General features: G+C 43.8%; 4 protein-coding genes and 1 pseudogene across 15 annotated transcripts in view; 2 read left to right on the top strand and 3 right to left on the bottom strand.

Moving 5' to 3' along the window:
• The first annotated feature begins 12,364 nt into the window (after positions 1 to 12,364).
• CEP41 (centrosomal protein 41) lies at positions 12,365 to 57,206 on the top strand. 5 transcript variants are annotated; one of them, XM_070616594.1, is made up of 12 exons: positions 12,386 to 12,555; positions 25,756 to 25,819; positions 34,251 to 34,452; positions 38,476 to 38,523; positions 42,933 to 42,994; positions 43,985 to 44,054; positions 49,443 to 49,587; positions 51,306 to 51,457; positions 51,859 to 51,926; positions 53,242 to 53,356; positions 53,829 to 54,044; positions 54,725 to 57,206. In XM_070616594.1, the coding sequence occupies exons 2-12, from the start codon at positions 25,796 to 25,798 to the stop codon at positions 54,880 to 54,882; spliced, it is 1,260 nt and encodes a 419-aa protein (XP_070472695.1). In that variant the 5' UTR covers positions 12,386 to 12,555; positions 25,756 to 25,795; the 3' UTR covers positions 54,883 to 57,206. The 5 variants fall into 5 exon arrangements, with proteins under 5 accessions (XP_008511104.1, XP_070472695.1, XP_070472696.1 ...); XM_070616595.1 differs by lacking the exon at positions 12,386 to 12,555 and adding an exon at positions 12,621 to 13,052; XM_008512882.2 differs by lacking the exon at positions 34,251 to 34,452 and having other exon boundaries at positions 12,365 to 12,555.
• Positions 57,207 to 60,848: 3,642 nt separating this feature from the next.
• LOC103546504 (elongation factor 1-alpha 1 pseudogene) lies at positions 60,849 to 63,459 on the top strand (annotated as a pseudogene).
• Positions 63,460 to 65,690: 2,231 nt separating this feature from the next.
• Positions 65,691 to 72,431, bottom strand: CPA1 (carboxypeptidase A1). Its single transcript, XM_070616593.1, has 10 exons — positions 72,275 to 72,431; positions 71,707 to 71,788; positions 71,035 to 71,268; positions 70,690 to 70,791; positions 70,023 to 70,124; positions 69,719 to 69,829; positions 68,927 to 69,017; positions 68,221 to 68,420; positions 67,613 to 67,697; positions 65,691 to 65,960 (listed from the first exon to the last, which is right to left on the bottom strand). Exons 1-10 carry the CDS (start codon positions 72,337 to 72,339, stop codon positions 65,773 to 65,775), a joined length of 1,260 nt encoding a protein of 419 aa, XP_070472694.1. The 5' UTR covers positions 72,340 to 72,431; the 3' UTR covers positions 65,691 to 65,772.
• Positions 72,432 to 82,654: 10,223 nt separating this feature from the next.
• Positions 82,655 to 103,186, bottom strand: CPA5 (carboxypeptidase A5). 8 transcript variants are annotated; one of them, XM_070616591.1, is made up of 12 exons: positions 102,768 to 103,178; positions 101,354 to 101,565; positions 99,408 to 99,489; positions 98,254 to 98,388; positions 90,929 to 91,027; positions 89,592 to 89,693; positions 88,337 to 88,438; positions 87,870 to 87,980; positions 87,340 to 87,430; positions 83,839 to 84,038; positions 83,462 to 83,546; positions 82,655 to 82,973 (listed from the first exon to the last, which is right to left on the bottom strand). In XM_070616591.1, the coding sequence occupies exons 2-12, from the start codon at positions 101,467 to 101,469 to the stop codon at positions 82,786 to 82,788; spliced, it is 1,311 nt and encodes a 436-aa protein (XP_070472692.1). In that variant the 5' UTR covers positions 101,470 to 101,565; positions 102,768 to 103,178; the 3' UTR covers positions 82,655 to 82,785. The 8 variants fall into 8 exon arrangements, with proteins under 8 accessions (XP_070472692.1, XP_070472690.1, XP_070472691.1 ...); XM_070616589.1 differs by having other exon boundaries at positions 101,887 to 103,155; XM_070616590.1 differs by having other exon boundaries at positions 102,010 to 103,155.
• Positions 103,187 to 120,799: 17,613 nt separating this feature from the next.
• CPA4 (carboxypeptidase A4) overlaps positions 120,800 to 132,475 on the bottom strand; it is a 21,439-nt gene continuing 9,763 nt past the window's right edge. Inside the window, exons 6-11 of the mRNA XM_008512808.2 lie at positions 131,167 to 131,271; positions 130,310 to 130,420; positions 129,073 to 129,163; positions 127,226 to 127,425; positions 125,996 to 126,080; positions 120,800 to 122,142 (exon numbers count right to left, since the gene is read on the bottom strand). Of these exons, the coding sequence (XP_008511030.1) occupies positions 121,955 to 122,142; positions 125,996 to 126,080; positions 127,226 to 127,425; positions 129,073 to 129,163; positions 130,310 to 130,420; positions 131,167 to 131,271 (780 nt within the window). The 3' untranslated portion in view covers positions 120,800 to 121,954. The remainder of the gene's footprint in view (positions 122,143 to 125,995; positions 126,081 to 127,225; positions 127,426 to 129,072; positions 129,164 to 130,309; positions 130,421 to 131,166; positions 131,272 to 132,475) is intronic.

Raw genomic sequence — 132,475 nt, 5'->3', positions numbered from 1 at the left:
TGCTTATGTGTAATATGTAAGGCTTTAACCAAAATAACATATTACTAAATATATCTTTGAAATCTTTTTTAATCACCCTGCCAGTTCTATAAGTTTAATTTCATCTAATATTCAATACATATTCAAACTTCCCCATTTGTTCCAAAAGCGTTCTCTACAGCTGGTTTGCCCAAATCAGTATCCAATCCAGGATCATATATTACATCTTGTTTTGATGTCCCTTAAGTCTCTTTGAACATAGCACAGTGTCTTTTCCATGACACTGGCTGTTGAAGAAGCCAGATCAGCTGTCTTGCAGAATATTCTACCCTCTGGACTTGTCTAGTTGCTTCCTCACGGTATTGTTCAGCTTGTTCCTCCATCTCTTGTTTTTCACATAAAATAAAAATTATATCTAAACTATACATTCAAGTTAAATATATTTGGCTAGAATGTATCATAGCGTATATTGTATACTCCATATCGAGTCACATCAGAGGACACGTAACATCTGGTTGACTGTCTATTAGTCATACTAAGATGGATCCAGGATATGAGAGTGATGACAGCTTGACTCCTTCATTGTACATTTTTTTCACCTTGCCACTGGAAAGCTTTCTGTGGTGTGTTGCTTTGGCACTGTATGCATATCCGCTCCCAACAACCTCTCACCAGATAGTTTTTTTAACACGAGTTGAAGCGCCTTGCCTGAATCGATATTTTCATTAGTTTCCAAAATATTGTTTTTCCTTACTGTATAATTCCATCTACGGTAATTTGCTGGTGTTCTTCCTGTGGTGCTTTTCCTCATCAGGTAGGGCTATTTGCTTACCCTGAAATACAATTCCTAGTAGAAAGGGAAGATGTATGCTAATTCCTTCCATTTAGTTACAAATTTTCAGGGTTTTTTTCCTCTTAAAGTAGAGTTCACCAACCCTATTTTCCTTCCATCTACTTTCTATGGATCTCCCTTTCAGCCTGAAAATGTATTCAAGGCCTCTCTCCAGCCCAGCATTGATCCATTTGGCATTTCTTCTCAGCAATCCTGTTAACTTAGCCCTTAACTTTTCCTGGAACTCAAGTCAGCCCATGGAGACAAAGTACCCTGCAGAATGCCCACAGTACTACCAAAATCATTAGTTAAGGACTTAGGGCCTGCAGATATTGTCCAAGCATCCATTTCCACAAGACTATCTCAACCAGGTACAGGCTGGTCTCCTTCTCCTTCTTCCATTCTAATTGTGCCTGAGCCCTTGACAGGGCAAGGCCTTGCCAGACTCATCTCAACTCTAACCATGTTCTCTGAAAGTATTTTCCCTAATCTTTGGCCTTTGGAAATGATTACTAAGGGAAATAAATACATTACCAAGGAATCATGCTATGAGAATATGAGAACTGTATCATTTGCAGAAGCCAGATTTCTGAAGAGGAGAGAAAGTCCTAAGGAAAGACCCCGCACATTAACATGGATTATGTGTCCACAGCTCTTCCCCCTACAAGGAAGACTTAAGTCTGAAGCAAAATGGGCTCGAAACTGGAGGAGCTGTGGCTGACTTGTGATCCTTTGTCCTCAGCCCATGCTGAGTGAGCGTGCAAACAAAGGGGAACAGGACCTCGCTGGCAGTCTCAGTGAGAGCTGGGAGAATGAGCACCTCTGCAGCCCCTGGGGTGTATGAACTGACTGATGTATAAACCAGAACACCAATGCATTCATATACAAAGAGGACACTCCTTGCCAAATGGACCAGATGTTCATGTTGACTGGTCAGCGCATTCTCTCCCATTGGAAAATCTACATGGAAAGCCAAATTATAATCAAGAAATTGTTTGTGAGCATGAAATCAGAACAAAGGGAGGGAATTGGATGAGCTCTGTGGCATCCACAGGGATATAGGGTGGACTGCATATTTGTATCTAATGGTCAAAAAACAACTCTTTCCCTTGACAGGGCTAGAGACATAATGACAAATGTTTGTTCCTTGGCTCCACTTTTCAGCACTCCCTACAGACCACCCCGCTTCTGCTCACATAGTCTTTCTTCAGCTGTTAAGGCCATTGATTAGGTTACGGCTTTCCTCCACATTCCGTCACGCCTTGATTAAATTTCCAGACGCCTCTACATCCTGTTCCTTAGGACAACATTTGCAGGCATTTATTCACATCCATTGCACGTAGATTTCACTAGTTTAACAATCACAGAATAATATTATTCATCAGTTTGGGAGATACTTCTTGATTGTGCCCTCTGCACTGATACACTAGACAGCAGAAAAAAAGGTTGAAAATGACCAGAGTGATAAAGAGGAAGACTCTCCGTGTTTGGGTCTCCCATGTGCCTTCATGAGCATTGTCACAGAATTTGATTCATTTGACTAGTATTTATTGCATGCCTACTGTATGCCAGGTACCACACCAGGCACTAGGAATACAAAGAATGGGATATGGTATCCCTGCCTTCAAGGAGTTGATAAGGTAGTGAAAGAGGTGGGCAAGGAAATCACCCATCCCAGTACGGCGTGGTAGACTCATGGTGCCTTGGAGGCATTTAGAAAGAGCACCCCCCGAGGTCTGGGTTTTGGGTAGGAGTTAGTCAGAGAAGGCTGCCAGAAAGAGGTGAGTGATTTCCATCTTTATCCCAAAGGAAGAGTGAAGAATGAGAAAAGGACTTTCCAAAGGGAAAGAATAGCAGGCAAAAAGACTCAGAGGCAAGAGACAACATCGCATATTTGAAGACATTCTGTGCTTCAGAATGGCTAGAGCACTTTCTATGGTAAGAGATTGGGTTGAGATAGTAGGAGAAGACAGAATTTCTTGTGTGTCATCTAAAAAATATGGACTTTGACCATAAGACTATGGAGAATCACTGAAGGGGTCTAAAATCTACTTTGTGTAAAATTACTAGAGCCAGTTTAGTGTTTGTTTTGTTTTGTTTTTATTGTGGCAAAATATACATAATAGGAAGTTTACCATTTTAAACATTTTTAAGTACACACATACACATATACTATATTTTGTTTATCCATTCATCAGTTGATGGACACTTGGGTTGTTTCCACCTTTTGGCTAGTGTGAATTATGCTAGCATGAACATTGGTGTACAGGTATCTGTTTGAGTCCCTGTTTCCAATATCTCTCTCTATATATTGTATATATGTATATATCTAGGAGTGGAATTGCTGAGTCATACGGTAATTCTATGTTTACATTTTTGAGGAAGCACCAAATTGTTTTTACACAGCAGCTGCACAATTTTACGTTGCTACCAGTGATGCACAAGGGCCCCAATTTCTCCACATCCTCACCAATACCTATCCTCTTTTCTTTTCTCCTTCTTCTTTTTTTTAGTAATAGCCATTCTACTGGGTATGAAGTGGTACCTCATTGTAGTTTTGATTTGCATGTGTCTAATGACTAACAATGTTGAGTATCTTTTCATTTGCTTATTGGCCATTCATATATCTTCTCTGGAGAAATGTCTATTCAAGTCGTTTCCTCTTTTTTAACCGGGTTGTTTGTTTTGTTGCTTTTGTTGAGTTTTAGGAGTTCTTTAGATATTCTTGATATTAATCCCTATCAGACATATGATTTGCAAAAAATTTCTCTCATTCAATAGGTTTTCTTTTCCCTCTCTTAATAGTGCCCTTTACACATTTTTATTTTGATGAAGTCCAATTTATTAGCTTTTCTTTTGGTGTCATATTTAAGAAATCATTGCCAATTCCAGAGTCATGAAGATTTTCCCCTATGTCTTCCTCTAAGAGTTTTATGGTTTTAGCTCTTACATTTAGGTCTTTGATTCATTTTTAGTTCATTTTTGTATATGGCATAAGGTTCAACTTCATCCTTTTGTATGGATATCTAGTTTTCCTAGAACCACTTGTTGAACAAACTTCCTTTTCCCTAGTCTAGCTTTCTTTTGATTACTGTACTTAAAGTATATTTCTTGTGAGTAACAAATAGTTGGTTTTTTTAATCCAGTCTGAAAATCTTTGCCTTTTAATTGGGGTGTTTATACCAGGGACTGGCAAACTTTTTCTGTAAAGGGCCAGATAGTAAATGTTTTAGACTTTGCAGGTCATCCAGTCTCTGTTGCCACTGCTTGACTCTGCCATTGTAGTGAGAAAGAAGCCACAGATCATACATAAACCAATGGATGTAACTATGTTTCAATAAAACTTATCTTACAAAAACAGCCAGCAGCCTAGATTTGAGCTGAGGGCCATAGTCTACTGAGCCCTGGTTTAGGCCATTTCTATTTATTTTAACTATTGATATGATTGCATTTAAACCCAACATCTTGCAATGCATTTTCTATCTGTCCCATTTAGTCTTTATGCTTTTTTTTTTTCTGCTTTCTTTGGAATAACTGAGTATTTTATTATCCATTTTATCTCCACTCTTGGCTATTTAATTATTACCTGTTTTTTTTTAAAGTGGTTGCTCTATGGTTTACCATATACATCTTAAACTTATTATAATATAATAATATATATATATAATATATATATATATATATAATATTATAATATGCCACTTCATGTATAGTTTAAGAACAATACAACATGCACTTCAACTTCCTCTCCCAACCCTTGTCCTATTGTTATACATTTTAATTCTACATGTTATAAATCTCATAATACATTGTTACTATTTGTACCTAGAAAATAAAATTTCTTTTGAAGAGAATAAAAATTAAAAGGAAAATGGCTTTTACATTTACCATCATTTTGTCATTTCCATTGATCTTCATTGGTGTATGTCCAAATTTCCACTACTGTCATCCTCTTTCTGCCAAAGAACTTACTTTACCATTTTGTGTTATACAGGTTTATTGGCAATGAATTTCTTCAATTTTTGTTTGTCTGAAAAGGACTATATTATCTTCATTTTTAAAAGATATTTATACTGAGTATACAATTCTACGTTGACTTTTTTTTTCCTTTCTGCACTTAAAAAATGTCCCTCCATTGTCTTCTGTTTTGTGTAGTTATTGAAAAGAAGTTCACTCTAATCTTATCTTTCTTCTTCTGCATGTAATATTTCTTTTTTCCTCTGGATGCCTTTGAGATTTTCTCTCAAAACAGAGAAATCTTCAGTTCTCAGCAGATTGACTGTGATGTGTATATAGAGGGATTTTATTTTGATTTTGTTTTGGTTTGGTTGTATTTATGCTGGTTGAGATTCTCTGAGCTTCTTGGATCTGTAGTACTGTCTTTCACTAATTTTGGAAAATTCTTGGCCATTTTATCTTTAAATGTTTCTTTTGCCCTCTCTATCTTCTCCCTAATATTGTCCCACAGTTTTAAAATTCTTTCTTCTGTACTCTCCTCCCCCACCTTTTTCTCTTTGTGTTTCATTTTGCATAATTTCTAATGTTCTATCTTCAAGTTCACATATACTTTCGTCAGCAGTGTCTAGTCTACTAATGTGCCTGTTACAATTCTTCATCTTTGATGTTGTACTTTTTTCTCTCTCACATTTCCTTTTTATAGTTTCCATCTTTCTGTCAAAATTCTCCATATGTTCACACATGTTTTATACCTTTTCCACTAGATCTTTCATATATTAATCATAATTATTTAGAAGTTCCTATCTGATAGATCCTTATTGCTGAGATCTGGTTAATTGCTTTCTCTCTTAATGATAAGCCTTCCTCTCTCTCTCTCTCATGTTTTTCTTTTCTTTTTGTTTTTGTATCATCATAACATGTTATTGAATGCTGGACATTACATGTAGAAGCCAGCAGAGACTGAGGTAAACAGTGTTTATGCCTGGAAACGGGCATGCCTCTTCTTCTGTTAGGCTGTTATTGGGCGGGAGTTGAGTTGATCTAGTCAGTAGTTGAGTTGGTTTAAGCTTAGTTATTGCTATCATGACCCTCAGTGCACCAGCGAGTGCCATTACCTTGAGTTTAGTGTGGGGAATGGGTTGCTGGAGGGTTTTCCTCAGTAGTCCTGCTCTGCCACTGGCTTTCAGCAGTACCTGCACATTTGCACTATCAAGTGGGGTTTCTTTCCACAATCTTGCTTCCCCCTCAGCAGTAGACTGTTGTTGCTTGCTGCTCATTGCTAGGTTGTGATGGAGGCAGGTGGTGGTCATTGATTCTCGTGGTCCAGTCTCAGTCTCAGGCAAGGCATCTGGGCCTGGGGAGTGGGACCTCCTCAATGTTCCTACCAAACTCTGCCTTATATCTTTGGTGGGCTTTGGGCAGGAGAGAGGTACCTGTTTATCTCCCAGTGGAAGTCTACCTCTGCTTTATATTGGTGCAGGTTCTTGGGCTCAAGAGGTTTCCATGATCTCCCCCACTCTCCCCTCTGCCTTACCGCTGCCCCAGAACAAACAGTTTTTTCTTCTACCCTTTCCCCTGAAGTAATAGATGTCTGCTGGGTTCCTGAGAGTGAGAAGGATAATTTCCTGCCCTCCCCCAGATGCAGACAGTTTTGCTTCTACCCCACCACCATGACCCTGGGAGCAGGAGGGTCTGCTGCCCCTCCCCTAGAGGCTTAAGGCTGTTTTGCTTTAATGAAAGAAGAGTCAGATGGTATGGGTAGTGATTTGTGCCTGTCCCCAGAGGTAGCCAGTCACTTCCTACAAATCTATGCCCAAGGAGGGCTCTCTCTAGTCTCCTGTCCTGCCCCCAAACTTTCTTTTGAGCACCCAGTGGACACTCATGGAGAAGACCTTGCAAGCAAACATAAACTTCCCTTGTGTCGGGGACTCTGTGTTAGTCAGGGTTCTCCAGAGAAACAGAACCAACATAAATATATATAGATACAGATGTATATTTATATCTAACTAGCTAGCTTGCTAGCTATCCCTCTCTCTCTCTGAAGAGAGAGAGAGGAGAGATAGACAGATTTATTTTAAGGAATTGGCTCATGCAGTTATAGAGGCTGGAAAGTCCAAAATCTGCAGGGTAGGCCAGCAGGCTGGAGACCCAGGGAAGATTGCAGCTGGAGTCTAAAGGCAGTCTGCTGGCAGAATTCCCTCTTCCTCAGGGAACCTCAATCTTTTTCTCTTAAAGTCTTCAACTGATTGGATAAGGCCCACCCACATGGTAGAGGGTAAGCTGCTTTATTCAAAGTCTACTGATTTAAATGTTAACCTCATCTAAAAAAATATCTTCACAAGGGACTGGCCTGATGGCCAAGTGGTTAGGTTTGCGTGTTCCACTTCGGCGGCCCGGGGTTTCGCTGGTTGGAATCCTGGGCGCGGACATGGCACCAGTCATCAGGCCATCCTGAGGCAGCATCCCACATGCCACAAATAGAAAGACCCACAACTAAAATATACAACTAAGTACTGGGGGGATTTGGGGAGAAAAAGCAGAAAAAAAGTAAATTGATTTTTTAAAAAAATCTTCTCAGAAACATCTAGAATAGTGTTTGACCAAGTATCTAGATACTGCGCCTAGCCAAGCTGACACATAAAATTAACCAGCATAGGATCACGGTTATTCTAAACTGATCTGCTAGCCCAAACTCAGCCTTTAGAAATCAGTGAAAATTTTAGCTGATTTCTTCTTGCCCACTTCTATAGCAGTCATGTTTTCTCCAGAGCTCGGCCAAACATGAAACAGTTTGTGTGTTCCTTCTCTCCTTGGGCTTGTCACTTCTTAGAATTTAGTTATGTGGCTGCCTTGTGATCTCAGCTCTCTGAAGGATTCAAGAAAACTTGTGATTTTGTAGAGTATTAATTTTTTTCTTATTGTTGGACAGGAGTGATGTCCCTTGCAGCTTTCTACATCCTAAATGGAAGCAGAAATCCCACTAGCATTTGTTTTTACCATGGGTATTATCTTGATTATTTAAAAACCATGAAGAACAGGAATTGTATTTGCAGAGTCTACCACAGGGGTTGCAAGTTAGCGGCCTGTGGATTTCACATGAAATCCTAGGTTTCTAGATGATTTTGAGAAACGTGAACATCTGACACACTTGATCCGCAGTGACAGGTCTTTTCATGGGGCTTGGGCTCTCCAGCTGTCCCCTGTGCCCAGAGTGACAGAGGTACCTCCCAACACTGACTTCTCCTCCACCCCCTTGGGGCAGACCATTTTGAGACCCAGGTTGGCTCCTCAGAGTTCTCTTGGAACTAGGTCTGTGGCAGAGCATCATTCTATATAAATCCCAAGCCAGAAGCAGACCACGGCCTGTGACAACCAAATGCCCTGGGCTTGATCACAGGTGGTAAAGGAAGTCTTGGGGCTCCCTGGAAGGGGACATCATACATCCTTTCTACCACAGGTGCACATCCCACGTGGCTCTCAGAAGTGGCTACAGAACTGCATATGTGGGAATGCCAACCCCATCAGCTAAGCAGCTAGGATGCCAATTTCTTTTGGCAGTTCCAAAGAAATCTGAGAGGTAGGAATTACTCCCCTGGGAGGGGCTGCAGGAATGGTTGAGGTCTTTGGGCCCAGGCCAAGCACTCCAACTCCGGCCTGAGCTGGAGGCAGGCAAGGGCAGCCCTCCACTCAGAGGCTGGTATGCTCTTCCCTAGGCACATTTCACCACACGTAGAATGACACCAAATTTCTACCAGAACTGCAGGCACTTTATTGCTCTGTGGCTTCACTGCCTCAGATGCAGTTCCGTTCCTGGGAGGCAGGGAAAAGACCCCAGGACCGGACAGGGTTGGGCAGAATTGTCTCCTTAAGCATCTGGAAGTGTATGTCATTTAGAGAATGAAGGCAAATGCAGCTAAGAAAGGGAGCCAAGGCCCATATGCGAGAAGCAACACGATGAGACAAGTCTGAGGGGAGAGTGCTGGGCTCTGATCAGGAACCAAGGCTGAGAGCTAAGCATGAGGAGCTGGATGGCAGGAGGCTGGACCAGAAGATGGATTCAGGAGGAAGGAGGGTCCAGAGGGTTTTAGGCTCAGGAGAGGGCCAGACTCCTTGACACCTAAACGCCTGTGTGGTTCCTGGGGAAGGGAGGCTGAGGGAGGGGGTGATCAGGCACAGGAGCAGCTAACAAACTCACTGTCCTTTAGCCAGCCACGCTTACCTAGCTGGGGCTCCCACCAACTCTGCAGAGACTGAAAGCTGTGTGGAACACAGATAGGGTTAAAAAGAAGACATCAAACAAATGGAAGTTCCCGAGAACACTTCCAACTTCGTGAAAAATAAGATTAATCAGTGGAAGTAGGAACTTTTAAAGAAAAGAATCAGGACTTCTTCTCTTACAAACAAAGCTTGAACCTCCTGGCAATCACGACTCTGATTGCAAGGATCTTACTCAAGCGCCTGGAGAGTCTTTTTACCGCCAAGAAGGGCAGAGCTACAGCACTTCAGTTAGAGGAATCGCACAGAATTTAGCCCAGACAAAGGCCATACACAATTTTCAGGCTGAAGTCCGATTCATGTTTTTTGTTTCTTAGGGGGAGAATGTTTTTATTAAAACATATAAAATTAACTTATAGTCACTACAGAAAATCTGCAAAATACACAAAGTCTAAAGAATAAAACAAATATCTGTATTCCATAATCCAGAGATGGTTTACATTTTAAATATTTTTTTCAATTTTTTCAGTGGATACCTGTATTTTTCTCCACACAATTCAGGATTATATTAAATAAAAAATTGTTTCCTATATCAGGAACAGTTCTCCATTGCCCTAATTATTCCTTGAAACATACTTTTTAATGGTTCCATAATATTACTTTTTCTGGGTATGCCACCATTTATTTTAACCATTTTTTAATCGATGATCAATTAGGTTGTTTCGATCTTTTGTCATTTAAATAAGATTCCAGTAAACATCTGTGGGTGTAATTTTTGTGCATCTCTGATTATTTCCATGGGAGAAATTCTCAGAATATTAAGATTTGAGGGCTTCTCAATACCCACACTCTCAAATTATTTTTCAAAATAGTACACTTCTTCATATTCACACTAACAATGGATGAGCATGCTTGTTTCATGAATCATCAGCCAACACTGAACATTATCATTAAAAAAAGAGAGAAAACAAAAATCCCTTTGTCCACTTGTTAGTTGAAAAATGGATCTAGCTGTCTGGTTTTGTATTTCTTTCATTATTAGTTGGATGTTTCTCAGTATGCTTATTGAATGTTTATCTTCTATGAATTATCTTTTTGTGATGTTTACATATTTTTCATATTAGGAATAAGCACCTTGCTTTAATTTTGATGCAGTTTTGTTATAGCAGGATCCAAAAGGAAACCTAAAGAGAAACTTATGATGTTAAAAGCCTTTTGATTTATAGCTTTAAGCTTTCCAAGGATTCCACTGGGGCAAAATGTGAAAGAAATGGGAGGTGCTTCTAGAGCAAAGTCTGTCAAGGTGTGGCCCTTGGACTCTGTGCATTGGAATTAAGGAGTGGGAGTGGAAGAGCATTATTTAAAGTATAGTTTCCCACATCCCCACACTAGACACACAGAGTCGGCATCTCTGACAGACCCAAGAAACCACATTTCATAATCTCTCTGTATGCTTTATATGCAGCCCAAATTTGACCACCACAATAACTACTGAGGCAAATAGACCTGATATTCCCAGACCCTCTGCAAAAAAAAACCCAATCATACAGAGACGTGAGCTCAAACCCTGAAGAAGGGAAGCTGAGCTTCCAACTCCAGTGGGCTGTTGGGTCTTGTACTTTCTATTCTTTTGATTGCTTGACCTCCACTCTTCTCTTTTTTTTTTTTTTTTAAGATTTTATTTTTCTCCCCAAAGCCCCCCACCCTTGTACACAGTTGTGTATTTTTAGTTGTGGGTCCTTCTATTTGTGGCACGTGGGATGCCACCTCAGCATGGCTTGACAAGTGGTGCCATGTCCGTGCCCAGGATCTCAACCAGCAAAACCCTGGGCAGCCCAAGCGGAGCGTGCAAACTTAACCACTCGGCCACAGGCTGGCCCCAGACCTCCATTATTCTTTAACTTGACTAATGCATTATCACCCATCTACTCAGTCCCCCAAGTTAGAAAAATTATAGACATCCTTGATGCCTTCCTATTGCTTGCACCTCTTCTCTGTTCTCATGTATATAACTGTTTATTTTACCTACAAATGTCTTTAAATTTCTTTTCCTCTCTTTCTCACCACCTTTTAGTTTAGTCCCTTATTATCTCCCTCTCTTCTTTCCCTTCTCCTCTTTACCCATAATCTCTATCATCACCCCACCCCCACACTCCACTGGGTAAGCATACATTCTTAGTATCTAGAAGCTTCTGCATAGCAAGCAGAAGCTTCTAGATAAACATCCTCCCCACTGTCCCTCTGCCCATTTCTTGCAGCCCCTACTCTTCCTTATTCTAGTGGACGGGTGAGAAACTGGGAACTTTAAAAGGGTTGAAGGACTGGAGAACACTATGGAAGTTAAGACAAATTCAGTAGGCATGAAGCTGCAAGAGACAGCTATGGTCAGTTTAAGATCCTGGAGGTCAGGCAGCTCTGGGTGACAACACGATTCAAGGTGTGGCCCTACGGGTGGGATGCTGAAGTGTCTGAGAGGACAAGGGCATACAAGGCCGTGCTATTGAATGGCTCATATGCACAGACCCTGAAGTAGCTCAGATGTATGCCAACATTCACAAGCAGAGAGTACGAACAGCTCAGAGCAACCTTTCTCCATTCCTGGAAAAACAGCTTAGAGCAAAGGACAAAAGGTTACCGTGTTGTTCTCTCATATAAAAGGAAATAATAATTTTAATGGATTTGGTGGGACATTTTAGAGCCAAGGCAAACTGTGTGTGTGATTGTTTTGTAAAGGTGCTAAGACTTCATTTTCAGATCTGGAATAAGAACAGGTGGTGGCTGACGGCAGGAGTCACAATGGTTTCCATGACAACGAGACTGGGTCTTAGTCATCCTCCCATCCTCCACAAAACCTACTGCAGCTTTTCTCATAAGGTGCTTATTAAATATTTGTTAAATGAATGATGAATCACAGAATGGCGTGTGCATTTTGTAATTATGGTGGCCTTTCTCTAGCTAGCTAAAAGCTTTTAAAGCAACAATAATTACTGTATTTGCACATATTTTGCATAATTTGCATATTAACTTAACTTGAAAATAATAAACTACAGCTTCCCCTTCCTGCTGCACAACCCTGTCCCATATCTGTTCCCTGTCGTGGAAGACGTAGCCAGATGTTTGGCTAAAATGGGGTGCTCGATACCGTATTTCTGCTCCGACATTAGCCAGAAACGCTTTTTTCCCCCCGTCCGGCCCCTCCCCCCTCGGACTCTGCGCAGCCGCCCCCGCGCAGGCGCCAGCCGCCCCTCCCCCGCGCCCTTCTTCCCGCGCTCAGCCTGGAGCCTGCCGGCGCCCGAGAGCACAAAAGGCCTCTGCAGCCGGCGTCCCGCGTTGCCCTTGGCAACTGTGGAGCGGCGTCTCGCTCTCCTCTGACCCCGCGATGACACAGTAAACAGAGCCTCCATTGGCTGGTCGGGGCAGGCAAGCCAATCAGAGAAGAGGTTGTAGGGAGGCGGCTAAGCGGGGTTTTGGGGGTAGGAACCTAGGGTTAGAGGCAACCGGTGAGGCTAGAACCCCGAGCGTGGTCGGTTGGAGCAAATATGTCTGTCCGGAGGCACATTGGGAATCCTGAGGTGAGGGCCAGGTCCGGACCGGCGAGGCGGAGGGGCGGGCGCACCGGAAAAGGCTCCACGTGGGCAGGGAAGAGCAGCCGCGACTTCCGCCGCCCGGAAGGCGGGAAGCGGCCGGCGTGAGGAGGGGTCTAGAGAGGAGAGGAGAGGAGAGGAGAGGAGAGGGGAGGGGGCGGGCGGGACTCGGGGAAGCGGGGTCTGGTCTATTGTCCTGTGGTGACCGGCCACCGTCCCTCACGTGCTTCCTGTACGCCGCCATCTGTCACCGTGAGAAGCGAAGTGCGTAAAGACACAATCCCTTCCCTCAAAGGGCTTACAGTCTAGGAGTGACAGTGACAAAACATGAGTAACATATGAATGAAGCCCCGAACACTGAAGGAACAAAATCAAAAGGAGCCATCGTTTCTGATTACGGGGATACAGGAAGAGCAGGAATAAGCAGACCAAGCCGTTTGGAAAGGATGCAAAATATGACGTTAGTTCTACGCGCTTCCCGGAAGGTCTTTTCACTTTCTTGTCTGTTTCACCCCCGTGCCCTGCTGCATTTGTGGTCATTTAATTTCAACCAATGTTTATTGGACTCCTACCGTGCAGTAGGGGCTGGAAATACAAAGAGAATAAGACAAGCCCTTTGTCCTTTAATAAATTCAGTCTAGTGAGGGAGACTTCTGAACAGAATTTGAGTACCGGGGGAACAGAATTTGGGGGACAAGATATTAGAAGAGTACAGAGAGAAGAGAACTCAACTGAGGAAGTGAGAGAAGGGTCCTGGAGACGGCCTGAAATGGCAAGGTTGTTGGCAAGGTTGTTAGCCAGGTGAAGCAGCATCCCAGGTGGAGAAGAACTGCGTGAGCGAAGTCAAGGAGGTGCGAGATGTGGGAGTGGACAGGTCCCTGTAGAGAGGCAGGAGTAGAGTCTGGAAGGGCCTTCCGCGTCTGGCTAAAGTTCTTGAACAGGAGTTGCAGATTGTTTCATCTCATGGGGGATGCCTGTGAGCTCTCTTAAGAAAGTTATGAGGCTGAGTTTAGGCTCTGCAGGAAAGCGCCATGTTGGATTATAATCTCTACCATGGAGGTGGGGAGGTAGGCGTGGAGAGTGGCAGGTTGATTGCCACGTGTTTCTCTTGCCTGCTGGTCAGATTTTGAGAAACTTTGGGGTTTTAAGTGACAGAGTCACTTGGTTAGTTTTGCGTTTTAGGCAGATGGCTGTAGCCACATGGTGGAGCATGGATTTGCGGAGGCCAGGACTGGGGATAGGGAGATTGGTTAGGTGGTTATTGTGATAGAGACCAGAAGTCAGGCCATGGAACTAGGGACAGAACTGAGAAATATTTAGAGGGTAAAATCATCAAGTCTTCATGATTAGCTTTGAGAAATGAGAGTGCGATGGATGACCTCGGTTCCCAGCTTGGGCTACTGCTTGGTGCTGATGCCATTAATGAGATCAGGAATATGAGAGAAAGAGAAGGAGGAATAGTCTTAGGGGTATGGGGGGGAGGAGCAGGGATGCCCTGTGTGGTTACGTTTGTGCCATAGATGTCCAGCTTACTCTCTTGTTTTAGTGGAACACAATTTCCAGTAGTTTCTTGAGAAAGAGTGCATAAGAAATAAATATTTCTTATGCCTAAAATGTTAGGCATGTCTAAAAATGTTATTATTCTGCCTTCACATTTATTTGCCTGACAATTTAAGTATAGAATTCTTGGTTGGAAATCATCAGCATATTGAAAACGTTGCATTGTGGTCTTCTCGCATCCAGTGTTGCTGGAGAGAAGTCCATTCTGTTCCTTTGTATGTGAATTGATTGTTTCTTTCTGGAAGCATAGGATCTTCTCTTTGTCCCCAGCGTTAGGATGTTTCACAAAGATATTTCTTGCTATCAGTCCATTTTCACTCATTTTGGTGGGTAACATAAACTCATGTCTTTCTGTTCTGTAAAGTTTTTTTTTAAGTTATTTTGTCGACTTTCTGCCTCCTATTTTCTCCATTCTCTCTTCCTTGAATTCATTATTCTGATGTTGTTTCTATATGACTGGGTCTCTAATTTTCTTGAATTTTATCTCTTGTTTTCCACATCTTTGTCTTTTTGCTCTCTTTGGGAGATTGTGTTTAACTTTATCTTCCAATCTTTCTATTGAGTTTTTAATTTCTGCCCTCAGGTTTTTAATTTTTAAGACCTCTGTTCTGGACTGTGATGTCCTTTAAAAAACTTTTATTTTGGAATAAATATTGATTCACAGGAAGTAGCAAAAATAGTACAAAGTGATCTCATGTACCCTTCACCCAGTTTCCCCCAATGATTATCTTTTACATAAGTATCGTACAATATCAAAACCAGAAAATTAATGTTTGTGCAATATATGTGTATATAGTTCTAGGCTACTTTATCATATGTGTAGATTTAATATAATCAAGATTTGCACATGTATAGATTTACAGTCAAGATACAGAACTATTCCATTACCACAAACATCTCCCTCATGCTACCCCTTCCTAGTCACGTCTTCTTTCCTCCCCTTCACCATCTTAACCCCTGACAACCGCTAACATGTTCTCTATTTCTGTAATTTTGTCATTTTGAGAATGTTACATAAACAGAATCGTACAGTATGTGACCTTTTGAGACTGGCTTTTTTCACTCAGGATAACGTCCCTGAGACACATCCAAGTTGCTGCCTGTAGCAATAGTTCGTTCCTTTTCTTGCTGATTAGTATTCTGTGGTATGTCTAACAGTTTGTCTAGCCGTTCAACTATTGTAGGATATTTTGGTGGTTTTCTGCTTGGGCTATTACAAATAAAGACAAGACTGTTGGGATACAGTTCTTTGTATGGACATTAATTTTCATTTCCGGCATACATGCCCAGGAGTGCAGTTGCTGGGTTGTGTGGTAAGTTTACATTTAGTTTTTTTTAGAAACTGCCAAACTATTTTCCAGACTGCCTGTACCATTTTACATTCCCAACACCAGTGTGTGAGAGACCCAGTTTTTGCACATTCTTGGCAACATTTGCTATTGTCAACATTTTTTATTTTAGTTGTTTTAGTAGATGTGTAGTGACCTCTTGTCATGGTCTTAATTTGCATTTCCCTAATGGATATTGAGTTTGAACATCTTACATCTTTTCATGTGCTTATTTGCCATCCATATATCTTCTTTGGTAAAGTATTTCTTTGTGTCTTTGCCTAATTTCTAATTGGATTTTTTAAATTATTATTATTATTGAGTATTTTTGGGTTTTTTGTGTGGTTTTTTTGGCTTTTGTGGCTGTAAAGATTGATTACTGCCACAGCAGAGATCATTAGGGTTACATTTTGTTTCTTACTGCTTATTGTTTTTCCTGCTGTTTCTGCCTTTATTTTATTCTGTAGTATTTATAAATTTTTATGAATAATATAGGACAGTTTCCTACATCACTGTTTATCATTTTTTTGCATAGATGTCTTTTCCAAAACTTTCTATATATATTTGCATACGTTTGTGCATGTGTGTGTCGAGAGAGAGAGAGTGAGAGCGCAGGTGCGCACAAGTTTCATATTTTGGTTTTGTTCTATACAAATGTTACAACATTGTTCATATGGTTCTTTGACTTGTTTTTTTTTCACTTAATATGTCTTGGACATCTTTCCATGTCAGAAGAATATAGCTCAACTTAATTATTTTCTTTTAACTTTTCCCTAAGTACTTGGTATGGTTGTAGAGCAAAAGTTTTTTGTATTTTTTCACTCGTTAAATTTTAATTTTTTGGTAACGGCTTTATTGAGATACAATTTGCATACCATAAGTTCACTCATTTAAAGTGTACAATTCAGTGATTTTAGTATATTCACAGAATTGTGCAATCATCGATACAATCAATTTTAGAACATTTTCATCACCCCAAAAAGAAATCCTGTATCCTTTAGCTGTCACTCCCCAATCTTCCCCTTGTCTCCCCTATCCCTCTAACTTCCAGTCTTGGCAACCACTAATCTGCTTCTGTCTCCATAGATTTGCCTGTTCTCTACATTTCGTATAAACGGAATCATGTGAAATGTGGTCTTTTGTGAATGGCTTCTTTCATTTAGCATAATGTTTTAAAGGTTCATCCATGTTATATCGTGCATCAGTATTTCATTCCTTTTTATTACTGAATAATATTCCTTTGCATAGATATAGCACATTTTATTTATGTGTTCTTTTATTGATGGACATTTGGGTTGTTTCCACTTTGGGGCTATTATGAATGATGCTACTATGGATATTCACATACAAGTTTTTGGGTGGATGTATGTTTTCATTTCTTTAATGATAGTTTTAAAAGGTCTTTTTTGTCCCTACATAGTCTTTCCTCCATATTGCTGTTTTTCTTTTGTTTTCTTGATGATGTTTGTATTAGCTTGGGCTGCCAGAACAAAATACCACAGACTGGGTGGCTTAAACAACAGAGACTTATTTCTCGTAGCTTTGGAGGCTGGGAAGTCCAAGATCAGGGTGCTGGCTGATTTAGTTTCTGGTGAGCGCTCCTTCCTGGCTTGCAGATGGCTACTTTCTTGCTTTGTGCTCATATGACCTTTTCTTTCAGTGTGTGCTTGAAGAGACAGAATGAGCTCTTTGCTGTCTTTTTTTATCAAGACACTGATCCTATTGGATTTGTGCCCCACCTTTATGACTTCATTTAACCTTAATTACCTCTAAAGGCCTATCTCCAATAATAGTCACGTTGGGAGTTAGGGCTTCACTGTACAGATTTTGAGGTGGGACACAATTTAGTTCATAGCAATGTTCTCAAACTTCTTTTAATCCTAAATTGTTAATTTATGTTTTTGAGTAGGAGACCTGAAAACGTGATTGGGGAGCTGGCCCAGTGGTGTAGTAGTTAAGTCTGCACGCCCCACTTCAGCAGCCCAGGGTTCACTGGTTTGGATCCCGAGCGTGGACCTGTGCACCGTTTATCACACCATGCTGTGGCAGGCATCCCTCATATAAAGTAGAGGAAGATGGTTATGGATGTTTGCTCAGGGCCAGTCTTCCTCAAAAAAAAAAAAAGGTGATTGGGATCTCTGTATATGTGAGACAGGCTTGCTGATGGTGAGCTTAATTATAGGAAGGTCTCACTGCGCCATGATTTGGAGACTCCCTCTCCCAGAGCTGTGTCTTCAGCTCTTTCCTCTCAGGCTGGTCCTTTTCCCCAGAGAACTCCTCTACTCTCCTGAGAGTAAAAGGCTACTTGAATTTCTGGAGGAATTAAGGCCAGGGGCTAAATCTCAACATTAGTATGTGTCACTGAATACCCCTGTTTTCAGTAATGAGATCTCTGCCTTTCCCTGTGTCTGGAGACCCCCTAGTCCAGACACCCTTTCCAGGGAATAAATCTGTACATATCTGCCATGGTGGGGGAGGGGCAGTCACTCAGTGGCACAGAGGGGAGAAGATTGGAGATCCAACTGCTTCTCAGTCAGCCTTCAACTAATCTTCCTTATTTCAGCCTCTGCTTTTACTCCCCCCTTCTGGAGATGCCTGGGGCTGTCAATTCCTGAGCCTTTTAAGAATTGTTCTTGGCTTTCCTTTGACTTGCTGAGTCAATCAAGTCATTTTCACTTGTTGATAGGCTTTCTAGACTTCAGAAATCTATTGCTATCACTTCTCCCACTCTGTGTTTTTTGGACCTTATGTTCTCAAAATAATATCCTTTCAATGAGGTTTTATTGAAGTTTTAGAAGAAAGTAAAATTAGTCACATTTGTTCATTATGCTATCTTCACCCAATAGATCATGATCTGTAATTATTTTATTTCCTTGTTTATTTCTGGCATACTCACAGGAGTATAGGATAGGGACATTGTCTGCATTGTCCCACTGCCTGGCACACAATAGTTGTTCCTTAAATATTTGTTGAATGAGCAAATGAATATATGTCTGAGCTGGGAGAAGTCCAGCTAGAGTTCACTATTTGGAAATCAGAAGCATATAAATGGAATTAAACCTAAGTGTTTGGCCCATAGAGAACCTGTAGATTGAGAAGATGGAATCCTGGGGAAGACAGTGTTTAAGTGGCTGACAGAGGAATGATTCACATGTTGTTGGAGAATCAGGAGAGAGAGATATTACTGAAGACAAGGAAGTGGAAGTGAAGAAAGTGAGGCTATATGGCAGTGTCATATGGTACAGAAAGGTCATGTCAGTTAAAGACTGAAAAGTAGCCATTATATTTGGCAATTAGGGGATCTCTGATGTTGGCTAGCTGCTACAGGAAGCACAGTAGAATGGTGGGGAGTAAGGTACAGATATCCAGTGTTGTTCTTTTTCAAAGAGCTTAGCTAGAAAGTAAAAAGAGTGGGGGTGGCATTCCAATTATATGTTGGTTTGTAATAATCACCCCCCATATTTAGTGCCTTAAAACAACAATAGTCATTTTATTATTGTCTCTCATGGTTCTGGAGGTTGACTAGGCTCAGCTGGGCAGATCTCGCTTGAGATCTGTCACGTGGTTTTGCAGACAGACAGAAGCTGCGGCAAGTGTTATCTTGAAGCCTTCTTTGTTCACCTGTCTGGCCGTTGATAGTCTCTTGGCTTGGACCTCAGCTGGGGCTGTCAGCCATGCCACCTACAAATGGCCTTTTCCACATGGCTTGGCCTTCCTCGCAGCATGGTGGCTGGGTTCCAAGAAGAAGTGTCCGAAAAGAACCAGGTGGAAGCCATACTGCCTTTTATGATCTAGCCTCAGAAGTCATATGGTACCACTTCCATCACAGTCGCAGGCCCACCCAGATTCCAGGGGAGGGAATATAGGCCCCAGCCCTCAATGGGAGGAGTGTCAGCCTCACAGTAGTTAGTGGGATGGGAAATTCTGTTGTGGCCATCTTAAAAAATACAGTCGGCCACAGGTGGTAGCTGCTGGCAACTTAGGGGCTGCTTCCCTTGCAAACATGGGCCAAGTTTGGTGTTTGAGATCAGTAGCATTGGATCAAATTAAAACTCCCATTTAAAAAAAATGTTCTCCTTTAAAAGACGTATTTTAAATGTGAGATTGCCTTAAATGAGGCTGTTTTTAAAACTGACACCCGCTTGTTTCATTTTGTGGACTCTACGCAAAGGAGATAAGTAGATTCTGAACAAAATGTATAATGATATATTTTTAATCCTTTAAATGTAAATCTTATTACATATGTTGCCATTTTAATGTGACAACCTTGTGAGTTACGTTTTGAGAGAGGTGGAAAGTCAGAAAAGCTCACTCATTTTTGAATGATTTGTGATTCAGACAATCACACTTATTTTTTTTGGTGATTTCCCTTCAGAAAAATCCCATAGTTGACTTCTCATTCTTCTCCCTTCAGTTGACTTCTCATTCTTCTCCCTTCTTCTCTAATATCCATGTATTCACAAAGTCCAGTTTTTGCATATGTTAGTATTCTGCCAAAATACTGTTTTGATTGTGTGGCTCATGGGTCAGTGTTTTTTAGTACCTTGCATTGTTCTCAGGGACTAGGCCAGACCTTCAGTCTACACTCAGAGTTCTCTACTTTGAGCCTCCCTATCCATGTCCAACCTTACAGCACAAGATTCCATATACCCATGCTTCTTAACCCTTTTTGGGTTATAAACCCCTTTGAAAATTTGGTGATAACCAAGGACCCTTTCCCCAGAAAAATGCACATACACTCAAAATTTTGCATACGGTTCCATGGGATGCCTGACCTCCTGAAACCCATCAGTGGACCCCATATTCAGAACCCGTGCCTGAGGGAGGCTGTACAATAGGGTGTGAAAGAGTTTAAGCTCTAAAACCAGACAGCCCAGTTTAAATCCAGGTTCCAGCACTCTTACCAGCTGAGTAACCTCAGGAAGTCACTCTGCCTCTCTGTTCTTCTGTTTCCCAATAGTAGGATGAAGGTAATGTTAGTGTCTACCTCACAGGTGGTTGCGAGGATTAAATGAAATAATGGAGGTGAAATGCTTAGGTGAGTGCCTGAACACATAGTTAAGCACTCAGTAAATGTTAGCAGCGATTACCTTTATTGTTGTTGCACCTTCTCCAGCAAATAGAATGATTTGCTGTTCTTTAAACATGCTTTTTAAAGTGGCTTTGCTGCTCTAATTTCCTCTACTTGGAATACTGTTTCCATCCCTTTTCCCTATCTTTTTATCCACAGACGTTCAACCCTTAAAACACAGCTCCAGTGCCATTTCTTCCGTGAGGTCTCCCTTTATCCCCCGCAGCGTGTGAGCTCTCTCTTTGTTTCAGATTCCTAGAGCCCTCAATGTCTCTCCTGCTCACGAGGCACTAGCATGCAGGGTGCATGTTGCTCGGGTCTCAGAACCACCTTTATCCAGTCAGCAGTACTTACTGCTCTCACACTAGTGCAAGGCCATGTAGTCGGTACAGAGATCTACAAGGTAGAGCCCTTGTCCCAAGCGCAAGAAGTGGGGAGTGTAAATGGTACAAAGTGCTGTGATAATCCAGGCAGGGAGGAGATTTCCTTCTGACTGGGGCCTCCAGTCTTCCTTGAAGATGCTGGGTCTCAAAAGCTGAGTAGAAGTTAAGTAGCTAGGATGGGGTGGGTAGAGAGGGAGGGCATTGTCTTTTGACTCTCCCTAGAGGTGTATGCTCTTAAAGGGCCTTTGGGGTTTTGGGTTGCTCTCAAAGAGGCTGTAATAATACCCACGAACATGAGCTTTCTCAACTTCCTCCCTCCTCCTGATGAACTTCATCATGACCACCTATCTTATATGGTTATCTTAAATATGTATCCAAAGCTGAACCTTTCGCCTGGACTCTGAGCCTCATCCTCCCACTACCTCATTTCTGTGTCTTTCTGCTTCATTTTCAGCCTCTCTTATCTTGCCCATTAGCCTATAAACATCCCCAAATCTCTCCTTTCTTCCAAAACAAAATACAACGAAAACTATTCCTTAGCAACTCCCAAGACAGAAAAAAAGACCGTCTGTCTACTATCCTCTTCTTTCCTTCCTCCCCTCTCACACACTCAACCTGCTGTTTTTGCTTCTGCTCCTGTCAACTTATAACCACATCCACCAAGGTCAACAGTGTCCTAGTTTGTTCAACCCAAATTCACTTTTCTGTTGTTCTCTTACTTGACCTGCCTTCTTGTTTGGTTGTTCATATCTGATCTCTTGTTCTCTGGCTTGACAGCATCAATCACTGTGGATCCCTCCCTTCTTCCTGAACCTCTTCTTTGATTTTCATGACCCACTTTCTTCTGGCCTCTTTGGAATCTCATCCATGGCACTTTTCACCACTGAACCTTAAATGTTGGGGTTTTTCTTCTCAGTTTACACACTCTCCAACAGTGATTTTGTCCATTCTCATGGCTTCCCCTGCTGCCTATATGCTCACAACCCCTAAATCTTTTTTTTTCTAGCCCAGATCTTTCTGCTCATCTCCACACCCAAATAGCCAGCTCATCACTTCCATTTTTGGATAACCCACAGATACTTCACACTCAACCTGCCCCAAACAGAACACATCATGTTTTTCAATATATGATTCCTCAAGTCCCCTTTTTGGTGAATTGTATCACTGTCCTCCCCATTATACCAGTCAATGTTAAATCATACTGATTTTCATCTTAAAGATTTCTTGAAATTGTCTCTTCCTCCTCATCTCTACTGCCACTTCCTTAGGACCACAGATTCTCTTAGTACAACTGCCTTGTAACTGGTCTTTGTGCCTCCATTATTGACTACGATCTTATTCTGCAGAGTGCTGCCAGAGATCTTTCTAAAACGGAAATATAATCTCATAACTTCTCCTTAAATTTCCTTCCATGACTCCTCATTGTCTACACTAGTGTTTCTCAACTTCAGCACTATTGGCTTTTTGGGCCAGCTAATTCTTTATTGTGGGGGGGCATTCCTGTGATTGTAGGATGTTTAGCAGCATCCCTGGCCTCTACTCACCAGATGTTAGCACCCCCCACCACCCACTTATGACAACTAAAATGTCTCCAGACATTGATAATTGTCCCTGGGGGGTATTGGGGGGAGCAAAATTCTCCCTGTTTGCAAACCAATGATCTACTGGATAAAATCCAAGTTTCTTAGCATGGATACAAGGCCCTTTATGCTCTGCCCCTGCCTGCCTCTCCGGCTTTATTTGACCCTGTATTGCCCACATCTACCAGTCACCAGGAACCCTGTGGCTCCCACCCACTACTCCTTTAGCTTGACTGACTTTCTTGGCCCTCAGATTTCAGCTTAGAAGTCACCCCTCAGGAAACGGTTCTTGATGCTTAGTCTGGATTAGGTGCCAATCTTACACGTTCCTGTTGCACCTCCTGCTTCCCTCTCCTTGTTCATGTAGTGTGGCATCTGTTCGTTCACTTGTCTTTCTTTCCCAGCATCAGTGAGAGCTGGATGGCAAGGACTGTGTGTGTTTTTTACCTCTGTCCTCAGCACAGTGGCTCACTCCTAGTAGGCACCCAGTAAGTGTTGACTAAATGAATGGTTGGTACTTAATAAGGCTTTGTTGAATGAATGAATAGTCTTCCTTGAAACAGCATCTTTTCTCAGCTCTTTCACTTTCCACCATTCCATCCTGTTTATGTAATTGAAAAAAAAAGCCACTTGGTCAGTAGGTCAAGAAACAATCAGCCCCAAAGCAAGACTTTTCAGGAAAAAAAGTATGGCACTTCCAGAAAATCTATGATCTTCTGCTTAGAGGGGAGCACAAATAGTTTTACATTGTGGTTGGTACTAGAAAGTCAGGAACAAGAAGTTGGATCCAAGTGGGAAAATGGAAAAGAAACTACATTTTTCTACTGTGGCATATGGATTTCTCATTAGTCTATGTAAGGGAAAACCGGGGGCGGGAAGGGCTCAGCCACTGCAGCTGTCCACACTCTCTCCCCCCATCATTCTGCTGCCACTCCACCTGGTCCCCAGAGACACCCTCACTTCTTAGCTATGTTGGCTTAGGTATGGACAAATCCCCTTGGTTCAGCAGAAACTAGCCTGGAATTTTTCAAAAGAAGCTTTGCTAGGAAACTAGCTGGAAAAACAAAACAAAAGTAAAAACAGGAAATAGAATATAGAAATTAGAAAAATACAGAGTGCAAAAAAAGAAGAAAAAGAAAATCGCTTAGCCTAAGATAACTGAATTCTAGTATTAGCTTTTCTTGACCCAATTTATCAGGCTCATGTTTTCCTTGTTTTTTGGTTTACTTTTTTGTTTTGTTTTGCCATGATAGTGTCTTCCTCTGAGGAACTGGTCCTAAAGTCCCCCTTTTCAGTCTCTGAATATTTTCATTCTCTCACTTAAGAACCTTCTCCATCTTCGTCTTGGAAGGAGTTGGAATTGGCATTAGGGTCACGTTCCCGTATAGACAGCAAGTTACTGATCCGATGGAGGAAAGAGCTTTCCATTCTTTCTCTCAGCACAAACTAGCTCAGGCCTTCCACACACACACCTGAGGACCAATGCTCAGTGTCCATGACGGAGGTTTTACTTGCCTGGGGTGAAATAAAAACGCAGACAATATCATGAGGTTTTTAATAACACTAAAGGACTGACCTTTTTATTCTGGTGTTTTTTTTCCTTTGTTAATCTTCAGGTGTTAAAATAGCAGATGGTAGTTATTATGAGGTTTTGCTTCATTTTTTTTCAATGTCCTTATTTGGCAAAATTAAAAGTTGATAACTCTCTGTAGGTGCCCCCAGTTTTTAAAAATTCTTCCTGGTCTCTGAACTCCAAAACTCTGACCAACAGACACTCTGTAAGACTTTGAAGTGTGCCCTCTATTATTTTTATGCGTTGTGGATCATTTGAAAGGGTATTTTTACATGTAAATAATTTATTTTTCAATCCTCCTGGCAGGATGTGCTGTAGTTAACTGTTCTCAAGGGCAAGTGATACAGGTTTTGAAATTTGATGTTCTCTTCTAAGGAATCAAGTGATTGCTATAATGCGATCCTCATTTGAGATATTCGTTTATTGATTGAATGTCAGTAAATGTACCTACCATGTACTAGGTCCTGAGTGAATACAAATTTGAGTAAGTTACCGTCCCTGCCTTCAAGGAAATCCTACACTAGGGAGGAAGGTCGAGGTGTAAACAGGGGTGCAGGGTGTTGATGCTCTGGGAGCCAGGGAGAAGAAAGTGCCTAACTCCACCTTGGACGGCTTTAGAGAGGATGTAAAATTTTGCCCGAGGACAAGTTGAGGAAAGGCATTCTAGGCAGACATTTGCTAAGACTGGAGACCTGAATGTGGGCAGCACATTTGGGGATCATTCGGGCAACTTCAACTTGGGAACATGTGGGAGAGTGGCAGAGGATGAAGCTGGAAAGGTATTACCCAGTTTTAATTTCATATTCCACAGCTACCTGTTACTGAACATAAGATTTTCATACTTGTCAGCCAGAAAAAAGCCTGAGCAAGAAAGCTATATTTTGTAATGTCTTTATTCATTAGCCTTCTCTCACTTAATGGCCTTCGAGTACGCCACTGAAATTTGATGTGGGTAAATGTCTTGTGCTCGGATTTAGAGTTCACTCCCGGAGTTCAGACAAGGGAGACCTGACATAGGCAAAAAAAGCTGACCACAAGCTTACCCTGAGCCCAGATGTGCTGCAGCTGCCCCGGGAGCAGATGCCATCGTAAGGACATCTGTGGACCGTAGACTCCAAGCCAACAATGAGAGGCCTGCCGAACTGGGTCCTGGCCTGGCAACACCTGGGCGCTGTGCTCAAGTCTGGATCCGCGTGCGACTTTTTAAGGGAGATGTAGATAAAATCTAGAGGATGTCCAGAGAAGATGGCCTAGAAACCATCATACAAAGAGTAAAATTAAAAAGAAGGACCAGAGAGCTGCCATTAGTTATCTTAGCCGATTTCTTGAAGCAGAGTTGGGTGGCTTATTCTGGGTTGCAACATGGACTGGATGAAAATTAGAGAGAGACCAATTTTGGCTCAACATCAGAAATAATTTTTAAAAGGTTCTTTCTTAATTACATAGTGCTATGAGATTATTTTGACAAAATATGGAAATGTTTTGACAGAAACAAGATAATTTTTCATCTGTGGACATGCTGTAGATAAGATTCCTACTTTAAAGGGATGATTGGACCTCTAGAGCTTCTTCTGTCTTTAAATTTGGTGAAATTTTAGCATTTGGTCTTTTTTTAAGTATCTGACTCTTTCCCAGCTTTGCTACCCTTATCCTTACATTGACCTAATTAATTGTGAGTTTTCTTATTTTTTAGTATCTGACCCGAAGGATACCACAAAACCCAAAGTATCAGCATGTCAAGTCAAGACTGGACACTGGTGAGTAAAGATTAGCAAATTAAAACTTGTTTTTTTTTAGTCCAATAGCTAATTATTGACAGGAAGCAGCCTGTCATGTCTGGTATAATTCACAGCTAAAAGTTTCTCACTGTCTTGCCTCATGTCTTTCTGGGCTCTGAACTTATTTTTGAAAGCTGTTTTTCAGATTATCAGTAAAAATTTACATTCATATAATTTAGCTTATTAGAAATTGAGAATTCGGTGAAAACATTGTTCAGTAAGTTGCAGGACTGAGACTAAATAGATATCAGAAAGTCAACCTCTATTTTGGAACAGTTTGTGTACACTCCTTTAAATTGGGAGTAATAGATCGTACTTGTGCACTATTGTTCATTTCGGTATTTGCAGAGTGCCAACGACATGCAAAGTTATGGACTATGGGACATATAAAGATGAGTGTGAATCATGATTTTTGCAGTCAAAGAGTTTAGATTCAAGTGGAGGCAGACAGAGTTGGATGAGTAACTATAACACAGGATTAAGTTGGTGCTGCAGTTCAGGTAAAATGACATTTAAGAGCGCATTACTGCTTGTTTCCATGCTGTTAACATTTCTCAGTGTCGTGATGAAGACCACTCCCTAGGCCCCTAGTGGATTTGCAGTCTTGTGGGATTTTGCTTGTTTATTTTGTTTAGTTTTTTTCAGCCTTTTAAAGTCTGCTGTGGAAAATCCATCTTATTAAGATGGCTTTGCTAGTGGATTGGAGTACCACGTGCCTTTTGTAAAACTAAATTTTCCACCAGTAACCTGAGGACAACTGAGAAAATAAACTGGAAGCCTGACTTTGTTTAAATCTCATTTGTCTTTCTCTTTCTCCAATCTCCTTCAAAATCATTATCTTCCATTATACGTGTTTCCTCATATGAAATAGACTTAAATGTTTTAAATGAACCACATTTACAGATACTATTTCTTGGGGCCTTTTTTTCAGACATTTCCGTACTATACAGATATTTATCCTTGCAAATATCCTGTTCAATGGGAGGTAAAAAAATACTCTCTGCTTTTGAGAAGGAAGAAATTATGGCACAGAGATTATGTGATTTCCTTGAAGTTCAATAAAAGGAGATAGAACTAGGATTTGTATGCAGGATGAGGAAGTCAGTGTTGGAGTCCTATGTACTATCTCTTAGGCCATGCTGTCCCAGTATTTCCTCCATCTTATTTCACCTACCACAAATGCCTTCAATTCGTCCATCTCTGTCTCCCCCTTAATTGCTACTGTGACCCACCCTTAATGAAATAAGCTATTCTGTGAGGGAGGCACTTTGATTAAAAATGCCATATTCTCTCTGAGGAGTCCAGATAACATTTTAAAGACCACTGGAAAGGAGTGCGTTTCTTTTGGAACCTTCTAAAATTAAAATTTTTAGAGCTGAGGTTTTTTTCAGATATGTAGATTTGTCTATATCCTCATATTTTTTTCTCCTGGAAATTGAATTGGGATCTGTGAATGAAAACCCATTTCTTTCTCTTCAATTCCTAAATTCATACCGAAGTTTAACTCAACTCTACCTGAAATTAATTTCAATTTTTTTTAAATTGATGTACTTATATCTGCTTTTTATAATACATAGTAATTACCTTTTTTATCCTGAGATTTTTAAACTAGTGTCTTTGCTAACTAAACTTTTTATTTTGAGATAATTGTAGATTCACTTGGAATTATAAGAAATAATATAGGGGCTGGCCCCGTGGCTGAGTGGTTAAGTTCTCATGATCCACTGCGGCAGCCCAGGGTTTCACCAGTTCGAATCCTGGGCGCGGACATGGCACCGCTCATCAGGCCATGCTGAGGTGGCGTCCCACATGCCACAACTAGCAGGACCCACAACTAAGAATATACAACTATGTACCGGGAGGCTTTGGGGAGAAAAAGGAAAAAAAATTAAGTCTTTAAAAAAAAAAAGAAATAATACAGAGAGATTCCATGTACCGTTTACCCATTTTCCATGGTAACATCTTGGGAAACTGTACTGCAGTATCACAACCATGATATCGACTTTGATATATACCATCTAGATACAGAACATTTCCATCACCACAAGGATCCGTCATGTTGCCCTTTAAGGCCACATCTGCTTTCCACCTTCATTCCCTCCTTAACCTCTGGAAGCCACTAATCTGTTCTTCCTTTCTATAATTTTGTCTTTTCACAAATGCTATATAAATGGAATCATACAGTATGCAACTTTTGGGATTGGCTTTTTCGCTCAGCCTAATTCTCTGGAGATTCATCCAGGTTGTCACATGTAGTTCTTCCCTTTTTATTACTGAGTAGTATTCCATGGTATGGATGCACCACAGTGTGACCATTTACCTTTTGAAGGATATCTGGACTGTTTCTACTTTTTGACTTTTACAAATAAAGATGCTATAAATATTCTTTTAGAGATTTTTATGTGAATATAAGTCTTCATTTCTCTGGATTAGATGCCCAGAAGTGCAATTGCTGGGTCATTTGGTAGTTGCATTAGTAGTTTTTTAAGAATCTGCCAAACTGCTTTCCAGAATGGCTGGTCCATTGTACATTCCCACCAGCAATGTATGAATGATCCAGTTTCTCTACATCCTCACCAGCATGCGGTGGTATTGCTGTTTTTTGTTTTACCTATTCTGATAGATGTGTAGTGGCATATCATTGCCATTGTGATTTGCACTTCCCTAATGGCTTATGATGTTGAATATCTCTTCATCATGTGCTTATTTGCCATCTGTATATCTTCTTCAGTGAAATGTCTGTTCATGTCTTTGCCTATGTTCTAATTGGATTGTTTGCTTTTTATTTGTTGAGCTTTGAGTGTTCCTTCTATATCCTAGCTACTAGTCCTTTATTGGATATGTGGTTTGCAAATATTTTCTCCTGGTCTGTAGCCTGTCTTTTCATCCTCCTAATGGAGTCTTTCAAAGAGCAAAAGTTTTTAATTTTGGTGAAGTGCAGTTTATCAGTGTTTCCGTTCATGGATCATGCTTTTGTTGTCAAATCTGAGAACTCTTTGCCTAGCCTAGGTCCCCAAAATTTTCTATCGTGGTTTTTTCGAAAAGTTTTATAGTTTTAGGTTTTACATTTAAATCTATGATACATTTTGAGGTTATTCCTGTATAAGATGTGCCACTTAGATCAATATTAACTTCGTGCTAAATAAATGTAAACTAGTGAAAATATCAATGAAAATTTTTTTTTAATTTTTTAAAGATTTTATTTTTCCGTTTTCTTCCCAAAGCCCCCTAGTACATAGTTGTACGTTTTCAGTTGTGGGTCCTTCTAGTTGTGGCATGTGGAATGCCACCTGGCTTGATGAGCAGTGCCATGTCACTGCCCAGAATCCGAACCGGCGAAACCCTGGGCCGCCCAAAGCGGAGCACACAAACTTAACCACTCGGCCACGGGGCCAGCTCCTCAATAAAATACTTTTAATGCCGAAAAAAAAAAGGATTAACTTTTTGCTTATGGATATCCAATTGCCCCTGCACCGTTTCTTAAAAAGGTTCCCTTTCTTCTATTGAATTGCATATTCACCTTGTCAAAAACATTGGGCATATTTATGTGGACCTATTTCTGGATTCTTTGTTGTGTTCCATTGATCTATGTGCCTTTCCCTCTGCCAATGCCACACAGTCTTGATTACTGTAGCTATATAGTAAATTGGATACTTAAAATTGGTTAGACTGATCACTCCCACTTTATTTTTCTTTACAAAATTATTTTAGCTATTCTAATTCCTTTGCCTTTCCATGTACATTTTAGAATAATCTTACTTATATTTACAAAAAATTATTGCCACAATTTTGATAGGAATTGCATTAAACCTGCCTATCAATTTGGGGAGAATTGAAATCTTACTATGTTGAGTCTTCCAATCTATTAACATCTTTCTGTTTATTTTTTTATTTCTTTAGTTTCTTTCATCAGCATTGTATAATTTTCAGCATATAAGTCCTGTACATGTTTTGTTAGATTTGCACCTAAGTATTTCTTTTTTTTGAGCAATTGTAAATAGTATTATATTTTTAGTTTTGGTGTCCATGTCTTCATTGCTAGTATATAGAAATATAGCTTATTTTTGTATGTTTATCTTGTATCCTGAGACCTTGCTAAACTCACTTGTAACATACAGAAGGAGGGTTTTTTTTGTAGATTTCTTGGGCTTTTCTACGTAGACAATCATGTCATCTACAAAAAGGAACAACTTTATTTCTCTCTTTCGAGTCTGTATGCCTTTTATTTCCTTTTATTGCCTTATCGCACTGGCTGCAACTTCTCAAACTGTGTCAAATAAAAGTGGTGAAAGCGAACATCCTTGTCTTTTTCCCACCTTAGGGGGAAAGCGTTCAGTCTTTCATCATTAAGTACGTTGGCTATATCAGGTAGAGGAAGTTTTCTCCTATTCCTATTTTTCAGGGAGTTTTTTTTTATCATGAATGACTGTTGAATTTTATCAAATGCTTTTACTGCATCAATTGATATAATCATATGATTTTTTCTTTAGCTTGATAATATAGTAAATTTCTTTGATTGATTTCCAAATACTGTACTGGTTTTCCATCCATGGAGTAAATATTTATTATTTTGCTAAAGACTTGTATCTATACTCATGAGAGACATTGGTTTGTAGTTTTTGTTTTTGTTTTTGGATTGCCTTTGTCTGGTTTTAGTATCAGGGTAATACTGGCCTCATAAAATGAGTTGGGAAGTGTTTCCTCTTGTTCCATTTTCTGGAAGAGGTTGTGTATTAGTGGTGTTAATTCTTTCTTAAACATTTGGTAGAATTCTTCAGTAAAACCATCTGAGCCTAGAGATTTCTTTTTTGAGAATTTTTAAATTTTGAATTCAATTTTTTAATAGTTATAGGGATATTCAAATTATTTGTTTCATATTGGGAGAGTTGTGGTAGTTTGTGTTTTTCGAGGAATTAGTTCATTTTATCCAAGTTTTCAAATTTACGTGTGTAGAGTCGTTTGTTGTGGTCCCTTATTATCCTTCTGATGTCTGTAGTGTCTAAAGTGATAGCCCCTGTTTCATTCCTGATACTGGTAATTTGTGTCTTTTCTCTTTTTTTTTCTTCACTACAGAGTTGTCCATTTTATTGATCCTTTCAATGAACCAGCTCTTGATTTCATCAATTTTCTCTATTTTTTCTGTTTTAAATTTCATTGGGTTTTGCTTTTCTCTATATTATTGTCTTCCTTCTGCTTGCTTTGGGTTTATTTTGCTGTTCTGTTTCTAGATTCTTGAAGTGGGATCTTAGATTATTGATTTAGGACTTTTGCTCTTTTTAAATGCATGTAGTTAGTGCTATAAATTTCTCTCAGCACTGCTTTAGCTGTGTCCCACAAATTTTGATATTTTGTATTTTCATTTTCATTCAGTTCAGTGTAGCTTTTAATTTCCCTTGACACTTCCTCTTTGACCCATGGATTATTTAGAAGTGTGTTGTTTAGTTTGCAAGTGTTTGGAGATTTTCCTATTATTTTTCTGTTATTGATTTCCAGTTTGATTCCAGTGTGACTGGAGAACGCACTCTAATTCCATTTTAAAAAATGTATTGATGTTCATTTTATTGCTCAGGATAAATTCTTGGTGTATGTTCCATGGGCACTTGAGAAGAATGTATATACCTATACTTTTGCTTACTGTATTCTTTCTTCTTTCCTGATGTTCCAAGGCTTCTTTTTTTTTCTTTTTTCTTTTCCTTTCTAATTAGGAAACTTAATTTAGCCATTCTTTAGGATAAGTCTGCTGGTGACAAATTCTCTTAGTTTTTCTTCATCTGGTGATGTCTTGATTTCCCTTCATTCCTGAAGAGGGTTTTCTCTGGGTATGAGATTCCAGGTTGGCAGTTCTTTTCTTTCAGCACTTGAAAAATAGTGTGCCACTTTCTTCTGACCACCATGATTGTTTTGATGAGAAATCTGCTGTTATTTGAACTGTTTTTCCCATATAGGTAAAATGTCATTTTTCTCTTACTGATTTCAAGATTTTTTTTTTTTTTTTTTAGTTTTTAGAAGTTTAATTATGACATGTTCTGCTGTGGATTTCTTTGGGTCTGTCCTGTTTGGAGTTCACTCAGCTTCTATATAAATCTGTATGTCACTTGCCAAATTTGGGAAGTTTTCAGCTATTATATCTTTGAGTACCTTTTCAGCCTCACCGTCTTCCTCCTCTTTCTGGTACTTCAAGAGCATCTCATCACAGCCCAGCAAGGATGGAAATTGAGGCTCCCCACTTGGCCTTTGCTGGCAGGTGAAGGTGGGCCATAGCTTTTCTGTGGAGTTTGGCTGGAATAAGGCAGTTACTTTATGATAGTTTTCTGTCTTGCTAGACTGCCGCTTTCCTGGTCCTTTGACTGACAGCAGGCTTTTGTTGGGGATTTCTTTTTCTGTCCATTGGTATTTCTGGGTTGCTGGCTTCTTCAGCTCCAAGAGTAGGGTATATGAGGCAAAGAACAAACAAACAAAAACTCAGGTAACTCAACCATCATGTCATTCCTCAGGTTCTGAGGTCCCTAGCCAGTCGGCCTTTCTCTCTACACCTATCAAAGTCTTCTTATATTTGTTTTATGTATAATGTCCAGCTTTTTTTTTATTCAATCTTTTTTCTAATTGATGTATTTTCTTAAATTGAGATATAATTTACATACCATAAAATTCACCCTTTAAAAGTATACAATTCAGAGGTTTTTCATACATTCACAAGGTTGTGAAACCATCATTGCTATCTAATGCAGAACATTTTTGTCACCCCATAAAGAAACACCATACCTAATAGCAATCACTTCCCATTCCTTCCTTTTACCAGTTCCTGGTAACCACTAATCTACTTTCTGTATCTGTGATTTTCCCTATTCCACACATTTCATATAAATGGATACACACAATATGTGGCCTTTTGTGTCTGGCTTCTTTTGCTAAGCATAATGTTTTCAAGATCCATCATTATTGTAGCATGTTTCAGCACTTTGTTCCTTTTTATTGCCAAATAATATTCTATTGTGTAGATATTCCACATTTTGTTTATCATCTTATCAGTTGATAGACATTTGTGTTGTTTACACTTTTTGGCCATAATACTGCTATAAAACATTAGTGTACAAGTTTTTGTGTGAACATATGTTTTCAGTTCTCTTGCTTACATATCTAGGAGTTTGAATTGTTGGTCATGTGTTAACTCTGTGTTTAATTTTTTGAGGAACTGCCAAACTGTTTTCCAAAGCAGCCACACCATTTTACATTCCCACCATCAATGTCAGAGGGCTCTATTTTCTCCACATCCTTGGTGATGCTTATTATTGTCCATCAGTTTGATTATTGTCATCTTTTTGGGTGTGAAGTAATATCTCATTGTGGTTTTGATTTACATTTTCCTAATGTAATTGGACTAATTGATGTTGAACACCTTTTTTGTGCTTATTGGCATTTGTATATCTCCTATGGAGAAATGACTATTCAAATCATTGGCCTGCTTTTTAATTTGGGTTATTTTCTCTTTATTGTTGAGTAATAAGAGTTCTTTTATATGTTCTACATACTAGACCCTTATCAGAAATATGATTTGCAAATATTTTCTTGCATTTTGTGGGTTGTCCAGGTTTTCGTTGTACTTAGCTGGTGGAGTAGAGAAAAGTACATCTACCGCATCTTCCTGGAAGCAGAAGTCTCCCAAACTAGTTTTATTATAGCCTTGGAAGGGCCCAAGTGTGCTGCATTGCTTAAAACTCAAAGTATTTTAAAGTCAGTATGAGAGAGAAGTTCGATTTTTTTGTTGTTTCAAATTTAGATATTATTTTAAAGTCAATTTAAGGTAAAGATTTTATTTTAATTTTTTTCTATGCATTTTTGTGACTTACCTCCCTGTGTATTCAGTACAGTGGCCTGTGGGTTATATGCCAAGATACGACCCCTTCAGTCCTCTGGGTAGCCAACAGGGCCTGAGGTGGCCCAAACCCCAGCGTTTTGTCCAAATATCGTCACTCATATGTGTGCCCTGAGGTGAAAAGACTGAGGAGTGTTGGTTAAGAAAACGCAAGAGTGACCTTATAGGCCAAGAGTAAGAAGCTCCCATCTATGGTGTGTTTTTAAGCTCTGCAGTCAGAGCAGTGGAAATAGGCACAGGAACAAGTGAGCATTTCTCATTTCTAGGCTAAACAGATGGGTCTTTAATCTTTTTTTACCAAACAGTGAGCAATTCAGTTATTCACAAGGAATCAAGATTTTCATGGTATCTCCTGTCGTCACCCAAATCACCTTCTACTGAGTTCTTCAAAGACTGATATCTCCTTCCTGGGTAAAAATTATTTTTTATTTCTATACATCTGACTCTGCTTCTCTTATAAACTCAGATACCGATGTATAGCCATAGCTAGAAATATCAGAATTATTTTGAATTTCAAATATTTCTTTTGTTCCATAGGTGCCTGAGTGTATCTTACCAGCTCCCCAGCATTGCAGCCTGTGCCATGAATGGATTATGCTTCTGATGAAATCCCTGACGGCGTTTTGTTCAGTCTCCACCGCAGGGTTCTTGCGTATTCTCAAGCACCCTCTCTGGGTTTCTGTTCTGCAGCACTGCAGGCTGGTTAAGGGACACATTCCAAACACAGGGCTCTCCCTTTGTTAGTCTCTTATACTCTTTTATTGCCTGCATTATCCTCTCATTTCCGTCTATATGCAATCTAATTTGAAATTTCTTTAGCTTTCTAAAATCTGTAGATTTTCTCCACTCAGTCTTTTCTAGCCTTATTTTTATATTTTTAAAATTCACCTTATTTTTGTTATCTCCACCAAACTAGTCATTTCCTTTTTTCTTCTTTAGTCTTTCCTTTTCCTGTATATTTGCTAATAGCCTTGATCTTAAGCACTCAAACTCATTACAGACTAGGTACTCTTCATTTATTTGGTATTTAATTCTGTTTCTTCTGTCAAAGGAAAAAATGTACGTAAAAGCCTTTTACAACCCAGAAAGCACTATACACTTGTATAACTTATTGAGTTTAACAAAGGACCACTGAGCCTCTTTTCTTGCTTTCTGCTCCTTCTGAGCCAAAAGAACTTCTCTGTAGAGGAGGGAAATATTGAAGAAAAATAAAGCAATGGAATTGTCTCTTAGCAACTGAGTTTGTGACTTATAAATCTTACCCACTTCAGATTACTGCTGCTCAAAATCACTTGCTTTTCTTACTGGCTCAGTACAAATAATGTTATTAAATTATAGGAAAACAAAGGAAAAAATCTAATGAATGAGTCACTCAGTTCATTGATTGTGCTCTATCTTTGTGAGCACTATTGATGTGGTTGAGTTGTTTCTCCTCTTGATTCTAATTGTAAAACATTTATTATATATCTTTTGTTGCAACTTAAATTATAAACTAAGTAGAAGCCAAATATCACCTTTACATTTCTAGGTTACCTAAGTTCTGAAACAATAAAAGTCATATAGATAGGACATAACATAGACTCTTAATCAAGTTGTTCACAGCTTAAAGAAAATCAAACATACAAAAACTCAAACCAAATTGGGGTGTGGTTATTTGCATTATAAAATAATTCATTAGGAGGATTCCTCAGATAGTAGATCTTCATAGTATATTTCATTTAGGAAATATTTTTGTATGCCTCCTACGCTAGACAATGTAAGAGGTAAAGATATTCTGTGCGTGCGTGTGTGTGTGAGAGTGTAAATAGTCTTGGGCTTTCAGTATAATAAGGTAGATAAGGCTTGTACACAAGGAAGACAGTGCAATGATAAATGCCTTGTGAGTGGCAAGCCAAGTGCTGTTCAGAAGTTCAGAGGAGGGAAAGGTCATTTCTTGCTGGATGAGCTATTATGATTATGTGGACAAGGTGACATGTTGGAGAACTGAAAACTAACTGAGAGTTTGTCAAATTCAGTAATTAGAGCAAGATTGAAGAGCAAGGTAAGGTGCTGGTGCCTTCAGCGCCAGACCAAGGAGTTTAAACTTCAGTCAGGTAGCAGTGGAGAGCCAGTGACTTTTTTTGTTTTTTAAATAAAGTCTTATCTAGGAAAATTTGTCTGGAAAATTTCAAAAATTTAAAAAAACGGTTCTCTGATAGTCTCCTTACTTTTATATAAAACAAAGATGTGTTTATAAATAAGTCAGTTATAGAATTGATTTGTTTCTAGTATTTTTAAAAGGTAGTCGAAAAACTATCTTCAGATGAAATTAGATCCAGCAAGATAAGCTGCTCAGACGAGATATAAGCAGTATATGAAGTGGGGTAAAATACTACTTTCATACTTCCTAGAATAATTGTTAGAGATTTTTGTGTTGGTTAGTCAGCCATCCTACTGTCCCATTTCTCCCATTGAAACAATGTAGAAATCCTCCATTTTCTTTTTTTCCTCTACTTGGGTAGAATAAATAAATGTAATGAAAAGAGCTTCTTATCAGAAGCCCTCTTAGATTTGTCCTTAATTTTGCCAGATATTTGTATATCTGTATTTGCCAGAAGTATTTATATTTGCCAGATATATGTATACCTCTGCAAAAGACTTTGTTTCCCGGCCTTCTCCTTTAGTAGGAAAAACAAACAGTGAGAGTGAGAGCCCACTCGCAGGGTTGTTGTGTGGCTCTGCTGGTGCCAAGATGCACTGCTGCCTAAATGCTCTGGAAATGTTGATAATTGATTGAGAACAGGATTTTAGACACTTTGTTAGTGGAAACCACTATGGATTGGAAATGTAATGCTTTAATAATAAAGATGATATAATAAGGCTGGCTATTGTTTTCCATGCGTAATATGCCTCAGGGAATTTAGAGCACGAAATGGTTCCCACCTGTTACTATCAGGGAAGTAACATTTACCTCACAGTGAAATCGTGTGTTTAAAACAGCGCAACTAGAGAAGCAGTGTGTTTTTGTGAGCTGTATTAGAAATCAGGTTGGGAATGTCTAATCCGTACTAATCTTGGTTTAGTTACTAACTCGCTATGTCACTGGACAAGTCAGTAATGCTTTTCGTACCTTGATTTTCTGACAAGACTGCCTGAAGCGGCCCTAGCTAAAAGAAACGAACTGCCATGTCCACACGTGCAACTGTAGGGGACTCAGGAACATGTAACCAAAAGCTGTTACGTAAGATAGTTTGAGAATAAGATTGTAGGATGCTGAACAGCACGCTGTTTGCCCCGTCTTCTTCCCCCATTGTATGCGCTAGCAGGTTCTCGCCTGAGTTCAGAGTTGCAGGGGAGAGGGATGTGTCTTGGAAGAATTCGTGGTTGCCTCTCTGGAGATCTGGTTGCATCTGAAGTCAATTCCAGCCTGAAGAACCTAGAAAAAATCATATTTGGTTCTAATCCTGGTCTTTGGTGCTATTTGGGCCTCTTCTGAGAGGTTCCCAGTGTCTGTCTTGAGAAGGCTCAGGCCTTCTGAGTGGCCTTGACTGGTGCCATCATGTCTCTCTGAGCTTTTGGAAGGATCCAGTCTGACTCTAGGACTATACTGAATCCCGCTTCCTGGTCCTGATCTGGAGGGTGTGTGTCTTCAGAGAGAAAATTTTTAAAAACTCAGTGGAATTTTTTTCCACTATGAATTCATGATAAAGATTTAATAACAACAAATGATATAAGTTGTTTTTTGAAAATGTATTTTGGATTTCAGAGCAAGAATTTTCTTTCTCTGTTTCTGACCTAAACATGAAGAAAAGTTCAGAATAGTCCTTGAAAACATCAGTTCATGCTATTATGTAATTGGAAGCATTTCTTTTATCTGAAGTTGAGACTGAATCTGACTATTTCCTCTCAAAACTTAAAAGTTAGGAGCACAATTAGAGAAATGAGAAATTATTTTATATGTTTTTCTTTTTGCTTTATGTTTTAGGTGCCACATAGAGCTTGCTGTGTTGAATTGAATCAAATCAAAGCATACCCAATAAAAAATAATAGTCCCTGGCTTGAGAACTAGACTTTAGTTCATTCGGAAACTAGAATGATTCTGGCCCACTTTTAATGTATGAAAACTCTCCAAACCACCTTGGCTAGAACCTAGTATTGTAGAACCAGGCTATAAAACATGAGAGCTGGGGACTCTCCACAGTGGTGGGAATCTGCTGTTGTTTCTCAGCAAATCAAACCCGTGGTGAACACTAGTGAACAGACTGTGTGGTCTAGCTCGGGCTGCAACATCAGCTTGCCTGGTGGAAGACAAGTTCAAGAAAGAGAGGGAAACCACAAAGACTAAGCGGAGAGGAAAGGGTTGCTTGGGTGGCCACAGCAGCGCAGATAGACATTCAAATATCATTGCTGCTTTCTTTCTCCTCCTCTGCGTATCTCCCCAACAAAAAGATCATGGGGGATAAAAGGAGGAGGAAAGCCTTGACTCCAAAAGAAAAAAAAATTATATAAAGTGATCATCTGTACTGCCTGGGACTTCTTAATGTTTATTGGGTATGCACCCCAGCTTAAACACATTTGGCCCAAACATTTCCATTGATTCCTCATCTTTTAATGATGCTGTATAATGCATAAGACTGTTTACTATGTGTGGCCATTTGCCGACTGTAATTCTGTAAGAACAGGATAGGAAAGCTTAGAGAGTACTTGTACTCCATTCTGTTTTCACAGTTTTACTCATTTTCTTCCATTAAGAGCATATCTAAAATTCTTATTCTCTTTTTAGGTAACAGTATGACTAAATACATTGAGAAGCTAGAAGAGATCAAAAAAAGTGAGTAACAGTGGTAATGGTTTGGGATAATGGAACCCTATAGTTGTTCTGTACGTTGGTTATTGACAACCCTTACCATACTCTACACCTGACACATGGATGGCTGAGCCTGGTGGGTGCCTAGAAGAATGTGGGAAACACTGTCATCCTGGTCAGCTGCTAAGATTGTGGCCTTTGGGTCTGAGCCCGATTTAGATCCCATAGGAGATGTTAATGTTGGAATGTGGAGCTCTAGGTAAGCAGGGAGAACTTGAGCTGCTAGTTTCATTGTCCTACAGTCTTCATGACCTTTTCCTGTCTTCTTATGTTCTCTGTCCCTGAGATAGGAGTAATAATCTGTCTCTTATTTCATAACATTCTTTTGAGTATGAATTAGTATTCATGAAAGACTTAGAGATGTGAGGAAGAAAGCTTATTCTTAAAGTGGTATTATGCATTGTAAATTCATTGCAGTCTGCTTTCTTTTAATTAAAAATCATATTTCATGCACATCCTTTTTAAAAAATGATCTTCTGCAAAGATATGCTACTAGTCATTGAGTGCATTGCCCTCGCACAAAATCATAATTTTTCAGTGTGTCCAAAACGGATGTAAAATGTACACATCAAGGCCAGAATTAAAGAAGAAATAGAAACGTCTATTTTCTGAGATGGATTTGCTCTTATATTCAGTAGGAGAACCCGGTGGTAGGAGAGTGTTTAGCTAAGGGTAGTAAAGAGGTCCTCTAATTGAAAACAGCTCAGTACTTGACTCTGGTAATATACATTTTCTGAGAAGAGAATATTACAAATCCAGAATTCACCAGAACTTTTGCTTTTACACAGCAGGCCTTTTAATTTAAACGATAATGTTTCTGTTCCTTTTGAATTTCTGCAGTATTGAGAAACCCCAAACAATAGACCGGGACTCAGGAACAGCTTTATGCTGACTTATTTGCCAGGTTCAGCTATACGGGCTAATGCTGTAGATATTTGTTTTTAATGTGTAATGTCACAGTACCCTTTTCTTCTTATATATTTTATATTTATACAGTTTATATTGTAAACTATATACATTTTAAGTATATATTAAAATTTTAAACTTTGAAAAAATCTTGTTTACTCACCTACGCTTCATTGTTGTTGTCCTTAATTCATCTGTGCAGGCAAGATTCAGCCGGCCTGCTTCTACTTTGGTTTGTAGTCTCTTTCACGTCCTATCCATTTGAAGCTGAATATAGCTCACATGTCCACACCAAAATTTGTCCCGTAAAAATGTCCCATTCCACCCAGATTTCTGAAACCCTATTTAAAACATTTCTTAAGAGCACGATGTGGTTTCTTTAACATCTAAACTTTAAAAGGAGTTTATCTCCCAGAAGAAATACCTCTGGAATGGAGTCCTTGAAAAATGCTTGCTTCCCTCTTTAGAAGTTGTGAGCTTCCTTTTAGTAAGACAGAAGGTTCCTCTCACCTTGTTTCACACACTTTCTGCTGATTCCCTGACTAGAATTACTTCAGATTCTGGTTTGGGATCTACATTTTGGAAGATAGTTCCTTCTCTTTTCCCTTTTTCTGTTGTAGGTGTTCTTTTGGGTAAAAAGGGAGGAGAATATTGGCTTTTTTCATGACACCCTAAACCCATCACTTTTCTCAGATTACCTTAGATGCCATGTCTTTCTGTGAAATCACAAACCTTGTTCTGTTACTTCCTTTGATTTATCTTCCACTGTGAGCCCAACTTCCCTTTGCTAATAACGTGTTTTAACAGAACCCTGAAAATGCAGAATTCCTTTGTAGTCTGAATATTCTTTCAACTCTGCCTGGGGAAAAGAGACACTCTGTGTCTATTGACCATTTACAAAGCCTATTCTTGGCTTCTGGTGGTTAGATGACACTAGTTGGACCCAGTGTGAAACATCCTAGATAGTCAGGTCTCTGTCCTTCCAGTAACTTGAGAGAGACAGACTTAGACTCCAGACTTACTGGAGAAGCAAAGCTTGATAACATATCTGACACTAGGCTTATTTGTCTTCATCACAGAGTTTGGGAGAAGCTACAGTAGCAGAAGCTCCATTCTTAAAGCTCTGTTCGCTCTTGCAAGGACTGACAGAGCTTTCCAAGTCATCCTTTTTATAAAACTTACAATTTACTGTAAAACGTCTAGTTTGATCTTTTATCTGTGAGTAATAATGTCAGAAAGTCCCAATGATGGCTGTCCTTCTAAACCAGAACCAGGTATGTAGAATTCAGGCTCAAATATGCAGTGGGATTTCTAGTGCTTGTGAGAGGACACTAGAAATGGCAATCATTAGACTATTGTAGAGTCTGTTTTTTGTTTAAGGTGATTTCTACTTAGTTATAGGGTATTTTAATGTGTACATTTTGTACTTAGAATGTGAAGAATTGGAGAAGTATTTCAAACTATGCAACTATACAACAAGAATATCAATGGATAAATGCCACAGTGCAAACTACTTTAAAGTTGACTGTTTTCGTTGACTGATTTATTGCCATTTTGATTTACATAAATGACTTTTGGTGGGCAAGTTGGTGGCAATTGAGAGGAATATTGTAGTTGTTCGGTTGCACTTTTTAAAGCTTCTGCTCAGCCTAGGAGGGTCTGCATCCTGGCAGCTTTTAGAAGCTCCTTTGCATCTAGGTTTGTTACCTTGTATCCAAAAGAAGCTCTTCTAAGAATTTTCTAGAAGTAATGGTCAGTTATTAGCCAAATTGCTCTTTTTAAGACATTTTAGAGCAGAGAAGCTTTAATTCCCTATAAAAAAGAGTCTTGACATATTTATAAAAGGCTGGTTTTTAAGGTAATATCATTTCCTGACTTTGGGTTGTAAAGGTGTTTGGTAAGCCAACCTAACGTTATCCTCCAAAATAACTGTCTGGTCTGTACTGGTTTTTTGGAAATTCATGGAAATGATTAGTAACACCAGGTCAATAATCTTAAATACAGTTAATCCTTTCCTTTGTTGCTATGAGTCTTGGTTTATGAGACATTTATCCTGTGAAGGCCATAGTAATTATCCAGCTAACATTTAGTAATTCTGAAATAATGAGGTCATGTTTAAGGAGTATAGGTGCCAATATAAAAATCTAGAAGAGGAGTGAAATGTGAGGGCGGGCAGGAGGTCAATGCTGAAAACTCTTCAGAATTGGCAGTCATCTTCAGAAAAGTTTAAGGAAGCCAACTTTTAACATGCCTCAGTGGGACAGATACTAGATAAAGTGAAATTGGCTAAATTTTTATTTTATTTTTTTGGGTGAGGAAGTTTGGTCCTGAGCTAACATCTGTTGCCAATCTTCCCCTTTTTTTTTTTTTCTCCCCAAAGCCCCAGTACGTAGTGGTATATCCTAGTTGTAGGTCATTCTAGTTCTTCTATGTGGGATGCCTCCACAGCATGGCTGGATGAGTGGTGTGTAGGTCTGCACCCAGGACCCAAACCAGCAAACCCCAGGCCACCGCAGAGCACTCGAACTTAACCACTCGGCCATGGGGCTGGCCCCTGGCTAAATTTTTAAAAACTGTTTAATATGATATGAAGAATGATTGACACAGTACAGAAGTACCCCCATTTGAATTATATCTCAGAACTGTAAAAATAGCACTGAATAAATATTGATGTTTTAGGTTGATTTTTATTTTCTTTTAATTGTGGTTAAAAAACACAATTTACCACCTTAATCATTTTTAAGTGTACAATGCAGTAGCATTAAGTATATCACATTGTGTACAATAGATCTCAAGAACTTTTTCATCTTGCAAAACTGAATAGATTGATTAGAAATTGATACAAGAGTTTATCAGGACCAGTCATAACTTGGATCCTAGCATTGTACTCCAGGAAAAGAAAATGTTGTCCTGTGTCTCTAGCATAGTTTGTAACCTCAGGGAGTATAATTATTCTCTTTTCAGGGCAGAGTTAGAATTGTAGGGTGTAAATGTCTTACCAGCTGTTTGACCTGGGGCAACTCAGCTTCTCTCCGTCTCTGTCCTCATTTGTAAAATGCAGACGTTTATTCCCTGCTTTGTTCTGAAAAGGATTTAAAGTGGCTTATAAAAATGCATGCAATATGATATGGTCAAAGTAGAGACAGCCTAGTGAAAGCACAGTGGTAGACTAATAATATAAAGGCGAGGGATAAAGTCACTAGACACGAAAAGGTGGCTTCTAAATTCAACATTAGGCTTCCTACCAGCCAAAGCAAAGGGAAAAAATGAAGAGATGATATAATAGTGGCCACACTTAATTTTGAGGATATCATGAGGATCAAATGAGATAACATATGTAAAGGAGACCATAAAGGCATATAAATAAGTTGGAAAATATGCCATATAACTTGATGACTAGAAAGAATTAATACCTCTAAGAAAGCAAAATAAATCTAGAAAAATATTTGTCCTATCCTGCTTTTCAGATTATAGATACAAAAAAGATGAACTTTTCAAGAGACTGAAAGTTACAACTTTTGCCCAGTTGGTAAGTTTAATGATCTTCCATTGGAGTAAAAACTGTCTAATTTGTGCTGCTTTTTGTGACTATTTCTAAATTCAACTCTAGGTAATGTTTGCAGAGGGGCTTCTTCTGATTCTTTATATTCCACGTATGGGAGGATTAACTGGTGTGTAGTGTGTGTTCATTCAAGGATGGTATAAAATTTTTCTCTTTTCTTTGATAAGAATTTTATAAAGTAAAATGTGCACTATACTTTTAAATCATCAAATTTGTGGTTTAGGATTTATTTTTTCCTTGTCCATTTAATTTAATATTTAGACTCTAGAATTCTGGACTCTGGATTGTTTGGGCATTTATCTCTGTGGAAGCTGGGGGGTCTCCTGTCTACGACTGAGCTCTTTTGCCAAGTCTTTCTGCCATAGGCTGTTTTGTTACTTGGGGAAAGTCACTTTCTAATTTTATTTGAAGATTATGAACAGAGTATCACTCTGGCACCCAAACAAGAGTTCCATTGATGTAACTCAAGGTGTATCTTGAGCCCTATGAGCTAAGTTGTACAAGTGCTTTAAAAACTGTATGTAGGTATACAACTTTGTTATCAATATATTCATAATTACATTTATTTCCTTTCTGCATGAAGAATTACTGATAGAGTTCTATTCTTGTAAGTATTGCATTTTCAAGAAATGTGTCAAGTTGGGACTAGAATATGTATGGAGCAGTTTTAAACTCTTATTCATGTTTCTTGTCCTAAATTATCCTTTTAGTCTTTTAAGTTTATTGTGTAATGCTTTAGATGAATCTTTTCTTCTGGAATGATCATCTGCAGTGTAATTACCACTCGCAAAGTAAGGAGACCTGAGATTTAGTCTCCAGTTGAGGACTGACAAGTTTCTTAAAACGAGAAATCTTTGATGTTTGATGTTTCCTCATCTTTTGTAAAAGACAGAATTGCCTCTGTTTAAAGACAGATGAACATACACCATCTACACATTTCATTCTCTTTTCTATCAGGTCATCCAAGTTGCTTCCCTATCTGATCAAACACTGGAAGTGACAGCTGAGGAGATTCAAAGGCTAGAAGGTAATGAGAATTGAGGATGTGGGGACAATAACGGATGGACTATTTGACTGAAGTGCTCACCCTGTGCTGCTGTGTTCACAGGGACTTGGGACTTTGAAGTATCTATTTGTAACTAGATTGTTGCCCTCTGAGAAGCGCTACCTGGTTCTTTGACTGTTAACTCTTATTTCCTTAAAACAGCCATCTGGTTTTCTGGCTTGAACATTTATAGTTTTAAATGTTTTAGATGTGTTTAATATAGTAATTACTTGTTTTCAACAAATATTTTTAGTCCCATATAAGTACAGGTCACAGAATCAGGTGCTATGAGACTACAAAGGTGGATAAAGCAGCTCTGTTTACATGAAGTTTGTAGTCACGTATGTGCACATGCACAGGTTTATGTGTGTTGGGTGAGGAGAATGATAATAGAAACACAAAATTATTAATATCGCTAATATGGTAAACATTCATGATGGAGGACTGGAAGGAAACCATCATTTATTGAATATACATTGCTAGGTACTTCACATGAGTTTTCTTATTTAATCTTCTCAAAAACTCTAGAAGGAAGGTGCACTTTACAGATGAGAAGCCTAAGCCTCAGAGGTTAAATTACTTGCTCCAGGTGATACAGCCCGTAAGGCATGGGCGTAGGATCCAAATCTATGCATCTCTGGTAGCAACTAGTGTCTTTGCTGTGGGTGTTCCAAAGAAGGAAAGATATTTTCCAGTTAGAAGACCAAGGTAGGCTTTCTTAAAGCTTTTGAACTGGGCCTTAAAAGTGGGGTTTGAATCTCAACAGGTGCAAATTAAGGGTAAGGCTCTTGCAAGCTGAGGAGTAGCCTGAGCAAAGGCATGGAAGAGAATAAACTCCAGGCGTGTTGGGGGAATCGCCTAATCCGGCCTGGCTGTGGCCTGAGGGAAGCGTAGGCGCAGGTAGGAGACAAGGCTAGAAAGAGAGGCAGGCCCTGGATTTCCCCTCTTAAATACCGAGTCAAAAATAAAACCTTTTAGTTGCTCTCTCATAAAAGGAATACACCGAGTTTAGGTCTTTCTTTTATCCTGAAGTACTAACAATCGATGTGTGGCTGTTTACGGAAGGGGACTGTGTTTTGTTAAGGTTGATGTAGCCAGGAATTTGACTTCTGATTTCAAGACAAGTTTCTCAGGAAGTCTGAACACGGGGTTTGTGCAACTCAACTGTCGTTTCCCTGGGCTTGTTTTTGCTAGGGAGGATAAAGAGAATCTGAAAAAGACAGGAATTTATCTTTGACAGATGCCTCTCACACAGCCGAGAAATAAGGGCTCTTTGTAACGGAGATAATTGAGTCTCCTCTTACAAGCACTCCCAATTTTAACCTGGTTATGTAAGTACATGGATTTGGTCCTTTAATTCATTGTTGAAATTGCAGCACCAGAACATATGGGCACAGGCAATTTTCTCTTCTGTGATAAATTTGCACAGCAAAATAGGCCCTTGTAAAGTAGGACACCATAATGTGTGAGTAATATTAGTGTTTTTCTAGTGCTCTACACAGAATAATAACTCACTCAGGAATGCCTCTAGAACAGATTGTATCTGTATGCATATTGGCTATCTTTGAAGGCATTTAAAAAATCTCCTTTTGTAATGTTTATTGTTTTTTCCTGACTTAAAAGTATATTTCCAGAAAGTAGAATGCTGTAAACAAAATATATAAAGAAGAAAAATAAAATAACTAATAATTCCTGTTAACATTTTGGTCTATTTTCCCCCTAACTCCCCACCCAAATCCATACTTTTTGTATATAGTGTTGTATTATGCTGTTTTCAGTTAACATTTTATCATGCATTATGCATGTCATTAAATAGACTTCAAAAGCTTAATTGTAAAGGTTGTGTTGTCATATAATGTCTATCCTTTGGATATACCATAATTTATTTAATTACTCCATTGTTGGGCATTACAGTTTTTCTAATTTTTCACTTCTATAAAATAATGCTGCAGTGTAAATACATAAATGTTTGCATGGTTCTGATTATTTCCTGATGATAAATTGCTGCAGATGGTGGAAAGGTAGAAACATTTAAGACTCTCAATGCTGACTCCACATTATCTCCTGAATGGTTCTATCTGTCTGCATTCCCACCAAGTAAATGAGAGGACATGTTTCTCCCCATCCTAGCCAATGCTGAATAATTCTCATTTTTGTAACTGCTGAATAATTGTCATTTTTGTAACTATTTGCCAGTTTGATAGATGAAAAGTGGTATCTAATAGTTTTATTTTGAATTTCTCTGATTGTGAGGTTCACCTTTGTGGGTGTTTATTGGTCATACATATTTCTTCTTTTGAGGATATTACTTGTCCTTTCCCTTTTTTTTCCTAATGGAATGTTCATCTTTTACTTATTGATCTGTAAAGGCTCTATATAATTATGATATCTTTATACATTAGAAACCAATACAGCCTTGAAAATGAATGAGAAAAATCTTTACTTGATGAATTGGAACAATTTCCAAGCTGTATTATTAAGTAAAAATAAAGCAACAGCAAGACAAACAAAAAACCAAAGGGTAGAGCAGTATGAATGGCATTCTCCTGGATGTGTAGAAAGGGGAGGAAATAAAATATGTGCAAAAGTATGTAATTGTTTTATTTCTGGAGGGAAGTGAAGGCAGTTCCCTTGGGGGAGGGGTCTGCAGTCTGGAAGGGAGGAAGACTTCCTTCTATGGTCACAGTTTCATCTTGATGGCATTTTTTACCTTCTGCAACATGATCTTTTTTCAGTTAAAGGACTAGTTAATTAAAAAGCTCTTTGTAAATTAAGTATATTAACCTTTTCTCATTCATATGTGTGATCACAGACGTTTTTCCTAATTTGTTATTCACCTTTTAATTTTCTTTGTGCTGGATTTGACATATATGAGGTTTGCATTTTTACATGTTTAAAATCTATTAGCCTTTCATGTTTTTTCTTTTTATTGTTTTAGACTCATAAAATCAAAAACAAGATAAATTATTCACCTATGTTTTCTTTTAGCTTGCTTGGTTGTTTTTTCCCCTACATCAATCCATCTGTTATATAGTTTGGTATGTGATGTGAGGGCGTTATCTAAATCTGATTTTTCTAGATAGTTGACAACTTATCCCAGCACCATTTATTCAGTAGTTCTGCCTTTACCTACTGATTTGTGATGATACCTTTAACATATATTTGCTTTTTATGTGTATTCTAGGATTTGTTTCTCTGTTAGCTACCATATTCCATTGTTCTGGTTGTAGTTCTGCATTATTTTGATCATTTACCTTTTCAATATATGTTACTATTTGATAAAGCAGGTTCTCCAAATTGTGTCTCTCTATACATATGTATTTTTTTCTTCTCATTTTAAAAATCCTTTCAAGCTTTTTTTTTTAAATCCCATTGGGATTTGTATGAAGGTTAAAAATTAAATTTGGAAAGGATTAACATCATTTCACTTTTAGTTGCCCTGTCAGGAAAATGCAAGGTATGTCACTCCATTTGGCTCTTCTTTATGTCCCTAAGGAAAATTCTTATATGCCCTATAAAGGACTTATAGATCCTTTACATTTCTTTTTTGTTGTTGTTATATTTCTTAATAGGTTTTTTCCTAGGACAGTATATTTTGTATCTGCAGTTGTTACTGTAAATGAGATGTTATTTTCTAATTGGTATATAGGAAAAAATTTTCTTAGTGTTTATTTTGTTATCTAACCACATATTTATTTTCCTTATTCTCATAGGATTCTCCCAAAGTTTCTAAGTATATTATATCATATGCAAATTAAATTTTAATATATGCTTGAATAACTAGGCCTCTTATTTCTCTTGTTTCTCTCATTATACTAGTGAGAACAGTAGATTCTCAAACTTTTTGATATCAGTCTTCCTCCACACTCTTAAAAATTATTAAGGACCTCGAAGAGTTTTGGTTTATTTGAATTATATATCTATTTAGAGTGTTAAAATTTTAAACTAAGAAGTTAAAAAATAAATTTATTTACTATTTCACTTAAAAACAACAATACTAAACCCATTACAAAACACAAATAACATTTTTATGCGAAATAGCTATATTTCCAGAAGAAAAAAAAATGAGAGTTTTTTGTTTACTGAGAATGGCATTGTTTTACTTTTTTTTGTCAATCTTGTCAGTGTCTGATTTAATAGAAGGTAGCTGATTCTTATATCTTCTTCTGCATTCTATCTGTTACCATATGCTCTTTGGGTGGAAGTATATGAAGAAAACCTGGCCTTACACAGACCTGTAGTTGAAAAAGGGAGGAATATTTTAACAGCCCTTTCCAAAAACTGTCGATTTCTGTTTTGATACTACACCAAAACTTAACAAGCGATAGCTTCTTAAAGGATAGTTGTAACGTGGAATCTGAAACCATATCGATGAATTTCATAGTCTGTTGCATTAAACCCATTGGTCTGTCTTAGACTTTGAGTGACTCTTTTACCTGTGCATGATTTTATAATATCATTCATTGGTCATTTGGAAAATATTGGTTCACTGAGTTATGAAGATCTTCCAAATGTTGATAAATTTTATTACACAGTATCCAAAAAATCCCATTTTTATTAATCTTACCACCTATCTTATTAGAAAAGTCATTAAATGTAGGGAAGTAGTCAAGCTCCTGATGGCAAATACAGTTTCCAAAATTCTGATTTTGGTTCAAAATTTAATCATTGCAACAAATACCATGAGTTGTTTTCCCTGAAATGACAAGTTCACTTAGACTGTTTTTGAGAAAATATCTGCCAAATGGGCAAGTCTAAGTAACCATAGTTTTTCTTTTAAGTAAAAATGGTATTCAGGGCACCCTAATTAATCACCCTAATGCTTTTCCTTGAGACAACAATGGTACTTTGGTGAGTAGCACACTTGCCGTATGTGCTCTCCCCATTTCATCACACAGAATATTAAAAAGGTGTGTACTTAGGGATAAGCTTTAATAAAATTATTATTACTACTTCATCAAGAACTTTTTAAAATGTGACAGTCATATCTATTAACTGTGAGTGTGTGTGTGTTGGTGAAAAATACAATGATTACTAGTAAAACTTGGTACCTCTGCTCTTATCCTTGCTCAGGCACTAACAATTTTCTCCACCATTTTGTATCATCATTGCAAATATCAACACATTAAAAGAGGTAACATCTTGGTTATGAAAATAGTTTTCATCTTGCAGATCCCCTGAAAGGGTCTTGGGGACTCCGGGGGTCCACAGACTACATTTTGAGAACCTATGCATTAGAACTTAGAGAACAATTTAATAATGGTGATATGATTTCCTTTTCTTGACCTAATTTCAGTGGAACTGCCTGACAAGTAAGTACAAATTCTAAGGTTAAATTTACTTATTTATTTATTTATTTGCAAATTTCAGACAACGATTCTGCAGCTTCAGACCCTGATGCTGAAATCGCAGTCAGGACCAACGGGAAAGGGAGCCCCGGGGAGCAGTCACTGAGCCCAGTCCAGTTCATACATAGTGCGGGAGCGGGGGACTCTAGTCGCTCGACTCTTCAGAGGTACTCTAATCAAATTCATGTTTCATTGCATTTTACCTTCATATTAATCTAGACACCAATTCCAGTGATTTAATTACCTTAGAAACAGATTGGCAGTAATGAAGTCCCACATTTTCATCCCAGCCCTTCTATTTTCTCTTTATATAAATGCCACCTCCTGAATCTTTTCACAGCATTCTTAGTCAGTTAGGGTAAGAATATATTGATAGGAGAGCATTCATTTTCACTCCTCAATTCCGTTCTTCTCAGCCTTCCTATATGCAAGTTTGCTGTTAGAACTTAGCTTTACAACTACTATCTTTTGACTCAGAAAGAATGATTCCTCCCTCCTTTTCTGTCTGCTGCAGCTTGTAATTACCCTGTCTAGAATCAGAAGAAAAATAGAGTGCCACTCGTAGTGCTCTGATATTAAATAGGTACAAAGAAGAATGAAAGCAACCCTTGGTGTCACTTCTCAAACTGCAGGTGGCTGGACCTTCCTCTTCCACAGACTGTGATGCAACGTTTTCTCAAATATTAGCTGTTGATTACAAGACAGTTCCGATTTTCAGCACATATCCATCCCTTCTACTGGTAAAACGGTTCTCCTAGAGAAACTAGTTCTACTAGAGAAAGAATTGCTATCATCAATACCGCTATTATTATTTTTATAACTACTTTTGTGTAAGAGGTCTAAAATTGCCTTCAAAATGAGGTAGACCAACAAAACTTCCATTGAGGATCCAGTTTCATGTGAAATAGATTTTCTTCTCCTTTGGGTCAACATAATATGCACTGTATAGCACATTGTTGTAATGTTTATCAGATTTAAATGCAGAATTTGACTTGCTGTGATGGGAGAGGAACAGCTGCTACATACTAATCTGTGATTTGGCATGTATGTCTTCTTATTTGCCTAGGAAAGTTATCATCTTCTTATTCCAATACAGATATTTCACTACTTGCCATGTTGTTTATAATACCTACTCTTCTTATGCCTTTGATTCATGTTTTCACCACATTTTGCTTATAATATTAATATGGTGACCAGTTTTAGTAATTTTATGACCTTAGAAACAGAACTGTCAGTGGTGAACTCCCTCATTTTAACACTAGTTTTTCCTCTATCTCAGTCTATGAATGCCACCAAATCTAAAAGCCTCTTCAGTCTCAACACTGTAACCTATAAAATGGAAGTAAGTACAGATAACTATTGAAAACATTAAGGTTCAAAATCCGTATTGGATAGGTCACTGTGTATGAAATATATTAAAACATTGTGTTACTTTCTGTTACATATAGTATATATAGAAACACCTTTCATCTTTCCTGTCCTATCAACCTTATTCTTTCCTCTCTTGCTCTGCTTTCTTACACTCCTCAAAATCCCATTGGATTAACTGTTCGCCTCTTTCTTTCCCTGAATGCTGCCCTTGTTGCTGGAGGCAGCATCTGCTCTACAGTTTCTACCCCCTCAGCCATGCTAGTGACCTAACATGCATTCTCTGAAGGTAAATAGAGGCACGTGAATCCCCTCCTTGGGGACCAGTGTAATAGAATAGGATCCATAGGATCTTGCATTCAGAGGCAGAGCTGAGACACAATATCCATTTTCCTTTTTCTTTCAGGTGTCCTTTGAAAAGACATTGAGCACTCTCTCACTGTTCTGAAGAAACACATTTGACCTTTAAGCCACCAATCCCTGACTAGTTTCTGCTAACCTACTTTTTCATTTGCAGCGTCATCAGTGGTGTTGGGGAACTGGATGTAGACAAAGGGCTAGTGAAGAAAGCAGAGCCCAACACCAAAGACAAACCTTATCCCGACTGCCCCTTCCTGCTGCTAGATGTGCGAGATAGAGATTCTTACCAGCAGTGCCACATTGTTGGAGGTAAGAGAGAGAAGGCTTTATCATGTCCCACTCCCAGGAACAGAGCCTGTTCCTGAGTCCAGGCGGCTCGAACCACATCCCATGGCAACAGTTAAGAAACCCACGTGTTAGTTGGATCCACTATGGGAAGCTGTAAGTTGGCTCTATCATAATGCTCCGAGAGAGGCTGGTGACTTCCCTATGGCTCAAGGGCCCAGTGCTAATGTCAGAAACAGTGAAGTGAAGCTTCTTATTCTGTTCACTGTCCTGTTTCTCTTTTCACAAAAGTATGCGTTTATGGCTCATTGATTTTGAAAATACGTTTCTTTTAACTCTTAGTTAGACTTTAAACCAGCTGGGAATTGGGGCCAAGTTGTACTAAGAGAACTACAAGCTTCCTAAACTTTTTCTTCTCTTTGCAGCTTACAGTTACCCAATTGCAACTCTGTCTAGAACAATGAACCCTTATTCAAATGATATTCTTGAATATGTATCCTTTGTTGCATTTTAAGGAGTTGTGGTTATGAGGATTGTAAGAATCAAACTTACCATGAATCATGTTCCCAGTAAGAAAACTCTGTGAAGGACCTTTGATACTAATTAGCTTACTTAGCATATGTTAAGATTTGGACTCTTAGCTGTTGCTGAGTGTCCTGACTATTAAGGCAGATGGTTCCAAGCCATTCTGCAGTGGGCCAGAAAACATTAGGTTAAAGGTTATGATCTGCTAAGAGTTAGTCCTAAGACATTTTTTCCCCAGAAAGCTTTCCCAAATTAAAACTTAATTTTTTTCCTTCCAACTTTTTTCTTCGTAAAATTTGAATTTTTCTCCTCATAATAGTCACAATTAGAAAATAATTTAAATACTGAAAAATATAAAAAAGAAAGGGGAAATCTCCAATAATCACCCAGTTGAACAACTCTAATTATACTTTTGGCATATTTTATTCCAGACTGTCTTCTATGTAGTTTTGGGGGGCAGGGGGGCGGGCGGTGAGGAAGATTAGCCCTGAGCTAATATCTGCCACCAATCCTCCTCTTGTTTGCTGAGGAAGACTGTCCCTGAGCTAACATCCGTGCCCATCTTCCTCTGCTTTTTATGTGGGACGCCTGCCACAGCATGGCTTGACAAGTAGTGCATAGGTCCACACCCGGGATCCGAACCAGCAAACCCTGGGCCGCCGAAGTGGAATGTGCACACTTAACCACTGTGCCACCAGACTGGCCCCCCTTCTATGTATTTTTTAACAAAGTAGAAATCATACTGTGTATATAATTTAGTATCTTGCTTTTCCCCACTTCATATTACAATGTATTTCCCCACTCCATTTTCAATGCAATGTATCTCATCCTCAGATTTACTGTAATTTACTAAACCATTGTATTACTTATTATTTATCATATTACTTATTATATTACTTATATATTACATATTATAAGTAAGGCTGCAGTGGACACATTGGACATAAAAGTTTTTCTATTTCTTCATCTGTAAAATGGAGATTGGAACATTCAGTTTCCAGGGTTGTTAAGTATAACAGAGCTAGAGGGTGTACAGTGTGTAACTAGTGCCATCGTGGACCATGGTAGTATTAGTGTATAAAAGAAAAGAATACCAGCTTGTGTGGTTTCCACAACAGGAAGAAATCTAGTATCTGCTGGTGCGATGGGTAAAGAGTAGTGTCGCCCAGTGTTCCCTGAACTCAGAAAGGTGCACATTGACAGCTCTTGGTTCCTTGAGGATTTCTTTATAGTCTAGGAGCATTAGCTCAGCGTAGTCAAACCTTAGCTCATCTGACTCTTAGAAAAATGCCCACGGCAAGATCATTATTCTGTACGACGATGACGAGAGGCTGGCCAGCCAGGCAGCCACCACCATGTGCGAGCGGGGATTTGAAAACCTCTTCATGCTTTCTGGAGGTGAGCCGGACTGTGTTGTGCTTTGGACTTAAACAACAGACATTTGGACTCACAATCCTTCAACCCCACCCCCATCACTTTTTTCCTCATCATGTTCAGAATTTAGTATTCTGGAAAGAGAGAAAACCATGCTGGCTGAAAGGAGTCAGGAGTTATTTGAAACTTCCATTAGCTCCATCAGCACATGTTTTTAATTCCTGAAATAATGATGTTGCTTTAGGGCTCTGTAAGAAAGCCTTAATGCTCCAGACTTGAGCAAAAGGATTTCTGGTGGAATTTTCAGAATCCCACATAACAACTGACATTTTCTTGTGTAATTTACTTAATGGTGAGGCAGTTAAGAAGGATTTCATGTCCTTGTGTTGGCCTCAACTTGGAGACCAAAGATTAGGAGACACGTAGGCTCCTTTCCAGGTTTCGCCATGGCCTTGCCACGTTAATGCTGCTTTTTCTGATCATCTTCCACCCCTAGGTCTAAAAGTCTTAGCTCAGAAATTCCCCGAAGGACTGATTACGGGTTCCCTGCCAGCATCCTGCCAGCAGGCCCTTCCTCCTGGTTCTGCCCGGAAACGAGCCAGCCCCAAAGTACCGCCTCTCCCAGCTGAGAATAAATGGAGATTTACCCCAGAAGACCTAAGAAAGATAGAGTACTACCTAGAAGAGGACCAGGGTCCTGCAGACAATCCTAGTAAGATATTTTGACCTTTAGAGATAATGTTTTCTGTTGAGCTTGAGATTTGCAACTTGGAACATCACCTCATTATATGAAACGCTTGATCTCTTCTATTCAAATTCTTAAAATATTTGTTGGGGAGGGGAAATGTGAAGGTGCTACGCAGGGGAGTGGGGGTGCGAGTGGAGGTGATCCCAGATTGTGGCAAGAATTAGGCGTCACACACAGCCGTAGAAAGAGAAGAGAATTTATCAGTCAAAGTGTATATTCAGGCAGAGTTGGGAGGCTGAGCTAAGGCATTCAGATTCCTTCTTGGAAAGTTTTGTTTCCTTCTGCTGCTTCTGGGGACACTTCCATCCTTACCCTTGCACACTCCTCCGTCTTCTGTTTCTCTGATCGCTCCTGCACCCTTCTCTACCAGGAAGGAAGGAAGGATAGGCCAGGTTGGTTGGGGATAATGGAGAGGAAGAAAGAAAAGCTATCTGGGTTTCCTTTCATTCCTGCCCCATTCCCCACCTTCAAGTTGATCTTAAGGATGAAGAGTAGGTTTTAGCCTAAAGTAGATGCTGAAATAGGACTGCATTCACTTAAAAGTGGTCGTAAGCCTAAGACTTCATGAGCTTAAAAGTGTCCTTGGCAGATTGTCCCTGGAATCATTCTTGCAGTTCTGCTCCCTGCTTTCTTGTTCCCTTCAGGCCGGCTGAGCCAAGCTAATGCCTCCGGAAGAGACTCCAAGGTTCCAGGCCCCCGGAGCACCCGCAGCGGTCAGAATCTGCCCACAGGGGGCCCTGCCGGCCACCTGAACCCCCGCTCTCTGGGCTCTGGCCACCTGCAAGGCAAACCCTGGAAGTAAAGACTTCGTCTGTCTTAGTCAAATAAATGTTTTCTCTCCTTCCGGAACCCCTGAGCAGTGCCCAAGTTGGTCATTTTCAGACACTGCCGCAGAGGAGAGACCATGACCTGTGTGATAGGCCCTCTTCCCTTCTCCAGCTCCTCTCCCACATCCAACTCGGGAAGGATTTTTACAAAAACCAGAGGCATGACAGGCTCTGGTGTCCTCCCTGTTGTTTACAGAATATGTAATCTCGGAAACTGACTAGGCAAAAAGAGTCTCATTTTTTTAGGCTATTTTTTTTAATAAGGTCCAGCTTGTTTTGATCTATAGCCTGTGTTTTGTAAATACCTCAGTTATATCTGGTGTGTTCTTCCCAACCAGTTCTTTTTCACTCACTGTGCTTGGTTTCCTGAAGGTTCTCCAGGTAGGCTGTGCAGCCTGAGAAGCCGTGGGTGGGGATGATTCTTAGCTTTCAGCCGCCCCCAGGCTCCCCACCTGTGGTGAGCCCACTGGCTGAGGAGCGCACGCTGCAGGCGGCTCTGTTGTGAATGTGGAGGCCGGTACCTGTGAGCATTGCTCAATTTCTAAGATTTAGCAGAGCAGCTCCCACACTCCCTGAATGTTCCTCCTCACTCTGTTTTCCTGGAGCCAGCACAGGTGGTAATGTGTGCTCAGCTGCCTTCTGTCAGGGCGCGGGGCCCCTTGCAGGAGAGCACCGTCCATTATGGAGGGCTGCGTGGAGAGCCGTTGAAGCCTCCCAGAGCTGCTCCTCATTTGTGGTTGGTTTATCAGTTGTAAATTTCCGTTACCCACCTCGGGTCCATCTGTGTTAGACGGGTAGAAATTATGGCCACTTGAAAACATCGGCTTCCGTGGGGCCACCACGGGCACACAAGGTGAGGACGACTCCATGGTCCTTTGTCAGAGCTGACAGCCCCTTAAGCCCTTGCTTAAAAATACAGTATTAGTCTAATTGAGTAATTAGTGCAATTTCCTGCTTACTTTTCATTCTCATGACTGAGCTGTGATTAGGAGGTTGTGATTATAGATTCTGGTTTGGGCCAGAATTTTGAATCAGCATTAATTGAATTGCTAGATGACTGACATTCATTCCATTTAATTGGGGGAACAAAGACCTCAGGTAGGGATGAGGAACTCTGAAATCATCAGGAAAAGGAAAAGAGCCTTGTTAATTTTTATAGTCTGTGATCTGTAGCTGTGATAAGGGACTAAGGAATAAATTGTGCTCTTTGTCATGGCAACCAGCTTCTGAAAAGCCAACTGAAAATTGCCTGTCCTTAGGTGGTTACTGCTGCCGGGTAAGATTTGCCTTAATGGGACTATTTTCTCACCACCAAAAAAAAAAAAAAGTGCCACAGTATTTCTAGCATGGGGGGCTGTGTTTGTAAGAGAAATAAAGGTAATAAATATCTCATAGAGACGTATGGAAAAATAACTTTCAGATTCAGCCCAGTCCTGTTTTAGTGTGTTTATCCTTCTCTACTTGATTTCCAAAGTGCAACGTTTTCCGATGCTTTAGAAATCAGACTAACCAGGGACATTGTTCAGATGTCAAGCCGTGCCCAATTTTCCACAAGATTCAAGAATCTTGTATAAAATTCAGCCAACGTACACATAGCTTTAATGAGGAGCCTGTCATGTTTCTCCATAAATTTATTGCCTGAGAACTTAGTTCAGCCTTTTGCTAATGCCAAAATGCTCTGGCTCTTTATTTTCCTTACAGCATAGATTTTAAAAAATGCAAATTTTTCCACACTCGATTTTCCCCTAGCATGGACATGATTTTCAGCCATTTTTGACACATATACATTTCTAAGGAGAAAATATTTTTCTCTCTAACAAAGTTCTGATTATGCCATTTTTAAGTTGACTAGTCAGGAGTTTAGATGTGCCCGCTCGATTCTGTTTTGAAAGTAAATGGTAGTCCCCCTTTGTTCCTATTCTGCATTCCTATCACCAAACAACGCTAGAGTGTTAGAAACTCCTGTGTATATATGGAAAGTCACTTTAGCCAAACCTATTAGAACTGCTGTGCGTTTAGCTGAGAGATCTGGCAGGTTGAATATATTTATATGTGTTTCTCCATAGTGCTTTGCCTTATTGGTAAGAATTTTAAATAACGACCCCTCAAAGACCTGTTCTGATTCTGTACTTTGTGTATTAAATGTCGCTTGCAGACAGTTTTTACATGCGCAAGGTATTGCTTGGAATGCTCTACTTTACTGGTGTTTTTTATTAGATTAAGTGACATGTATTATTTAAGTGATCAGTGATACTTTGTGCAATTATGAATGTTGAAGATTAAAGTACATAGTTATTAATGTGTTGTTTGCTATTAATATGCTGAGATCTGCCAGCTTCTCTCTTCCTCTCTATTGAGATAATTTGGGGGAGCCACACAGGACTGGGGTAATCTGAAAGAATCCCTCTTTTTGCTGAGTCTCCCAGAAAGGCATATGTTCTTTGTATAAATGAATCAGGAAATCATTCCCTGTAGGGCCAGGAAGCTTAGTTCTCTAGTCGGAAGGCCTGGGTTTCTCCTCAGGCTCAGGCAGGCACTGAGCGCCGCCTTAAGCACTCTACAGCAGATAGTAATCAGCAGCTGAAATCCCTGTCAGCGTTTCAGGGGTTGACGAGCTGCCCTTGCCTGGGAGCTTGTGACCCCCTAGATGGAAGGTGCTTTGCCTGTGTACAACTACAGCTCCATCTAAGCAACAGTGTTGGCCAAAGTCTAAATAACACGTTCACTGCTTTACAGGAGTGTGTATTTAGGAATGAAAGGAGGGAAGGAAGGAGAGAAGCAAGGAAGCAAGAAGTGGCGAGGGAGGGAAGGGAAAGCTACACTACTTATTCAAAAACAAAAAGAACATCTTGGGCTGTAATAAAATCAGGTTTAATCTACTGAAAGGCAATAGAATGATTCAAATGGCCTAAAAGTAATTTTGTTTTTCACCTGTAGTAGAAAACCAGAACCAGCACAATCATATTGGATTTGGTGTAAATCAGAATTAGAAGAAAACAAATAATGTTCATTAGTTGCTGAGGGATTTTTCCTGTGGTGTTGTTTAGATTAGACAAATTCTTAAGACTTTAGGCTACTCACCAAGAACACAGAACAAAACAAAACCTTCTTTTCTCTAATTCCCTTGTGGAATATATGTGAAATCAGAGTCCTAGGCTAGGAAGAAATATGTAGGTAATTTTTCTTGTGTTGGTTTTGGTTTCTGTCATGTTATATATTGGTTATAGATTCTCTCTTTCATGTTATCTGACTTTTTTAGGGGGGATAATTAATTTGTGTCCACCTGGATTTAAATCGATGACTCCCTGACGCTCTGCTCTGAAGATAATCATTAAGAACCTTTCTTCCAAGTTCCAAAATGTTCTCAGTGTCTTTAATATGCTTTCAATTTCTTCACAATTCTTTCAAAAATGTAACTCCCATAATACTTTTCTTTTTTTTTCCAAGAAACATCAGAAACGTGGATTATAATTCATGAGTTTAATTATGTGGGCATAATGATATGCTTACAGGCAGTTCAATTAATTTTTTGATTAACAAATATATTTTTCCTATGAAAACAATAAGACACCCTGTGCTTCTGGAGTGTTCAGAATACATTTGGGTAGTAATCTTTTCCTAGAATTGTAGTAATTATTGAAATTGTTTTTATGGTGTCCTTAAATTGGTTCACAGGCCAATTATCGCATAAAATGTGTAATGGTGGAAATTTGTCAGCATTGAATTCTGACAGAATAGGATTCAGTGCATGATTTTATGAGTGTTTACAAAACTATATGTGTCACGCTGTGGTCCCCTTATGGTCTCACTCTCTGATGCTGATCCTCTTTGTTCTGAGCACGGAAGCAAATTCTGTCTGCTTGCGGAACATCCTGAGGCACTTGGTACAACGTGGGGCAAACAGAGGCCACTTATTAAATGCTATTGACTGATGGACTACATTTTTTAAATTATTTGAAATTATATTGACTGTAAGTTCTCAGCCTATATGACAGTGGCCCTTAATAAATAAGAGTGTGTGAATAAATGACTTGAACCTGTTAAGACTGAAGTCTGGGATGTAATGCACATTGTGGTGGCCACTCAACGCTGGCCTGCCATTCTGGAGACCCAGAAACCTCATTATCTTTTGTCCCCTTGTGCATCCTGCTTTTGTAGGAGAGGCATTCACAACCCTGAGATTGTTAGATCACCCTCTGCAGGAGGCGCCCAGAGAGCTATTAGGAGCCCTCTTACCCTGGCTGGCTGCCGTCGGCCTGTTTTCACGGTCCCCTCAGGCACAAAGTAGCCTTTGGAATTCATCAAATACAGGTTACACACCATCCCCATCTGAGAGTGAGTTATTTTTCTCTTTTGTTTCAAATCTTGAAAATTTCCACATAATAATACTAGCAAACATTATGGAGAGCTTACTGTATGTTAGGCAGTGTTCCCAGATTCTTCATTTTAAGTTTTGACTCATTTAATTCTCACAACAGTCCTACAAGGTAGGCACCCTCGCTTTCAGGTGAGGAGACTGAGGGAAGTTAGGCAACTCGCCTTGATTCTCTGAGAAGGCTGAGAAGCCAGGAGCCAGCCCGAGAATTGTGGCTCCAGAGCTAGTTCCTTCAGCCACCCTGCTCCGTGCTGCCCACTCTGGGTTGGCACAGCCATGTGCTCCCTTGGTCATGCCTCAAATTCACCAACAAAAATGTAACTTTCCCATGACTGTTGGCTTCCTCCTTGTCACTGAGATTCCACTGAAAGCTTTCTGCCTCGGCTTGCACAAGAGGCAATAGAAATTTAGGGAAGGAAGCTTCTGCTCCTTGGCATATGTGTTTCCACATTTCCGCTGTCTATGTCCAGTGACCCATCTTGAAGACAGGTGCTCCAGGGTTTCTGAGTTTTGTTTCTTAATGAACACCTAAAGAGATATCACTTGAGGAATGAGAATTACAAACTTTAATTAGATTGTAGGAAAAAAGTCAGCTGTTTTCCTGATGGGTTGAACTATTCATTCAATAAACCATATTGATATGATTTGTGTCTGATCTTTTCTTCCCTTTGTGGTGATGTTTCTGATTTAGGCTGAAACAAAAATTGCGTGAATTGGCTCGTGGCCACAGGCCCGGGTTTCATGGGAGGAAGCAGCGGCCAGCCTCTGTGCCTCAGTCCGTGTCAGCAGAGCTCTTACTCCACTGCCCTCTTCTAACACCATAGCCCAGCACCACCCCTGAGGTTAAGCAGAGACTTTTAATTTTCTTCTTTTACTTTGGCAATAAACATTTGGCAGTCTCAGTCTCCGGGGTTGTTAGATGATGCTCACAATTTGAGTTGCCAAATTAATGTGGATCCCGAAAGCTTTGGGGAGAATTCATTACCCTTTGACAGTTTTTCAGGTTTGACGGTTTCTCCGTGCTTTTCTTCTCAGAGCTCGCCCTTCATCTGGCCAATTGGAATGTTATGGTTTGTCCTATCAGTCTCCCATAAGTAGCATCTGGGTCTTAGTGTGTTCACAGAATGTTGTTTCATCCTTATAGTCCTCAGAGCGAGAGTCCATCCGCATCTTCACATCTACCTAGTCCCACGTGCCCTTGCAAAACAATGGCTGAGATGATGAATAGCCCTGCACTGGATGAGGGAGCAATGAGCTCATATCTGGATTGTATTCAGTGACATTTCAATTTTAACTTCAGGCCACAGCCAGAAAGCTAGAAATGCAGATCTGAGTGTTAATTCAAGAGACTGCCTGAAGAATTCTCATGGACCACCAATGTCCATGAGACCTATATATAATGGTCTAGAAAAACAGAAAATGAGTTCGTTTAAAAATAAAGATTTTTGAAAAGCTCTGGAGAATAGGCATTAACATAATCAACTTCCCAGATTACTATGGAAAGTGAATGTGAGCAGAAAGTACTCTTGAGAGTGTTCATCTGAGGGGTGGCAGAGTGCTTAGGGAATGGCCCCCTACGGGGAGACACAAGAAACCCCACCCCTTGGTAGAAACACTGCTGCTCTCAGCTCTATCTGGAGTGTAAATTTTTCCAAAGATAAGATAAATGCCTTGTTCTGGGCGAGATGGTGAAATATGCCAGAACAGAAGAAATGAGTTTAGACAAATTATAAGAAAGAATCTGGGCACAAATTAAGATGCCCATGTAGATGTTTAGTGTGGATAATAAGTTGATATTAAATAACTTTACCCACAGGTTATCTGGTATATTTGAAATAGCTTTTTTTTTCTAATTATAAAAGCTTATTATAAGAAATTCAGAAAGGTATAAAGAAGAAAACCACCACCACCCAGGTAACCACGACTGTCATTGGGGAATATATCCTTCCAGGCATAGTGTGTGTGTTTCAAACAAAAATGAGATTTGTACTCAACATACTATTTTGTAACCAGCTTCTTTTTTTTTTAATGACTGTATGGAAGTATAAATCACATACCATAAAATTCATCCATTTTAAGTATCCAGTTCGATGATTTTTAGTAAGTTTACAGAGTTGTGCAACCATCACCACAATCCAATTTAGCATTTCCATCATGTGGCCAGCTTCTGTCACATAGTGTATTGTGACCATTTTTCTGTGTCAACACAGACCTCAGCAGCTTCATGAAGTTCCATTGTGTAAACATGTCATATCGGTATCAATACTAGTATGTATTTAGGTTTTTCATTTATATTTAAATTTGTATTATTACAACCTTGTACATACGTATATTTGAACTTGCCTGAATATTTTTATAAAATAAGTTCTTCTAAGCGGACTTTTTGGGTCAAAGCAGCAATTAAATTTTTATTTAATTGCCACATTGCCCCTCAGGAAGGTGGTGTAAATTTATCCTTCCACCAACAGTACATGACGGGTCTTATTTCTTCATACCCTTTATAAGACTGAGTTATCAGTCTTTATTCTTTGTCAATCTGATGGGAGAAAAATGATCTATTTGTTTTTCTTTGGGGTACAAAAACATTAGTCTTGCTTTTTTGCAATGAGTTTGCCGCCAGAACACAGGTGTCGTGAAAACTACGGGTAAATCTAAGCCAAAATGGGAAAGGAGAAGACTCAACATTATTGTCATTGGACACATAGTTTTGGGCAAGTCTACCACTACTGGCCATCTGATCTACAAGTGTGGTGGGATCAACAAAAGAACCGTCAAAAAATTTGAGAAGGAGGCTGCTGAGACAGGAGACGGCTCCTTCAAGTATGCCTGGGTCTTGGATAATCTGAAAGCTGAACTGAGCATGGTGTCATCATTGATATCTCCCTGTGGAAATTTGAGACCAGCAAGTATCATGTGACCATCTTTGGTGCCCCAGGACACAGAGACTTTATCAAAAACATGATTACGGGGACATCCCAGGCTGACTGTGACTGTCCTGAGTGTTGCTGCTGGTGCTGGTGAATTTGAAGCAGTTATCTCCAAGAACAGGTAGACCCACGAACATGCCTTTCCTGGCTTACACACTAGATGTGAAACAACCAATTGTTGAGGTTAACAAAATGGATTCCACTGAGCCACCTTACAGCCAGAAGAGAGAAGGAAATCGTTAAGGAAGTCAGCACCTACGTTAAGAAAATTGGCTACAACTCCGACACAGTAGCATTTCTGCAATTTCTGATTGGAATGGTGACAACGTGCTGGAGCCAAGTGCTAACTGCCTTGGTTCGAGGGATGGAAAGTCGCCCATAAAGATGGCAATGCCAGTGGAACCATCTTGCTTGAAGCTCTAGATTGCATCCTGCCACCAACTGAGGAGCCCTTGCATCTGCCCCTTCAGGAGGTCTACAAAATTGGTGGTATTGGCACTGTCCCTGTGGGCCTGGTGGAGACTGGTGTTTTCAAACCCGGCTTGGTGGTCAACTTTGCTCCAGTCAACATTACAACTTAAGTAAGTTCTGTTGAAATGCACCATGAAGCTTTGAGTGAAGCTCTTCCTGGGGCCAGTGTGGGCTTAAATGTCAAGAATGTGTCTGTCAAAGATATTCATCCTAGCAGTATGGCTAATGACAGCGAAAATGACCCACCAATGGAAGCAGCTGGCTTCATGACTCAGGTGATTATCCTGAACCATCCAGGCCAAGTCAGTGCTGCGTATGCAACTGTGCTGGATTGTCACAAGGCTCACACTGCTTACAAGTTTGCTGAGCTGAAAGAGAAGATTGATCTTCATTCTGGGAAGAAGCTGGAAGGTGGCCCCAAATTCTTGAAATCTGGTGGTGCTGCCATTGTTGATATGGTTCCTGGCAAGCCCGTGTGTGTTGAGAGCTTCTCTGACTATCCTCCTCTGGGTCATTTTGCATTCATGACATGAGACAGACAGTTGCTGTGGACGTCATCAAAGCAGTAGACAAGAAGGCAGCTGGAGCCGGCAAGGTCACCAGGACCGCCCAGAAGGCTCAGAAGGCTAAATGAATACTATCCCCAGTACCCGCGACCCCAGTCTGAATGAGTGGTGAGACAGCTCAGAACTGTTTGTGTCAACTGGCCATTTAAGTTTAAGTAAAAGACTGGTTAATGATCATACATCATAAAACCTTCAGAAGGAAAGGAGAATGTTTTATGGACCATTTGTTTTTGTGTGCATATGGCAGTTTTCAGTTGTTAGTTTTTAAAAACGGTACTTTTTAATGGAAACGATTTGACCAAAAATCTGTCACAGAATTTTGAGACCCGTTAAAACAAAGTTTAATGAGAAAAAAAAGAGAGAAATGTTAGTTTTTCTTTATGTAACTCCCTTTATTTATGAGCTTGCCCCCTCAAAGTTATTAATGCTTTTTCATATATGCTGCAATATTTTCTAAAATTTTTACATTTTAGCTTTGTGTTTTTATTTATAAAATAAAAATTTTTTTTACTTATAGATTTGTAAAAATATATATCTGCAAACAAAATGTAAGGTTCTCCTGCACTTGAAAATTTAAAAAAAGATATTAACCACTTCCATGTCTCCATTTAACAAGCATTAAGTGCCTACTATGCACCATGTACAGTAGGGATTAAATGTTGAACAAAACAGTGCAATCCCTGCCCTCATGGAATTTCCATTCTGGTGCTTCATTCCTTGTCTTTTCAGCTTTCTTAAGATTCTTACTTGCTCAGAGCCCTACTTTCTAAACTACAACTCAGAGAATTCAAAATAACCTGCAATTCTACAATACACAGTTTAGAAAGTTCATGAGTTCATTAGTAAAAGTGGAGAACATGCATTCAACAAATATTTATTGGGCATCCGTATGTCAAGTTCTGTTGATGGTTTTGGAGATTAAATGCCAAACAAAGTGGTCTCTGCTGTGAGGGAGCACAGTTTATTTTAAATTAAGCAATTCTACCCTTGAAGTCTAAGTAATCCAATTTTGTAAAATGATACATTGTCTTGCTAACAATATTTTTTCACTTATCAGTCTTTATTAATCAAATATAAGATCAGCTTTTTGCTTGCCCAAACTGAGCAGTTAAATGGGTTTCAGGTTATCTGCATAGATTGATGGCAAATGTTTCCCAAAAGATCACTTGAAGGAAGTGTTATAAAATCATTAGGGCATCTTTCTGTAAAGACTGAAACACCGTTTACCTTGCCTCATAAACTTACGTTTGTGTAAGTTTATGTATACTCTGTATACAGTCAGCCTCATTCTTTTTGTTTTTTAGAATGTTTGGCAACAAGAAAAAGATTAAAATAAAAAACTCCAAGATGAAAATTCCCCAACTGTCCCTTTAAAAAAAAAGCATTTGGGCTTCAGGGCATTTTATGTGGAAAAGACAATACTTTTAAGTCAGTGGAGCTGGATGCGTTGTGACACCTCTCCTGGCAGATGCAGGGAGAGGCTACCATCTTCAGCCCCAGAACCCTAGTTTGAGGAGCTACCAATCCACCCCGACCCATGTCCCAGCGACTTCTGTGGGAGTAACCCCTGCTCCACATTCACATCCTAAGAGATTTGGAATAAACAAGAGGTAGATTCTTTCTTTGAAAAAAATTGAGACACCTATGTATTGTGACGCTAGCCACCAAGTGTGTCACCACAGCCATCAGAATCACAAGCCAAAAGAGGGAAGCCAAATTCTAGGAGCTGTGGAGGTATCACGAGGAGAGCCTCATGTGTGAGAAATTTCGTGAATGATAAGGATGATGATGAATGGAACAGAAGGAGCAGAGCCAATGCACCAAAAGATGCTAGAAAGGATGTGGCAATGAAAAGTAAACTACTGTCCCTAAAGACATAGTCTTCATGATGACATAGTCTTCATGATGTACTGCGGTTAGTAAAATGTCCTGCTATTGGTGTTTGTTCTTTATCTTCAGTAAATGATTCCATTTAACCTAATTGTTTTCTTCCAATTTAATTCAGGAGACCATATTCTGCTTTATAGAAATTTGCTTTGCCCGGCTGCAACATCTATTTGGGACAGCAGTGGCCACCAGGTTTATTCTATTTCATACTCAAGGGTATTGCTTTTGTAGATGAATGGATCCCACTAGCTAGACTGTTGTACAAGCCGAATTCCTCTCCGCCGTGGGGTGCCGGGCATTTGGTTAGCAGCTGTGGCTGCTGCTTGCTACTAAGGTATGAACAAATCACCCCACTGATGAGCTGAGCTCAGGGTGGTCTAATTAAAACAGACGCCACTTGGCTACAACTTCACAGAACCTTGGAATGCAGGGGAATTTAGGGGTCATCTAGTCTAACCACCCACACATTTCGAGTGAGGCCTGCAGGAACTAATCACTTCTGCGCCAGCTTGAACAGGCAGACGCGCCACATGAGTTCCCACACACAAGCCCAGAGATTCTGTTCCATATATGCTCAAACTTTATTTCGTTGTCTGGGTGGGGCCAAAGAGGAGGCAGGGGAGAGGCTGAGGGGCCACTTCAGTAGGGGTGATTCAGGGTGTATTCCAGGATGGTCTGAAGTGCCAGCCATGTCTCCTCAGCCGTGGGTATGATCTGCGAGGCTGGCAGCAGGAAGCCATTGCTCCCGGTGTCCCGGAGCTCGAAACTGAAGGAGTACTTGATGCCCTGGTTATAGGCCCAGTCAATGGAGCTGCCGCTGGCTTGGTCTGGGGCAGAGGTAGAAACAGGAGAACAAAGGTCAATCAATCGGAAAGATGTACATGGGCCAGGCAATGATCCAAAGCCCAGAGCCTCATACGGTGTTGACTGGAGTCGGTGTCTACTAAGTGCCCACTGTGGACCAAGCAGCCTGGCTTCTTCCCAAGAAGCTCCCTCAAAGGATCTCAGACCAAGAGGCCCAGGGAGGCCCACCAGCCATGGTTCTTCTCTCACCGGGAGATGCAAGAAAGTTCCTGTGATTGTGAAAACCCCACTGAAAACCGCCCAACAGCTGCTTTGGTCGAGCCTCCAAATATCCCAGAGTTACCAGCCAGGGCAATGGGGCCTTTTGCCCCTGGGCTCTGGTCTGCAGGGGAAGCTGCAGAGGGCCTGAGTCAAGCAAAAGCCCTTTGTCTGTCTTTGCCGAGAGGTGCAGTTAAGAGTGGGAAATGAAGCCATTTTCGAATTGTGTCAGGGAGAGGGAGGAGGCTGCACGTCAGAATTTAACTTGACCACATTCAGTGAAGCAGCCTTTTGACTCAGGGTTGAAACAGTTTCCAAAGAAGACCTGGAGTCCACAAAACAAGGCCGGCCCTAGGTAAGGTCGTGACCAGCTCACTCACCACAACCCGGGCGCTGGGGCAGGAAGTCTGGGGGGGGCGTGCCGCCCTCCCACCTCTGCCCCTGTCATGTCCCCCCCCAAACACCCCCACTTCTTCAGAACTCCTGCCTCCTGTCAACTGGCAAACTTGTTGCAGAATTCCCTCAGGGCTCAACAGATCTGCCCACCCCACCTGTCTCCCACAGTCCCCTGCTGTCACTCTGCTGCAGCCACGAGGGTCTCCGTGCTGTTCCTGCTATTCCCGCAACACGCCAGGCCAGGTGACACAGTGGGGCCTTTGCTCTAGAAGGTTCCTCTGTCTGGAAGGCTCTTCCTCAGGGGGCCTCTTGGCTCCCACCCTCATTTCTTTCAACACTTGCCCAAATTTCACTCGCTTAGTGAGGTCTGCCCTTCACCTGCCTGCCCCACATCCACGCCCTTATTCCTGAGGCCCTTTACCCTGTTCTAGTTTTTTTCTTCCTCGCTAGCACTTACCACCTCACAGGCTGCATCATTTACTTATTTGTGTTTATTGTCAGTCTCCCTGGCTAGAATGTTTCCTGATCTTTGCTGATCTTATTCCCAATTGTATCCCAAGCACACAAAATACGGCCTGGTGCACAGGAAGTGTGCACTACACACTTGCGGATTTAATTCCATTCTGGAAGTGCTCCTCCCGGGGTATTACATGTACAAGTAAACTGGGAAAAGATAAGATATAGTCTCGAATTGAAGGGGATTGGACGAGGAGTATTTTTTTAAGTTGAATTTCCACAAATACCAGCAGAACTCTCCACCCAGTCCATGCATCAAGCTGGACCTAACCCCAGGACAAGGGGACAAGAGTCCACAGAGGACCTGACATGTTTGTCTGAAGGTGTCAAAGAAGGCAGAGTTCACGTCAGAAAAGGGCACCCCTGCCCACCGAGCCAGTGGTTGTCAGACGCTCCCAGATCCAGGCACCCTTGGCTACTTCCTCTAGAAGGGATGCTCTCTTGGGCAGGAAAGCCAGCTGAGCCTCCTCCTGGGGCCACCCTCGGAGCCCATGCACCCACTTACAAATTGTGGTGTAGATGCTGCCATACTGGAACTTGGTCCCATACAGAGAAGTCAGGGCTGCCACAGCAGACTTAGCCACCTCATCCTGGAGAAAACGCCAAACCAGACCACCTGTCATGGCCAGCAGCACCAGGCCCTCGGAACAGCAGGGCCAGGGTAGCCCGGGGGGCTGGCAGGGTGACCCGGGAGCGTGCGCCCCGCAGAAGTGGGTCCCCGGCAATGAGCATGGGGCCTCCTAGGCCCTGCAGGCTCAGCCCTGGGGGCTCAGCAGCTCCACAATCCTCTGACCCTGCAGGATGTCTGGCTAGCACTCCGCTGCCCTTGGTCACACTGCAGCTCCAAGTGTGAACTTGCAGTACAAGCTCAAAGTCAAGCCCTGCCTCTTGCTCTGTCATGTGACAGAAGTGACTCAACCACTCTGTGCCTCAGTTTCCCAGACCGAAAGCGAGGCTAGTCTGCCTTGCTGGTCTTCCCAATCATCGGGGTTCCGTGGGAGGAAGGGGTGCTAGGGGATAGGCCCTCAGGCCCTAAGCAGGTCCAACATGAAAACCCAAGCCTGCCCAAAGCTGCCTTTGGGATCGGAGGGCAAGCAGGGGGTCAGCACATACCAGCTCCTTCTGGTCAGCAACTGCTGCCTTTTTGTAGCCATAGGGATAGAGGAGGAGCTGGGAGTAGCTGTGGATGGAGATGAAGGCCTTGATGTTCCCATGGTCCTTCACAAAGTCCACGATAGACTTGACCTCCACTTCAGAATTGGCAGATTTGCCGTGGTAAGTCTCCGAGCAGGGGCTGCTGCTGGCTCCGGCCACTGCGGAAGGAGAGTCGGGGTAGTGGCATTCCTTGCCCCCAAGCAGTGTGGGTGTGGCCCTCACCGCTTCCAGGTCTCTGCACGGAGTTGGGGGTGAGGTGGGAAGCAGGAGGGCTCACCCCCACCCTGGGGTTAAGGAAAGGCCAGAGGCCTTTTATAACCTGGGGGTCAGCCAGGCTTGGGCAGAGCTGATGGCCAGGCCCAGGGAGGTAAGCAGGGCAACTCGAGCAAGACGGGTTCTTGTAGTGAAGTGACCACGGAGGGAAGGAGCTGGAGTTACCCTAGGAAACCCCTGAATAGGTGTCAGACCCTGGTTCCACTGGGAGGAACTTTCTTTCTACAGACCAGGGACAAGCAAATCTCAGAGCACAGCCTTCCTCACGGACAGCCTCAGAGGAGAGGCTGAGCCCCCTCCCGCCCTCACCCACAGGGCTGGATCAGGACAAAGGAGGGTAAGAAGCCATTCTGGGTCCCCTCCCTGCTCCCCAAATCACGCTGGACCTTACATCCAAAGCCAGCGTCCCAGTTCCTGTTGGGGTCGGCCCCGACACACAAGGAGCCCGAAGTGCGGGATCGAGTCTTGCGCCACAGGCGATTCTGGGGAAGGAATCAGACACTTGGTCATGGCGCCAGGCTGCGGTTCAGGGCCTGCAGAGAGCTGCGTGGGCTGCAAGCGGCCTCAGGCAACACGAAGCGCCCTGACCCAGAGCTCCGGTGTGGACACAGCGTGTGATCAGAAACCACTTTCAACTGGTCGTCAGGGAGGAAGGTCCAAGGGGGCCCTTGGTTGAAGGAGGAGAACGGAGGAAACAATGGATGGCATTTGGCCAGAGGGCTCTACTGGTGGGAAATGAAGAAGGCATAAGGTACCCCCCCAAACACATTTAGTGGGAAGCGTGCTGTACCTCCCGTAAAAATAAAATAGAACCAGCAATAAGGTTCTATTTTAATAACAGGCAGTGGGTCTCCACTGAGGGCACTTTTTTCCCCCACACCCAGACATTCAGTAATGTCTGAAGGCGTTTTTTGATTGTCTCAACTGGGGGTTGCTACTGGCATCTAGTGAGTAATAGGTCAGGATGCTGCTAAACCCTCGGCATGCCCAGGACAACCCCCCACACAAAGAATGTCCTGTCCCAAAAGTCGAGAACGCTGAGGTCAGGAACCCCTGATCAAGGAGGACCGGTGTGTGCGCCGCTCCCCCAACTACTGGGGGTTGAGATTAGGGGTGAGTAGCTTTCGGATCTTGGAGATCAGAGGCCCACCCAGCTTTCCTCAAGGACAGGAAAGGCCTGTACCGTGCTGTGGGTGTAGGCAAAACCATCAGGGTTGGTGACGATCTCCAGAAAGATGTCCAGGGAGTCAAGAACGGCGGTGATAGCTGGGTCCTGGCCATAGTCTTGCACGATCTGATGGAGGATTAGGGGGCAGAGAGGCAGAGTGGACCAGGCCAGGCCTCTGCCGTGTTAAGCAGTGGACGCCTGTCCTCGGCCTCCCTCTGCGGTCATTGCTTCTGGACGGGAAAGGGAGGCCAGGGCTTCTCTGGGCCTCAGACACCAATGCCCTACCCCGCAAGAGCCCGCCTCTCCTCCCCAGGCTTACCTTCTTTGCAAACCAGACCCCACTGGCCTGGGTGACCCACTCCCGGGAATGGATGCCCGTGTCGATCCAGATGGCGGGACGGTTTTTTCCGCCAGTGCTGAACTGGACGAGAAGAACAGAGAAGTGGTCCAGCTGGGGCCCCATCTCACGTCCTTGAAGGGGAGAGTACCCTGGGCCAGAGGCCACCTTCTCTCTGCGTATCTCCAGTTAATGCTCTGTTCGTGGGGCCATCACTTGGGTGGGGTGTAGGGGCTGGGGTAGGGATGGGGATCCCACAGAGCTGGGCCTTCTGCCCTCATATTGGCCTTGGGGCAAAGATGACTCAGCCAGACTTCCAGGCCCAGCCCCAGTCTGCTGCCCATGCACAGTTCTCTGTGGGAGGTCACATTTATCTGCACTACCCTGCCTCCAGGATACGTCCCACAATGTGACACTTGATTAAAACACTTGGCCACTTAAAAAAAGTTAAAATTGTGCGTGTATAGGTATGCACACAAATGACCAGCATGGAAATTCAGACCTTTCCAAATGTCGGCCCTGGGAGTCCAGGGACTTTCCTGTCCTGGGAGTCTCTGTGACCGTGGGCTCACCAGTGGGAGCCTATGCACAGATGTGGGTGCCCATTCTTGCACATGTGCCCATGCACATCCGCATGCAGCTCCCGTACCTTCAGCACGTAGAGGGGCCGACCTTCATAGGAGCTGCCAATCTGGAGTTTGCTGACAAGCTTCGGGTTCTCAGCCACCAGCAAGTCAATGAAGTCGTAGATCTGAGAAGGAAGAGGAGGGGAGGTGGCCTTAATGGCTCTGAGCACCTGGATGTCTCCCCTAGCAGCTCTGTTCACCAGCGTCCTGTGAGCTCTCGGATACAGAGGAGCGTGACCCAGACCACCCAGGCCATGTGGAGACAGAGTGGGCGCCACGCACACCCAGGCGGCCCCGGCTCTGGCCACATTCTGCCAGCCTGATGAAGAGCTTGGTGCTTGTGGGGAGTGGCCTCAGGGGTCCCTCACCTCCTCCAGGCTGTGGTAGGTGGCATAGTTAAAGTTGTCGGTCGAGCTGGCCCGGGCCTGGAAAGCGAGCATCTGCTCCTGCTCCTCGTCCAGCAGCGACTGCACATCCTCGATCATGATCGTGTACTCGATGCCGTGGGCCTCCAGGAAGATTTTGACAGCCTGGATGCTGGGGAAGGGCACTCGGACGTCGATGGGGGAGCCAGGCTGGGCAGGGCCCCTCCAGAAGTCCAGCTGGGGACAACAAGAGCCGGCACTGTCACAACGGACTGGAAAAGGACCAGCCTGGGAGTGGGTGTTAGTGCCAAAATTCCCCATATAATTGGGGGTGGGGCACGGGTGTTAGGGGCAGAGGGCGAAGGACTTTGTCCAGGGCGGTCAGGGAAATGGCCCAGGAAGCAGAGAGGAGGGGCTTTGAGACAGCAATCGAGAGAGAAGTACTGGAAGCAGGGGCTCCCCCTTCGCTCAGATGCTTAAGGGCAGCAAGTTTCTGGAACTAGGGGGTTTAAGTCACTTCCTAACAAGGATCAGTCCCATGGCTCCTTTTTGGGCAGCTGGAGAGAGAGAGCCCAGGCCCCAGTGGGCCCCAGGCGATCGTGGGGGCCTGAGATGGGCCCAACTGGCCTGAGAAACACCTTGGGGCCTCAGGGAGGGCTCCCCGCTTCCTCTGACCTGTAGGTGCTCCAGGTCCTCCAGCTCCTTCACCTTCTGCACTTGGGCTTCATCAGCCACAGAGATTCGGAGCACCTGGTGCCTAGGCAGAACGGGAGGGGAGACTGAGGGCCTGAGCAGCCCCTCCTGGCCGAGCACACGCCCGAGGTGGGAGTTGGGCAGCGGCCAGCCTGGAAATCCCATCCTCTGGGCTGAGGGGGGCAAAGCGTGAGGGGTCTTAGCAATGGGAGGCCTGGGCTCCTTGGAACTTTCTGGACACTACTGCTGTCCCCATCCCAGTTGAGACTCTATTTGTCTCTCCAAGGCCAGCTAGGCTTCCTCCCACCCCCTCTCCTGAAAATCCTTTCTCAGAGCTCAGATTTCCCCAGGGCTCAGGAGGCTGTCCTGACAGACCAGACCCCTGCTCAGCCCAGGTCCCCAGTCAGCCCGTCTCCCAGGGTGGGCTGGTCTGCTCCTCTCTGGCCGTCTTCCCATGCATCTGTGTGTCTGTCTCCTCTAGATGCTGGCTGGGGGCCAAGTCCTCCCTCTCTCCCCTCTGAGCACTCCCTCCTCCTCTCCACACCCCTACCCCACAAAGTCCTCTTTGCCGAGGACAGCCCCCAGCAGCACACTCAAAATCAGCAGCCTCTGCATGCTGTCCCCAGTTAGGAAGGCCAACAGAGGCTGGGAGAGGCTCCTGGGGCCTTTTAAACTCTCCCTGGACAGAGGTCTCCTGGCTATGCCCCGGAACTGTCCTCCCCTTGCACCTGGGCCCTGTCCCACGGGGAGGAGGCACATTTTGAGCTCTGACACCTTCTCACCCTCTGTGATAAAGTGGCAGGGAACAGGGCAGCTGGAAAGATAAGCCTGGCCCCAACCCCTTGGCCATGAGGGGCCGGTCTGGGCTTGAAGCCTCAGCTGGGACCCCCAGTCGCTCACAGCCCCGGGCACTTCCAGTTTGCTGACCCAGCAATGGAGAAGGAGCCAGGACTCCAGAGAGGCCACACCAGCTAGGGGCCTTGTTCGAGGCGTCCCCTTCTCCCATGTCCCTGAGCACCAGCTGTTTTGTTCCTGGGACAGAGCAAGCCAGGACCCTGTGCCCACATCCAGCTCCTGTACCTGCTGGCTCCTCAGCACCCTGGCTTTGTCCAGGGCTGCCCCTACCTGTGCACAGCACATCCCCCACTGGAGCGCATCCCCCTCTGGAGCACAGCCCCACTCCTACCAGCCCCAGAGGCCTCATGGGGGTCAGGCCACAGCAGCCGCAGCTGGGGCAGGAGCCCGACTCTCTCCAGTGTTTCCCTCCACCCCAACCGCTCTAGAGCTCAGGACTCAGGGCTGCCCGTGGTGGGAACTGTGACCAGATGTCATCTGAGCGGAAAGCGTGGTGGTGGGAAGCAGGCCCAGAGCCCCGTTGGGACTGCACAGTGTACAGGAGAAACTGGAACTCACAGAGGGGGATTGACTCTGGCTCTGGATGCTGACCTCACTGCAGAGACATCTAACGCAAATCCGCCCTAATCCACCGGGGCCTGCACTGGTTTCCTGGCACCATCGGGGGCCCTGCTCTGTGTCAGGGCCCCAGGCTTGGGCACTGATGACAGCCAAGGCGGTCCTTTCTGGTTCCCATCTGTTCCCTCTGCCTTTCTACCCTCTGCCCTACCTAGACAGCCCTCTGCCGAGGCAGAGTGACCCCGTTCTATTTACCCCCAATCTCTCCTAGCCTGGCTCTGGGAAGATGATAAAACACTGACCCCATCCTCAAGAGATGTTGAGCCTCCACAAAGACTGCTCCTTTTGTGCCAGCAGCCTGCCCTCCAGGCCCCGGGGAAGGCTCACTTCCTCCCAAAAGCTTCCTCTGGTGTCCTTCTCCCTTACAAATCTGCCTCTTATCTGAATGCTCATCCCTTTGTTCTTCATTCTACCCGGCCAGGTACTGTGTTCCCCGCCGGGGTGATGCCCAAGACAGACTGGTCCCTGATCTCAGGGAGCTCACCATCTCGTGGGGAAGACAGAAGTCACCAACTACCTTGTGCTCTCTCAGGTTCTCCAAGAAACTGTTGCCAAGACAGGATGAGACGCGCAAGAGACTTCCTGGGCTGCTCTCCTCGCTGCAGAAGACCCCAGCAGCACCGTTTTCTGCGACAGGGCATGAAAATTACCGGAGGCTATGGACTCAGCACTATACGCGTACAGGAGGGTCTGGGGAAGACCTTACCAAGAAAGTGACACTTAGCCTGGGTCTTAATGACAGGATCTTGCCAGGCCGGGAAGAGAGGGGATACTTATCATACTCTTCAGTGCTTGAACACAAACTCAAATTCATTCCTCCTTAATTGTTCCTAGAGAGTTATTTCTGTCTCCCCAACGAGACTATAAATTTCCTCCAACCAGGAACCGTGTCTTACCCGTCCCTCTCGCTCTCCCTCATCCCTGAGTGCCTTGCAGTGTTCTCCAGCTTTCTAATCTGTTCCCTACCAGGAAAGAAGGTTTTGTAGAGCCTTTCTTTAGCCTGCATTATGAAAACAGTTTTTTTCTATTTCTAAATCTAAAGCTGTCCTATAATTTTGACTCTGTTTCACGCACACTACACATGTTGGGGGATGTTGGCAAATTCTTGGGCCTTCTGTGAATTCCTTCCAGAAAAGATAAGCCCATAGAACAGGAGGAGGGGGGAAGGGCCCTGCCTCGCCAAGAGGGCCTCTCGCTGCCTCTCGCCAGCAATCTAAAGTGTCCAAGAGTCAAGTAATCTGTTTTCTTGCAAGATTGGGAAAGATTAATTCAATGCTGCAAGCTGAAATTGAAGCCAGCACCGGCAGGAAGCTGAGAGCACAGCAGCAGAGGAATCGGGGTCTCAGGTGGAGGTTCAGCCTGACTCTGTGGGCCCCTCCACAGCACCTCAGGAAGCTGAAAATTGCTGAAGACCAATTTGCTAGAATGGAACCTGGGGCAGAGGGCCACAGCTCTGCCTTCCCACTCCGTGAGCGTGTTTCACGTTGGTCCAAAGAACGGGGAAAGAGGAAGGCCATTAGGCGGAGCACCGAGACCCATTCGCATGAGAAAGGAACCACCAGGCTAGCATCTAGATCCAAGGACAGGTCACCGCATGCAAACAGACGGAGGCCTGCTATAGCATCGACCAGTGTTCAGTGTCCCTCCCTTCTTCCAGCCTGAACAAACCCAGATTGTGTGCAGGTGTCACGCCTCGGGAAAGTCACCCAATTGCCAGCTCAGGGATAAATTCTAAGATTGGTCTAAGACGACTGAGAAATCCCTTCTCATTTGCCAGTGATTGGTTTAGAGCCAGGCATGTGACCCAGGTTTGCCAATGACATGCGAGGGGAGGCCAGCAAGGAAGCTTCTAGCAAATATCTCCCAACTCTTGAGAAGGAGGCACTTTTCTCTGGATATTGTCAAATCTGTTGCCCCATCTTTGGACTACGTAATAGGAAAGAATATACACTTCCTTTTTATTAATTGGGGTTTCTGTTGTTGCTATAGAAAGCATTCTAACTGATGCATTCACCAAGCTCTTAAGGTGCTGGTATTGTCAGAGGACAACACAATTTTAGCCTGGGAGAGCCTTTACGTGACATGGAGAAAGGGACCCTTCCCTCTCTGGGCAATCATAGTCCCTTATCCCCTTAGCAGAATGCCTTTGTGCAGTGCACAAACTGAACAACTATCCGTGGCAGCCTTGTTGCCAGAGAATGTCCAAGCATGGTAAACAGAGGCTGTAAGGCAATGCTAAGAGAACACCACCACCCCCAAACCAAAACCTAGAAAATGGTTGTAAAAGAGGCAGAAGGAGAACCAGTGCCCCACCCCATGTCCATTTTAGTGATCAAAGGGGGACAGTGGACAAGAGAAATCCTTGAAGAGAGCACAAGTGGGTGCAGTCAGAATGACTGGATGCAGTAGCTGGATGAGACTTCAGGAGCCTCCCCTTGGCAAGTGTGCTTGAGGTCACACATGGTACAGCTGTGTGTATGGGAAGAGAAGTCTATGAGAATTTGGGGCAGCCGTGTGGTGCACTGTAGTGAACATTTCTCACTTTCCCCGCCAAGGGGCCTCCTCCTTCTGGCAACAGCATCTCCATTTTCCCTTGTGGAGGGAAGGACCCCCCTTCCCGACTCTGATTCAGGTGGACCTAGCCACCCCACCCCCACCCCAGCTCTAGGGATGGGCCAACAAGTTGGTTTTCTGCCGCATATGACTGAAAAAAGTGCATAGCCAACACAAAGACATTCTCTAGCTTCAGAAAAGAGCAAAATGGGGCAGGGGATGCCTTTTAAAAGTAGATGGCCACAAACCCGTTAGATGATTTGGGGCGGGTCACTGCATATCCCTGGGCCTCAGTTTCCTCATCTATGAAATGAGGGAGTTGGTCAGAATGATCTCTGTGGTCCCTTCCAGCTGTGACACTTTAAGAGTTTAGGACAAAAAAACTACACTTAGATATCACCTTACACCTGTTAGATGGCAAAAATATCCAAAACCAAGAGTGACAAATGTTGGAGAGGGTGTGGAGAAAGAGGAACCCTCATACACTGTTGGTGGGAATGCAAACTGGTGCAGCCACTGTGGAAAACAGTATGGAGATTTCTCAAAAAGTTAAAAATAGAAATACCTTATGACCCAGCCATCCCACTACTGGGTATCTATCCTAAGAACCTGAAATCAGCAATTCCAAAAGTCCCATGCACCCCTATGTTCATCGCAACATTAATCACAACAGCCAAGATATGGAACCAACCTAAGTGCCCAGCAACTGATGATTGGATAAAGAAGATATGGTATATATATACAATGGAATACTACTCGGCCGTAAAAAAGGACAAAGTCATCCCATTCACAACAACATGGATAGACCTTGAGGGTATTATGTTAAGTGAAATAAGCCAGACAGAGAAAGACGAACTCTGTATGACTCCACTCATAGGTGGTAGTTAACATATAGACAAAGAGAACTGATTGGTGGTTACCAGGGGAAAGGGGGGGTGGGGGGAGGGCACTAAGGGTGAAGTGATGTACTTACAACATGACTAATAATAATGCACAAATGTAATTTCACAAGGTTGTTAATTATCAAAATCTTAATTTTAAAAAAAAGAGTCTAGGACATGTATTTTTCACTCCCAAACAAATCACAATTGTGGTGACAGGTCTGGGCTTGCCAGGGTTGTGAAGCGATCAGAATAAAGCCACAGGGGCCTTGGGGCTTGTGATGGGTAAGTGTTCCCAGGGTAGGGTAGGTCGAGAGTGGCCACATCCTGCTGAGGCTGCAGGGGGTGGTCCCAGGGCTTGATGACATCATGGAAGGCTGGGAGGAGAAGGTCCGTCAGTGGCCTCTTTTCTTTCTTTCTTTCTTTCTTTTTTTTTTGCTGAAGAAGATTAGCCCTGAGCTAACATCTGTGCCAGTCTTCCTCTACTTTATATGCGGGTCACCACCACAGCATGGCTGATGAGTGGTGTAGGTCTGCACCTGGGATCCGAACCAGTGAACCCAGGTGACCAAAGTGGAGCGCACCAATCTTAACCACTATGCCACAGGGTCAGCCCCCCTAGCTGCCTTTTTGAGTTTTTCCCAGGAGAGCATATTTGCATGTTTGCTATGAAGCTGTACAATTGTCACTTTAAAGTAGCTAGCGGTGTTTGTCCCCAGAATGGAGGCAGAATTTTTCTCTGGAGGAAGAGTCACCTGAAGAGAGAAGTGAGTCTTTAAGAAATGTCAAGTCAGAGGCCAAATCTCAGAAGGGAGACATGGAAGAAAGAGGAACTAAACAGGAATGTCCAGTACTGTAAAAGGACAAGTAGAGGAGGGGAGGTTGGCTTCTCACGGAACCTGAGAGAGGAGCTGGGGAGCACTTGGAGGGGCATCCCTAAACTTGGGGGGCAGGACAGGCCGCTCCAGCCACCTGGGAGTGGGCAGGGGCTCCAGGAGAGCGAAGGAGGTAGGGGTCACCCCATGCAGGGACATGAGCCACCAACTCCAGAGCTCTCCAGCGTCCCACTGAAGTGTTTTATTTTCTACATTGTGTTACCCTTCTGGATTCTCATGCAAAATTTTGTGACATGTTGCCCTGCGGTCTTAGCTATGCTTTGGGGAACTGAGGGAGGTCGGCTGAGGGGCAGGAGGGCGGATGGCGAGCCACAGAGCTGGGCGCAGCTGGTTAGGAGAGAGCAGGAGGCCAGGCAAGAGGCCAGGGAGTGACAAGCCAGATGAATGGGTTTGCAAACAAGTTCTCATTCCCCAGGATTGTCCCAGCTCCTCCGGGAAGGAGACCCTCCAAAGGCTGAGCAGGCTGAAGTTGTCCTTCAGGACCAGCCTCCGCAGCAAGGGCATCATTTGCCCCCAAGCTGGAGGCGTGGGGTGGCTCCCCCAGTCTCTGAAGCCCTGACGCGCCCCATGTTCACTGGATTCGCTCTCAGCCCAGACTAAGTGGCTGCCTGGGCCTTCTGATTTTTCTAAAGGAGCTTTTTAAGATTTGGTTTTATTTTTCAGTAAGGCCGTTTTCTCTCTGGCTCTGTCTGGAGCCGTCAGAGGGGAGGTGGAGGAGGACAGGGGACGTGACAGGCACCTCAGCGGCCGCCCTGGACCGCGGCCATCAGCCCATCCTCTGGGCCTCTGCGCCTGCCCTGCCCTCACACAGGACTCTCACATCCCACGCCGCCTGCCTGGCTTGTTTTTTTAAGACGGCAATAACCGCAAACATTCACTGGGCTTCTTTCTAGCTTTCCATATGTATAATCGTTCTTTCTCTCTTCAGCTTTTCCAATGTTTTTTTCTTTTAAATAAATCCTCATAAATTTTCCTGGTGAAAAGGATGAAAAAACATACCTAGAAAGAGCAGTTTGTTGGGAGGAAAAAAAAAAAACCCCAGAATGTAGAAAAACTGAATTCCTGTTTAGCATTATATACCTAGGAAAATGAAAAAAAAAAAGTACAGGTTTTATGAAAAACAGAAGATTATAATATCTCTAAAACTTGCACGTCTCAGTCTTGAGCTTTTATTTGATAAACTTAACCCTCCAGCCATCACCTCCCTGGGCTTGGTGAGATGACCCCTCGGTCCAGGAGGAAGACCCCTGGCTTTGGTCTTCTCTGGGCCTTTAGGTTCATGTGGGGCCTTGCGCAGTTCAGGTGACGCAGAGGCCCCCAATCTTTGTAACTGAAAATAAGGGAGTTGGACTAGAAGCTTTTAAAGGAACGTTCTTTTGGGAAGTTCTGTGGCTGTGTGATTAAGTCAGTCACTTGATGAACCAGAGCAAAAAAAACGGATTCAGAGGCCCCTTCAGATCCTTTCCCCGCTCAGAGAAGCTGCAGCAGACTCCACTGGCTGCCTTCCCAATATTCATTCTCTCCTTCCTCCTTACCGACAGAACTCTAATTTTATTTGCAGCAGTGATGCGCCCAGCTATAGAGCAATTTCCCAGCCTCCTTTGCAGCTGGGCATGGCCACCTGACAGTCCCAGCCAATAAGATATAAGCTGAAGTCCATGGATGGGCCATATTTTTTACCCCTTCTCCTTCCTGCATGGAATTCAGTCATATGATGGAGACAAGGGGTCAAAATGATGGCACAGCAACAAAGCAGAACAGATCAGAGGGATCCGGGTCCCCAAAGCACCAAGGAGTCACTGAACTAGCCCTGGGCTGCTCACCTCAGACGACTTCCTCTTACATGACAGAAATAAAATCCTGATCTGGTTAGGCCACCGTAAGGTGGGTTTCTGTCACATAATGCTAAACCTAGTCCTAACTTGTACTAGGCTGAAGAGGAGAAACACTCCTTCAACTAACATTGAGTACCTACTGTGCGCCTGACAGGAACTGAGTAAGGGTGATAATCCAGACATGGTCCCTACCCTCACGAGCTCTCAAACTAGTGGCAGAGGCAAACAACAACAAATAAACAAGGAAGTCAACTAATCATCATTGTTATCAAGGAAATAAATAAGGCCTTGGAAAAGAGAATAACAGAAGATCTACTTCCAATGGATGGTCCTAGAAGGACCAGTGAGAAAATGCTATTGAAGGGGAAAATTTAAGGACTGGGCCATTTCCAGGAAGAGTGGAAGGAAAGAATGTTCCAGAACAGAAGGAGCAGCACATGCCAAGCCCTGTAGTTTGGAAGGGGCTTTCGTCCTGAAGGAACGGAGAAGAAGCCAGTGAGGCTGGGCTGGTGAGTGAGGGGGCGAGAAGTATTGAAACAATGTGGGAGAGGTAAGCGGGGCTGATCATGGAGCGCCTTCGCGGGGTTTAAGTCACTGAAGGGTTTTAAGAGGAAAGTTGCCTTTCGAGAAGACCCCCATCTGGAAAGCAGCTTAGACTCACCTCTGCTGGCAACACAGAGATCTTGCCAACAAGTTCCCGGCCCCTGGTTCTGAGGGCCTTTGGCTGTGACTCAAGTTCAGGTTCTGGAGGCAGATGATGAACGGTCGCCTGAAGGCTGGTCCCAGCCCTGCCACTCAGTAGCCATGTGCCCTTCGACCACCATCCTCTCTGAGCCTGAGCTTCCTCCTCTGAAAATAAGGACACTAATAGGCCTACCTCTTAGAGCTAGGAGGAAGCAATGTGGTGTGTCCTACTCGGAACCATGCCTGGCACATAGTAAGTACTAGAAAAGAGTGTATTATTTTCACTGTTACTGGGAAACCCACCAGTGTCCAGATATTCCTGCCTCTAGGCCAGTGCTTCTCCAGCTTGGCATTAGAATCACACGGGTCCCATCCCCAGAGCTTCTGATTCAGCGGGTCTAGGGGGCGCCCAAGAATTTGCGTTTCCAGCAAGCTCCCCATTGACGCTGATGCTGTGGTCTGCAGACCACATTGCATTAGGCCAGGATCAAGGTGGCCCCTCGGGAATATTTTGGAGAAGGATGACTGGCCTCCTGCTGTTGTAGCTACCTTCAGCCCTACTGGACAATGGCAGAGGGTGGGAGACCCAAAGCCCCAACGCCCCCTGGAAGACTCGAGTGTGTTCCCTCTGGGAGGGAGGAGAGCAGGGATCAGAGGTTGTCAGCTTGTAAGGACTTCCGAACTCCCGGGACAGATGGTAAAAATGCAGATGTGGGGGTCAACCCCAGAGATCTGCTTCTGTCTGGGGATGGAACCCATGTATCTTCATGTTAAATGACCCCCCGTGGATTCTGCTGCAGGTGCGGCCACGGCCACACTCAGACAAATGGTAACACAGGTTTGGGAGTTAGCCAAACCCAAGCTCAAGTCTACCTCAGCAACTTCCCATCCACTTGGCCTTGCGCGGCCTTTAAAACCTCTCCAAATCGTGCTTTCCTTATCTGAAAAATGAGCTTATTGATACCAGTAACATCCTCCCCATGAGGATGAAATAAAAATATTTGTGCAGAGAGCTTAAAAGTTATAATCACAGACTCCAGTGTGTGAAGGTATAACTTGCTTTATTTATCTACAGCTTCTATTAACTTAGCCCGTGACCTGGTATTTCCGCTAATAGCAGAAAACTTCAGCTTGGAAATTCTAGCTCACTCAGACCACTTCCAGCTTTAAAAAAAACTCAGTCTCTTTTGGGAAGCTGCAGACTGCAGAGGGATTTTCTCCTCCTCCGTCCTTGGCTCTTCCCCTTTGGGTTCTTCAGGGGTTCAACATCCTGCTTTCCTCAGGCCTTCCACATGGCACAGCTGGTTCTGGGCATAGGTGTTCCCAGTCAATGCCCACTGTGCCACCACGGCCACTGGCTGCATGGCCCCTAGGCTCAGCCTTTTTGCCTCTACCCGAGGCCTCCTCAGCCGCCAACCTTCTCATTTCTTTGTTCAGAGCTCTCAAGAGCTGTACCGCTGTGGTGCACCCATCCATATGGCTGCCTCTAATCACCTGCCCAGACCCCTCGCTCAGCCATTGTTAATCTGCTGCTCAGGCGCCATACTGGACACGGGCCTTACCTGGGGTCTTGACCATCGTTGATCTCCTCCTTCTGCTCACTGGTCCAACCTCTGTCTCCCTTTACAGGTTGAGTATAAGGGGGGCTTGTTTTTATTTTACCCTGCTTTCTTCCCTGTCTGTGATTTGCAGTAAGACCCTGTGCTCTGTGTCCTGCGGGGGCTGACTCACAGCTACCCACAACCCTTTTCTTTTGCAAGAATAGCAACAACAAAAGTCTGGCCTTTGCAAATGAGTCTTGCTTCTGCCTCAAACTTAATTCGGCTCTCCAGTTGTTCTTTCTTCTTGGAGGTACCTGCCTTCCCCTGAGGGCAGGGCAGACAGACCCACTATCCCTGCTCCCCAGTGGTGGAGGAAGGCAAAAGGTACAAGGAAGCCTGAGGATGGGGGAAGGCTCCTCATTAGTGTCTCAGAATAGCGCTCCTTTCTCTTGCTTAGATGAAGTGCTTATTACTGCATGGCCTGGCCTGGAGTAACTGCTCAGTGCCTGACAACCGTGACAACTATGGTGAGGAACAGGAGACTTTCCTCTCCCTGGATGTGTGGTGCTTTGCTACGCTGGCTCTGACAGGCTGAGACTGTGCTCCCAAGACCAGTGGAGCCTGCGAGGACGCCCAGGAGGAACAGGTCACAAACCCGTGACTGGTTCACTTGTTTACAGGGTGAGTGGGGGCCTCTGAAATGTGCCTCTGCTCCCTCCCCTGCATGGGAAACGAAGCAGGAAGGGGCAGAGGCTGCCCGTTGGTACCCACCTCTCCCTCAAGGTCCCAGAAATGCCACCACAAGAGATCCACTCCTTTAGATCAAACAGTGTCCCCTCCAGGGTCATCTTACAATGTAAAAGACTGTGGGGACAATGTGTATATTAGTAGCTCCCAGAGGGTGAGTTATCTGTTCTAGGCCGTGAGAACCCGCAAGAGGAGAAATGGCAAGACCTGCTAACCTCATCCTCCTGAAAACCTGGGGAGCAAAAGGTATTTCAAGCTGCGTCTGTCCCTTCCTCAATGCTGAGCCCAAAGGGGTGGCAGCCAGTGCCAGAGGCCCCCAAGCCTGTTCAAACTTGTTTTTATTTCCTAAGGGGTCAGGGCAGGGGGGTGGGCAGGGGAATGCATAACTTGGGTTTCAGGAGGGACCCCAGGCCTTGGGGAGGAGGACAAACCCTCCCGATCTGTAGCGTTGCTAGTAGGGGTGGTTCTGAGTGTGCTCCATGATGGTCCGAATCGCCATCCACGTCTCCTGGGCCGTAGGGATGATCTGTGAGGCCGGCAGCAGGAAGCCATAGTGCCCAGTATCCCGGAGCTCGAAGCTGAAGGAGTACTTGATACCGTTGTCATAGGCCCAGTCCACGGTGATCCCGCTGGCCACATCTGGAAACAGTAGGGCAAAGAAATGACCCCGGGAGGAAGAACAGGGTGTGGCCACAAGGTACAGAGGCATCCTGAGTGGAAAGTGGGCCCTGAGGGCCAAACCCCCACCCGCCCCAGACCACACCAAGCTTCCTAGCCCAGGCCTCAATCTGAGCCACACCCTGCCCACTCAGCGCATGCTCTGTCCCAGCAAAAAGAAAGCTCCTTGAAGCCACCAGACTGAGCATCTTTCCCCTCAAGGTACTTAGCAGTAAGCCAGGCATTGGGAGCTGTGCATTAATTAATGCTGCAAAGAAACAGCTGCCTGTTTCTGGGTACCACCATCCACCCTTCTATCCAGATGTGGGAATCAGCTCTGGTCCAGCCCAGCAGGATCCATGGCACTGCCCTGTGGCTAACCAGGCCTGCCAGTCAGCAAAGAGCCTGCACCCACCCAACCCTGGGTGCAGGTGGAGCCTGAAGCAGAGGCCAGGGGAAGGCTCACTCACAGAGGGTGGTGCTGATGCTGCCATAGATGTACTGGATCCCATGGACCTCAGATAGGGCCCGTACCGCGTCCTTGGCAAGTTTGGACTGCAAGATTACATCCAGAGGGTGAGAGGCTGGGGTTCCCCACATCCCGCTCCCTCACCAACTGCTGAGAAGCAGGGACTTAGGAGTCCTGGAAGTTGAACGTGTAGATGGCTCTCATGATGAGGGAGCACAGCACCTCCGACTTTGAACTTGATCACAGGTGAGAACAACAAGCTCCCCCTCCTCCCTACCATGGGGTCTCTTGGTCCAGATCCTTGTTTTCAAAGTGAGGGTCTGAACCCTTTGGGAGTCTGCTGGATGCCTCCCCTAAACACTAAGCTGCCAATCTCACCAGCTCCTTCTGGTTTGAAACAGGCTCCAGTGAGTGGCCATAAGGGTACATGAGCATCTGAGAGTAGCTGTGGATGGAGATCAGAGCCTTGATGTTCCCATGGGCCGTGATGAAGTCCACAATGGCAGCCACCTCTGGCTCTGACTGAGGGGAGGGCCCACGATAAGTCTCTGAGCAGGGGTTGTTGTTAGAACCATTTCCTGGAAGTTAAATAAAACCACCCAGAGGGTTAGGATTTCCAGGTTTAGAGAAGATACTTTGTGCTCACAAAATATCCATGTGTTCCCCTACATTTCCCAGTCTCCTTTGCAGTTTGAGGCCATGTGACTACTTCTGACCAATGAGAATGTGAGCAGAAATGATGTGTCACTTCTAGTGCAAGGCTATCTAGAGGAAGCATGACTTCTCCTCACTCTCTTCTGTTCGTGTGGTTGCAAGCAAAAGATTCTAGATGGAGGAAGTATCCTGGATCCTTCTGTCACTGTTGGAAGAGAGCTGTCAAGGAGAGTTTACCCGCATTGGACTTTGTGTGCATGAAAAATAAACTTTTATTGTGTTAAGCCAGTGCGATTTGAAGGGGTATTTGTTACTACTGCATACCCTAGTCTAACACATCAGAGGAGTGTAGCCACCCCACGACTCAGCAATTCTGTGGCCCTTTGGGGAGCTCCCTTGGCTTGTCCTTTGGTTGTTCCAACTCTGGTTCCATTAGAAAGGCAAGCCTGTTTGAGCATTGCCCCCACAGGAAACTCTAGGTCTCCCCAGCAACTCCAGCTTCCCCTATGAGCAGTGACCCCTTTGAGCTGACCCTTCCCTGTGGACCCTCTATGGCCATGTGGAAGGCTTGGGTTCAGCGTCACTTGAGTACTTGGACTTAGCATCTGCTCAAGCTTTGTCACAGCCGTGGCCCCGGGAGCAACAAGGACTTGTGGCCAGGAAAAGAGAGAACAGATATCCCCATAGTTGCCCTAGACTGCTCTGGGAACCACAAATACAGAGGTCTTTGAAAATTCTTCTTGGGGACCTAAATTGGGGGAGAGGATAAAGAGAAGCTGTGCTTCTATTTTTTCCACAAATTTAATGTGTTCCCATCTCCTCCTGGATTCTTTGCTCTCTGTCTCTTTTCTTCCTCGTCCCCTCTTCTTCTGTTTTCCTCCCCGCCCCAAGGGCCATGTTGTGGAGAGCTAGGCTGAGCTGGTCAAGATTTGTAGGTTAAGGATATATTGGGAAACAGCCATCCCAGTTCTTCTTCTCGTTCTTCCTCCCAGAAATTACACACAAACCCAGTTCAGAGGCCAGGGATCGGCCCAACTTCAGAAGCCTCCTAAGGATGCCAGGGCACCCTCTTGGGCTCCAGGGCAGTTGGCTGGCTGGAGAGCTGAGGGGCTGGCTCATGGACCAGCTCAGATGCTGCTCTAGGACTGCAGCAAACTGGTCCTTCCCAAAAGTACAGGTGAGGGTGGCATGGGTGGGAGGGATGATCTACAGATTACTCATTACACAGCAATTAAATTAAGGCAATAATAAAACCATAAACAAAATCTTCCTGCCTGAGTCACCAACCCAGACACACGCTACGTCTGACCGCAGGCAGGCCCAGAAGCAATGCGCTGGGGAGCAGGGAGCACATCCCCTCCTGGTCTGTGGCACCTCATCTGAGGTGAGGACCCTGGTTAGAAGGGGATGTGGCTGCAGGGAGCAAGAGGGTGAGGAGCAGCCCCACAGGCTGGAGTGGGCCCAGCTAATGGTGGTCCTGTTTCTTGCGTCTGCCGGGAGCTTCTGCACCTGCTACACTTGATGAATGACAAATAGCAACAGATGAGCAGAGCGGGGGAGGCTGAAAGCTTTGTCTGCGTTTGCAGCCCACGCAGGGAGAGCGGTTCCCCTGCCAACGACCAGGTGGCTTTGCCCAAATATGGAGAAACACTTCAGGCCATTAGTTCTGGTTTGAGCTAAGCAGAATAAACTAATCTTCCTCTGACCAAATGGGAATTAGCTGCCTGCCTCTCTCTGACGTTCACAGAGTCCTCTGAGCCTGCCTGTTTCACAAGTACCTGCTAATGGATTCATTAGCTATTTATTTTTCCTCCTCTAAAAATGTAATTTGTAGCAAGGGGAAATCTCTAGAAGGACACGGTAAATTATTAAAAGCAGTAATCTTTGAGTAGTGGGATTATGGGAGTGTTTTGTCCCCCCTGGGCTTCCTTTTTTTTCCATTGTGTATATACTGATCTTTTTTTCCTGCAACGAAACCCATAAAAGTTATTTTCTTTAAGAGGTAATTTGTCTTTCTACCAGCCCGTCCAGCTCATGTTCCATGGGCACTGACTTCAACCGGTTCTGAGGGGCCCATGTGGATGCCCACCTGGGGCGAGCATCTGGTCATTTGGAGGTAGAATCACCTAATTTTATGGGGTCGTGTTCCCTTACACACGCGTTACACACACAGCCCAGACTCTCAGGCAACCCCGACACTGTGGGCTGGGGGCCTCGCTCCAGACACTTCAGAGCTGTCATTAGTTTTCAATGACAACAGACCCAAAGAAGCCAGATTTTCAAAGCAATAGGCATCCAGATCTAGAATGTTCTATCTTGTTGGTTTGGCCACCTGTCTGTGGATCTGCTTTTCAACAGCAATGGCACCGTCTCCTGTGGAGCCAAACCCCAATCCCACAGTACAGAGTGGATGCCACATCTGGGGGCTGAGGGCTGTGCCCATGCAACCCTCCACTCTGCAGACTGTCCTGGCTACACCCAGCATCCCACCCATCAAATTGCCACGTTCCCGAGGTCCACGTGCGCATCTCTGGGCTATCTGGAAGTCTCATTTTCCCCATCTAGTCCCTGTGCCCCTTGCATGATAAGGGAAATAACCAGGGAAGAACATCAAGGAACTGGGAGGAAGCTGCCCGCCCCTCCCTGGAATCATACAGCCCTGCAGATATGCACCAGCCCATCAGCCCAGGGTTACAAAGTACCTGAGTCAAAAATAAAAACCAGGCTCGAGTCAATGTCGATGATAGGGAACCGGCTTACTCTATAAGTGAAGTATCATTCTGGCCTCCTCAAAGGGCAAATATCAGGTCACAGCTCTCAGGGAACGAGCTCAGAGGTATTTTCTTCTGACATGTTCCCTTCAAGGAAGGGGTAGGGATATTTTGGGGGCACATAAACTCTGAGTTTTGAGCAACCAGCTAGACTACCCCAAGCCCTTCTCCACCATATTGAAGATTCGACCCTTGCAGTGCATCCCCAAGCAAGGAGCTGTTTCCCATAAACGCTTAGCATATGTACACATGTAACACACATGTACAGCCTCTCCCCATATCCCACGGCCAATCGAGGCACGTGCTTGCCTGTCCCTGGCCATGACTCACTTGCGTTAGCTAACTCCCTTGCCTCCCAAGCTATGAGTCAACCTAATCTGACTGTGTGGGAGAATGTGCCAAGGACCCACAAGTCCTCCTCCAGCCCTGCCCCCGGCCCAGTAGACTGCCATACCTCCGAAGCCTGACTTCCAGTTCCTGTTAAGGTCCACACCAATGCAGAAACTTCCGGGTCTGGTGGACTTGTTCTTCCGCCACAAGCGGTTCTGAGAAAGGCCAGGTCAGGTGCCGTCATTCCCTGGGCCCATTCCCAGGGGTGGGAACCGCTGACATCCTGGCCTAGGAAGGGGGGTCTGCTGGGCCCGGGAGGGGCAAAGGGAAGGAATCTCTAGGGCAGGATGGGGCCGGCATGGGGCTGGGCCAAGGCTGCAGGTCAGACACTTTATGGTTAAAGCTGGGGTGTGGGGAGAGGCCTGAGCACAGGCAGCCAGCAGTGGCCTTCCTGGGGCAGCAGGAGGGAGGCCAGAAGGCGAGAGTCGCAGCTTCAGTACCTAGCAGCCCACCTGCCTCAGTGAGACTCTCCGTAGGGAGCCCCTGAGGGGCTGGTTCCCAGGGAACCTCAGCCCAGCTTCCCAAAGCTGCAGTGACCTTTCCTCCAAACCCCCAGAGCTGACCCCTGACCTCCTCCCTCCAAGGTGTCCTCACCATGCTGTGGGTAAAAGCAAACCCATCGGGGTTGGTGACGATCTCCATGAAGATGTCCATGGCGTTCAATATGTTCGTCAGGCTGCGGTCTTTGCCATATTCACTGACAATCTGCAAGAAAGGGCAGAGTGGGTACAGGGTGAGGGATGCAAGACCCTGCTGGGCTCTCCTCCGAGGTGGAGCAGGACATTTGCACGACCATTGGCTGCAGGCAGAGGTGGCATCAGGCCATCAGGTACATCCTTTGTGCAGAAACGAAGACCTGGGTTTTAAACAACTGGAAGGCAGAAGGTAGATATGGGCTCTGTGCTGCAAAAGGCCAGAGCACGTGGCAGCTGTTCCAAAAGGCAGGAGGGCAGACAGCACCCTGAGTTTAAAGGAACCAAGAATAATTTCTCAACTAGAGATGCTCTTACACAGTGGAGCAGCCCCTGCCCCCTGCACCAGCCCCCGTCGTCCGTGCTGACCTTCTTGGCAGTCCAGATGCCAGTGGCATGGGTGATCCACTCCCGGGAGTGAATTCCAGTGTCAATCCAGATGGCCCCGCGCTGAGAACCTCCAGTGCTGAACTGGGAAAAGGAGGAATCCAAACAAGTTTGAACCGAGACAGCTGCAAGGCTGTCCCTGAGCTGCTGGTGAGGAGGTCCCGGATGCATAGCGAAGGCCGCCAGATGTGCCCGAGGGAGGGGCTGTGTGTGCAGGTACCTGTGCATGAGCCCATGAAGCGCATGCATGTGGGAGCCCTGGTGACACAGTGATTCTCTTGGAGAGCAAAGTGATCCAGCCAGAATCCTAGAATCTCCCAGGTTTGAAAGTATCTTAGACTAGTGCTTCTCAAACTTTAAAGGGCCCATGACTCCCCTAAGGATCTTAGTAAAATGCAGATTCTGACTCAGTAGGTCTAGAGAGGCGTCTGAGGCTCAGCATTTCTAACAAGCCCCCAGGGCTGCTGCTGCTGCTGCTGGTGCAAGGACCACACTTCAAGGAGCAAGCACTACGTATATAAAAAGAGAACATAGACAGCCCCCAGAGGGAATGGAAGCAGCAACAGGAAAAGGCAAGTCTCAAGTCAGGTGAGACCACCAGGCCCTTCAGCAGAGTCCCCAGGGCATTGCTGAGAGCAGCAGCGCCTGTCTTCTCTGAGAGCTGGATGTCCAATGCCCAGTGTGGTCCATGCTCCTGGGTGCCTGTAGACACACGCCAAGAATTGTTTTCCACGGGCTCCACACTCGCACTCATGCCGTCTCCTTCACTACCAAGGGCACTGCAGCTGCCAAGTTTGCTCAAACTCTGTTGCCAGTGGCCCCTGTGAATCTCAGGCCCATAGTCTCAGGCCTATGTGTGGCTGCTTGAGCCAGATGACCTAAGTCGTTTACAAATGAGGCTCCATGTCCCTCTCTTCCCATTTAACAGATGAAGTGACTAAGGTAACAGGAAGAATGCTGACTCACCCACACCCACACCCCCAGTCCAGGGACCCTCCTTAGGGACCCTCCCCTCTCCTCCCTGATCCAGGATGTGCCAGATCACCACATGTCACCTGGCCATACTTACAAGGGTGTGTCCCTGAACACCACAATCCCACAGCTTGCAAGTCACCTCAGGACAGGAGTATGCACATCTTCTCTCTCCCCAAAGCTCCCATCCAGCCACAACCCCACATGAGCTCAATGCCAGAGATTCTCACTGCAGAGTCTAGCGGTCAACACCATGAGCTTTTACCTTCAGGACAAGAATGGACCGATTTTCAAAGCTGTGGCCAATCCGAATTTTTGAGACAATATCTGAATGCTCAGTTACAAAGTTGTCGATCCAGCTATATATCTGAAAGGAATGAAGTTTATCAGACGGGCAGTCAAGCAGGGAGGGGACGAACCCTAGGACTTCTCTAAATGTTCTCCTTCCCCCATCCCACCCACCTTAATGCTTCCCCACCTCCCTTGAGGATATAGAAGAACCCAGATCAAGAACTGCAAAAATCAAAGATGCCCTCCAGGCCTAACGTAACAAGCTGTGGTCAGCCCAGATTCCCAGGCTTCTCACCATTGGGCAGAGCTAAGCCTTTGCCTGGAAGAACAGCATATGCTGAGCCTACTCGGTTCCCAGGGTCGGCCTGCAAGTCTCTCTCTGGTTGGAAATTTTCTCTCTTGCCTCCATTCTCTTTGCCCGTTCAATCCATTTGACAGATGTCATAGACCTTGCAGTGTTATTTTTGGTCTTCTTGCCCCTTTAAGACTCTAAGCTCCTTGAAGGCACGATTATTTATCCCTGACATCAATAAATACTGATGGACTTTATTAATTCATTCTCTTATTCTTTCAATACACATAACTGAATTAACAAATATATGAAAGAAAATGAATCCTCTATTACAGGCCTTGTGAAATAGGAAGAGTGATGATGATAACAATAGAGTGGAAATATCAATAACATCACATCCTTTACATGGAAATGGAGCCTGTACCTTGAGTTTCTTTCTGGACTGGGCATCCCTATGCTCTTATATATTCTCCTCTATAGACAAGTCACAATCAGGCACACCCGCCCTAGCTGGCTGTACATGTGATCATGAATTTTTTCCAAGTAAAGGCAACTCTTTTATTCTACAAAATGGCTGTCCGATGTGCCTGCCTTCCTGCCCCTTCTACCCTCCAGTACCTACAGCTGGGGCCACTTAACACCAGGGCTGGTTGTGAAGATGTCAAGAGCCCTGGATCCCCAGCCAGAGCGTTGGATATGAAGGTGTCTACCTGCCCTGTTCTGGCCTATGACAGGTCCCTGCCTGAGTGTTCTGCCTAGCAGACCCTTTACTCTGGTTCCCTACATGCCATAGGCTGTACTATTGAACTGCAGTCCCCTCTATCTGAATCCTGGCTTCTGGACCTCTTTGAAGCTGACTGTCCACCAACAGACCTTCCCCCACTGTCTGTTCTGTGCTCCCCAAGCCTCAACTCACAGTCCCATAGACTCCAAAGTCCTTGACTAGTCTCTGCATGAGTCTGGAGATCCCAGGTGCCCAAAGGGGCAACAGAGCCCAGAGCTTGACCAGGCAGACCTACCTCCTCCAGGGTGTGGTAGGAGGAGTAACTGAAGCTATTGGTGCTGCGCTCCAGCCGGCGGGATTTCGCCATGGCTTCTCTCTCCTCATCCAGCAGCACCTAGGAGACAGGAGCACATATTGGAAGGGAAGAGGAGAGCCGGGCCCACCACGCCTCTTCTGAGCCCTGCCTCAGCTGGCTGTGCACAAAGACAGCACTGACACAGGAGAATGAGCCACCATGAGGGTGAGTGGCGCAATAGGAGAAGATGCCAGGTTGCCGGGTGATTCTTCTGCTTGGTAAGCTGGCATTCATGCCACCATTTCTCAAACGGGCACAAGGCAAGGAGTCCAGAGAGCTGCGTTCTAAGTCTGCCACTGCCACTAACTTGCTGTGGAAACCTGGCCTTAGTTTCCTCAGCTTGAAAATTGGGACAGTGATACCTGCCTTGCCCATCTCAAAGGATAAGATGTAGTAATGGATATGATAGTGTTTCAGAAAAGATGCTCACAGTCTACTGCCGACATTGCTTTTGCCCTCTGTGAACACTCTGTGGAGTCAAGGCCCAAGCTGAACCATGTGCACTGACTCCCTATGGGAGCAGAGGGCTCCCCTGACCCCCAGCATCGACTCTGCTCCCAGGAAGTAGTCTAGACAATTGGTGTCCAAGCCGTTCAGAAAGCCAGGTGTGAGCAAGGCCAATCCAAATCATTATTATTAATGTTCCAACAGTCTTTCACTCACCATGTTAACTGCCTCTTAAATATAAGAATAGGTGATCCAAAAGAAATATCCTTGGGTATTAACTTGGAGTTGGCACTCAGTCTTCACATGGTACTTCCACTGACCATAGAGAGGGCAGTATAGTACCTGGGTTGGGTTAGTCATCCCAGTTTGGGACTCAGTGAGGTGGGCAGGTGCCCTTCACCCCAAGCTCATACCCTTACGCTGGCACCCAGGGGCCAAGGCACTCCAGGACTCAGTGCTGACTGTTCAGTATGAGAAGTGCCTGGGCCCCTCTGCCACAAAGGGTGCTGGGAAAGCCTAGGACCTCAATCCAAAGTCACCCCTAGTTTGCGGCTCTGGGTCACAAGTTTTGATGATGCCTTGCTTCAGGCCAGAGTCTTTGAGTTTACCAGGCGTCTTTATTCTCATTATCTCAGTTGATCTGGTCAGATGACCAGATAATAAGTCAGGAATTAACTATTCGTGTTTTAGAGATTAAGCAGATTGGAGAGGTGAAGGACTTACTGGCAAAGTTAACAAGGGCCAGAAGTGAGATAAGAATCAGATGTCCTGGTTCCTAGCCTTGGCTTCCTTAAGGCTAGCTAGCTATCAAAACTAAAGGCTAATGGGGCAGGTCCCATGGGATGGTGATTAAGTTTGGTGCACTCTGCTTCAGTGGCCCAGGTTCACAGGTTCAGATCCCAGTCACAGACCTATACCACTCATCAGCCATGCTGTGGCAGTGACCCACATATAAAGTAGAGGAAGATTGGCACAGATGTTAGCTCAAGCCTAATCTTCCTCAAGCAAAAAAAAGAGGAAGATTGGCAACATTGGAAGATGTTAGCTAAGGGTGAATCTTCCTCAGCAAAAAACCAAAACCAAAAAAACTAAAGGCTAACAATAATAACAAACACACACATATAGATACATACGTTATATGTATACATGCATATCTATATATGTGTATTAAGATACAGATATAGATACAGATGTGTGTGTGTATACATAGAAAGAGAGAAAGCAAATGATACAAAATGTTAACAACAGGGGAAAGCCTATTGTACTATTCTCGCAATTAAAAAGTGTTTTAAAATAATGAAAAAGTAAGTACCCCAGGCATATAAAAACAAGACACTAAAATACTAACAATGCCTGTTAGGATAGAAGGATTATGATTTTAAGCAATGTTTTTCCGTTCTCTATTTTTACATTTTTGCAGTGTGCTTGTACTACTTCAGTAAGTATGATCTTCTAAACGAATAAATTATACTAAAACAAAAACAGAGAGCCCTAATGGGTAAAACGAAGCAGCCATGGGGTCTTCGGTCCCGGGGCTGGAGGAGAGCCCCCTGCCTGGACTAAGCCATTGCCCAGTGACTCGCTCATCCTGCTGTCCCAGTCAGCTTGCTCACAAACCTCAAGCTCAAAGATTTAAAAATGCGACTAGAAATCGATGTCTGGGGCTCATTTTATTTTCCTTGTGAGCACCGACTGACACGCTAGGCAACTGTAATTGCAATGTTTTGTAGCTGAACTGGCTAGGCTGGGGACGTTCCCACTCAGGCAAAGCTGGGGTTGCTGGTTGGGTTGGAGATGGCTGGAGGAGCCCTGATCCTCACCAGCCGGAGCACCACAACAGGAATTTGGCTTCTTCCCAGGAAATCAACGGAAATCTCAGCAGCCCCCATGACCGATGTGTGCCGGTCACTGTAGGCTGGGCACTGCCAGGCGCGGCGAGCAGCTGCAGGCAGGCCGGACCCAGAGTGCCCCCAGAGTCAGGCCCGGTCTGGTCCTCGCTCTGGTCCCACTGGAATGAAGTTACAGAGGACACATATCTAGTTTCCTAGGGGCTGGTGAAGGGCCTGAGGCGGTGGGTGAAAGTTGAGGACAGGGAGGAGAAATTGGGAAGAAAGGACCGGAGGACCCAGTTCTTCCCACACAGCCCAGGGACGCCCACAAGAAGACAGCTCCCTTGAGGCAGTCCTTTGTTCCACACAACAGCTTGGAGGCAAATGGGAAGTCAGCACCAAACTGCAAATAACTTTCCAAACCCCCTCCCAGCCCTGTGAATGGATACGACACCCGCTTACAAATTGGGAATGCTCAGCCCTCACAGCTGGGCCCCAATTCCAGGAACATTAATCTACCCTGGCTTGAAAAATACACAGATGTTTGCTCCCTTCAAGGGGCTGAGGGAAGGGGACGGGAGAACTGAGAATGCAGTCCTGCCACAGGCTCAGGAATGCCTAATTACAGCCCTGTCAGCCTTCTCAGGGGGAAAAACACAACTCAGAAGTAAGCCATTTGCCTCCCTGGAAGTCATAACCTGTCAGGGAAAGTAATACCTTGGTGTGAATTAATTTATGACAGGGTAAGGAAGGATGGGAATATTAAGTACAGAACAGCATCTCCAGAATGGGGGAGGGGAGGAGACGGAATGGCAGTCAGCAGCAAAACTCCAACCACCGACGCAGGATGGATGCAGCTCCTAGAAACAGTCGGTGAAAGCTGGAGATGGGCTCTAACCCCTGCTCTGTGACAACAGCAGTCACCTCGCCTCATATGTCCCTGGCTTGTTCTCCAGGCCTAACGTTCGCAGTAGCAGCTGTACGGCTGGTGGCAACTACAGTCCATGACGATGTAGGGGGTGTCTATGGATATGGGGTTGTCAGAACGGACCCCCTCAGAGCTCAAGGCTGAACCGTCGCTTCACTGCCCAAAAGGCAAAGTTAAAACACCACACAAACAACAGTGACCACTGCTGAGGAGGCAGATGGCACAAGATCAACGAGTGCAGCGCCTGGAGCCAGGCTGCCTCAGATTAAATCCTGACGCTGTCACTAACTTGGGCAAATTACTAATTTCCCTGGGCCTTCATAAAATGGGGGTCATGTGATCACACACTTTAGCACATACTTCAAAGCGTTCTCGTGAGGATTTGAAGCATTAATACATACAAAATGCTTAGAAAGTTGCCTAGCATGTAGTAAACGCCAGCTATGATGATGATGACAATGACAGGACAACAATTGTAACCCTTGGGGTGACTCCAGGACTCTCTGATGGAACAATCATTACAAGGCATGACCAGGGAATCTGAATTCCCCCCGAACTCCGAAAAGAGCAGTTCAGGTCGGATATGTGCGTCTGGCTGGAGCTAGAAATATGGGAGCACTAAGGAGGCTGAAGGTATTTCCACACCATGATCCTGTATGGGGGAATAGGGGAGAAGTCCAAGGACAGAGCTGGGAAACAGGAAAACAATATGCAAAGGAGCAGCCGGTAAGATGAGATAACCCAGGAGAGCATGGTGTCCTGGAAGCCAGAAGAAGAGGCCCATCTCAACGAGGAGAGAGCCAGCAGTTGTGCTAAAAGACAAAAGAACGATGAGCACTCAGAGTTGACCATGGAGGTGGACCTAGGAGATGTGTGTGACATTGTCAAGGGCAGTTTGGTGAAGCGAGGGGTGGACAGTCTGTCCGAGGAGAGGGATGGAGATGGCAAGGATAGTCAACATTTTCAGGAGTTTTGCTCTGTGGGGAAGCAGAGAAATGGGGTGATAGCTGGGGGAAGGATCAAGAGAGGATTTTTTTTAAGATGAGACAAATAGCTCTGTATTTCTATGCTAATGGGAATGACCCAGGAGAGAGGGGGAAAATTGGCAAAGCAATATTTACACTAAATTGTATTTTGCTCTAGATGCTCAGAGCATGGGTGATTTTTGTTTTCTCCTTTGTGCTTTCCCCTATTTTCCAAATTATCTAACATGAATATTTATTAATTTTGTAATCAGAAAAAGCTATTAAAATCCACAGAGCTGATTGCTCAAGTGAAGCCTTTCCACGGTGCCTCATCCCAGGGAAAAAACCACAAAAACCAAATGGCTGAAAAGAACAAGGAGGTGAAGAAAAATTAAATGCAAATAGAGCTCACTCGGAATCAGATAATTTCTTGCCTGGCCCACTGCAATTTCCTCACCACCTTCCTGTCTGTCAGTCTCTCCCTGCTCCTGTCCCCAATTCTGCATTGTCACCGTCAGAGGGATTTTTCTTCAATGCAAATTTGATCATGACAGAGCCCTCCCATGGCTCCCTGGCAGTTTTGGGGACAAAATCTCGACCTCTTGACCCGGTGGAGCATGCCCTTTGTGATCTGGTTCAGCCTCATCTCAAAGCGGGGTGGGGGGTGGGCCCTTCCCCTCCACCGTCCCCCCCTCGCCCGCTCTTCAGCCGCACCGTAATTACTGCCTTCTCAGAGCAGAGACAAGCAGTGCCTCTTGTACTCGCTCCCATAGCAACCTGCTCCACTCCATCAGCGCACTCATCCACTCCATTGTAATCACTGATTTACTCCCCTCGCTCTCCAGCCCCACGATGCTCCAGCTCCCCTAGATACAGGGGCCAGATTTCTTATCTTTGTATTTCCAGCCCCTGGCCCAATGCCCAGCACACAGTAGGTATCTCTGTATCTGTGGGTGGAGGGAATGAACCCACCTCTTCCATCTCAAACATCCCTCTGGTCACAGGGCAGGGGGGCGGAGGTGCGCGTCCTTTCCTCAAAAATCTCGGGGGCCTCTGGCCAAAGGGAAAGGCAGCACCAAGGGTTTTCACGCTCCCTCTCAGCCTTGTAGTATCAAGCAAACACACCCTCTCCTCCCTCCTTTCCTTCTCACGTCTATTAATTCAACTAACACTTATTAGGCCGCAACTAAGTAGCAGATCCTATCGTAGGTGCTGGGGTGGAAAGATGGATAAGGGGCATGATCCTGGATCTTGAGGGGCTCGGGGAGGGGGCTCTGGAGATAAAGACCAACATATTGTAAGGTCTCCCTCTGGGCATCCTCCTCCTGAATCTGCCAGCAGAGTAATTCATTCAGTGGACAGTTGTCGAGGGCCCACCAGGCAGGAGACACTATGCCAAATACTGGAGCTGAGAAGAACCAGAAGACAGGGAGAAATCGGGCCTGAGCGTCAATAACTAAAACACAAAACTGGAGGCCAACGACCCGAGGGGGGCAAAGCCCTTCCCCTCCTGTTAGCGGCTCTGAGCTTTCCTCCTCCTGGACACTGTCCCTTATCATCACCACAAATCAACTCAGCGCAGCAGCCTCGCCCTCTCCCAGGGCCCTTGAAGCTAAAATGTGATCCCAAGTGTGACAATCAGAGCTTGACGCGTTGCAGACAGATTGAGTTGCTGGTGAAAATCCCGCCTAGCTGGGTGAAGGCCGAGAGAGTCCAGTAAATGAGAGGGAGTGAAAACCCCCAGAGCAATTGCAGGGCTGAGGACGACAAGAGAGGACAGGCCAAGGAGAAGGCAGATGACCAACTCTAGGGGAGCCAGGCTCAGGGGTGCCTCCAGGGCCTTCTTGATATGCAGAAATCAACAGAAAATTTTGGGAGACCTCTTGATATCTGTTGGCCAAATGCTGTGAAGTTTCCAGGGTGCGGCAGAAGCAGGGAAATGCAGACTTCACAATGCAGGCATGGGCTAAAAACGAGAAAGGAGTTCTATCTCTTTTGCGGTGGTGGCCTCTCTTGTCTGTGGGGAGTTCCCCCATTTTTGTTTGGGGGGATTTAATTAGAGAAATAGCCCACCACTCCCCACCCCCATGTTGAGCGGGGAAACAGATGTGCCTGATGAGGGATAAAGGTCTTTGAATGGACCTGAGTGGCCCAGCCCTGTGCCTGCATGAGAAAGGAATGCCGCCTAATGCGTTTATCCCCTGGCATGTGGTGTCAAGTGTGTGCGCCCCGGGAGACTGCGTTCCCACACTCAGAGCCCTTAGAGGAGATTAGCCGCAATACAACGTGGTTGGGAATGAACCTTTGTGGATATCATTCTACAGGTACACAACAGCATCTGCAGAGGGGCGCAGCCAGAGAGGCCTAACCAAGGAGTGGTACCCAAAAGAGTCACTTTAGGAAGGAGGCCCCTTGGGCTATCCTTGAAGACAGAACAATTGAAATAGAATTTCACATGTCCAGAAGAGACGCTGTAAGGTGCAGCAACAAGGCGGGTGAGGAGATTGGGGTGCCTGGGACGAAGTCTCTCTTCGCCCTACCCGACGGCGGGTCTGCAGCCCCTTCTCCTGAAGCTGTTCCTCTGGGAGAGTTCTGCCTGGGAGGGGTGCCTAGTGAGGGAAACAGCAGGGCTCACACGCAGCTTCTCTCACCGCTTCCTGCTCCTCTAGAGGGAAGGAATTCCCTGGATGGCCAAGACACACAGCACAGGAGGGAGCAGTCGGAAACGCAGAGGAGGCCATCCAGAGCTGCCTCTGCACGGCACCTGGAACAGGCCTCTGCTCTGTCCTCCCGTCTTCCTTCTCCCCATCTCCTCCTTGGCCGTGAGCCACAAATCCTCTCTAGGAGGACCCATCCACAAGTGACCCTGTTACCACACTATGAGCACTTCTCCCCCGTGAGCTCTGTCTTAGATTTAAATTTTCTCTGAGAAGTGTGAGGTTCCACTCCTTCCACAGCTGGTTCACAAAAATCAGGTGGAACTCCAGAAACAAGACGTCCATTGTAGCCCTGGATCTTTCTCCTCCATGTTGGGCCCAAACCAGAAAGGTGTGTGGAAGATGAGCCCCCAGCTGCAGCGCTGGGGCATGACCTCACCTGGACGTCCTTTATCATGATGCTGTAAGCAAGGCCGTGAGATCCCAGATAAGCTTTGACGTCTGTCAGTTCAGAGAAAGGAACTCTCATATCCACAGGGAGGCTGGGCCTGGCTGGGCCTCGCCAGAAGTCCACCTTGTTCACAAGGGAAAGAAAAATGGGCATATTTATCACATGTCCTTACACACAATCCTGTAGGCACCCTGGAGAGCCAGATGATCTTCTCTTATATGGTAAAAAAGGTCCCCAGTTCCATAAAGCAGGGCCTAAGGCCGAGCAGAGAGCTGGGGACGAACAAAATCCCCAAGGCACTGAGTTCTCGTCTCTAATTTCAGGCACTTTCATCTCCCAGCTCCACCCAAGCACTATAACTTCCCCAGGATCCAAAGAGCCCGAAACTGTTTCTCAAAGTGAGACGGCTCATCATCTGGGACATTAACAGGGACAAGAGCTCCAGTCAGAAGAGAGCCATCACTGCCCCCAAACCTGGGAGAAGTAGGAGAGGCCTAATCTGGGTGCCCGTGTCACCTGAATACTATTTTTCAATTTGTAAAATGGAGAGAATTACTGGTTGACAGGGCCACTCACACGAATACAAATGAGGGCTTTGGGCCACCTCCAGAAACACCTGGTTGTTTCAACAGCCCTCGAACAAAACCCTCCTATGATAATAGCTGAGGAAAATGTTTTCCATTGTGGAATACTTGCAGATGACAAATGTTCTTGGAAACAAATGCTCAGGCTGACAGGGACGAACCCAAATAAAACACAGCTTTGCCAAGCTAAGCCATGTCAATTGGGAAACAGATGTGTCCAGTCTGTGAGCTGTATGGCATCTCACCCGGAGGCATAGGTACCTGCCGTGTGGCTTCAGGACATTCCAGCTATTTTCAGAGTGGCCCCCCCGACAGGGTCTGCTCAGCAGACCCCCCATCTGGACAGAGCAGAAAGCCAGGAAGGGCCACCCAACTGTCCGGGGGAGTGTTCCCCACCTTTCCTGAAGAGGAGCCGCATTTGACTTTCCCACACTGTTGTGATCTTTGGCAGAGATATCCGAGGGCAGGTTTGGGGTTGGGGGCGCAGGACAGGGAGCCAAAAGTACAAGCCGCTGTGAGGGAGGGAGAACGTGTCCCCGAGCCCTGAGGAGTCCTCACCTTCTGGGGCTTCAGGCCTTCCAGCTCCTTGAGAAGTGAAAGCTCCTTCTCATTTTTGGCCAAGACTCGAAGAACCTGGTCTCTGCAAAGACACGGGGAGGAGCAGAGGGAGCTACTGAGAGGGTCTCCTGGAAGGCTGTGCTGCTTGGAGGAGGCAGAGAGGAGAAGAGACCAGGCTGAGGGAACCTGGCAGAAGGCTGGAGGCACCCTGTCACCAGGAGGCTGGAGGACCCCTGAGCAGAAGGATTTGTAGCTCTGGGAAGCAGGCAAGTCCTTCAGCCTGGGGCCGGCTGTCTCTCCAGCCCCAAGGACGGACCACCCAGGAGACTAAATAAAGCCGGTCAGTGTTACTGACTAACACAATGCCAAGACGGGGGAAGAGAGATGGGAAAGGAATGTGGGGATGGAGGAGGGAAGGGGAGAAAGGAATAGATACAGGGGGGCCGAGGGTCCAACAGTGGCCCCAAGTACTCTTCAAATAAGGGCCCAAGGCCATGGTCTGTCCAAACCTGGTGCCCTCTCCTTGCCTTCATTCAAGAGCCTGAGGACATGGAAGGAGAGATCAGCCCCACCCTACCCTATAGGGCACCCCTGTCTCACTCCTTCCCAGCCCACTGGATGGGGTGGGAGGAGGTATAACTGAGCAGCCTTCAGTGTCACCCTGGGGCCTGATGCCTGGGATGGCATTGGCTCCCTCCCAGACTGGCTCTGATACTGTGGACAATGGGCCCCCTCCCTAAGCTTGTGTTTCCTCTTCTCTACTATGGAGCAGTTACCTTGCGGGGGCTTTGGGAGACTGAGAAATCATGTCCATAGAGGGCCTGGTGTATAATACTAGTGGTGGTTGTTAGTGCCTTGGGGTCGATACTGACTCCTAAGTGACCTTGTGAACAACAGAGCAGAACCCTGCCTGGTCTTTTTACAGCATCCTCTCACCTTCCAGTGCTGTATCAGACAATGCTCTGAGGCTATTCATAGGATTTTCATGGCCAACTTTTCTAGAAGTGGGTGGCCAGGTCCTTCTTCCTAGACTATCTTAGTCTGGAAACCCCACTGTAAACCTCTCCTCCATGGGTGACCTTGCTGGTGTTTGAAATACCATTGGCATAGCTTTCAGCATCACAGCAACACATAGCCGCCACAGTATGACAACAGAGGATGGGTGGTGTGGTTCCCTGACCGGGAAACCAACCTGAACCCAGATTGTGGCAGTGAGAGCACTGAATCTTAACCACTAGGCCACCAGGCTGCTACTGCTTATTATACTATATTATTTGTATGTATATATAAAAAATAGTGGGGGCTGGCCTGGTGGCATAGTGGTTAAGTTTGCGTGCTCTGCTTTGGCAGCCCGGGGTTCATAGGTTTGGTGCTAGGCAGGGACCTAGCCCCGCTCATCAAGCCATGCTGTGGTGGTGTCCCACAGAAAATAGAGCAAGATTGACACAGATGTTAGCTCAGGGACAATCTTCCTCACACACACACACAAAAAGTATAGTATACTATATGTTATTTATATTAGTGCTCATTGTTATTCAAAGGAGGACAATACCACATACTTATGGTAGGGGTACACAGTATTTTGGGGGTTACTAACTTCTTTAAGAATCAAAGGAAAGTTATGAACACTTCCCCCAGAAAAAAAAGGTAGATACACAAAAAACTTTACATATGATTTCAGAGGATTCTTCGAGCCTTGAAAGCTTACCCAAAGACCCCAGATTACAACTCTGGATTTGGGAAGGGAGAATCCTACAGCTTTGTGCCCTGCCTTTGAGCAAGAGAGTGGGAGATTATGGAACTGGAAGTGGGTTCAGGGTGGGAACCGAAATTCTGACTCCCTCTGCCTTGATTAGGTCTCAGCAGGACAGACCCCACTTGGACACCTGGTCCCCTAGCTCTTGGCACTAGTGGTCCCTCCCTCCCACTAGGGAGCTGTCACTCACCCTGTGAAATTCATTTGGCCCAAAGCTGCTGCCAGGATAAAGCTGCAGACCAGAAGCGTCCGCTTGTCCACAGGGGACAGCCCAGGGCCCACGCCTCCTCCGTGGGTGCCCTGCATGCTTCTTCCTCCAGGCGAGCTTCAGGGGCTTTCCTCACGCACAGGCATGGCCCAGGCCTCAGGACAGCACAGCACCTAAAGGCCGGCAGGCCCGGCCTGAGAATGGGTGTTAGGCTGTCTCTGGGGAGACCCAGCGTATGACTCGCACATACCAGGCCTTGGGAGAGCCAGGGCTGCCCCTCTCCACTTCCAGGCAAATCCTCTCCCGGGAAGGGGAGAGGGAAGGGGGAAAGAGGAAGACAAGGCCCTTAGCTTTCTGTGCCCCCTGGAGGTGTGCTGGGCCAACCTCTTGTGAACATCGAACCCTCTATCTCTCGGGAAAGATGAAAGCAGCTAGAGGCCCAAGGACACCACTCCTTTCCTCCCTCCTCATTTAATTCTTTTCTTTCACTTCCTTCTGCCTCCCCATCCACTCACACTTTCCCTGGGCCACAGCCTCCTTATGCATAAGGGTGTGGACACCATTGAAAGAATGCAGGGTTTAGAGAGAGACAGCTGGTGCTCGCTTCGTGTCTAAAAGATCCAGGACAATTCACCTACTCTCTCTAAGTCTCGGTTTACTCATCAGCCAAATGGGGTTAATAACACCTCCTGGCCCTACTTCACAGGGTTTAGAGGGGATGGTATTAGAGGAGACAATCTGAGGAACTGGCTTAGCAAAGCCTGAAAAATGTAACATTATTATTTCAAAGCATTAATTCTTAGTCATAGCCGCATCTTGGGTCAGTACTCCAGTTGCAATGGGGAGAACGGGAAGAGAAGAGAATGGAGAGGGGAACAAAGGAAATATGTATTGTATGAGAAGGAATTCAGTGAAGATTCCCTTTTCTCTATCTGCAGGGGGTCACCATTATGCTAGGATAGGTAGTGCGTTTTCTGCCAGACATGAAGGTCACTGCCGCCATTATTATGGTTCTCAACAGAGAGGAGAGCCAATTTCTCAGTCCCGCTGAAGCCCCACATGGCCCCCTTTATGGTCTGAGAATAGTAGGAATAAAGCAGAGGCCAGCACACAAAGCAGTCATATTGGAAGGAGAAAGTGAAAGATGATGCCTGAATGGTAAATGATGAATCTAACAGAAAATCCGCAGGAGGTGGAGGAAAGGCAGAGACTAAATCCAACAAAATTGTTCGGCAGAGGACATCAACAAAAGGCCGCTTAACTGTCACCGGCGATTCTCAGAAGCCCCCCTCCCCATCCGTCCTTTCCCAGAACGGCCAATTAACTGGCCATGTGTGCAGAGAGGGGAGCTCTTTTATTGACAGAATGCCTTGCTCCCACACCCCACTGGACCTACTCCATTATCTCGTGGTTCAGCTGTCGAGCTGTGCCACACTCTCCTAGAACCCTGGCTTTGGGAACTCTCAGACAGAAACATTAGCAAAGGGTTTAGGGACCTAGAAAAGAAAGCAATTAGGTTTTCCACCCAAGTAACATTCAGCTTTAGTAGAAACAGGAATAAAAGAACGCATTAGTAAACAATAGCTCAGGAATTTAAAAGAAAAAAAAGTGCAGATGGTGCTAGTCACCAAAAGTACCCAGCATCTTCTCGTTCAAAAGCATCATTTTAAGTCACTAATAATAAGACAACTATTCCTGTCCTTGGTTTAGGGGTAGAGGAGAGAGAGAGAGAGAGCGAGAGCAAAAGCAGAGCAAAAGAGAAAGAAAGAGAAAGAGAGAGGAGCAGTTAAGAATTTTTGAGAATTCTATGGTAGCACTTCCAATAGAACTTTCTGTGATAATGGAAATGTTCTATGTCCACAGTGTCCAGTGGGAGAGCCGCTAGCCACTTGAAATGTGACTAGTGAGACTAAGGAATTGAATTTTTCATTTTATTTAATTTTAATTAATTTAAACAGGCTCATGTGGTAATGGCTATCCTGTTGGCTGCATGATTCTATGGGAATTCACTTGCCCTAGAGACTCCCTCCAATGGCTGGATCGGAAGCAGAGACACACAGCTGTACCTGACTTAATACCTAATGTTGACTTCTCACTCAAAACTGTTTACTCATCTAATCATTTATTCAATAAATGTCCATCGAATACCTACTATGTGCCAGACACTTGCTAAGGCCTGGGAATAAAATAGAGAGCCATACAGACTTGGCCCTTAGATTTCTAATGGGGAAAGTAAACAATTAATTCAAAGAGCATACAAATAAATATAAAAATATAGCTAGTGTATGTGCTACAAGGGGAAGGTGCCATGTGCCATGAGGACAGGTAACATGGACTCCACACAGACTGAAGAGACAAGAGTTTCCCTGAAGAATTTTCTTGGAGGACTTTTATCTCCTGCAGGTGAGTGGATTAGACAGCTAGACAATTCTGCCCAAAGGAAACAACTAAAATGCTGGATAAACTTTTTTTTTTTTTTTTTTGGTGAGGAAGATTGTCACTGAGCTAACACCTGTGCCAATCTTCCTCTATTTTATGTGGGATGCCGCCACAGCATGGCCTGACGAGCAGTGCTAGATCCATGCCTGCAATCCAAACCTGTGAACCTCAAGATGCCAAAGCAGAGCACTCGAACTTAACCACTACACCACCAGGCCAGCCCTGGATAAAATATTTTTAATAACAGCTTTTTAAATATATTGCTGTGTCAGCATGAAAGTAAGAATCTACAGATCCCACAAAGAAGCAAAAGCCAGACGCCTGAGAGGTAATCACATTTTCTCCTGAAGAGTCCTCCGAACTCGAGAGTTCTCCATCTTTCACCTGGAAGAATACATCTCGTATCTAAGATCATTGTCCTGCTTGAAGTATATCTTTTAAAACTTTCCTTTGGCAAAGTTCTCTGTTTGTATTTGCTTGAAAATTCTTTATTTTACTTTCATTCTTGAAAGAGTCTTACTGGGTTTGAATTCTAGGTTGATTATTGTTTTTCTCTCAGCACACTGAAAACACTCTCCCACGGTCTTCTGGCCTCCATTTGCTGTTAAAAGGTAATCAATTAGTTGCTTTGAAGATCTTCTGTTTGTCTTTTGATGTCCTGCCATTTTATCTTCACCACCATACACCACAATGCATCTGGGCATAAATTTCTTTTGGTTCACCCTGCTTGGGAGTCATTTAGATTCCAGTATCTGGAGGTAGCTCTCTTTCCACTATTTTCACAAATTTCTCAGTCATTATATTTTTAAACATTGCCTCTTTTCCATTCTTCCTATTACTTTCCCCTGGAACTTTGATTAGATATGTTAGGTCTTCTTCTGTCCTCCAAGACTTTTAATCATTCTGTTATATTTCCATTTCATTATCTCTCTAGGCTGCATTCCGGATAATTTATTTGTATCAAATATTTGTTTCTTTATTCCAGTTAACTGATTCTCTCATCAGCTGAGTTTAATCTGTACTTTAATCAATCTGCTAAATTGTAAATTTCTATTTCTACAGTTCATGGACTTTGAAACAATTTTTTTCCCACATTTTAACACCTCTGAAATCAGGGTACATCTTTTAATCAGTGGCATCTTGCAATGATAATTGGCAGTGTTTTTGATGGTACATAAAATTATGGTACATCTTATTATCAATTGTGTTTTTTAGTCAATGCAATATGGTGTTCATTTTTCATTTTTAGAAAGTCCATTTGATTCTTTTGTCAAGCCCAAATGATTTGTATTTCTTATGTATTTTAGAACTCCTTGTTTGTTTCCTTAAACTTATAAAACACAGTTTATATTCTGTGTCAGATAATTGCAACATCTGAAGATTTTGTAAGTCTATTTCTGCTGCATTTTGTTTCTTATGGTTTTGATTCATGGTGCATTGTTTTCTTGTGCCATTTATCTATGAGCCAGTCATTTTCTTTGAACCTTTATCGGTGGAAATCCTTCGAGGCCTGGATTGAAGTTGAATTCCTCCTGAGAGGATTTGCATTTACTTTTGTGAATTGCCTGGGGGGGCCCTACCAACCTGAGACCACTCTAAATTAAATTATTTACTTGAGTTTTTTTGGATTGTATGGTTAGCATAAATTTAGACCACAAACTCAGGTAGGGGCTCACTTATGGTTATGAATTCTCAGGGGATATTTTTCCACAGATCACCTAACTAACACCAAGATTTTAAAATCCTGGACAATAATAGCCTATCAGCTGCAAGTGGGAAATCAGAGTTAGTGTTTCAAGGTCTTGGAATTGTTGGGAGAAAGAAGAGATTTTGATAATTTTCTAGACTTTGGTAAGTATGCAATGTTCAAATTGCTTAAATAACAACTAAAAGACTAAGCATAGAGCTATATAATCTCCAAACAGGTAGAAAAGGTGGAGATGAAATGAGAAAAGGTGGGAAAAATGAAGCAAAAGAAGTAAGAAAAGAAGGTGAACAAAGGAATTTTTAAAAGGAGGACAAATAGGACGTAAAAAGAAGAAACTCACTAACATATTTTTGATTGTACTAAATGTAAATGGTTTTCTCTCTCCAGTGGAAGACAAAAATGATCAGAATAGATTTTTTTTAAACCTAGCTATATGTATTCACAATAGGCATTCTCAAAGCATAAGAGCAAAGGGAAACTAAAAGTCAAAGATGGAAAAAAGATATTCCAGGTAAATGCTAAGTGGAAGAAAGCATCTGTGCATTTATTAATATAAGATAAAATAAACTTTAAGGCAAAAAGCATTATCAGAAATAAGAAGGTCACTAAATAATGATACTACTTTCAATTTCCCAAGAATATGTAACATATAAAAATATTCGGGAATAATTCTAACAAAAACTATGCAACCCTTCCTGGAGACAATCATAAAACTTGATTGAAAAATGCTAAGTTTCTAAATAAATCTAAAGATACACTATATTTTTGGATAAGAAAACTCAAAGTGATAAAATTATCCATTCTCCCCAAATAGATCTAGAGATTCGATGTAATTCTAGTCAAAAGGCCAAGAGTCCCACAAAACTTCACAAGCTGATAAAAATGTACATGAAAAAAACAAAGATCCTAAGAAGAGTCAACACAATCCTGAAGAGGAACAAAGTGGGAGAACTTTGTATACCAGACATTAAAACACATAAAGCTATAGTTATGGAGACAGCATAGTCTTGGCACACATAGATCAATAGAACACAGCACAGAAACAAAGCCAAGCACATTTGGAGACTTTACTTTTTGCAGACTTGGCACAGTGGATCATTGTGGAACAGATAGAATAAGTAATAAATGTCGCTGAGACAATCGTAGATCTACTTGGGAAAAATGGAACCAAATCCCTATCATGCCACATACAAAAATCAATTCCAGGGGCCAGCCCAGCGGTGTAGCGGTTAAGTTCGCATGTTCTGCTTTGGTGGTGTGGGGTTCGCCGGTTCGGATCCTGGGTGCAGACCTACACACCACTTGTCGAGCCATGCTGTGATAGGCGTCCCACATATAAAGTAGAGGAAGATGGGCATGGATGTTAGCTCAAGGCCAGTCTTCCTCAGCAAAAAAAGAGGAGGATTGGCAGCAGATGTTAGCTCAGGGCTAATCTTCCTCAAAATAAAGAAAGATAGAAAAGAAAAAAAGAAAAAAAATCAATTCCAGGTAGATTACAATATTTAAATGTAAAAGGCAAAACTATAAAACACTTAGAAGACAATATAGAGAATATTTTTTATGACATTTGGATAGGGAATAATTTTTCTAAATAAGACACAAAAAGAAAAAAAAAATAAAGACTTCCATAAAGGGAAAGATGGACAAACTAATTACATTAAAATTAAGAACTTTTTGTTCTTAAGACCCTTGACAGAGATTAGAAAGCAGACCTCAAACTGAGAAGACTTATTTACAACACGTAAAACTGGTAAACAATTAATATCCATGATTTATAAACAACATCTGTGAATTAATTTTTTTTAATGGGCAAAAAACATGAAAGGCCATTTCACAGAAGAGGACTCGCAAATGATCTGTAAACATATGAAAATTAGTAATGAGTAATCAGGGAACAGCAAGCCAAAACCACAATGAAATTACCATATCACACCACCAAATGGGCAGAAGTGAAGTGAGTCAGTCAATACCCAGTGTTGGCAAGGATGGGGGGCAACAGAATTTCTCACTCACCCCTGGTGGAGCTTTGAATTGATGAAATCATTTTGGAAAACAGTTGTCACCTAGTAAAGTTGAAAATGTACTGCACACCCTCTGCCCTGACAATTCCACTCCCAGCTATACAGCCTGCAGAAACTCTCGTGCATGTGCAGCGAGATAAATGTACGAGATTAGATAAATGGAGATATGGTTGTATTCACACAGAAGGCAACAGAGTCGAGAAAATGAACGCGCTGCAGCTACATGCACCCAGGGGATGACCCTCAAAACTGGAATGTTGAGTAAAAGAAGCAAAATCAGAACATGCACTGTTTATTCCCATTTATATACGTTCACGGACGGGCAAGACGAAACAATGTATTGTTTAGGAATGTCTACACACATGGTAATTAGAAGGCAAAGGAAGGAAATTGTTAGCATGGATCAGTGGTTGCCTCTGGGGAAGGGAAGGCTGCGCAATTGAGGGGCACATACAGACCTCTCGGGCAGCCTTATGTTCTTGTTCTTAAGCTAAACAGTGGGGAAAAGAGTGTTAATTTGATTTTTAACAGGTTATGGAAGTTTTAGACAAGCTCTTGTATGTATGATATACTTTATAATGACACATTTTAAAGGAAATATGGAAAAGCTAAATTCTTATTTTTCACAGTGAAAAATCAATAGGAAATGCCTAAAGCTGAAAAATCAAGAAGCAGCAACATAAACACCTTGTCTAGGTTTGTGGATGTGAATAACAAGGTTAAATGAATTCAGTACGGTTGTTGCCAGAAAGCAAGACGTGGGAAGAAGGAAGGGGAGTAGGACCCTGCTGCTTTTTCTCACAAGTCTTGTAGAACCCACTGACTCTTCAAACAATTTATTTAACTGTATAACTGATTAAAATAAAACTGAACTTTAAAAAGTGGCTTTTGATACCTAGAGGAGTCAAATTCATAGAGACAGGAAGTAGAATGGTGGTCACCAGGCGCGGGGGGAGGGGCAATGGGGAGGTAGTGTTTGCTGGGTACAGCTTCAGTTGGGGAAGATGAAAAAGTTCTGGAGACGGATGCTACTAAGGCTGGCACAACAATATGAATGTGCTCAATGCCACGAAACTGTACACTCAAAAAGTATTAAAAGTGGTAAATTTTATGTACATTTTACCACACGCAGAAAATTAAAGCTCATTTGAGCTGAGTTAGGTTGGGTATGAAGGAGTTAACAAGCCGAAGCAGGGTGAGGAGGTTGCAGGAAATCTGATTCTTGCCCTGAATTACTTCTTCATTAAAGGTATTAATTCCCACTGCTGGTTAGGACCCCCACCCCACCCTCCCCACCCCCCCCACCCCCGCCAAGGGTCCCAGAGATCTCAGGGGGTGCTCCAATATCTGCACATAAAACTCCCAAACTAAATTATGTTTAATGTCCAAAAGTCCCCTTTGGGTGCTTAATGGCAATAAATACATCAAATGTAATCTTAAAAAACAGAAAAACAGAAGTGTCATCCTTCACATTACAAAAGGACTCTGATTAACAAGAGGATTTACCACAGTCTTTTAACATAGCCAGCTTCCCTGCTACACTCAAAATGCGCTTTAATCAACAAAAAGCAGGCTTATCCTGCCTTCCAGAAATATTCTAAACAGGTGTTTTCAGAGGAAATCAAGTACCGAAAATCCAAGAAAACAATGACCCCCCAAATGGTGGGTTAATGCTGCTCTAGACTAGAGTTTCTAAATCCACTTCATCATTTCAAATCCCACACTGGGCCAACCCCCACCCTCCCCTGGGGAGAAGCCGTAGACGGCTGCTCATATCTCCAATTTAGCTAATCACACCTTGTGCCTCCCCCTATCATCACATAGCGTATAGGTTCTAATTCTCGACAAGCATCAGTCTAACATGAAACAAAGTCCTCGTGGGCTGGGTCCGTGTCATTTTCATCTATGTGACCCCAGGAGCCCTGCATACAGCCCAGGCCACTGCCTAGGACCTACTTATTGACTGAGTTGTTGATTCACTCATTCCAATGATGGCCCAAAGCTCAGGGAAACCAACCCTTGTTTCCCAGGCCTTTCCCTGTGCCTGTTCCACCAGCTCAGAGTTCCTAAATCTTTGTTCTGTCCTGCTCCCCATTTTTAGTGTCTAGACCCCATTCTCACCACCCACAACCAGAGGCCTCACCTGGTGTCATCTTAAGTGCAGCCCTCCGACAGCAGGGTCTTGCCTTCCCCTCTGCTAGGACTGGTGTCCATTCCCAAACTGAGACCCAGCAGTTGATGACAGGCTCTTGGGCTACCCTCTGCCACACGGCTGCCTCCACCTGGGCACCCAGCTGGGCTCCTCCCAAACGCAGTATACCCACCCCCTTGCGCACTGGTCCAGCCAGCTAACAAGGGAGTCGCCAGCTCCAGGCCACCTCTACTCAGTCTCTAAGGGGGAGAGGGTTTGCCCAGTGACATGCCCTGGCCCTCAGCCCACAGCTCTCACCATCCTGTGGCTGAGACTCTGGCCAGCCAGGACTGCCTAGCTAATGATCACTGTGAGGTGCCCCAGACCACAGGCCAAGAGCCCGCTCCCAGTGAGGAAGACGGTTGGCAGTCACCACCCAAGAAGCCACTTCCTCCTTTTTGGAAGAAGGGTACCTACAGGCCCAGGGGTGCAGCTACCGCCAGGGCCAGCCCCTTGGGCTGGAGAGCCACCTGTACAGCCCTGTTCTTGCTGAATAGTCTTTCTTACATTTAAAAATATAAAAACCATTCTTAGCTTTCGGGTTGTGCAAAAACAGGTGGAGTCTAGGGGGGCCAGCCGGTGGCTGAGTGGTTAAGTTCGCGAGCTCCGCTTTGGCAGCCCGGGGTTTGCCGGCTGGGATCCCAGGCCCGGACTTATGCACCACTTATCAAGTCATGCTGTGGCAGGCATCTCACATATAAAGTAGAGGAATATGGGCAACAGATGTTAGCTCAGGGCCAGTCTTCCTCAGCAAAAAGAGGAAGATTGGTGGTGGATGTTAGCTCAGGGCTAATCTTCCTCAAAAAAAAAAAGATAAAAAGGTGGAGACTGGATTTGGCCTGCAGGCTGTGGTTTGCCTACCCCTGGTCTAATTGACAAGGCAGCCATTCATTTATGAGACTATTAGAGAAACTACTAGAGTTCAAGGTAAATTAGAGAAGGAGTTAGAAGCATTCTTAATCAAATCTAACGATCTCCAAAGTGAGGCATTCACTCCTATTGGGAGTAAAGAAAGAAAGTATTAAGACTTCTACGGTATATTTTTATCTCATCCTTTTTTATTTCAATTTCTGTTCCATTTCTTCAATTTTATAAAATACATGAGTTCAATAGTATTTATGCAGAATTTATAATTTATATGTTCCGTGTGACACGCTAAAAATTTTTTAATTATAGGAGTGCAGGATGAAAAAAATCGGAAGAATGCTGGCCTAAGTGCTGGCATTCTTAATAAGTACCTCTTCTCTCACATAGCATTGGGTAGTAAAATCTGATTTTTTAAACTAAAATTTATTTAAATCAATGTTGGCAGATATGGGAGAATTTCACTATCTGTGAAATCAACGTATTATGAGGAAAAAAAAAGCTGTTTGAGCACTGCTGTGAGCAAGGTTCTGCCTTTGGAACCTGGTGTCTGGTTGGGATTTTGAATCTTTGCTGCTCCTTTTTGTCATGTAGCTCGTCAGAACCATCTTCCCCCGCAGCAGGACTTTGGGATCAAGAACTCTAAGACCACGGCTGGGCCCGTGTGTCCTTCAGGCTCTCCTCCACTTACAGCAGTTGTGCAGTAACACTCTCTGTATGCGCTGAACTCAGCCTCTTGTACAACAGCAGACTTCTGTGCAACAGTGGAAGGAGAGCAAATGTGAGGGGGGTGGAAGGTGGGAGGGGGCTGCCTGCCAATTTAGCTCCTCAACTTACTTGATTTCATCTAAACAGCAGTGTTTGTGCATTTTGCCCATATGTTGTAGAAATTAGTGGAAAATGGAAAACTGAAATTATTAGTGCCAATGATTACATAATTGAGATAAACTTGATGCAACTGAGATAAAGATGGAAATAAACATTCTGGGAGCAAATAGCCTCGCTTGGACACTCATTGGATTAACCCAGGAGCTAGGTATTGATCTGGGCAAGAAAAGAATAAAATTATCAAAGATGTTGTCAAAACTCTGAAAGGTCAGAGATCTTACCCAGCCTTCAGGCTAACAAGTTAGCTTGCCACAGTTTCATGGATGCCAGCAGGAGACAAAAATCCTGGGTCACAGACAAAGGACTTTATTACTCATGGCAATATCAGCATTTGTGCCAGTTCCCTGAGCCCTATTTTCCACAAAGAGGGCCAGGTGACACCTGCATTATCCTGATCGTAGGGAACCTGAAACCTTTTATGATTTCTATTCTTTTAAATTTGTTAGGTTTTTTTATCACCCCAAATATGGTCTATCTTCACGAAAATTCCATGATAGCTTGAGAAGAATGTGTATTCTACTGTTGTTGGATAAAGTGTCCCATAAATGTCAATTAGATCAAGTCGATTGATGGTGCTGTTCAGGTCAACTATATTCTTACTGATTTTCTGCCTGCTTGACCTATAAATTACTGAAAGAAGAGTGTTGAAGTCTCCACCCAGACAGTGGATTGTCTGTTTCTCCTGGCAGTTCTATCAGTTTGTGCCTCGTGTATTGTGACACACTCTTGTCAAGCACCTACATATTAAGAATTGTTATCTCTTCTCTGAGAATTAAATCCTGTGTTGTCACATAATGCCCCTCTTTATCCTTGATAATTTTTGTTTTTCTAAAGTTTGCTTTGTCTGAAATTAAGATATGACTACAATTTTCTTTTGATTCGTTAGCATGGAATAGCTTTCTCCATCCCTTCACTTTTAACGTATCTGAATCTTTATGTTTAAAGTGAGTTTCTCGTAGATAACTTCATAGTTGGATCTTGTTTCTTTATCCAGTCTGACAATCTCTGTCTTTTAATTAGTGTATTTAGACCATTCACATTTAAGTGTGTCACTGATATAATTGGAGTAATAGTTACCATGTTTGTAACTGTTTTCTACTTATTACACTTGTTCTTTGTTTCTTTTGTTCCTCTCTTTTCCTGCCTTCTCTGGTTTTAATTGAGCATTTTGTATGATTCCATTTGATCTTCTCTCTCGGCGTATCAAGTATACTTATTATCATTATTTTAGCAATTGATCTAGAGTTTGCAATGTACACTTTAATCTATATCTGCCTTCAAATAACACTACACTACTTCACATGTAGAGCATGTACCTCAAAACAGAGCTTTCCCAATTCCTTCCTCCTATCCCTTAAGACACTGCTGAAATAAATTTCACTATCCATAAGCTATAATCACACAATACAACTTTAAACAGCTATCTTTTAGACTAGTTAAGAATAAGAAAATTAAAATATTTTATTTGGGGCCAGCCCGGTGGTTAAGTTCGCACATGCCGCTTCTCAGCGGCCCGGGGTTCGACAGTTCGGATCCCAGGTGCAGACATGGCACCACTTGGCAAGCCATGCTGTGGTAGGAGTCCCACATATAAAAAAGTAGAGGAAGATGGGCATGGATGTTAGCTCAGGGCCAGTCTTCCTCAGCAAAAAGAGGAGGATTAGCAGTAGTTAGCTCAGGGCTAATCTTCCTCAAAAAAAAAATTTAAAAAATTTATTTTACCTTTATTTATTCCTTCTCCTTCCCTTTCTTTATGTAGATATGAATTTCTGATCTATATCATTTTCCTACTTCCTGAAGAACTTCTTTTAATGATTCTTGCAGAGCATGTCTGCTGGTGACAAATTCCCTCAGTTTTTGTTTGTCTGAGAAAGTATTTCTCCTTCACCCAAATAATCTCACTGCATAGGAATTCTAGGTTGGTGGGTTTTTCTTTCAATCCTTTAAATATTTCACTCCACTCTCCTCTTCTGATAAGAAGTTCACTGTAATTTCTTATTTCTCTATTGGGAAGGCGGCTTTTTTGCCTCTGGCTTCTTTCAAGATTTTCTCTTTGTCTTTATTTTTCTGCAGTTTGAATATGACGATTATTTCTATTATACTGGACCATAAACAAATCTGCCCTTCACCACAGAGGACAGACATTATTTCTGTCTTCCAAGGTTGTTTATTATTCTAACATCCTTGAAAAGATAATCTGGAATAATCTGGATGTGCAGAAATATAAGAAATCCATGGAGGCCTGTCTCCCAACTGATGTATATCAAACACTGGAGGGGGCTAGCCCCACGGCCGAGTGGTTAAGTTCACGCACTCCGCTGCAGGCAGCCCAGTGTTTCGTTGGTTCGAATCCTGGGCGCGGACATGGCACTGCTCATCAAACCACGCTGAGGCAGCATCCCCCATGCCGCAACTAGAAGGACCCACAACGAAGAATATACAACTATGTACCGGGGGGCTTTGGGGAGAAAAAGGAAAAAGTAAAATCTTAAAAAAAAAAAATTGGGAAAATGGTGCTGGAAATTGGGTTTAAGACAATGGTCCTCAGCCTTGGCTGTCTATTAGCATCACCTGGGCAGGTTTTTACAAAACCCACGTCCAGAGATTCTGTTTTAATTGGTCTGGGATGGAACCCAAGCATCTGTATTTCGCAAAAGCCCCAGGTGATTCTAACCTATAGCCAGAATGGAGACCACCTCTCTAAGAGATGATGAGGAAAGGTATAATATAGATTTTTAGCTCAGTGCTTCCCAAACTCTGCTGGGCACATGAACTTCCTGAGAATCAGATTTAGTAGATCTGGAGTGATGCTAGAGATTCTGTTTCTGACAAGCTTCCTGGTACAGCCTGATGCTGTCATTTGACTTTGAGCAGAAAGTTTTTGCCTCACCGGGAATAAACTTCTCGTTATAATCTGTGCTTACTGCTAGACTTTCATACTTGAGGCTTTATATACATACATGTTCAGGAATTTATCATGTATGAAAGGAGAAGGCAGGCTGACTCTGGAAGATGGTTCTGGCAATAAGAGCGAGGTCTATCCCTTCCTAGGGCCACAGAAATACCCTGGGTGCTGAGGTCATGAGAAATTTGAGAGACACTTCAGGGTGTTGAAAAAACAGAGATTTAGAGCACAGAGCCGTTAAATCCTAAGCAACAACTTTCCTCTAAACCTTACATTGCTCAAATATTGATAATGGTAGCAGTTGGGGAAGGGTCCACAAATTTGGATCTAAGGGTCAGAGAAATAAAAAATAAAATCCTGATATTGCTGGAGCAAGAGCTCCAACAGGTTTGAGCAACTCAGATAAAACATTGATCAACTTGTTATTATTTCTCCTTCTGTTGAGAGTAACGGAAATCATCTCTGGCCCACCTCCTTCCAATCTCCTGGTTTAACTTCCAAAGTCATGATATCATTGGCCTCTGAGATGACAGAGAGGGCCCCTGCACCCTTCCACTACCCCGCAGCACTGGTAAGGAGTGGGAGGGAAATAGTCTCTTCCAGGGCCAGTGCTACTCATTATCAGGCCTTCGCCAGTCTAGCAATTTGTCCACTTTCCAGCTTGAATGAATATCTTTCTGACTATACAAGTCTTTCACTTGTTTTCCAGAGTAAACAGAAGGCTCCTAGACCTTCTGCCAGGCACCAGGGAGCCCCGAGGACATAGAGAGACACGCCTATTAAATATTGATCCTATTCATGGCCCTGGGGCAGGAGGGAGAGAATGAGGAAGATCTAGGGCCTTGTTCTTTGACCTGCCTCCTTAACAAGTTAAAACCTGCCCACCACCAAGCTGCCTCTGGAAGCAGTTTAGAAATACCACTTCACAATGATGCGATAGGCCAGCATTCCTTTCCCACCAGGATTGGCCTTGTTGAGCTTTCCAGTACAGATTTGCTGAAATTGGAGCAGAAGGTCTTTGCTTTCCCTGACCTCTGCGTTTCTCACATCGATCAGAAAAGAACGATGCCAGGGCAAGGTACTCAGAGCCAAGGAAGGGAGACTGCCTCAGCCAGTTAGCTAAGCGGAAGAAAGACGATGGGCTTCTCTTGGATCAGATGTGAAACTGACATGGCTGCAAGTATTCGTTCAATGTCTTCCTGATGCACCATGACCATCCACCATTAGGTGCTGGGGATCCAAAATAAATCAAACCCTGGCTCTGCCCTTGAGGAAATTATAAGCCCAAAACCTGGGTTAAAGGTTTTCTAAGTTTAGGCCAAGTTGTTTAAACACTCCAACAGAATATATCTAGTTGCTTGTTGAGAGAAGAGGACATTTTGTCACACTAGGTTTCAAAAGGCTAATAGTGAAAGATGGGGGTAGGTGGTTCCATGGGTTGTCCAATCCCTATGAAAGGCATAAAGTCCTTAAAGGACAGAAACGGTGTCTTGGGTCCATTCTGGATGTTTTATAATAATTAAAACACTACTCCTGTATGACAGTCTCTGGCGCAGGCACAAGGTGGGCAGACCCATAGGAACTATGACACAATGCCCTCAATCGTGGTCATCATCAGCCAGCAATGGAAGCCAGAGAGGGAGACCTGGCTTCTGTTTCCCCCCTAAATTCCCTGTCATCAGTGCAAAACTGGAAGCTCAAAGGCTTCAGGACCAGGCACGTAATACAGGGCTGTGAGCCCAGAGGGACTGAAGGAACTCTACGCATTTTAAAGGTGTCTAAATTAAAAAACGAAGTCAACAGAACAGTGTCCTCTTTGCTTTTGCAGCAACAATCTGTAGAGCTGGCCTTGAGGGTCTGCTTCACCGTTTCCAACTGTGTGCGTTTGGACATGTTACTTCACTTCCTTAAGACTTCGATTCTTCATCAGTTTAACAGAGATAATAATCCCCAGTCCACATATATTACCAGGTGGTTGTAGTAACAATTATCCAATATCTATAAAAGCATTTTAAAACTATAAATCATTACAAAAATGCAAGTAATTTAACTAATATCAAGTCTTCCTTAGCTCTGAAGGTTTAATTTATACTCTGTCCCTCTTAGAACTTCGGGAAATACATTCCAATCTATTTTCCAGAATTCCACTGATAATATTGGTTGGAAAAAGTGCTCTTTTCCAGCTGCCCTAACTTGTTGAGAGTATGGCTTATGGATTTTTAACTTGCTGCCCTGCAGCAAATCAAATCAACAAATATTTACTGGCTGCTGAGCCTGGCCTTGTAGGAGATACAAAAAACTATGAGATTCACTTTCTGAATTAAAGGGACAAATTGCCCAGCTGCGCCACAGTCCCCATATACTCTCGAGGAGGAAAAAACTGCCTGTGCTCTCTGGATGCCCCAATACACCTGGATCTTTACTTCAAATACAGAAACAGCTGGTGTTCATGATTCAAGGCTCACTACAAATAGTAGAGAGAAGTTATTTTACAAGCTGTCCGGTTTGGCAAAATTCCAGAATTCATCAAACAGAAAGATAAGGATGATGATGATAATGATTAAAAAATGATTCTGCAGAGCTGGTCCTAACATAGTGATATAAAAGAAGTGCAGTCTACATAGGACATTCCATAGCTAGAACATCACTTCAACTTCACCCAAAATAGACATCTAGCAGGGCCTTCCCACACCTGTAAAAATCAAAGGTGATCCCATATACTTGACACAGTTGTGCTTGGAAGCTGGACCTGTGAAGGTTTCAGGCAATGATCCTTTGTATGCATCCAGTGAAAGGGCATCAGAGTATCTATTTAACACGGGAAAGCTCCCAGGGCAAGAATCCCAATACTAAATACCAAATACTAAAATAGCAAATACCAAAAATGACTTAACATCCAACTAGTGATTTTCTGTGAACTGTTGAGATCTTTTTCATTAACTCTCAAGAAAAGTCTAAAGAAAATAAGGCTCCCAATTAGGGAAAATGCCAATAACCTGATTTATAAATGAATTTCCACCACTTGTTGAGAATAATAATTCAAGCAAACACATACTGTGTCTTTCTACTGCCAGGTAAGGTACAAAGTACTTTAATAAGTACTCTTGATAAGCCATTGTAAATACTATCATCATTCTCATTTTAAAGATGAGGAAACTAGGGCTCCCAGAGGTTACATCATGGCCCAAGGTCACATGGCTAAGTGAAGGAGTTGGCTATTCCACTGTTCCTCCCCATCCGTAACCCAGGAGACAGAGTGGCTATGGTCTGCTCTTCAGTCCCAGGTGGATGCAGTTCAATGAGAGGCTCTGGTTTCAAGTAGGCAGCACATAGGACAGTTAATCCCATCCACAGCATGGACTGTATCCCTCACCGTGTCAGCTACTTCACAAAGGTCTTCTTTCGGTCCCCAACAGGACTGGGTGTAAGACCTGGAGGTGGCTCAGCAAATCCCCTCCCCAATACTGCAAAAAAGAGAACTCAAAATACTTTTTTCCATTATCAATGGATCACCCCTTTGTCATCCTCACTGGTGTCCTGAATAGTGAAAAATGCCATGGAGATTGATTTGATGAGGTACAAAAGCCTTTTGAACTTAAATGTGTTTCAGAGATTTAAATCACATCCATGAATGTTTATGGCTCAGGTTTTCTCTTTTTCAGTGGGACCTTCACTTAGAGAACAAAACACCTTAATTATTTGTCTCAGGTGAGAAACATACTACTCTGAAGATTTTCCAGCCATAAAATGTGGATAACATCTAGTCCACCTTTTTCATGTGTATAAAAAGAATACAAAGAAGAAAGTTAAGAATAACAGAATATGAGCCCATATGCCATCTTCCCTAACTTTCTCAACCTAGAGGCCCTACCACCACCTATTGCTCTCCTTATAGCAGCCAATTTTCTTTTATTTATGGCAGCTCTCATCACCCAAATTAAATTTAATCTGTTTACTTGAGTACTTTCTGTCTCTCCAGCTACAATGAAACCCCATGCAGGAAGGGCTTTTGTCTTCTCATCTGCCATTGTATTGCCAGCATCTAAAACTGTTCCTGGCACACACAAGACAACCAATAAACGCACGTTGAACAGGAAAACCTTTTTGTGTTAAAGTCTGCATCTTTGTAAACATTTTTAAAATTGGATTTCAGGTCCACAGAAATAGATTAATCATAATCCTTGGCTAATGGCATGCTCATCATTGATTCATGCTTGGTCCACTTTTATTATTTACTTACTTTAGCTATTTAATTACATTTTTAAAAAAATCATGTAATGAACACCTGAAAAAACAGAACCTAAAACAAAAGCTAGGTCCTTCATCCAACCGCAGGGCCCTGGCATCCATCCAACCCGCTGCCTCTCCCCATCGGAAGTAATCATCATTCAGAATCCCAGGTTCTTCACTTCCTCTCGTCTTACGTCCATTTCCCTGGAAGCAGAGACTGAGACAGGATTCTTGTTTAAGGTGATTTATTGAGGGAGTTCTCAGAAGGAGAGTTTGGGGAGCAGGGTCGGGCAGGGAAAAAAGCTAAGCAAGGACGTAGAATCAGCTGGAAACTGGACTCAGAGCTCTGGAACACACATTGCACCAAGTGTTGACCCCACCTTGAGGAAAAAGACTAGCTGTTTGTACCCCCAAGTCAGTCATCATTGGCTCACATTTGGGGAGGTGATATAGGAAAAGCAGGTGCATAGACTCCTGGGTGAGGCAGCGCCCTTTTGGCTAAGGGCAATTCTCCAGAGAGGGATGGAGCCTTGAGCTGTTGGCAGCCAACACTCATAGCAGCTAGGGATCAGTGCACTTAACCAGGAGAAGGGGGTCTGGGCTTGTCTGCTGTATCTTGCTTCCATTTTTATACAGTTTTATCAAAGTTTGTATGTCTTCCTTAAATGTGTGTGTGTATATATATATATATACACATATATAAATGTGTATATACACACACACATATGTATATATGTATTTTCAGGTTATCTGGAACTTTCTAGAAATGAAATCATACTAAATTTTGTCTTGACAGTTGTATAATATTACAATGTGTGAAAATATCATACTTTATTTACCCATTCTCCCACTGGTGGACTTATGAATTGTTTTGAGGTTTTTGCTCTTATGAACAGTATTGCTGTGAACATTCTCATATACGTGTGCCGTTGTATAGGTAGAAAAATTTCTTGGATTTATGCCTGAGGTGGAATAGCTGGATCATAAGGTGTGAACTTTAGAATATAATGCCAAATCATTTTCCAAAGCAGTTTTACTAATTCACACACCCACCAATAACGTATGAGATCCTATCACCCACCTCCTCTCCAGCTTTCTGATTTTTGTAAATTGAATGAGTATAAAATGGCATCTCACTGCACTCTTGATTTGGATGTCTGAGATCAGTAACCATCTCTTCATATGTTTATCAGATATACCTGTTTCCTCTTATGTGAAATGCTTGCTCATATCTTTCGTCCATTTTTCTGTGTGGTTATTTGTCCTTTACTTATTTATCTGTAGGAGTTCTTTACATCTCCTTTGTCTGTTGTATTATGAATATTGTGAATATCTTCTCCTAGGTTGTAACTTGTTTTCTCATTTCCTTAGGGAGTCTTAAACTGAGTTCTTAATATTGTTATAGTCACAGGTCTTCTTTTTATGGCTTTTTATGTCTCATTTAAGAAATCTTTCCCCTAAGGAATCTAAAGGACTATCTCAATCTTGGGTGGGGGTGGGGGAAGTCCACAAATAGAGCCAGGTTACAGGCGAGTCACAGAGGCAAGCACTGGCATGCCTACGGAGGCATTGTTTGGTCAAGGCAGCCCTGACTAGCCAGCACAAGTGACCAGCTGGCTGGCTGGCAGGTATGTTCTGGTTATAGAATTGGATATATCATGCTATTAGAGCTGTATACCATTAAAAATTCTAATCATAGACTGTAATTAACTTTCCTTGCTCTGATGCCCCTCTCACTAAACAACCTTCTGATTATAATTTGGCTTCCCATGTTCCTTGCCTACAGGGAGAAAATGTACTGTTAGGGCCGACGTGAGGATCCAATCCACTAAACAGTTACATGCCATGATGTAAATTAATAAATTCGTATTCTGATTTTATCATCTGCCTCATCTGAGCTCTGTAGGCGTGAGTCAGCATCCCTGAGTCTAATCAACACGGACACTGAGAATATCAAGCTGCTGGAAAACTAAGCTGAAAAACGAAGAACTAGACCCAGGACCAGAGCACAGTCACCAAGGTAACACTGCCCTGGAGACCCCTGGGCCTAACGGAGAAGACCTTTCTACATGTCATGCAAAACAGACGGGGATTAAAATTGACTTTTGACATTACAAAGAGCTGCATATTCAAAACCATGTCTTGGTTCCCTTCAGGTGAAGAATAGAGATGATCATGAGACTCATATTGAATATTTATTGACTTATGAGCACACACCAGATGCTGCACAAATCCTAGGCAGAAGGATAAGATTTACAGACATGTTTGAAAAAAGAGAAAAAGAAAGGCAGATGGTGCATGCTGAGGAGGAATGAAACAAGAGGAGCCTGACTGATGAATCCTTGGTCCACCTTGGTACTCATGGTCCAAGTTGCAAAATAAAAGAAGGTGACTTTAAAGACCAAAAAAAAAAAAAAAACCAACCCAGGAGAATGAAACACAGGGTACAGCAGAGCACAGACAGGAATGTGCCTGGGCAATGACATTATCCAGGCTGGAGGAGTGATTTAGGACCTGCAGGGCGAGGGCGAGATCTTTGAAGTAAGTTCAAAAGGCAAAGTGGAGGCGAGCCCATTAGGACAGATGGGGATAATTTAGCCATCCTGCTATTAGATCACCACGTCATCCAGGGTTTCTGGGTGAGCAGTACCTACAGCGACACAGATGTCCTCTGGGATCCCAGTTACACTGAACAATACCGAGAAGAACGTGATCACAACTGTCGTATCTGGGAATTTTTGGCCCAGTGATGGGAGGTGATCCTCTACTGTGCATTCAGACCCAAAACAAACAGGAACGGAAAAAAAGGGGATGACCTATACTGATGACTCTACAGGATTTAAAAAACATATTTAAGAAGGAATGAGATCAATTAAAGGAAATTCTGTGTTATCTTTGAGACCGATCTAAAAGATAAGCCTTGTCTCCCAGAGTGCCTCCCTCTGGACTCCACCAGAGCAAGGTCACTGGCTGGCTAGATTGGATGCAGCTAGAGAGCCATCTTAGGTGTCCTTTAGCTCTAAAAATGAGGTAGACACATGCTACCCAGTAAGGGTGATCCCAAATGTGGCCTGCCCAACCAGCTGTGCAAAAGGAAAGTATACAAAAGGCTTAGTGAAACAGCAGGACCAGAATGAAGCAGGACAGAAGCGCTTCTCTCAGGTGCACCACACGAATGCATGAACTTCAGGGAGGGTGGCTGGAGAGGGGCTGCCCTGTGTTGGCTATAAAGCCAGAGGGCTCTGACTTACATGGGAAGGAACGAGCTCCCTTAATATGGCCTCAGTGTGTGTGCACAGACGGGATAAATAAATGTAGACAAAGTGGGTTTCCACCCCTAGTAGAGGTGGTCCCGCACATGCTCCATGATGGTCTTCAGCCCCAGCCAAGTCTCCTCTGCAGTAGGGATGATCTGGTTGGCTGGCAGGAGGAAGCCATAGTGCCCAGTATCTCTCAACTCAAAAGTGAATGCATACTTGATGCCATTATCATACGCCCAGTCAGTACTGCTCCCGCTAGCTGGATCTGTAAGTCAGAAGAGAAAACACCTTTGAAGCCCAGTTCCTTTCAGGATTAGATGGGAAAGAGCCAGAGCTCTGCCTGCCTGTGGGTTCCTTAGGGATCCAGAATTCTTTCTGAAAGTCATCAGGCCTACAATACACAAACATTGGCCTGATCCATATGTCTCAGGCTCTCCTGCACCATGAGGGTCTTCACCGGTCTCAAATCAAGAGATTTTAAATCCTCATTCCCACCTTGTCACTAACTCACTGTTTAGACTCCTGCAAGTCACTCAAGACCAATCTTTACAGAGATAGAGTGTAGGCAGCCTCTGAGACATCCCAATGATCTTTGTCTCCTGGGATTCATGTCCTTGTGTGGTGCCCCCCTACAGGAATAGGGCTGACCTGACCTGTGTAATAGAAGACTGCAGAAATAAAGGTGTGTGACCTTCAAGGATAAGTCATAAAAGATACTGTGGCTTCTGCCTTGCTCTCTCTTGGATTACTTGCTCTGGGGAAAGACAGCTGTCATGACTTAAGGACACTCAAGTAGCCCTACAAAGAGGTCCACATGGTGAAGAACTGAGGCCTCCTGCCAATAAGCACTTGCCAAGCACCTGAGTGAGCCACCTTAAAAGCAGATCCCCCAGCCCAGTCCAGCCTTTAGATGACTGTAGCCCTGGAAGATATCCTGACTGCAACCTCATGAGAGACCCTGAGCCAGAGCCACCCAGCTAAGATGCTCCTAGATTCCTGACCCACAGAAACAGTGTAAGAAAATGAATGTTTCTTGTTTTAAGCTGCTAAATTTTAGGATAACATTTTACACAGCAAGAGATAACTGATACGCAGAGAGAAACAGTTTCAGCCTTTGGGACCGTGCTTTGCCAAAAGGCTGGGAAAAGGCAAGAAGCCTGTTTTCCTGCTTCTTCCAAGTCAAACTCTACTAGAGTAGAAATTGGCTTAAAGTGCAAAGTGTACATAATATTGAATAACAAAGTGATGTCAATAGCAGCTATCATTTATTGAATATCTACCCTGAGCCAGTCATTATACTAGAAACTTTACATTTATGATCTCAGTTAGTCTTTAAAAACCCAAGTAGGTATTATCGTTTTACAGATGAGGAAATCCAGGCTCAGAATGGGTCATTTATCTAAGGAACTATAAAATGGCAGAGCTAGAATTTAAACTTAGGTTCATCTAATGAGAAAGCCCATGCTTTCTTCAACCTACTTCCAGTCCATTTGGTATACGACATGTCTATTAAATGAAAATATGGGTCGTTTTGTTTTTCCATTGTTCCTGAAGGTTGTTTCTCATGACACCACTTGTGATTTTTCTAGATATGCTGCTTCCACTGAGATTACACACTCCCTGGGCATATGGAATAGTCTCTCCTATAGTCTCTGAAATCTTTGTGTGGTTCCCATAGCCTTTCTCCACCCTGAGAAAATGCTGACTGAAAAACAGACAACGCTACCAGAAGTTTCTCGAGGTTATTTATGTGGCCAGCTCAAGTATTTCAGAACATATTTAAAATTCAGGAAGGAGGCAAGAAGGCCTCTGCTGAGCAGTCAAAGTGATCAAGTTCAAGGACCTCACTTTATCTGGGTCCCTGCTCAAAAAGCCTATCTACTCTTATTTATTTATTTATTTTTCAAACACAAATGGGAACATACTGTTATGTTCTGCACCCTGTATTTTTCAATTAACATTTGAAGCCTATTGCCTATTAGCACATATAGATCCATCTCATTCATTTAAGTGCTGCAAACTGTTTCATTGTATGAATGTACCAAATGTGTTTTTATCCAGCACTCTCCTGGCGGACATTTAGGTGCTTACCAGTCTTTTGTGACTGTAAACAATACTGTCATGAACACTCTTCATACTCAGGAGCTATCCCTGAGCCAAACAAGCCCAAAGAACTTGTTTCAAGCCCTTAGTAGATCAGAATCAGTGAGGAGGAGGGGAAAGGCTGCTAGAGGCAGCCGGCCTGCAAGCTGTACTGACCCAAGGAAGGAGACATGAGAACTCTAAAAAGCAGACACAAGAAGTAAAGAAGCCAAACAGGCTGGGGCTGTTGAGCACAGGGATCAAAGAGTCCAATGTGGCACAGTAGACTTTCAGGGTATAACTACTGACATTCCGAAGGCCACTCAGTCATGAAGAAAGGAGCTTAAATCTCTTCTACATGCTCCATTTAAGAAGGCAGGAAAGTGAGAAATCCATTTTAGAATGATTGTCATCTAAAATGGTCATCTAAGAGAAGGCCCAGCACTTGAAGGGATAAACGTTAACTATGACGTAGCACATGTCATAACCCACAGAGTTAGAGTGTTATTATACAAAAATCCATTATATTTTTGGAAAGCAAGGAGGGCAGTGAAGCCTATTAAAAACACAGAAGATGGGCTCTTGAAAGAGGTAGGAAATTTTATGTCTCCTGGACAACCCTCCAGAGAGCCTTCCTCCGCTCCTGTTGGAGGAATCTGATGAGTATCCCTTGCTTTTGGCACTGCTTATGCTGGGGAGAAGAATGTGTTTTATGTGGGAAGACAAGGCCATCCTTTAAACTGGTGTTTGACCCAAAATCCAGGACCCTGGTGATGCACAAAGATCTTCTGCGAGGTCCTCCTCAGAGGGCTCCTACCAAGCCTCTTTAACTCTCCTTGGCCCCAGACTCAGTTCTGACTAATGAAGCAGAGGGTGGAGAAACTCTTCTGATGTGTTTGTTCTCTGAGGAGTTCCCATTTAACCACACTACTAATAATAAACCATGAATAATTAATGGATTCTTGCTGCAATTAGCAACACAAACAGCAACATCCTGCTAACTACTTTATGCAGCACATGGCATATGAAACACAGACAAGGGTACTGAGATCAGGGTACAAAGGAGGATGCAAGATGTGGGATGGAGACTCTTCCCAGAAGAGGAAGGCTGAAGGGAGCAGCTAGCTGAGGGCAAAGCAGGTGAGATGGGAAAGTCAGTTGCAGGGTGGAAGAGGAAGAAATATCAGAGGTTCGCAGGGGCTCTGAGGGTGGACCAACTGTTGGAAAACTATTTACAGAGGAGGCCCTAGAAGAGAAAAGAAGGGTACGAGATATGAAGAGGTCAGAACTGTGCTTCCCACGTTTGTATTGACATTTATTTCCCATCTGCACCGAGGGTCGTAGAGAATGATCATATTCTTCGGTATGATCTTTAAATTTAAAGATGAGACTCACAGAATAAGGGAACTAGAAAGATCTCAGCAGGAATAGAGTGAATTGCTTAGGTGAAACACTTCAGTGAGAAACCAAAACAAAAGTAGTTCCTCAAAATGAGGTTGAGGTTGTGGTAATGAGCCTCAAGATTATCTCCAGGTTTGGGGTTTTGGTTTGTTTTTGGTTTTTTTGGCTTGATGCTTACCGCTGTTGGGAGGATCCCCTAACCCAGCTCCTGGCCTTGCTCCAACACTTGTTCATTTCTGATAAGGACTCTCCTCCACCCCCACTACCACCACTTCAATCTACCAATCCAAAGGTGGATTTCCTTTGAAAACGGAATGACAGACTGGAGGAATTTTTGATAGACTATATCAAGAGCGTTAATGGAAGATAAGGATCACAGACTCCACCACACCAACAGGACTTAACTCATCATGGGCACATGATAGATAGCATGATAGTGGTGATGACGTTGATGAAGATGACTGCCTGAAACAACTACTATCACACAAAGCTTGACATAAACTCAGTCTATTACTAACAACAAAAACAATCAGACTACAGCATAGGAAGCCCAACATGCAGCTCTTCTCCTGCTCCGCTCCAAGTTCCCTCTCAAAGCACTCTCTAAATAACCAATAAACACAGTGAGTACTTACAGACAGTGGTGCAGATAGGACCCACTTGGTACTTAGTGCCCGACAGGGAGGCCAGAGCTTTGGCTGCACACCTTGCCACCTCGTCCTAGGAAGGGGAATCAGCGGAGTGAGAAAAAAACGGATGCTGCAGCCTGACCTTCCTCAGCTGTTCTGTACTGCAATGATTTGGAAGATTCTCCACCCCTCCTTCAATTTTCTCTTCCGGTCTCTTCTTCTTTCCCATCCAACCAGATCCAAGGCCTGACTATAATCTAAGAGAAATGTCATGGTTCCTCCAATTCCTTCCCCCACGACGTCCCTACTTCTTTACTTCCAGTCTGGGGAAGGGGGTAAAGAAAGAGGTGGAAGAAGATGGAGAAGCACTCTGAAAGTGTGTGTATTATATACTCAGATTGGAGGAGCTGTATTCAAGCTCTCCAAAGATCCGAGGGCTGCTCACCAACCCATCAGGACTCTGGTAAAGGCACCATCATCTTCACCTCTCCTGAAGAAAGGATATGTCATGTTCATAAACATGAGGGAAGGTCAAGTACATTCAAGAGAAAACCTTCTAAGAGTTGGGTGTTCCCAGAGTGGAGCTGGAGACAGGTCCACTATGTATGAATGTGCCCTGTGCAGACTGCCTGCTTGAGACCAGAATCTAGTCCACACCTAGCCATGAGCCCTGCATCTGCTGGGAGGTTTATGGGCTAGCTGTGGCCCTGGGCAGAGGGGCACATTCAGGCAGACCAGCACAGAGGGAGAGGCCTATAGCCCCCCTGTAGATGCCAGCCCTGCTCCAATCTGTCCACCCTCAGTGCCTGTTCACGTCCTGGGGTGAGTGACTGTATGTGACACAGAGCATCCCTAGGCTATGCCCTACACCCTACTTAACCTCTACCTTAACCAGAGTGAGGAGCACCTCCCCCTTGCCCACCACCATGGCACCCACAGTTGTTAGCAAGGAGTGGGTCTGCAGTACGTTTTGGTCCGAAAAACAAGTGAGAAGGAAAGGCAAGGGTCAGGTGAGGTTCTTGGAACTCACCATAAACAAAGAAATAAGGGGCACCACTTCTTCCTGTCCCCAGGAGGCCTGATGGCACTTCCCAAAGGGCAGGGAGAAAAGCCTGGGCCCTTAATGAAACAAGCCCAGGCTCCTGGACTTTCCCTACAAAGCTATAGAACAACCGCCATGCCAGCACCTGAGGGTAAAGCAGGCCCAGGGCTGGGTGGAAGACAGCCCACACTCACCAGCTCCTCAGCATCTGGGGCCTTGTTGACTGTGTACCCATACGGATACATCAGCAGCTGTGAGTAGCTGTGCAGGTCGATGAAGCACTTGAAATTCCCGTGTTGTTGGATGAAATCTACCACAGATTTCACCTCCACTTCCGAATTGGCATGGGGTCCATGGTACACTTCAGAGCAAGGATTGTTACTGGTTCCCGCTCCTATAGGGGGCAGCCCAAGCAGAAACATTAACCCATAGGCCAAGAAAACAGAAATGCAGGACACTCGACCCTGAGGAGGGGCAGAAGGTACTGACAATGGGCAGGCCACTGCTAGATGTCCCCCAGAACCTGGTCCTCGGGTGTATATATTGCAGGGAGGGCGTGGAAGTGGGAGGTCAGGCTGTTGGCTCCGCCACAGCTGAGGAGGAAAACTGGTAGGACTCCTTTAAACAGACAGAGTTGACCTTCTATTGTATCACCAACTGTTGTCATAAATAATTAATACCATACTTGACAATGAGTTGTAATTAATAAGTATTCTAGATAATTACGATGAGTACCAATTAATAATGAAAATGACTCCATTTATTCTGGTGTCAACTCATGCTCTTGGTTCAGATCTTAATGGCCAAGCACTGCCAGAAATAATCTATTGTTGTGGCTAAAATCTCTTGATTATTTGACAGGTATTTAGAAATATTGCCTTCTGTATTACTTCACAATATAGCTCCCTGAGGTATCTGGTGTGTGTGTGAAACCACCCCAGTTGTGGAAATACCTGACTTAATTTTGATGCCCTCAGTTCCATGTTTGTATCAGCTCCTTTCCCACAGTCACATTATTTTTCCCCCAACGGTTTGTGGGGTAGTTCTATGCAAGTAAAAGAAGTACATCAAAAATGAAATGTCAGTACAGCTGTGGAATAATGACAGAGAACTATTCAGATTTGGATTGGCAAGGTGAGTTTAGACCCTAACTCTGCTTTTTCTCCCCAAAGCCCCCCAGTACATAGTTGTATATTTTAGTTGTGGGTCCTTCTAGTTGTGGCATGTGGGACGCTGCCTCAGCATGGCCTGATGAGCGGTGCCATGTCCACACCCAGGATTCAAACCAGCAAAACCCTGGGCTGCCAAAGCGGAGCACAGGAACTTAACCTCTCGGCCACAGGGCCAGCCCCAGATCCTAACACTTAACCATATGCTCTTGAGATTGTGTCTGAGCTTCAATTGTCTCATTTCAGTTAACAAAATTCACTCACTAGGCCAGAAGAATAAATAAGATAATACATGGGAAAGTACCCGGCACACGGCTGGCACTATCGTGGGGATGATTTCCATGTAGCTAGAACTCAGCTTTAAATAGCTGGAACTCAGAACCCAGTGCTCCTGCTTCTCATTCTCCTTCCGTGATATCAAAGGGCTGAGGTTCATATTCACACATCTCAGGGTAAACTGCTGGAGTTTGATCCTCACAACACGATCTCGTCTCGCAGGGTAACAGGACGGATAGCTCTCTTCTGAGTTGCCACCAGGGGCCCTTTCACCCACCCAGTCACTCGCCCCAGAGACACTGGAGTAGCCAGGGTGTAAAGAAAAGCTGTGGATTTGTATACCTGAGACTAGAATGGTTTTTAAAATATTAGTGATCTCTCAGGAAGACAGGACCTGCAGAGTCATTCTCTTCCAAAATTTAAAAAAAAAAAAATCTTTTAATGAGACACAGAGAGTGTAAAGGATTCAGCCAGGTCTTTCAGGGAATTAGCAATGGAGCCAGCCTGGAGAGCAGCTCCCTCACTGCCAGCTCTGAGCCCTACGGACCAGGTTACCCAGGGGTAGCAGGATTTGAAAACCATCTTCCCCAACCTACCTGCAAAACTAGAGTTCCAATTTCTATTTGGATCAGCACCAATGCAGGGGCTTCTAGAATTTAGGGATCGTGTCTTCCTCCAAAGTCGGTTCTGAAAAATCCACCAAGGAAGGAACAAGCATCCAGAGATGGGTCATGGCACAGGAGAAGCGAAGGTTTTCTTTGGGGGCCCAAAAGGGAGATGGGCACCACGGATGGGGCAAGCTGCTTGCGACTCTGCCTAGAGGATCATCGGGGCTCCAGTCCTCACTGACTGAGCAGCCTCCTCTCATCCCCCAGAGAGAGGAGGCTTAGCCCTTCTGGCTCTGAGAGAGGGACTCCTCAAAATGCCCAGATGAGAACTTTATAATGCAAGAACCAGACTGATGTCACCTGAACCCACTGAATAATTTTTGGCTCTGGTCTAAAGTGGGACAAACAAGCATTATGCGGCTGCATGTTCACTGATGTGATAGGAAGCGCACAGCAATGATTTTATTCTCGCCTAAAAGATTAACCTGAATCCAATCAAACCTCTAGATCTTACCACCAGTGAATAGGAAATACGAAGGATAAGGGAACAAATTAAATGGCACACAACCAAGAAGCCATCATCCAAATTCAGAATGTGAGACATTCTGTAGGACAATTACTTGGTTTCTCCAAGAAACGTATGACATTTTAAAAAGAGATGGGGGTAGGGGGAGCAAATGTTGTAGAATAAAAAAGCCTGCAGAGCAAGAACAACCAAGTGTAAGTGCAGAATTTAAGCGGATCCTGATTTCGACAAATTGACGCAAATGACGTTTTAAAGATAACTGGGGGTATTAGACAATACTAAAGAACTTCCATTAATTATTTAAAGGTGATAGCGGTGTATTGTTTTTTTCTTTAATTATCATCAGGTAGAGATGCATACTAAAGAAGTTTGGGATGAAATAATTTGATGTCTGGGATTTGCTTTAATATATGTCAGGAAAAAATGTGTGGGAGGAAAAGAAATAAAAAGAAGATTGGTAAAGTGTTGATAATTGTTCAAGATCCATGATCGGGAGTTCATTAGACTATTCTCTCTAAGAAAAAATATTCCCTGGTGATTCTCAGCTCAGAGAATGACTGGAAAATGAGACCCCAAGGAAACTTATGACATGCACATTTGGGGAAGTTTTCTCCAAGGTCATACAACTATTTAGTGGCCAAGCGAGGAATTCAACAAACAAGTCTTAACTCCAAGCCCCACCCACTTGGTATTACTCACTTTAGTTTGTGTGTACACATATCCATCAGGATTGGCCACAGGCAACAAGAAAATATCCATTTTCTCCAAGATGGAGGTGATGGCTGGATCCTTCCCGTAATCGGATACAATCTAAGCAGAGACAACGAGTTTATCAACTCTGCCATCGCAGGCCGAGTTGCTAGGTCTAAGCCCATGTCTCTTCCCCAGAGGCCCAGCTCCTAGAACAGCAGCCACCGTCTACAGCCTCCCTGCCAGCCTCATAGACACTGCTCTCTGCAACCTCTCAGAGCACTTCCAAACCTGGGGGAACATGGCTGCATGATGTCAGCAACTGCAATGAATCCTGGGCTGCCTGGTTTATTCATTCCTTCCAGGAGTGGAGCAGGGGAGGCAGACCCACACATCATAACAGTTATTAGGAATCTGAGCCCCCAAGCTAAGGGTGAAAAAGATGGATCCTCCACACACACCACCCCTCCTCTCCCAGGGCTGGCTTAAAGCAGACTTTCCAGAGGGACATGGAGACACCATGAGGTCCCTGAGGGCCTGGGGGGCTTGGAAGGGGCTGAAGGTAAACTCATCTGAGTTTTGCTGATGAGAAGGCTCTGCTCCCTCTCTGTGAGGCTGACTATGGGTCAGTGTTTCAGGGCCACCTCTGCAGCTCGTTAGTTTGCTCACTGCCATGAATGCACTTTGTCATTTAGCCACAGTGGCTTGACCGAGAGGCTCAGACCTTTTGCTTCTCTGATCTGAAAAGGACCCCAGCCTCCTATGTCCACACAGAGCACCTTCCCACCTCATCCCACGGCCTCATGGGACGCAGCAGGGGCACCTCAGGCCCACTAGAATTCTCAGTTAATACCAGGCGACATGACCTTCCTTGCGGTCCAGATCGCTGTAGCCTGTGAGATCCACTCCCGGGAATGGATGCCTGCATTCAGCCAAACGGCTGGCCGCCGCCTGCCTTCTGCAGTGCCGAACTGTGGAAGGAAAAAGAGGCCAGAATGTGACCCTACTGCCCATGTCTCTGCTCCCCTCGCGTCTCCCCAGCTCACCCCTATTCATTTAATCCATTTAAGATAATTCAGAGACCAAATGTTCCTGAGGGCACCATCTATTTATCTGGTTTATCCGTGACCAGGGAGCTTAATTGGTTGGCTGGCGGGGCCCAGCGGCAGCCTGGGCAGCTACAGCCGCTCCAAGGTTGGAAGTAAATGGGAAGGGGAAACAATTGCTATTGGGAATTATAATGCCAGCGTGATTAGAGATAATATTATGTCTCTTGAAAGACCTCAAATAGTATCCCAATAGAGAGACACAAGAGTGCACGAACCCAGTCTGTTCTAGTTGATGCAATAAATGAATCCAGTTTTAAAATGAGGAATGGGGCTCACTAGAGCCCTTTATAATTGGCATTAAACGAATTCTGGCTCCTGCCTTTTAGTGTGGGGCCTCCTTGGGTCAGAGCTTGGTGCTAAGAAGCCAGGGTCGCCATCAGATTGGCAAATAATCTAAATTTATGTAGATTATTCTAGAACAGCCAGCTCAGGGCAGTTTAACCGCTGGCAATTTAACCAGTGCTGTAAGTCTGGGCTCTGCAGGGCTTAGAGGAGGCTGAGGGCTTGACAAGTTCCTAGCACCATCAGTTGTTCCATGGCTCATATCTCCACATTCTTTTTTATTCATTCGGCTGGATTACTTATGTAATTTATGTCACTGCCGTGAATTCCCTACTGCCTTTGCCAATACAGACCTGAATCTGTTAGAAATATCTGGAAATTAGACTTTCTGCAGCCAAGGATTACAGGCTGGGCTTAAAATTACATCAGCCCTAAAATTAGCTTCTTAGATTGCTTTTCCAATAAGTACCCCTAGAAGCAGAATAGAATTCGTAGGCCTATCCCAGTTTGTCTTGCTTTTTACAGGAGGTGGGAATGAAGGCAAAAGACTGTGCCCCACTTAAGAGTTTTCTGGAATACTAACCACCTCCTCACCATCCTGCCTTTCAGTCAAAACTTGGAATGGAATGTGCTCCTTCTAACTCCCCCCATCTTAGGCAAAAGAGGGGGACTCTCCATCAGACCAAATTCAAACCCGGGAGGATGTCTCCCCACCTCACTCTCCTCGCTGAAGTCAAGGACGTCCTAAAAAGCTGCCTCCTTGAGAGGTGTGAGGGTGGGGTCC

The sequence above is a fragment of the Equus przewalskii genome, chromosome 4 (assembly GCF_037783145.1).
Source record: "Equus przewalskii isolate Varuska chromosome 4, EquPr2, whole genome shotgun sequence".
NCBI lineage: Eukaryota > Metazoa > Chordata > Mammalia > Perissodactyla > Equidae > Equus > Equus przewalskii.
The sequence above is the reverse complement of the archived record's forward strand: the minus strand, read 5'-3'. Positions and strand labels throughout refer to the sequence as shown.

What these genes read in the sequence shown, in the direction of transcription:
- CEP41 (XM_070616594.1), top strand. Translation starts at nt 25,796, where the DNA reads ATGTCAAGTCAAGACTGGACACTG. An exon ending in CAAATGATATTCTTGAATAT is followed by an intron (nt 51,927 to 53,241) that starts GTATCCTTTGTT and finishes TCTGACTCTTAG; the next exon opens with AAAAATGCCCACGGCAAGAT. An exon ending in CCTCTTCATGCTTTCTGGAG is followed by an intron (nt 53,357 to 53,828) that starts GTGAGCCGGACT and finishes TTCCACCCCTAG; the next exon opens with GTCTAAAAGTCTTAGCTCAG.
- CPA1 (XM_070616593.1), bottom strand. Translation starts at nt 72,339, where the DNA reads ATGCAGAGGCTGCTGATTTTGAGTGTGCTGCTGGGGGCTGTCCTCGGC. An exon ending in TTGCTGACCAGAAGGAGCTG is followed by an intron (nt 67,698 to 68,220) that starts GTATGTGCTGAC and finishes CGTTTTCTCCAG; the next exon opens with GATGAGGTGGCTAAGTCTGC. An exon ending in CAGCATCTACACCACAATTT is followed by an intron (nt 65,961 to 67,612) that starts GTAAGTGGGTGC and finishes CCTCTGCCCCAG; the next exon opens with ACCAAGCCAGCGGCAGCTCC.
- CPA5 (XM_008512826.2), bottom strand. Translation starts at nt 101,469, where the DNA reads ATGCAGGGCACCCACGGAGGAGGCGTGGGCCCTGGGCTGTCCCCTGTG. An exon ending in GGCCAAATGAATTTCACAGG is followed by an intron (nt 99,490 to 101,353) that starts GTGAGTGACAGC and finishes GTGTCTTTGCAG; the next exon opens with AGACCAGGTTCTTCGAGTCT. An exon ending in TTGCTTTTACCCACAGCATG is followed by an intron (nt 87,431 to 87,869) that starts GTGAGGACACCT and finishes GGCCTTTCTCAG; the next exon opens with AACCGCTTGTGGCGGAAGAA.